We start from the raw sequence: 144,179 nt of genomic DNA on the forward strand, positions 1-144,179 counted from the left end.
AGGATGCATAGCAGCATCCCTGGCCTCCACCCACTAGATGCGAACAGTACTTTCCACCTATTCATTTATGTCAAGCAAAAATGATCCTAGGTTTTGACAGACAGCCTCTGGAAGACAAAATCGTGGCCCACCTCACCTTCAGAACTGTATTGAGAACCACTGTGTTATTTTAAAGGTAACAACAATATAAGTTAATTGCATAATCTGTTTATTGTGTCCATGGTGTCCCAGACACTATAGTGTCCCAGACATTTACAGTGTCCCAGACCTATCATTTCATCTTCAGAGCAGGTGGGTCGTCTTGTCCTCTTAGTTTCATAGAAGTGGATACTGAATGGCAAAGAGGTTAACTTCCCAGTGTCAGAGTTGAACTAAGGACTTGTGATCCAATAGCCAGTGCTCTAAAACCATGCTGGACACAGTGAGCAGCAGCACTGGCATCCTCTGACAGCTGTGGAAGATAAGAATTTCAAGAGCTGCCCCAGATGGACTGAGTCAGAACCTTCATGTTAACAAGATTCAAGGATTCCTAACTCTATGAGAGAGGAAGAGAGAGACTCTAAGGAACTGGCTCACGTGATTGTGGAAATGCAAGCCTAAAATTGCAGGGTAGGCTGGCAGGCTGGAGACCCAAGGAAGAGTTGAAGTTTAAGCTCAAAGACAGTTTGCTAATAGAACTCCTTCTTCCTTTGGAGAGATCAGTATTTTGTTAAGGCCTCTACATGACTGCATACGATCCACCCACATTATGGAGATAACGTGCTTTACTCAAAATCCACCAGTTTAAAAGTTAATCTCATCTAAAAAACATTTTCACTGAAACATCCAGAATAATGTTTGGCCAAATATCTGGGTAGTATGGCTCAGTCAAGTTGACGCATAAAATTAACCAGTCCTAGTGTTAACAGAGTTGTGGAATGATTTCACTGGTTTCAGGGTTCCAAGAGCAACTTCTGATCAAGTAGAGACGGAGTTGAGAAGCGTGGGGGGAAGACAATGGATCCAAGGGGCAAACTGGATCAAAAAGAATTAAATTACACCCGGATCCAGACAGAGCAGGCTAATCCCATCTCTGAATTTTCCCATGGTAAGTAGTGGCAAAGCGCTCTGCGTGTGTGAGTAAGACACATGTTGCAGGGCTCTTGTGAGGACTGAGGAAGATGTCATGTCGAATTCCCCCAGCTCACTACCTACACAGAGCTGAGACCACTCGTGAAAACGTGACTCCCATCATTTGTCTGTCTTGCTCCCTTCATCTCTCCCTCCGCTCCTCTCTTCCTCCCTCACTCTCTACTTTGCTTCCTTCCTTCCCTCCACACTCTCTCCCTCTTTCATTTCTTTCCTCCCATCCCTTCTCCTTTCCTCCCTTCCTTTCTGTCTCCCTCCCTCCCCCTCTTCTTTCCTCCTGTCCATCCCTCTTTCCTTCCTTCCTTCCATCCGTCATCTTTCCTTCCTTTGTCCTTCTGTACATCTTTGAAAAGCTAATGGATACCTTTTGATGCGAGATACTATTCTAAGACTGGTGACACAAAATAAATAGAGACAAAATTATACCCTCTGTGGTTCAGAGCATAATGGGGAAACAGAACGGCAAACAGACATGTGTAATGTTACATGGAACTCTGGCAAGAATGAAGATGTATATACAATGATTTTGTAGAAGAAGAAGGCCTAAGTCTGATTGAAGGAATCAAGGGGGACTTCACAGAAGCATCAGTGTTTGACAAGAGTCTTAAGGGGTGCATCGGAGCTTGCCAGGCAGATGAGAGGAGAGAAGATCCCTCTAAGGTGCTCGGTCATGAATGTCTTTCCTTGCAAGGGTGCAGGCCCTTTGATTGGTGGTGGTGGCAAGGAGAAAGGGCTACAGGTCAAACAGGAGGAGTAAGCAGATAGAAGTGTTAGATTTGGAAGGGACTTTCTTGTCATGTTTGGGAGTCTGGACTTGAACCAACAGGCAATGGAGAACCATCAATTGGGGGAGAACATAACTAATAATATTTGTATTTTAGAAAAGATTGTTTTTTAGCATGGAGTAACTAATGTAAGAAAGGATAGACTCCCTCTCTCTCTCACCCTTAATGCTCCCAACATCAACATCTACTTTGGTCCATTCCAACCCCCTCATAAACACACACACACACACACGCACACAATTACCTAGGAAGCAGTCCAGGTAACCGAGAAAAGTCGGTTTGTCTCTTATTAAGTAAACCTAAGTCCCTCATTCCAGAAATAGCCACAACTTTGGTGATAGCAGTTTCTGAAATACCTCCAAACTTAAAGGAAAAATAATAGACTTAGAAAAGAATTAAAGGGGGCTGCTTTTTCAGTCTTGCCTTCTCATTTCCCATGCATATAACAATTTTGATTCAATCCAAAGCCAAACTGCCTTGTGGATAAAGCCACATATTCTAATGTTAAACTCAACCAAAAGCCCCACAGCAAGTTATGCAATGGTAAATGGATGCAATTTAAATTAATGCCAAAATAATGGGGTAGTAATTAATTAATTACTGTAATAACTCTCAGGGTTGGAAATCACTCAAGCCTGTGCCCTAAAGGTTCCCACAGGGTTCAGAAGGTGAAAATATCTTGGCCATGAGACACACTGAAAGATGGAAGCCGAAGTTGCAAAAAAATAAGTCCAAATCAGGCTGTGCTATAGAATCTGCAGTGTGGTTCTCTGCCCTCCAAGAACAAGATATCTGCAGAACCAGTATGTCTAGGTCCCAAAGGCCCTAAAGGCTAGGCTAACTAGGCAGGGCAGTCCTTTACAGTGTAGCACCCAGAGCAGAGGCAGGAGAAACAGGCAAACAAGCCTGGGCTCAAATCAGTGTTGATACTATGCACTGCTCTGATCATGGTACTTTATGTCTCTGAATCTATTGCCTAATCTATAAAATGTAAAGAAAATCAGTCTGATAGTCTTGGTTTGTGATGAAAATGGGATGGTGTGGGTGCCTGTGTGGCTCAGTGGGTTAAAGCCTCTGCCTTCGGCTCAGGGTCCTGGGATCGAGCCCTGCGTCAGGATCTCTGTTCAGCAGGGAGCTTGCTTCTCCCCCTCTCTCTCTGCCTGCCTCTTTGCCTAATTGTGATCTCTCTCTGTCAAATAAATAAATAATATCTTTAAAAATTAAAAAAAAAAGAAAATGGGATGGTGTATAAAGAACATTTAGTAAGTAGATAATGTCAAATAACGGTTTTTTGAATAAATAAATGAAGAAATATGTGAATGGATATCAAACCATTTTCTTCCAACGTCCAAAGACTCAAAGGAAAAGATAGAAGGCAGATGACAGAGCAAAGAGGACTTCAGCAGTGAAATTTGAGCTGCTGAGGACTGAGGTTCAGGATGTGTGTGAGGCATGCTGGGACAGTCGACCCAAGGTTTACGGTCTTCCCTCTGCTAAGAAGCCAAGACCATGAAGTGTCTAGCCTTCTGGTTCTTACAGCTAAGGGAGTGCACCCATTACTAAGCTATGGCCTTTTGTCTACTCAAATTAGACTGGCATTTGGGAGCACAATTGGGAAATGTGCCCTTTTCGTGAAAGTAGTGTTATTTCTGAAAAAAAAAAAAAAAGAAAAAAAGAAAAAGAAAAAGAAATGAAAAGAGGAAAAAGCCACTGAGAAGACCACAAAGGTCTTTCCTGTTAACTCCTCACAATCTCATCAACAACTAAAGTCCTCTTCCTTTGTCTCCATTCCTGACCAGCAATCCCTTATTTTGTACCTTCCACTCTAAGCAGATGGCTTCCTCTCACTTCCTGAGGAGATCGGAGCTGTCTGAATCCCATCCCCACAGTTTCCCTCATTTCCATCTTCAAGCTGCATCTCACCTGTTCTTCATCTCTCCTCTTTCCCTTCGATCTGAGAGGAGGCAACGTAAAATGAGTTGCAACATGGTGAAGCACCATTGTCCTTCACCATGGTGAAGGGTTACAGATACATGTAGACATTGGGAAAAAATTCCCATTCCAGCACTCATTGCTCATGTAAAATCCAGTCTCAGTATTTTCATCTGTAAGATGGGGAATGTAAATAGCTAACTCTACTTTCTCAAACAGTATAATGTGTATGAGCTCATTGGATTGTAATTATTAAAATTAACAGCAATTTAGTAACTATCCTTCACATATTCATGTATCTTTAAACTATTTGAGATTCACTCCCATCCTCCAGAATTTTTTTTTATTTAAATTCAATAGCCGACATACAGTACATCATTAGTTTTTGATTTAGTGTTCAGTATTCATTAGTTGTGTTCATCAATTGTGTTCAACCCAGTGCTCATCAAGCCCCCCTTAAAGCCCATCACCCAGTTATCCCATTCCCTTACCTATCTCCCTTTCCACAACCCTCAGTTTATTTCCCAGAGTCAAGAGCCCCTCATAGTTTGTCTCCCTCTCTGATTTTTTTCCTTTTCAGTTTTCCCTTCCTTCCCCTATGATTCCCTGTGTTATTTCCTTTATTTCACATATGAGGGAAACCATATAATTGTCTTTCTCTGATCAGCTTATTTAACTTAGCATAATACCATCCAGTTCCATCCACATCAATATAAATGGTAGGTATTCATCCTTACTGATGGCTGAATAATATTCCATTGTATATATGAACCACATTTTCTTTATCCATTCGTCTATTGAAGGACATCTCAACTCCTTCCAGTTTGGCTATTGTAGACATTGCTGCTGTGAACATTGGGATGCAAGTGCCCCTTCTTTTCACTACATCTGTATCTTTAGTGTAAATACCCAGTAGTGAAGTTGCTGGGTTGTAGGGTAGCTCTATTTTTAACTTCTTGGAGAACCTCCATACCATTTCCAGAGTGGCTATACCAGCTTGCATTTCCACCAACAATGTAAGAGGGTTCCCCTTTTTCCACATCCTCACCAACATTCATTGTTTCCTGTCTTTTAGTTTTAGCCATTCTAACTGGTATAAGGTGGTATTCACTGAGGTTTTTATTTGTATTTCCCTGATGACAAGTAATGTGAAGCATTTTTTCATGTGTATGTTGACCATTTGTATGTCTTCTTTGGAGAAGTGTCTGTTCATGTCTTCTGCCCATTTCTTAACTGGATTATTTGTTTTTTGGGTATGGAGCTTGGTAAGTTTCTTTTATAGATCTTGGATACCAGCCCTTTATCTGTTATATCATTTGCAAATATCTTCTGTCATTCCGTAGGTTGCCTTTTAGTTTTGCTGATTGTTTCCTTTGCCCTGCAGAAGCTTTTTATCTTCATGAAGTCCCAATAGTTCATTTTTGCTTGTTTCCCTTGCCTTTAGAGACATGTCTTGAAAGAAGTCATATGGTGGAGGTCAAAGAGATGACTGCCTGGGTTCTCCTCTAGATTTTTAATGGATTCCTGCTTCACATTTGGGCCTTTTACCCATTTTGAGTTTACCTTTGTGTGTGGGGTAAGAGAAAGGTCCAGTTTCATTGTTTTGCATATGGCTGTCCAATTTTCCCAGGACCATTTATTGAAGAGACTGTCTTGTTTCCATTGGATATTCTGTCCTGCTTTATAAAGATTAGTTGACCATAAAGTTGAGGGTCCATATTTGGGCTCTCTATTCTGTTCCATGGATCTATATGTCTGTTTTGTGCCAGTACCATACTGTCTTGATGATCACAGCTTTGTAATATAGCTTGAGGCCAGGCATTGTGATGCCCCCAGCCTTGGTTTTCTTTTTCAACATCCCCCTGGCTCTTCAGGGTCTTTTCTGGTTCCATACAAATTTTAGGATTATTTGTTCTGGCTCTGTGAAAAATGTCAATGGCATTTTGATCGGGATTGCATTGAATATGTAGATTGCTCTGGGCAGCATGAACATTTTTAAACAATGTTTATTCTTCCAATCCATGAGCATGAAATGTTTTTCCCTCTGTTTGTGTCTTCCTCAATTTTTTTCATAAGTGTTCTGTAGTTTCTAGAGTACATATCCTTTACCCCTTTGGTTAGGTTTATTCCTAGGTATCTTATGGGTTTTGGTGCAATTGTAAATGGAATTGATTCCTTAATTTGTTTCTTCACTCATATTATTAGTGTATAGAAATGTAATTGTCCTCCAAAATTATGTTATTTCAGCTTTGGTCTAATAAGCAAAGTCAGTCATTTTTTGTTTTGTTTAGTTTGGAGGGGGGCATGAGGGGAAGTGTAAGGAGAGAAAAATTGAAATGAGGTATTTTCTGCCTATTTCAAGAACCTCAGCCCTGGGGTGCCTGGGTGGCTCAGTGGGTTAAAGCCTCTGCCTTCGGCTCAGGTCATGATCCCAGTGTCCTGGGATCGAGCCCCGCATCGGACTCTCTGTTCAGCAGGGAGTCTGCTTCCTCCTTTCTCTCTGCCTGCCTCTCTGCCTACTTGTGATCTCTGTCTGTCAAATAAATAAAATAAAATCTTAAAAAAAAAAAAAGAACCTCAGCCCTTAACTACCAAGCATGTTGCCTTTTTGTTTTCAAATGTGTCTACTTCCTATCTTCCACTTCTAATTTCAGTTGATTTTTCCTGTCTTATCTATTTAGTTTGCTATCTCAGACTCATGCACATTGCAAAGATGATCACAAACGTCATCTGTTGATTGACTGATTCCACAAATATTCATTGAGCCCCACTGTGTTCTAGTTAGGAACATCTTGGATAAAACAAAATAAAGCAAGCTAATAAACATATGAACAAATAAACTAAAAATGGCAACTACAACAACAAAACAGGAAAATTGTACTTCAAGCTGAGGTCAAATGAACATGCCATGTGTACACACACACACACACACACCTCTCTTTTTTTTGGTGTAGAGGCCATGTGAATCATCTATTATATTAGAAACTTACTCTTGTTTCTATATAATTCAATTGATAAAGAAATAGCAATGTATTCTGGAAAGTAATATTGAAACAAAAACAAACAAGCAAAAAAAAAAAAAAAGATGAGATAATCTTCTAGAGCAACCACTGTGACCTGCTTGTGGGGTCTTCCTCCTCACTCACATCAGTCTCTGTTTTAGAACACAAGAAATGGTCCTGGACCCCCCCCCCCCCCCCTGCTGCAAGACTCACTTCTGTGTATTAAGCCAGAGAGTATCACTGGAAATTTATGACCATCCCAGAGAATGGAGAGACCAGAGAGAGCTCATGCACTTTAGAGTCCAGGGTGAGATGCAGCCAAGCTAAACACTAAAAACACTAGTTCACTAAACACCAGTTGAGTGAACCAAGGCCAGTTCTCATTCCAGCTTCAAATAATCATTATTTAATAATCACTTATTGTTTGACCAGGTACAAAACACTTCCTTGAGAAGGCCTCAATTTTCCTATCATTAAAAAGAGGGGATAGATTAGATTTGCTTATAAAATCTTCAGTTGGATAACCAGACCTTTTGTCTACCCTTACTTCCAGGACACCTGTAAACTACTGTTCAGCTGACAGTCTGCTGAGGCAGGATAGGACAGGGGACATAGAAGTGTGGCCTTGGTTCTGAGGGAAGGCAAGCTAGGTGAGGATTGGACAGCATCTTTGTCTTCACAAAAGTGATGTCTCACCTTGTATATGAGTGGCTTACTAACGTGTCAGTTCCTGAAAACCCCAAATTCAGAATGACACCCTCAGTAAGACTCTTTTCTTCTAGAAACTATCCTTGCTTGAATTGGTTACTTTAAAAATTTGCTACCATAGCAATAAATGATAAGACATTCTCATGCCAATTAACACCCTCTTGATAACATTTATCTGAAAACTGGAAATTATTTGTTATTCCATCTAAACAGGAAAAAACAATATTTACAAAGTTATTATTGAATGTGAAATCGCTGTCTTACTAACTCCACCTGCCAACAAGCCTTTTTGGAAATGGAAGTAGGTAATTATCTTATTCACACTTATTTATCAAGCATTTTGCAAAAACACTTCGATTTCAGGGAAGAAGAGACACTTGTGTGGTGATGGACTTTAGCAAATGCTTAGGATTTGTCTGAGGGACCATGGCTGAGCACATTACTCAGGAAGAAAAAAAAAAAAAAAGTCTCCTGGTTTCCCAGACAATTTCTTTTAAGTGGTGAAAGAGGGTTGAAGAAGGGGATGAGTGTGAAAAAGAAACTCAATAGATTATTCTTTCCCTTTTCTCAGAACTCAAGTGCCCTGATGAAGGGGAGAGGTATTGTGCTTGGAGAGGCTGCTTGAAGGAAACCAAGACTTTCTTGTACTTAAACAGTGAGATATGGTGAAGTTAAGTGAGGCATGTAAAAGGAATTTAAGATTCTCAATAATCTAGAATCCTCTGTAAGGATGTTGCTGATGGTATTTGCTACTTGCAAGAATATTTTAGTAAGGATTAATTGCCTCTGAGATGCAGAAACACAGATTTGAACACCATGGGAGGCAGCCTGGTCCATCTAAATTAAAGCAGCTATTATATTAGCCTGTGCTTTGCCTTGACTTAGCGAGCAAACTACTTCCATCTTATTTTCTTTACATACCTGATTAGCACCTTCCCACTCCCACTCCTTGGCTTTAGTCTCCCTTACATATTAAAGTTTGTCTCACTTACAAATTAAAGGGTTTGTTGCAGTTAAAAGGATCTACTGATAAAAGCATTTGCAATTCCAAGGAATGGATAATGTCTAAGGGTACTTGAGGTTTTTGCATGTCTAGGATTCTGTCTTACAAATTGTCACCACATATAACTTATAAGGGCTCTGTAAGAAGGGAATTTATCAGACATGTGATCTTTTCTCTGCCAGCTGGGCTACTGTTCCTCAGGGAAGCCTGCCCATGAGAGTCAGCTAAATTCTCAGTATGAAGTTACGGTCATCAAAATTCAAAAGTTTCCTGTATTTGCTAACATTTCCTTTTGCTCCTGCCTTGTTTAATAAAATGTTTTTGGACTTCAAAGTCTCAATGACACTAAAACAACAAATTAAGGTGCGGAATATTGTAGGAGCACCAACATAGCAGTAATTACCTTTTCTCAAGTACCAAGCATTCAGTGAGACTCATCGTCGTGCCCCTTTTCCTGACAAGGACACAAAGACCCCAGAGCATAGTGATTGCACAGGGCAAGTTGGAGAGAGAGCAACAGTGCTAAGATTCAAGCCCAGGACTTTCTGGGCTTCGTCCAGGATTGATTCCACAAGGCCACAGGGTATGGCACACCTCTCTGCTTAGGCTGAGAGCCCAAAGCTTCAGACAGCTCACCTGAGGACTGTTCAGTGCCCTGGAATTCACCCAACTCAGTCTGTGACCCAAGCCAGTGGTCCCCTGAGCCACAGACTTCAAAAAGCCATTAGTATCCACTGTACCCAAAATCTGGGCCTCTTCTCAAAAGCTAGGGGTTCTAAGAACTACTGGAGATTTTAAGCTAGTTGAGAAAAATAAAAGTGTATAAACGAATGCAATTAAACAACTTGGTTTTATTAATCCAAAAATCCAACAGCACTCAGACTGAACTCGAGCTGGGGAACAAATTTAAATATAAACTCCAAGTTACTAATCAAAATGACAGTAACCATCGTTAAGAGCTCTTGTTTGCTGATCCATAGACTGTACATTTGTCCTCTCATTGAAGCCTCACAGCAAAGTGTTCTGCAGTTGTGACAAGGGAGGAGGGCATTCTACAACCCATTTACAGATAAGGAAATGGAAGTGCAGCAAGGCCCAGTAACCCACCAGTCCTCACACCACTCTCTCCCCCTTTGGGAAACCCATTGTCATTCCATTATTCTGTTCTGATAAAAGGATAGGTGTATCCAAATCTGCACTTTATGCCTGAGTTATTATACCTTAGGCCTTCAGTTTTTTTTTCTTCTGGGACCAGATCTAATGGAATCTTATTACTGTGATGATTGAACCAAAAGTGGATCTTTCGACATTTGGTGCTTCATGCTGGGAATGACATGAAGAAAAAAAAGAAAAAATAGCCCAAATCCATTAGCATCCACAGTGCTCAGGGAACATTTGTCAATGTCTGGAGACGTTTTGATTATCACAACCGCGGGCAGGGGGAAGCTACTGACATCTAGAGTGTTGCTAAACACTCTACAAAGCATGGGATAGTCCCCCAAAACAATGAATGATCCAGCCCAAGTGTCAATAGTACCAAGGTTGAAAAATCCTCTCCTAGCTCTTATGCCAGGCACCTAGCTGATTATAAGTAAGCCGTATTTTTCTGCCCATCCTAGTTTAAATAGCACCCCCTGGTCACTATTCCATGATCAGACTCACTGATACTGTTTTATGCACTTATTCACATAGATATTATCTGTTCCCTGATGTAAATGTAAATTCCATGAAGGACAGGATTAGGTCCACCCTAATCCTCAGCATCTCTCTAGACCAAATAGACAAATGTGTATTGAGTTCTAGACAAACTCAATAGACATTTGTTGACAGTGAATGAATGAATGAATGAATGATGGACACACTGTGGAGTGCTAAAACAAGTCACTTCTACTCTTACAACTCGACGCAGAGACTTCAGTATCCCCCCCCCCCCCACCCTTTCCTACAAAGTGTGCTGTGGACTTTGAGAACCTGCACTGGCTACAGGCCATTAAGCAACACACATTCAGCCTGGAGTTCTTTATCCTCTGAAATTTTCTGGACAGCTTCACAGATCCAAAGAGTTTTGTTGAGCCTCAATGCTACTCTGTGCTTTTCCTAACTAACCACATAACTGCTTCCTAAGATTCCCATCATTCATGATTTGGGGCTAAATACTTATATCTACAGGTGCTTTGCACTTCCATGGTCTGAAAATTTCAGAGCCAAGACCTCTGAGGAATTGAGGTCCCTCTGAGACTCAAGTATAAAAGCTAGATGCCTGTGGTGCGGGGATGGGGGTGGGGAGCTGCTCAGCTTCAGACCTTTAGAGGAAACTGTGTCACAGCCCTGTGCCAGGTCTTGTCAAGGGTTAGAGGGGAGGGCATCCAGGGAAAGTCAGGCCTATGATGGGTCGGAGGCTCTGAGACTTGTCCCAGAAGAAAAGCCAGGAGAGTTAGAAAAGGATAACATGTGAGCATACTGGGCCACAGTGGGGAGGCTGGCTCCAGGGAGAAACTGAGGTCCAGAGCAATGCAGACCTAAGGATGGATTAAACATCCAGATGTGGGTGCCTGAAGTGTAGTAAGCAGGGAGACTGGGGAGGAAAGGGCAGGTTCCCAGACAACATAGGGCCATATGGAGGGAAGAACAGGAGTAGGGAGGGAGTGGAAATGGGTTCACATAGAGTGCATGAAATGCAGTACACTGGATCCCTTACGCTGTCTCAAATACTAGACTTATACTCACTTTCCTATTAAGGAAAGTGAAACTTTGAGAGTCAGCTAGTCCACTAGTTTCTTATAGTCTACCAGACTGTGAACTCCGCAAGGACAGAAACCCGACCAGGCCAGCCTTGTTCACTGCTGTGGCCACAGTGTCCAGAACACATGCCTGCATAGGGCCACTTGCTGGCTGACTTGAACAAAGTCACCCCTGGTGAAAGGTGGATAGTGAAAGGTGGCATTCAAAACCCCCTCAGTAGAACACAGCTAGTTCTTCTCTGTACCAGACTGTCTTCCTTGCTGAAATCAAGTCAAATCAGAGAGAACTTAGCAGGAGCAATGATACTGAGGCCCCAAACCTGTCCAAAATAGAGTCATTTGTCTCCAAGTCTAAAAGGTCCAGCACTTGACTTTTGCCATTTTCAAAACGATTCAATGGTTTCACCAGTTCCCTCAGGTTTTTAAAAGAGAAGAAACATTATTTTTTTAAAAGTGGAATTAGATTGGTTTTTAGCCAGCTTAATAAAAAGCTGAAAGATGAACATTAATTTCAAACTGCTCGTACATTGCAAGTTGGCTTATGTCACTTCCAAGCTGCATAAAATTATTTTGGAAGCAAGATATATTTATTCCATGACAGCTTTTTATAAGATCAAATAAGTACCCTGTTGGTATCAGATGGCCAGTTGTTATGAGCATTTCATAGTTATAAACCTGGACTTTTCTTTGGTTTTTCAATATAATTTAATTTAAAATGTATTTATTAGACAGCCTTTATAGTTAGGGCCAGAAGCGGTAAGACAGAAGCGTCCAAGTAAAAGAACCCGTTCTGGTGCATTCTCTCAGAGCACCCACCAAGGGAAGAATCACTAAGGAGAGAGGGTGTGCACAGAGCCAGAAAAAGTGGAGCACATCCAGACCATTGAGCCATGGGTATAGGTGGGTTTGCAGTTAACTGCAGCAGTGTTAGGACTACTGGTGTTCATCCTAGTTTACTGGCACAGAACCTCCCATTCCTTACAAAACACTCACAGGTATTTCTGGAAATTTCTAGACTACTGTGTGCTGTTTAGCAACTCCAGTCTTGCTGACCGTCGCCATTCCTTATTGAGTCCTGCTCCTGATGGCCCATGCAGGGGGTATCTTGTGGGATGACGGAGCTTGCCTTTCTGTCTCTTTTGTGTGTATTTCCTTCTATAAGCAAGAGCCTGAAACAGGAGGGTTTCTGTGTGTTCCCAAATCGTGTACCAAATTTTTAGTGAAACGGGTCTTCTATTATTTTGCTTATTTTCGTTCAGGGTAGTAGTTAAGAGTGTAGATGTTGGAGACAAACTTCCTAGAATCATATCCTGTTATACACTTACTAATTGTGTGACTTATAAAATGACTCATTTATCTATACCATGAGGATGATAGTAATTCCTAATGTTGTAGGGAAGATTAAATAAATGAGTAGGTATAAAAGGTTGAGAACAGTACCTGACACATAGTAAGCTATATGTATATATATTCACCATGTTCACCACTCTATCACCCCTCCCCTGCCTGAAGCTAGCTAGCTAGTTAGCTATATATATCAATCAATATGTCAGTTGTTATTATCATTAGCTAGTGAGTAATAATTATGCATACATAGTGCTAGCTAGATTATTGAATTCTTAACCATGTGCCACCCAGGATACAAGGCAGTTCATGTTTAATCCTCTCACTAGCCCTTGAGGCAGGAATTTTTGTTACCTCATCTTCATAGCTGAGAAAGCTAGGCTTAGGAAGGTAAATAGCTGAGTAAAGGCACAGTTAGCACACAGACTGCCCTCCTGGCTGATGGGCTGATGCCAGAATCTGTGTATCCACGGGGCAACAGGAATGGTATATCAAGTGTCAACCACTCTGTGGCACCCAAAGCTTCTGACTCCCTCCAAAGACCCCAGTCTTTGAACAGTCTGTGAACAACCTGCCAGTCTGTGAGAATAGATGCTATAGGGAGAAACAAAGAAAGAAGAGTTCAGTGATTAAAATAACCGCAAGAAATTCCAGATGAAACCAAAACACACTCCTTTACGACAGGACTTCTCAGTGCTCTCAAGATCCTGATCTGTATCCCAAAAGGAGGGAATGAAATGGAATGTTTCTCAGGCATGTTCCCCATGGAACCCTTCCTGTTCACCACTCCATCACCCCTCCCCGGCCTGAAGCCCAGAGGATTCTCAGGATAGGTGTTTCCCGGAATGGCTTTATGGGACAGCTCCTGAAATGAAAAGATACTAGTAATGGATTCTAACAGCAGAATCACAGAATCTGATTTATATGAATTCTCATAGAAGTGTGAAAAGGTCAAGCTTAGAAGCTAGAAGACCTTTTGAAGATAGTCACAAACCCCTGTGAAGAAAAAACAAGGTTGTAAATCAAGGCCACGGGGGAAGAGATAGGCAAGAAGGGCCTCCCTGTCTGACTGTTTTTCTGATACTGCCAAAGCTACCCCTCATCCTCTTCACCCCACTTCTCTAACTCTGTCCTCTAGCTGCCCTGAACTTCCAAACTGTCTGGCCTCCCTATGTTCACAAAATCTACCTCCTCCACTTGGAACGGCCTCTTAATGACTCCCCAGAGCACACATGCATCTACCTGTGCCTAAAGAACTTCCGTTCATCAGCTCAGGTGTCGTCTCTGGAAGTCTCTTCCTCAGGAAGCACCTCTAGACCTTCCCAGCCCTCCATAAAGCAGCTCTTTGCTCACACAGCACTCATCCCAGGGTCCCTGAGAGTCCTGTTCTTTATCTTTCTCCCTGTCTAGACTGAGATTCTGCTAGGCTGGAACCAGGTCCCACCCATCCTTCTGTTTCCATCACTGAGCCCAGAGTCAGGCACATGGAAGTGGTGCCATAAAGTTTATAATATGAACGAATGACTTGTTTAGCCTTCACAATAATTTGGGAGGTGGATTTTATTCCTCCCACTTTGTACATAAATAGAGTGCCAGGTGGATAAGAAACTAAACTAAGCTCATATAGTTAATGATCACATTCAGCAGAGCTAAGACCCTCTCCAAAGAGCATTAAATTTATCTCTGAGCAAAGGAGAAAAAGTAACGACTTCTAGGGTGATGTTAGGTGGGTATCCAGAAGGCTCCCACTGCAGCAACCGTATGTCCCCTCTGTGACTGACCCTGTAGGTTTCCTGAACTCTGGACACTTGGAAAACACTGAGCAGCAGTGTGAGGTTGGAGAGAGCACAGACAGAAAAATGGGAATCTTATTTTTTTTTAAATGGGAATCTTATTGATAGAGGTATCAAGTAAGTTCATAAGGGACTTGGAATAAGTTAAAATGGAAGTCTATTTTTAAATTAAGCCATCACAAAGTATCCATTATAAATCTGCATGTCCTCTTACCTTCAAGGAAGGAATAGTCCAGCTTTTTTTAAAAATGTCATAGAGAATTGAATTCCAAACAGCTGACAAATGGGACTGTGTTTACCTACCTGAACGAGCTAGCTCCAGGAATAGCCAGGATGTCATTCTAAAAGAGCTCTGTGGACTCCATTCAGGTGAACAAAATGTCAAGGATATATTCTAAATGGGGATGTATATTCATCCATAAAAGGCAAGTTAAGTCCCAAGAACTAGGCAGAGACTGGAATGGAACAGGAGCAAGGTCGGTCCCAAGTGTTCACAGGGAATGCTAGAAGAATTCCCCCAACTCACCTGCCTTTGTGGAATTTTGCATGCATTTTGCAAGAATATAATGTATGAGACAATTTCAAGGTGCTTAAATGTATAAGCTGAACCATACACCACAGACAGAGCACTGAATTAAGAAGTTTCCAGTGCTATTTTATTTAATCTTTGCAACACCTCTATGAAAGGTGCATTATTATTTCCATTTTACCAGGGAACTGAGTCTCAAAGAAGTTACCTAGCTTGTACACAAGGAAACAAGAATTTTACCCCATGTGTGTCCTATGTATGTACATCCTCATCATTCTAAAACAAATAAACCAATATTGCATAGGATATTACACATATTACACATCAGGTCTCTCCCCTGTCTCCTCTGTCTCTCCCCTGTCCCTATCCCCCACTCTCAAGGAGCATTTTTTTTCAGCATGCCAAAGATAGCTCTTCACTTTCCAGCACTGGGAGAGGAAAAGATTGAATTTAAGTGAGTGACACTTGTTAAATGCAAGACTGTTAAACACAAGCTTTTAAACTGAGGTATTGATGTTAATATGTTGTTCCTCAAAATGGCTTGATGATGGCACTAATTCAGGTTGCCTTCCTATGGGGTACTATGTTTATTAATCAACCAAAGGGCCACCATTTCTGATGTTTGCAATTTAGTTTAGCAGAACATAATGTTTAGAGTAAAGTTTATTTGAAAAGACGGACCTCCTGAGTGTTTAGAAAGATAAGAGTCAGGAGCCCTGGGTTTGAGTCTTATCATTCTCTCTTGAAGAACTCAAACACAAAATTGGGAACAAAGAAGACAAAGGATATGTATTTTTATACAAAACTGAGGGGGAGGATGGTAGGGTTATGGATATTGGGGAAGGTATGTGCTATCGTGAGTGCTGTGAAGTATGTAAACCTGACGATCCACAGACCTGTACCCCGGCGGCTAATACATTATATGTTAATAAAAAAAAATAAAAAACAGAAGGGAATTAGGAAGTGATTGTTACAGTTGCAATTGTACCCCAGGTTGTGGCCACTGATAAAATAAACCTTAATCTATAAATCACCTGACCTCCACATCAGTGAAGGATAGTTTTTTCATAAGAACATTAGGTTGCTTATTTTCTAGTTGATGCAGTTTCATTTACACTTGTGTTTTTTATGTCTGTTTTTTGTTTTTTTAGAGAGAGGGAGAGTGTATGAGCGTGGTGGAGGGGCAGAGGGAGAGGGAGTGAGAGAGAGAGAATCTTAAACAGGCAACATGCTCAGCACAGAGCCCAATGCGGGGCTTGATCTCATGATCCTGAGATCATGACCTGAGGCAGAATCGAGAGTCTGACACTTAACTGACTGAGCCGCTCTGGAGCCCCTCACTTACACTTTTGAAGGTCAGACTACCTCTACCCAGTCCCCAACATTCAGTCATTCCTTTGTTCCTTCAGCAAACCTAAACCCACTTCACAAAATGTAAAGTTGTGTTAGTATTACAAGGTTAATGAGAGGGCCAGGTAGGCTAGGCTCAGAGGATAGAAGAGAATCATTCATCTTGTTATATCCCAGTTTACATTATTATATGGTTTCACTTTGAGGGTGGAGTGGGCCTGTGCCAGGTAGCCCTCCCACACACCTGGGAGGGTAGGACTGGGGGGAGCAAAGTTGTGAAAGGGAAATGAATAGGGTTAGACTGTAGAAGGCAAAGTTCTTGCATGTAAGGAGCTGCTTATAGGCTAGAGAGGATAATATACCTGCAAGAAGTAAAATAAGTGGCTCCAGTACCACTGTGTTGGGGCAGGCCATCTGGTTTTCTTTCTGGAATTGGTATATTAGCCCCTACCTGGCCTCCTCACACACCTTTGCATCTCTTCCAATGTATATCCCATCTTGGCCCCCAGATCTGATCATTTTTTATCAATTACAGCTCCAAAGGGGAAACAAGTGTTAAAACTAGAAAATTCAAGGTAGGTTCAATATGGTTTGGACAGACTGCACAGCAACACAACACTAGTAACAGCGGGATGCACTGTCCTTAAGCCTGGAGTGGGGGGGGGGGGAGGGAGATGTTCCTGAAAACAGGAAGGAAAGAGAACTGTCAAGCTAGTTTCTCTGAGGGTCAATAATATTGGAAGAGGGGTAAAACCTGTCTGAAATGATTGTGCATGAAGGGAGCCTGAGAACAGGTACCACATCTTCACCCCCTCTCCGTCATCCCTCTCACCTCCTGCTAGGGCATCTGTTGGCCAAACCAACCAGAAACCAGAGCTCAAGGGAGACTTGATGGAGCTGACAAAGGACAGAGTAGAATGGGATGGCAAGGAGATCTGCAGGGGCAACCAAAATGTGCAGCACAGGCCCTGCACTTAAAGCCCATCTGGGAGCTGGACACGCAGAGGAATGGGATTGTTTCCACCCTAGAGGAAGCTACAGTCAGCAGAAAGTTTGGAGATTTAAAAAAAAAAACAAAAACAAACAAACAAAAAAAAAACTACAAAGGAGTTCCCAACCCTGAGAATGCTGTAAGGAATTGATTTCATTTATCTGTTCTTTCATCAGACCTTCCCTGAAGGCCTCCTCTTTGACAGGCAGATGCAGACCCTGAGGACCCTGGGTTGCAGGGATGTGTAAAAGACACAATCTGTGCTGTTGTGAACTCATTATCTGTGTGCGGACAAAGATGAGCGAGGGGTAAGCCACAATACACAGAGATCCACGGCCTGCCTTCTCTCCAAGTATCAGGACGCCCAACTCATAAAGCACAATTAGTTCTGTCCATCTTTGCATATATTTGGATAGTAACTGGTTTGGACAGCGGCCTCTGTTCATTAGGATTAGAAACTTTCCATGTCAGTTAATTTGATTAATATCAGAGAAAACTCAATTAGACTTGTCAACTTTTTGCATATGACATTTAATATCTATTAAAATTATGTCACCTCCATCAGCCAGAGGCCTTATTTTCAGTTTCTCCAGACCGTCAACTTGAGAATGCTGAACACCCAAACAAAGGTAATGGAAAATGTTTTCCTATCATTTTCTGCACTCACTCTTAAAGCCAGTCTAACATAATTATGTGAAAACAGTTCTCATGTTTATCTGTCCCTTGCTTCCATTTTCCTAGAGAACTATACTTGAAAGAAGAATATACAAGGCTGAAGGTTAATTGTCCAAATAGTACTTAAGACAGAGGCAGGGAAAGAGAAGGTTCATATAGGTAGGGAGAATCCCTAGGTTAGTGGGCTTGTTTGGGGATTATTCATATACCCATCTGTCACTTCCAAACAAGTACACCATTTCTGGGTTAAAATGAGGCTGTGAACTCCACAAAGAATATTATTGCAGTCCATAATAAAATAGAGAAGAATGTAAAATTCTATTTACTAGTAGAATTTCTTTATAGTAGAAGCTTTAAAGCTCTAGATGGAATTCCTACAAGATATGTAACACACGTGGAAATGTAACTGCGTAGCCATATCATTTCAAAGCATAAAAGAAGCCCAGGGATCCCTGTATTTAATGTCTGCGTTTATGTTGCTATTCTATAATAACTTTTGTTTCTGGCACCTGCTCCACAATTTGCCTCTTGTCTACTGGAAAACTCAAATAATTGGCTCTTAAAAAGGAGTATATATCAGATTAATTTGGAAGATCTCTTTCAAAATATACACATGCTTGCAACCTGATGCAAAGATCAGGGTAGGGCCTGGACTCTCCATTTTTTAACATACATGCAGGTCATTTTAAGAGGCATCTTCACATGAGAAAGAATGTACTAGAATGTCTTCGAGTAGTCCATGCTATTTCATACTTCTGGGCATTTAGTCAAGACCTTTCTTGTTTGCCTGGCAAATGCCTAGACCTTTTCTGAAGTCTACCAACCACTCTGAAGCCTTTACCATCACCCTCTTTATATTTTATATACTTTAAATACTTGCACTATCACACTGGCTTGTAATGTACATGGTGCATTTTTTTTTTTTTCTTTCACACCAGTCTATGAGTTCTTTGAAGGCAGGAAATGAGTCATATCTTTGGACTCTGAGATATCTGCCCTATAGTATATGCAATATAATGTGATATAATGCAATAATATGTAAGCAGTAAATGCTTATTGACTTGAATTGAATTAAATGGATATTGAATATATTTAAGTTATCTATAACTTCCTTGGCTTTGTTACTCCTAATTAGACTCTATCCAAAGGATTATTTATAAAACAGTTGCAAATTAAGAGATCCCATGTGGTTCAGGCTAGTCATGGCAGTATATTATTAAAAAGAAAATGAGGGGCACCTGGGTCGCTCAGTCTTTTAGCAGCTGCCTTCAGCTCAGGTCGTGATCCCAGGGTCCTGGGATCGAGCCCTGCATCGGGCTCTGTGCTCAGCCGGGGTCCTGCTTCTCCCTCTCTCACTCTCCCTGCTGTGTTCCCTCTCTCGCTGTCTCTCTGTCAAATAAATAAATAAAATCCTAAAAAGGAAAGGAAGGAAGGGCATCTGGCATCTGTAAAAGACATTAATGAGATTCAGTGTAACCACTGGCACCACTCTGTCTTCCCCCTTTTTTGACATTTCATACCTTGCAGATACCCCTAAGTCTTTCTCTCCCTATCTCTAGTTTTCCCTATGCTCTGCCCACGGGGGTTCTCTTTTCCTCCCTTCCTCCTTTCCTGCTGCTACTGGTTTTGTGTCTCTTCCCTCACTTTCTTCCGAATTTAAGAAGGCAAGTCTTATACCTGCCCTCACCATCGTCTTCCCACTTTTTAGTCCCATACCTTTCTGGTCCCAGTTTTGTAACCTCATTTGTGAATCAAGCAAACTAACATTTCTTGTGCCCCCTCTCATTCCTCACTAATGGAGAGTCCTCAAAAAATTTGTATTTTTTAAGCCTTAGATGTCAAAATAGGGTTATGAAATGAGTGATGTGTTTTTTGAGTGTTTACATTTCACAAACGAGCCCATTTAAGATAAAAATGGAAATGTGCTCCAACAATAATTACAGGATTTCTAAAAATTCTTATTCATAGTATACCAGAAGCAGTGTGTTTTGATACTAGAACACATGTTAAATGTTGTTGTTGTTTTTTCCTTCAGTACGCCCAGTGTATCCCTGCATCTGGCTGTCTAACCTCATTTTGAGAGAACATCAAAAAGACTTCATTTGGGGATCATTTGTAAAGGAACATCTCACACCAAATTTTCCAACTGACCCTAAATCCCACTACTGCTAATAAAGATCACAGAGAAAAATACACTTGGAAATATTTTGTGTCAAATGGGTTCAAATCATGACTCTTCCACTTCTTAGCTTTGTCATCTTAGGCAAGCAGCAAGCTTTCACTTCCAAAGAGGACTCTCCTACCTTTGAAAAGAGAGCATCTTTTCCTTCCCTGAAGAATGACTGTTTGAGTGCCTGACTCCATCAGGAAGGTACATACCAGGAGGTCCTGTGAGAGTGCCCTGGGGGCAGAACACTTATTTCCAGTGACAGACCAGTTGCTCACAGGCTGTACAACTTTAGGCAAGCTACTTAACATCTCTGAGATTCATTTTTCTCATCTGTTAAGTGAGCATTATAAAATAATGCATTTGGGGATACCTGGGTGGCTCAGTCAGTTAAGCATCTGCCTTCAGCTCAGGTCCTGATCCCAGAGTCAGAGTCACAGAATCGAGCCCCAGGTCAGGTTTCCTGCCCCATGGGAAGCCTGCTTCTCCCTCTGCCTATCATCTTGCTCTTGCTCTCCCTAGCACTCTCTCAGATAAATAAATAAAACCTTTTGTAAAAAGTTAAGAAAAGAATGCATACAGCTGTTGTGAGCATTAAATGGATGAAATGAGATAATGTATGAGCACATTAACAGCACCTGCATAGGTATTCAATCTGTGTGTGTGTGTGTGTGTGTGTGGTCTGTGTGTGTGTGTGTGTTTAATACGATATGTGTGTCTGCACTTGCTTGGAGATGAGACATGCTTAGAAGGGTTGAAAGAATGAGAAGAGGAAAGGTTAGGGGAAGGGATTTGGCAGTGACAACCTGACAGTGATAGCTGGGCAGGACTCTAATATCCGTACATGTGTTATACTGTAGGGGGCACAGGAAGAACAAGGATGATTCCACCTTTGTGTGTTCAGTTCCTTGATATACCCCAGGCACTTCAAATAGTGTCCAGCACATAGTAGGTGCTCAATAAACACTTGCCGATTTCCCCATGCTAATTAGCTCACCATCGTGGGTATAGTAGGTCTTCAGTTAATGTTCGCTGAAAGAATGAAAATAATAATTGTAACTAACATGTATTGATCCTTTCTAATTCATGCACTCTTCTAAACTCTTTTTATGAGTAATCTCATTCAGTTGTCACTTGCACATAGCAAATTAGGCCCTTTTATTAATGCCATTTGTCAGAGAAGGAACATAAGGTACAGATAAGTTAAGTCTCTTACATGTCCACACAGCTAAAAACTGGTGAGGCCAGGATTCTGCCCCAACCACTGTGACCCAGGCAACAGGAGCCTTAGGAATGCCAGTGATTCTCTTTGCCTCTAGTTTTAAGTTCTGTAATATCCCTGGGTTGGGGTATAGGGGAGCCGTGTTTGAATGAGGAATAGGCTTAGTTTGCTCATGATAATTAGAGATCATAACTTGTCCCCCCTATTACAGGAAAGAATTATTTTGAACATCAATTAAGCTAATGTGAACTATCATAAAATATGTTACATTTTACATTCTCTATACTGTAATGTAACTAATAGAACATTGACTTTGCAGTTCACAGACCTACATTCAAATTTTGGCCCCTTTTTATTAGTTTTACAGCCTTGGGCAAATCATTCTGCCTTGCCTTTCTCATCCGTAAAATATGAAATATTAGACTGACTTTTGGGTTTACGATAATCATAAATGAGATAAAGCATGTAATAAGCCAAAAAAACATTGCATTTGGAGATAGACAAGGACTAAATGTCCTATCTTTTTTTGTTGTTGTTTGTTTATGTAGAGTGGTTTGTATGGTCAAGGCCAAATTATTGGTTTGTATGGTCAAGGCCAAATTAATCAGTGACTACTGTGGTTTCTTTAAATGTAGCAGGACTATGATTATAATTTCATGAGTACCTACTACATGCATGACTCACGTGGAGAAACTCCATAAATAGAGCTCCTTATGCCCACACTCCTCACTCCCTTAACTCCCTGCAGGAGACCATCTCCACTTCTTCCTCAGTCCAGTGTGTTCCCTCTGACCTCATCTAAGTGGTCCCTCTGACTGCTTTCTGCCTCATCATCTGTAAAAGTAGCATGTGTTTCCAGACTTCTGTTTTAATGAATATTTATGGTATAATTTACACCGGTGTGAAGCACACAATGGCTCCTTTCTGCATTGTTAAAAGATCTGGAGTTTTGTGTACAAGGGGAGTGGCGGGTGGGCAGTATTAGCGTCTAGTTTCCCTAGTTGCCATTAAGAAAACGTCTGCTGTAAAGTTGAGTGGAGTGGGACTCCAGGGCCTGATTCATGCAGCGGAGAAGAGCTTTTGCAAAGACTTTTGTTTTTGTCTTTCAGTTACACATTTTGTTCCAGGAAACTGCTGATCCCATTTGAGTTAAATATTAACTTTAGAACATTTTAGCAACTCATTAAGTCTTTTTTTTTTCTCACTTCATTGCAGGTGGAGTTCATTACAGTCAAGCTGGAGGGAGTCCCTGTAATAAATTCATTCTCTCTTTCACACACACACAGACACAGTCCTTGTAAGAAGCCTGAGACAGAATTAGAATTCTAGATGTAGACCAGTGGTTCTCTAGGTCGGGCAAGGGATGTTGAGCAATGTCTGAAGGTATTTTAGGCCATTGCAACTTAGGAGGAGCTACGGGCATCCGATAAGTAGTGGCCAGTGATCGTGCTAAATACCCAACAATGCACAGCAAAGTCTCCAGCAATGCAGAACTACCCAGCCCCCATGACAGTAAAGCCAAATTTGAGAAGTATTTTATCAATGACTCTGTTTCCAAGACTATATATCGCCAACCCTGGAGAAACGTAATGTCAGGCTTTACACTAATTTATTTTCTGGCCTCAAGGAGCTTGAGACCAATGTTGAATGTTTTTAAATACTTATAAGCCTAACTTTGAATCCTAGTGGCTATGTGACCTTGGACAAGGTCTTCCCATCTGATACTCAGTTTTCTATTATTTTTTAAGTGATAATATCTACCTTAGAAATCTTTTATGTAGATTACATGCAGTAATGTATTTAGAACCTTAAATATGTCTGATACAGAGGAGGCTCCTGAAAAATACTATTACTGTATCTTTTTAATAATCATGTAACTGAAAGGATTATCAGAGACCCTGGAAATTGGCCTGCACATTCCAGGTATTAAGGTTCCATGAAGACTCAGGGCTGCTCTTTCATTCATACACATTGTCCATTGTCAAAGGACGACGTAAAATAGAGATATGTGCAGAGGCTTGTGAGGGCATCCCAAGGGGGCATATAACCATACCTAAGAAAAGGGGAAACAATTACACAGGAAGAAGACTGACTTAAGTTTAAATTTTTATGACTCTGAGTGAGTTATCTAACATAGTCTCAAAAATCTGTTAACTTAGTCTACTTTCTCATTGGCTTCAGTCTTTATTCCTTCCACAAACTGTTGATATTCCTATCATTAGCAATTGCATTGATGTTTTAATTAAAATTTGGACATTCCATCCAATTTCAGCCACCTGCTGTCTTTTATATCCACTCATATTTCAAAAGCACAGAATGTTCCCTTTTTTTAGAAGTTGGCCCTATCCGCTGTGATTGGAACAAGAAGCCCAGAAAGGCTGTGTTGATGGAGGTTGGCAAATGTCCATTGATCTGGGTTCAGGCCACATTTGTGACTTCTACACACCCCAAAAGTATAGATCCAGAAAGGTGTCCTTAATTACAACAATTACAGGGAAATCTCTATTTGAAGGTATTTACTGTTAGTGGCGTAAGGTCAATCATCTCATTACTTATGAATCTATTTGTGTTCCTTTTAGCAACTGAGTAGATATTCAGATCAATGTATTCTTAGCCTGCAGTTTCCTACTCCTGATAAAGACACTGAACTCACATTGGAGTGGTAAATTAAGTTTAAATGAGAAATGGTATGCCATCTATTTGGTCACCAAATAATGATATTTCTGATTTGTAGCTATTATAGAAAATTAAAAGAAGAGATGAAATTATAAACTGCCATAATACACAAAAAGATTTGATGAGAAAGGTTGGAAATAACTCTATGATTTCTACCTAAGGTTAGACTATTTACTACTGTGTGTCCTTTGTATTGTGTTCAGCTGATGGATATATGGAAGCTATACACGCATTGTGTGCATGTGTCTCATGTTCTACTGTGAATACTTAAGGGGCAGCATCAGAATTTGAGTCATCTTTAGTACACAAAATGCCCAGCACTATACCTGGCATACAACAGGCATTCCGTAACTGTTTATTGAATAAATTGTTTATCGTCTCATAATAGGACCCAGGACACTGAGGACCCCGTAGCTTATCACCCATTTATCCAGTTGGCCAAGGCAAGACCTTGTAATCATTCTCGACCCCTCTCTTTTACCCACACTCCACATCCAAGCCATCAGTAAGTTATGTCAGTACTACTTTCAAAACACATTTTCAAATCCATAAGTTCTCTCCACTTCTACTTCCTCTCTCATCCAAGCGATCACCATTTCTCACTTGAACTGAAGTTCTCATCTGAACTTATCTTCCAGGGACCAGACTGAGTCAGATGCTCCTCTGCTCAACATCTTTAAGGGTTTTTTTATCTCACTTACTATGAAAACTGAAATCCTTACAAAGAAAAACAAGACCTGGAACATTGATACTTCTTTTTTTTATTCACTCCGTTCCAGATGCACTGGACTTTTTGTTGTTCTTCAAAATACAAGCAAGTTCTCATCTTAAAATGTTCACTTTTTCTGTTCCCTCCTAGTCATCTGTAAGAATGCTCTTGATTCATATCTTTTCTTTAGATCTCTGCTCTGTACCACTCTACCTAATTATGGTAGCCTCAATCAGTCTTTATTCTATTTCCTTGTCTTACTGTTAATTCATAAGTTATTCCATCCATCCATACTAGGGTAAATACTGTCTGTTCCCTAAAATGTAAGCTCCTGTGAGGAGGGACATTTTTAGTTCACTGCTGGAGAAGAGTGGTACTTGGTTAACCAACTGAGCCACCCAGGCATCCCAGAAGAGTGGTACTTGGGAGCTGCTCAGTCATATGCTGAGTGAGTGAATGGAAAGAAAGGAGGCCAGTGTACTTGGACCATAAGGGAGCAAAAGGAAGAGTGGACCACAGTAGGGAGTTCATATATGGCAGCTTACGTTGGTCTTCAAATCATGCTATAGAGTTTGGATTTGATTTTAAGGGTCAATAGAAAAGTTCTAGAAAGGTTTTTTGTAGCAAAGTGATAAGATATAAATTATATTTTTGAAATATGAGCTACATTGTAATGAAATAAACAAATTAGTTACTTGGCAATATAGTGGATAAAAGGAAAACAAGAGTAGAAACAGGAAAACAAGTTAGAAAGGTCTTGAAGTAACACAGGTAAGAGATGAAAAGAGTGTGGGCTGGAGTAGTGGCTATGGAAGATAAAGAAGTGGATGGGCTTGGAGTCTGTTTCAGAGACAACAGGACTTGACATATGACCAAATATGGGGTAAGAGGAGGTCAAGGAAGGAAAGAGAATAACTAGTGATTACTGTGTGGTTTTTGGCTTGAACAATGTAGCGAATGGCAGTGCTGGTTATCAGCAAAGACTGGGGAAACAATTATCTTGTGTGAGGGAATCAAAGCTCTGTTTTGGGGGCACCTGGGTGGCTCAGTGGGTTAAAGCCTCTGCCTTCAGCTCGGGTCATGATCCCGGGGTCCTGGGATCAAGCCCCACATTGGGCTCTCTACTCGGCTGGAGGCCTGCTTCCCTTCCTCTCTCTCTGCCTGCCTCTCTGCCTACTTGTGATCTCTGTCTGTCAAATAAATAAATTAATAAATCTTTTTAAAAAGAAAAAGCTCTGTTTTGAACACTTTTTCCTTTTTTAATTTTATTTTAATTCAATTAATCAACATATAGTGTATTATTAGCTTCAGAGGTAGAGGTCAGTGATTCAGCCAGCAGTTGTATATAACACTCAGTGCTCATTACATCATATGCACTCCTTAATGCCCATCACCCAGCCACCCCATTCCTCCCACCTACCTCCCCTCCAGCAACCCTCAGTTTGTTTCCTATGATTAAGAGTCTCTTACAGTTTGTCACCCTCTCTTATTTCGTCTTATTTTATTTTTCCTTCCCTTCACCTGTGATCCTCTGTTTTGTCTCTTAAATTCCACATGAGTGAAATCACATAATTGTCTTTCTATGATTGACTAATTTTGCTTAACATAATACCCTTTAGTTCCATCCACATTGTTGCAAATGGTAAGATTACATTCTTTTGATGGCTGTGTAATATTCCATTATATATATACACCACATCTTCTTTATCCATTCATCTGTTGATGGACATCTTGGCTCTTTCAGCAGTTTGGCTGTTGTGGATATTGCTCTATAAACTTCAGAGTGCAAGTACCCCTTTGGATCACAATGTTTGTATCTTTGGGGTAAATACCTAGTAGTTCAATTGCTGGGTCATAGGGTATCTATATTTTCAACTTTTTCAGGAACCCCCATAACTGTTTTCCATAGTGGCTGCACCAGTTGCATTCCCACCAACAGTGTAAGAGGGCTCCCCTTTCTTTGCATCCTCACCAACATCTGTTGTTTCCTGACTTGTTAACTTTAGCTATTCTGACAGGTGTGAGGTGGTATCTCCTTGCGGTTTGATGTTTTAAACAGTTTTTCAAACATTCTAAGTTTTAGGTAACTACTAGCTATTAAAATGAAGAAGGCCAGAGGCCTTGAATATATAAGCCTGGAAGTGAAAAAGATCTGGGTTACAGTAATGTATTTGAGATCCATCAAACTATAGATGGTACTTAAGATCATGGAGCCAAATGAAATTATTTAGGGAGAAAAGTATAGAAGAGGTCCTAACCCTCATTCTCAATGAATATAGAATGGAGTAAATGTTCTGGCAACCATTTCAACCTATTCCTTAAGCAGATGACATAAGGAGGTGTGGAAGACAGTCTTGCAGGAAATCCAAAGAACAAAGAAAGGCTCACGATTAAAACAAACAAACAAAAAACCCCACAAGTCTATGTTAATTAGCAAAGGAATCAGCTGTTTAAGGAGGGAAAGGACTTGAGGAGGCTTTTAGACAGTTTAGAAAACTGTAACAACAAAGAGTTGAGGTCTCAGGGAGGTCTAAGAATTGTCAGAGTGGTAGTATTTGAGAAACTAACCCCAAAATTCAGAAAGTAGCAGAGAATGTGAAAATCTATGCCATGATGTTGTCTTGCCATTTAGCAGTTTATTTTCAGTCTCTGTTGATGTGATTGCTCATACTGACTTCAATTATAAATCTTTATAAATTTGTGTGTATGAAGGTCTGTCTCTCTAAGATTCTGTACATGCCTAATGCTAATTACTCATAATTAGCAAAAGGCTCTTCCGTCTCTTTGCCTAGCGTTACAGTACTCTCTCTCCTGAATAATTTGTGCTGCATTACCAAGTCTGCCAACTTCTCCTGAGTCTCTGTGCTTTCCCAAGGCAGCGATGAAGGTACATTTATTGTGGGAAGAACAACTTCTTGTTTGAGGTCCCAGCTAAAAAATAGCCCCCAGCCTGCATCACCATGTTACTTCCCATGTGATTCTGTTTACCACTCTTTGTGCATGAATATCTCCAGGATAATCCTATTTTATCCCATTAGTTTATATCAGTACCTGGAAGAACCAACAACCAAATAGGTGCTAAATGAGCAGTTGTTGAGTCATTAGTGGATTTATAGCTTAAACACATACATCTCCCACTTGCACTTACACATTAACCAAAAGAGAGCCAAAGCTGACGTTTGAGAAAATCTAAATTTAAAAACATTCATCCTCTTAACAATGGAGAATTTCTTGAGCAAACATACTATAGACGTTTGAGAAAATCTAAACAAAATGCCATCTCTAAATTTAAAAACATTCATCCTCTTAACAATGGAGAATTTCTTGAGCAAACATACTATAGACATTTGCTATTGTTTTCCATGTTTTTTTTCCCTTTGTATTATCTGAAAGTAATCATTTATAATGTATGACCTATTTATATGTTAACACTATTTGTTCTTGAAAAATAGTACATGATTTGAATATGTGCTCCAGCCTATTACTGCTTCACTTAAAAAAGAAAGAAAAAAAAAAAAAACCCCACACAGAAATTTCATTAAAATCTCTGTGCCTTTGAGGATTATCATTGTTTAGTCCCTTCATCCTGTAGGAAATCCTGGCTGCTGATGTGTGTCCCCCAACAGTTGGGGACAAAGACTAGGGCTCACCCCTGTTGCAATACCTATAAAAGTGCCTGACCAACAACAGTTGCTCAACAAATATTCCTAAATAAATGAATGAAGAGACGGTCTCCTGCAAGAGCTGCATCTTGTACTAGTCATAAGAAAGGATGGTGAACTGAGAATCCAGTGATACTTGCTTTATTGTGCATGGGTACCCGTGAGGGAAGAGTGGCACCAAACTGGAGAAGATCATGTAAGATCAAACCAGAAGATGTATTGTAGCAGAAGTTAAGAGTATGGGGAAAAGGAAACAAAGAGAATAAGGCAATCCTCTTTGAGTAGCTGACCCTGAGTTGTTTTTTCTTCATTAGCCTTTGACAGTCTATGGGAGGCGATCATTGTATTTAATGGGCAGAGGAGAGAAATAATCATATTTAGCAATGGCACTCATGAACATTAAGAACTAACTTTGAAGTGGACATATCATGTCCGTATTAGTGAGGCCATCTAGAGTTTAATCAATGGGGTTATACATCTCAGGGCATTGGAGAGAAAGTTTATTTTATGATAAGAAGAAACATGCTATGTAGAGTGGTTTGAACATTTGTATTCTAAAGAAATGACAGACAGACCCTCCAATAAATTATTAATAGTGTTCATTCAGCAACAACAATTGGGTATTCACTGTGGAGCTGGTACAGTTCTTGGCACAAGGGATATAGTATGGAAGTATGGACAAAGCAATGTCCCCTGCCTTCATGGAGTTTGCATTTTAGGGAGTTGGTGGATTTGTTGGAAATATAAAACAAGCAGGCTACTTTACTTAGGTGTGAAGAAGAAAAAAAAAAGCATATCATATATATTTGCATTAACATTAGAAAATTAATGATTTTTGTATTTGATGATGACAACATCTGTTGACCAATGTCTATAATTCTGTATAACGTGCAAATGCTAGAGATTTAAATTTCAGAAATTACCCCAGTGCTCCAAGATGGAAAGAAGGGCTAGATAGTTTATGAAGTGAAAAACTCAAGTACAGAGCCCGTTGTAGAGTAGATATTCAATCAAGGTCAATTTGCTTCTTTTTTTTTTCTTCTATCACATCTTTTTTTTTTTTTTGCCTTATAAAGTTGCCTAAGTACTGCCACTTGGTTTAAAACCGAGAGAAGCAAAAACACATACATGGAGACTATGAGAAATAAGATTTAAAATATGTATTAATAGGGGTTATTTTATTCAAGTGAGTAACTTTGTTCAACCCTAATGTGGAGAAAGGAGAAAGAGAGGAAGAGATCCCCTTCAGACATGATTAACTGTCAATCATTCTGTTAGTGGCTGAAGGGCAGCGGGAGGTGCAATGGTTCTGATCCTGCTGATTAAATCAAGAGCACATAGGTTTGAAGGGCAAGGATAGAAGATTAAGTTAAATCATAGAAATTCAAGCTGAGGAAATGACAATTAAGTCGGTCAGCCTATCTCCAGCCAAGGAAAGGGAACATTTTTAGAGCACTGCTTTGTCACCAGTGCAGTGTTGACGATCGAAATTTGTATGGCCCGTTCGATTCATTCATTCCACATGTATTTATTGAATTGAACTCCACCGTTTAAAGAGAGAGGTAGCCAGAATTTAGAGTCTTCTTTAACCTCGCACAGACACCTAATATTTTAGAAGGCTCACTCTGACTACTATAAACACAATGAACTGGGGAGGAGAGGTGCTAAGGTGAAAGCAGAAAGGTCCATTGTCCGCATTTCATCCTAAGTTACTTCAGCTTTGGGGCCTCTTGACACTCATTAGCAGAGTTATGGCAAAAAATAATAATAATAATAATAATTAGAATGATGGCACATCACTCAGGATTGCATATTGATTGATTTTCATATGGATACAATATGTGATGCAATTTCATTCACTTGTGTCACAAATATTGTGTAAGAACCTCTTATGCCCCAGCACTGAGGTCACTGTGAAGGGCAGCTAAAACGTCTATCTTCAAGGAGCTTGCCATCTAGTTGGGAAAGGGACAAACAGCATTAAATTTCAGCACGCATTCCAAATGGTGCAGTGTTAGAATTGTAGTTTCCTGGTAGTCATGATAAAACATTGATCTGATGGTCTGCTTACTTTCAAAATATAAAAGTCCACTTTTTTTTTTTTAACAGTATAGACTATCTGCTTCTCAGATTATTGTCATAGAGTGTCATCTTTAAATTACTCATATTGAAATTTATAAAAGCTCAAATTATCAAATTGATGGTTTATCTAAAGTATATGATATCTCTCTCCTCCCAGAGGAATCCTATGGAGTGAACTGAACCACCCAAGGGCTCTGCTTATCACTTTGACCTTATCTGCCAAGGCCTTCTCCTGAATTGACTTTAATTGGGCATCCATAGCTACTTCACTTAATGAAATTACTCATTTTTAAGATCCACTTAAACATGACACCTCCTCCACAAAGTCTTCCTTGATTCTCCTCAGTGAAAATCACACAGTAGATTACTTCTACCCCTGTTTAATGTACTTAAACAAGTTTTAACTCTTCCTTTTTATATAATTAATGGCAATCATTAGTAAAATGAAGAAGTATTAGAACTATAATTTTGGTGTAAAGATTTTATTTATTTATTTGTCAGAGAAAGAGAGAGAGAACACAAGCAGGGGGAGCAGAAGGCAAAGCAGGCAGAGAGAAGCAGGCTTCTGCTGAGCAGGGAGCCTGATGCAGGACTCAATCCCAGGACCCTGGGATCATGGCCTGAGCCAAAAGCAGCCCTTAACCAACTGATTCACCCACGCATCCCTAGAACTATAACTTTAAATCACCTAGTATGTGTCAGGAAAGATAAGTTTCCTACATTTCCCTTAATGTTGACAGAAGTTCTCTAGAGACAGTTAATATTGCATCCATATATAGAAAAAGAAACTGAGGTTCAGAGAGCTTAAATAATTTAATCTAGAGTTATACACTTAATAGTTTATTCTAGGATTCAGGCTTCAACCTTAATTCAGTTTTGACCTTAGAGGATATTGAATAGTGTCCCCCCAGAATTCATGTCTACTTGGAACCTTCCAATGAACCTTATTTGGAAATACGAACTTGGAAAATGTAATTAAAATAAAGATTGAAATGAGGTTATAGTGGATTAAGGAAGAGCCCAAAACCCAGTGAGAATTTTCTTAGAAGAGTCAGAAAAGAAAGAAATAAAGAAGGAAGAAAGGAAGAGAAAGGAAAGGAAAGGAAAAAAAAAAAAAACCTGAAAAAACCTGTCAGAAGCCACCAGAAGCTGAAAGAGATAAAGAAGGAGTTTCCCGGGAGCCTTTAGAGGGATTGTCCTATGCTCATAATTTGGTTTTGTACTTTTGGCCTCCAGAACTCGGAGAACAAGTGGCTACTGTTTTCAGCCACCCAGTTTGTGGTACTTTGTTATGGTAACTCTGAAGTCCATTCTCTTTTCCTTAAACCTCTTTCCACTCCAGGCTTGTGGATTTATTTGTCCTAGGATTTTAGCGTAATCTTTTAACTTACACTTTGGACTTTCCAAAAATGCCACCCTATCCCACCAACTGCCTCCTGAGAAGAGGTAGGAGGGATAGAGGGAAATACCTCAGGATGATTTTGGTGGCAAGTTGCAAACATTGAACTTCAAGTAGAATATCTAGACGGGGGCATTTATTGAATTCTATCACTAGATGGGAGAACAGGGATGTAGGGAGGCCTCACACACGGGAGGACCACGGTCTGGAATTCCACCAGGTCTCTCTTTCCGTCTCCCCCTCCTCCTTCCCTTTGCAGCCAACCGTCATCTCAGCCAGTGAAGAGGCAGAAAATGTCTGTGGCTCCCGTCTCGCCAAGTTAGACCACCACGTACAAAGAGACATTTTCCTTAACTTCCAAGTTGAAAATTCCTGGAAAAGGTTTGTGACTGGCCAAGCTGGATCACATGCTCACATGCATATCATGGAGGCAGAGTTCCAAGATCCACTGTTCCCACAAGGACTGTGCAGTGATAGCAGCCACAAGGAACATTTTCCGGAGAAGTAGGATGCTGTTACCAGAAGAGAAGTCTGTCACTGAGGCAGATATAGACATCGATGTCCGTGCAGATCATTTCCATGTAAATGGTACTCAGCTAGATTTTTGGATAAGACTTTTGCTTGCAAAAGGCCAAAATGAGTGAAGCCACAATGTAGACTTCGTGACTATATGTTTCCAAGCCACCCAATATGAATGTCATAAAGATGTTAGAATCTAATATATATATATATATATATATATATATATATATATATTTTTTTTTTTTTTTTTTTTTTCCAGAAGGGCCAATGGCTGGCAAGAGCTCTTTTGAATAGATCTGGAAATGCAAGCAAAACTTTCATTATCCAGATTATATCACATAGACTTACATGAAAGAGCTGTTCCAATAAATAACGATGATCTGATCTTTTTTCCAAATATTGCAGATGGCAGTATCTTCAGAGCTAACTTCCTCTCTGATAGCAAAGAAAGGACTGAACATAGCAAAAGAGAGAAAGGGGGGGCAGAGGGGATAGTCTGAGGATGAACTGCTTTCCCCCTGCCTGCTCCTCCATGGGAAAGGGCCGGCTGCGGGGGTCAGCCAGCAGAACTGCATGGCCACCGAACTGCTTTCCCTGAAGGGCCATCTATGTCTTCCTTTTGCTAAATTGAAGACAAATCTCTAAGCGTTGACTTCTTAGATGGATTTGGTCATCTTTTAGGAAGATAGTTTGGGTCCAGAAGGGAATCAACCTTAGAAGGGTCCTTTCTCCAACATACAAATACAGGTGCCCCACAGATGAAAAGAAGCAGCTCTGAAGGACACTATCTCAGAGCAGAAGGGATATCAGGCCCACTCACATGTCGCTTCCCCCGAGAAGCTTTCCTTGTGATCACATAGTACTTTGCAGTGTCCCTGTTATAATCCACCTCAAGACACAACTGTTTGTGTATTTTTGTTTCTCCCCATTGGGCTGAGAGTCTTCAGGCTGGGGATCTTCTTTCCTTCCCTTCTTTATGTTTATGTCCCAGGGTCCCCGGCTCCGGGCTCTGTGTACAATGGTGGCTCAATACATTAGTTTCAGTTCAGAGCTCAAAGTGGCAAGAAACTGAGGGGAGATGAAGAGAGGAAGTTAATTTTTCTTATTTCTCACTAGAAAAAGGAAGTCAAATGAGCAAAGAGAGAGGATGAGCAGGAAGTGATTGTGTATCTCCTTGCAGGTACTTGGATAGACAGTTTACATTCTTGGCCTTACTTTATCATCCCCAAAGTGCCTCGGTTTCCTGAATTATTCTGTAATGAGACAGGGTACTAATATGTAATCCATTGACGTGTGTACTAATATCTCCACTTTGCATTTGAGGAAAGTTAGGCCCAGAGAAGTTAAGAGAATAGCCCAAGGTCATGTAATAACTACTGGTTTTCCTCTCTCTCAGTCCACTAAGGATTTGAGACAACTTACAAGACTAAATACAATATAACGGAAATATTGACCAATACTGGGACCCAGGAAGTGGCCTTTTCATTAAAACTGGGCGAGGGCTTCACTGCCAGCTCTGACAGGCTTCAGAGGCCCTTCTCTTTCCCAGCACCACACTGAGAATGACATAAACTGGTGGATCCTTCATCAGGTAGGGCAACGTCACAGAATCAGAGCCTTGAAAAAAAGGCATGTCAGAATGTAACATTACCCATGTGTTTTTCTTGTATTGTTGATACTTACTTAGGTGCTTGGATGATTTGCAATCATTGAAGTCATAGATTTTATTCACATGCAGATGAATGATCAGTGAGGAGTGTTAAAGCACCCATTTAGTGTCCGAAACCCCACTCTGGGACCCATCCCAGTTCTCCACCGTAGTGAGGCAATTGGCCATTCCTTATTGATTGCATGATTCCTGTTGCAGCTGCATGAGTGGCTCAGAGAAGAGTATATCCTGGCTTCTACCAGGTGGTCTTAGGGCTGTTGCTTTCTCTCTTAAATGTCCTTGCCAAGTCCACAGGGCCACCACCAGACTTTTTTTTTAATTTTTTTTAAGATTTTATTTATTTATTTAAGGGAGAGAGCACAAGCAGGAGTAGTGGCAGAGGGAGAGGGCAGAGGGAGAGGGAGAAGCAGGCTCCCAGTGAGCAGGGACCCCAACATGGGGCTCAATCCCAGGGCCCCAGAATCATGACCCAAGCCAAAGGCAGACTCTTAACTGACTGAGCCAGCCAGGCACCCCCAGACTGAAGTCTTTTAGATGGTGGTTTCACTTGTAGGAATACTGGCTCTGGAGGCAATACATGTAAAAAATTATGTATGTACGTGTTTATATATATATATATATATATATATGCACATGTGTACATATGCATATATTCATACATACACACATATACAACATTTTCCATAGCCCTGGGCCCTTCTTTAACCGCCATCTTGGGACCACACCACAGACTGGGCATCACTGAAGTCTCCTCCACCTCCAAGCCCTAATTCTCCCATCACTTCCTCCTTTCACAGCCTCCTTTCCATCCAGCTCTGACTCTGCACTCCCACTGTATACACTCCTACTGTAAGAGTTATCGACTCTATATCCAATTCTAAATTTACTCCCTCGATTAATGCTGGAGAACTCTGAAAGATTTCTGAAAAGCTGGTTTCTAACCATACTATATAACTTCTTATGTTTTGCTTTTGACATTTCACTGAGATAGATAGTGGGTGGTTGCCTCATTTATAACAATCTCATCCACTTATTTTTATACACATTTCCACAGGCCCTTCATTTCATAGAATAAGGTGATTATTGTGGTGAGGATGATAATACTAGTGATCATAACAAGTAAAAATAGAAGAGTTATTGAACTACTCTGTGCCAGGCACTACACTGAGTGCTTTTACTATTTTATGTCACTCAGTCCTCCAGAAAGTTCATGAAGTGGTAATTACTATTTTCATTTTAAGGACAGAATCTGAGGTTCTTAAGGTTAAGGCACTTGCTTATGCTGACTTAGCCTTAAAGATGAAAAGCCAGGTTTAAATTCATATGATCTAATTCTAAGTGTCATATCCCTTTAGCGTCCTCTCAGTTGTCTCTTAGGTTCCCTACATTTCATGATACTTCCTACTTAGAAGCGAGAAATAGAGCAAAATCTTCACTTCTTCCCATTGCTTATAGGACTCAGGCCACTAGAACAAAATAATGAGCTTGATTGAGGTCAGGACCACACCTTGGGCACTGAACACTTACTTCTGTGATGATAGCAGGTGTGGTGTTGAACAAAATGTTTGTGTTCTTGCCATCGTTAAGACTTACTCTTTAGTGGGGCAACACATTCATCAATCAATGCCAAGAATTCCACAGCAAAGAGGAATAAGTACTCGACAGCTGAGACAGGAATCCTGACTAGCTAGAAGAATCAGGAAATAAATGGGCTTGGGGAAAAGAAGCACTCAAACATAAGGAATGACAGGTGAAGTGGAAGCTTGTTGGTCCTGAGAACCAAAGCGAGACCCTGGCGGCTGGAGTTCAGCAAATCACTCAGAGTGTCTCAAAATGGGCACAGAGGTGGGCAGGCACCAGCGCACGCAGGGTGTTCACAGCGTAGTCCCAATTACAAAAGCACTGAGAAGCCGTCAGAGTCTTAAACAAGACAGGGACATGATCTGACTGGTGTTTTTAGATGATTGTATGTGGAGAACAGATGGGGTGTGGGAGTTGACAAAGTGGAGGCAGGGAGACAAGGTAGGAGGGTGTTACCATTGTCAAGGTAAGATGACAGAGACTCCAGCTAATGTGATGGTAAGGAGTACAGACAGAATCTGTCTCGTTTACCCTTGTGTTCCCAGCACTGAGTATTAGTTGCAGCTCAGGAAATGTTTGATAAATGAAGGAATAAACTCTTGATGCATTTCAAGCTCTCAGTAAGCCTCTCAGCTCCCATTTTATCATGTATCTTTGTCATTAGGTTGGGTGACATATCAAATCAGCTATCCTTTTTATTGCTATTATTACTACTCTTATAACTGAACATTCGTTAAGTGGTTATTCTATGTGAGGCACTTCCATGTGTGCTAATAATGATATATACATTATTTGGTTTATTCAGCCAGTAGCCCAGTGTTTTAAGGCATTTCATTCCCATTTTATAGATGAGGAAACCATAACTGAGGAGATGTTTATGAACAAAAATTTATTCAGTCAGCTGTATCAATCAATAAATGAATGTATACTTTAAATAATTCATTCAAAGAAGGTTTAATTTTAGGGTGACTTATTATAAAAGTACAGGCAAAATATAGGAGGACCACAAAGGGTAGTGTAGAAACTCAGGGGTAACAGAAGGAAAGCTGATACCACCCTGTTTCTGAATAGGGGCAAGAAGTTACTGGGGCCTTGAATGAGAAAGACCCATATAGTAGCCTATCTTGAAAAGTACAGTGACCCTTGATCAAGGCACACAGCCTATCCTAGAGGAACTTCTGGGGGAACAACAGGAAAACAAACATTCTGATTTCATTTTCTTTCCTCCCACTATCCTCCCTTTGGGGTTCCCCATTGGCTGAATCCCATGGAAATTAGAAGGTACAAGAGCCTGTTGACATGGTACATACAGGACAGTTTCTAGGACAGACAACAGTGTGGAAAAAGATGGAACTGAGAAGCAAACAGAAGCCATCCGTCATGTAAACTAATATTTATTGACAGCCTACGGTGACGGTAAATATTATATATTATTCATCAACTTGGCTAGGCTATGTTGCCCAGATGTTTGGTCAGACTCCAGTCTGCATGTTGCTGTGAAGGTATTTTTTAGATGTTATAAACAATCAGTTTTGAGTAAAGCTGATTACAATCCATAATGTGAGTGGGCCACATCCAACCAGTTGAAGGTGCTAAGAAAAAAAATACTTACTTCTCTGGAGAAAGAAACAATTCTGCCTCCAGATTCCCTATAGGCTCAAGAATGCAATGTCAGCTCCTCCCTGGGTCTCTAGCTTACTGTCCTACAAGGATGATTTTGAACTTTCCAGCATAAGCCATTCTTAATATCTCTCTCAGCCCTTCCCTCCCTTCTTCCCTTCCTCTTTCCCTCTGTCTTTTCCTCCCTTTCTCTCACCCTATACAGAGGGAGGGTTGGACTCTGTTTCTCTGGAGAACACTGACCAGTAGACTGCCAGACATTAAGCACGGCACCAGGCATTGATGATACAAGCACAAATCTCCGCAGCCCCTGTCCTTAAGAAACTCACTTTCTGGCACTGTGATAAGTCATATGACAAGGGAATACAGGATATTTTATGACCAGAAAGAAGGACCTCCTTTCCCGCTCTTGGCAGGGATGAGAGGAAGGGCAAAGGGAAGTCGGGAAAGCTTCCTGGTGTTAACTCTATGAAACTGACAGCTCCATAGAGCCCAAATACTAACCTTGATGGTCTAATCCTAGAACCGAGGCTATTTTTCATCACTGTGATATTTGCCCTGCTCTCCATCCCACCTTCACCCCCAGCAGTCTGAGCTAGCAGTTGATGTCCACATACCACGTGGAGCTCTGCTACATTTGCGGGAATAATGATTTTCAAAGGGAGGTGTACATTTCTGCATCTCACGTAAGGGAAGATCACATCTACTTGTTTTTGTGAACAAGATTGCCCATACTCCATTAGTATAAACACAAATGTTCTTGGGAGTCATGCAATGGAAGAAAAGGCCTCCAAATGAGTGCAGAGCCCCTGGGTTCACAGCCTAGCTGTGCCACTTCCCAGCTTTGTAACTGTAGACAGTCAATTACCCTCCCTTGTTATCAAAGGCTGTTGTGAAGAAGGAGGAAGTACTTTGCAAACTTTCAAGTTCTTTACATGAAGAGATAAAAATTAGTGTTGGAGATCTTTTTTCTCTTTTACTTCAAATTCCTATAAGGCCATCATTTTAATCTCTCAGTTCCCTTCATTTTGCCATAAAATTACCTGAGCCCAAAATATGGATCATTTGATTCTTTGAGGCCCAGGATTTGTGATTGATAGTCTCAAAGTGAAAATTTTGCTGTACCTTTTCTGAAATGCTTTTTCTAAGGATCAGTTTGTTTGGACAAGTTTGTCCAGTTAACCTGTATTTAGCTGTACACCTTTGGGTCATGTCCAACAAAGACAAAAAATAACTTCTTGTATCATACTGGGTGGTCTGGTTTAAGGAGAGAGGCCAAGGGCCAGAAGCAGCAGGCCACGCGCTGGAATCCAGGCTGTAGTTGCCTCTGTCTCTGAGTGTCTCCTCTTGGCTGGCATTGAGCTGCCTTGCAGAGAGGCAAATTTTTGAGGCCAGGCCTACACACCAGTAAGCCTTGTGCCTCAAATTATTTCTCACCTCCTTGTCCTGGTGTCCCAGGCCTTATTTCCTTGTTGACACCTGTGTAGACCCCAGACGATCTTGCTTGACTCTAGACTACCACAAAGGTGCTGGCTCTCGTGCTGGGTTTGCCCAACTTTGTCATCATTGTAATGCATTTTTTTAGTGCTTGACCAGAGCTGACTCCTTTGCTGTCCTGTTTCTCTCTCCTAGCCCTGGCCCCAGGGTTCAGGCTTCATTATTGGACTTCAGCCATGACTACCTCTCTGAAACTGTGTAATAAGGACATGTGACCTGGTATGTCTAAACCTACCTAAGACTCCATTTCTTCCCTAAGATGGAACTAAGTTCCTTCTATCTCTGAGCCTTTGAAGTCTATATTTGGAATCATCCTTCTTGTTGCCAGATGCTAAATGGTTGCTTTCCTAATATATAGAGGACAGGGAGCTGGGCCTGACCACCCCTGACAAGAGTACTATCCACCCCGTGCCCTGTACTTGTTGTCATGGAGTAAAGCTCTGTCTCTGACTCAACAACAGAAGTATCCCATTTGTAACTACGCCAAACTAATGCATATTAGTTTATCTCATTTGAATGAGGCACTTGTTTGTTTTCAAACCAGGAAGGCAAAACGCAGGTAATAAAAAAGCCCCAACTACTGCTGTTTTACATTTTTTACTGTATCCTCTGCCTGCAAAGTCAAAAGTGCATTAAAAAGTAATATTGTGCTGAGCTCAGACATATGCAAACGTCTCTAGATATCTTGTCTCAATAAAGTTTATAGAATGCATTCCCAAAGGTCTGACAACAAAACAGAATAAATCGCAAGGCTCATAAAAATATAATGCATACATTTTTTTTTTTTTTTTTTTTTTTGCTTACATAAACACTAGCAGATGCAATGAGAAAGGGAGTGTCTGGGCTTAAGAGGAGGTTCCTTCTCATAACAGCCCTTTTTATCATTAGCCACCAACACAGAATGAATTAGCTCTTTGAAAGCCACACAAACGTGGAGACATCAGGAAAGAGGGAAGGTTTGAATACATTGCAAATGGTTAGAATCTTCCAAGCATTCTTTGCTTCATTCATTAGATTACCTGGCCAATTTCTTTACTCAACCTTTTGACCAAATTTTGAGGACCTGCTGTGCCAAACCTGATGGCAGGCACTCTGAATGCAGAAGAAAACCATATGGATGCTGTTCTCAAGGAACTCATACTTGTATAATAAAGAAGCGTGTGTAGAAAAACTAACCACAATTAAGTGCTATAATAGGAATAGCATTTCTTCACATTTTTGATACATTGATCAGTTATGCAAATTTGGCTAATACCAAAATAATTATGCCCAATTTGGCAAGCCAAATTTTATCATTATTGTTTCTAAGAATAGCAGATGTCTACATGTTTGGGACATAATTGCCAATATTTATTAAACACTTGCAATGTGCCAAGCTCTTTTCAAAGTAATATGCAGTACGGACTTCAGAGGAACCCTAAATATAGGGTGCTGTTGTCTTTTCTGAGGAAATGGAGCCTGAGGGAAGTTAAGTGACTTGGCCAAGGTCACATGGCTTCTAAGTAGCAGAGCTAGGATTTGAACCTTCAGCCCCAGAAGCTGCACTTTTAGCCAAAACACTGCCCATTTGTCATGTGTGTGCTATGCAACATCCTGAGTTTATGAGTAATATCTCCCCGCTGTCTTGTGCAGTGCCTTGCCTGATCAGGGATAGAGCCAGGGTTTGAAAAGGCACCTGCAGTCACAGAGGGCATTGCCATCTTTTGTACTATACTGAACCACATCAAGATGGATGGAAAGCCTTATTCATTCGCTTAACCTGGATCCTTTTCCTTAGCAAGTCGACTCTCAGAACTCACACCGAGACAGAAATGTCATATAGCTTTATTATGTTAGCAATTTCACATCATGTTATATCAGGATCTCCCTGTATTAATATTGCTTTTCTCTGAAAGATTACATTACTGCTTGTTCCCATCAAACAAAGCTCTGAGTTTCCTGTAAACACAGCCCCTGGGTTGCTTGCAGTCTTGCACAAGTATGGCAGCCTCCTTGCTGAAAGAATGCACATGCAGGAAGCCCTAGACTGGATTTCCCATAGGTTGGCAGCACTTGTAGGATCACAGATACTGAGGAATTGGAAGAACAATCAAAAGAGAGATAAAGGAGCACTCGTCAATACTTCTGCCCAGTGAAAGGGAATTATGGTGCAGTGGGCAACTATAAGATAACAGGTATAAGCTTTTTACCTGCATTTCCTTATTTAATGCAAATAAATACTTCAAAGGTATAAAGAGTATACCCATTTGATAAATAAATACATAAGCTAATATTAAGAAGAGCTGAGAGATTTGCCAAACTCTACACAACTACTGGAGGCAAGGCCTGTGCCCTGTCTAGAACACTCTATAACTTGGATCCACTTGAGCCGTATCCCAGCCTAACTTCTCAATATAGACTCTAGACTACAAGACCAGCAACAAGTGTGAGGTCATCACCATTTATGTAAGCATCAGCGCCCCATCATGATACGCCATGGACAGAAGCTGTAGAGGGAGACATACTGATGTTGCGCCACCTAAGAAACAATGATGTGTTAGAGTGAAGGTAGGCTTTGCTCTTCCCCTCCAAATATACTGCATTCAGGCAAAACAATTGAGTAGAAAAGCCTAATCTGCTTGCTGTGCAGTTGCGTTTGTTTCATAAGGTGCGTGTAAGTCCCCATCCTTCAGTGGCCTTGTAGCAGAGCTCTGTGGGACCAGGGGGAAGGTGCCTGCTGGAAAATTGAAACCAAGGCTTCGCAGCCTTCACCACATGCATGGAATCTTGCACCCAGGCCTGCTCCAGAGAATACCTCTGATAAACCAGTACACTGACACCTTTTGTTAGAGATTATTGTAATATTTTGCCCATAGTATGAATTGTATATGTCAAGTCGACGTAAGTAAGTAAAAAGAGAGCTAAAAGCAAGAATCACAAGGTCAATTCTTCTGACTGCAGACATAAATTTATAATTTCGTCCAGGTTGACATAGAAGGAGAAAGGAAAAGGAAAGAAATAACATGTCTTGGGTGTACTTTTGATTCTGTCCCATCTTAATCCAGAAGCCACATGTTTCCACGAGGTGCTAGAAATTTTGACTAGAGTTCATAAACATGCAACTGCCATTATCATCAGTAATGGAATCATTACAATGGAAGGCAGTGTGGTTATTCCTGGGAATTTTATTTGCATATCCTATGCAATTCCCAGGCTCCTGCAGGTATTTAAAGTTAAAGAGTAGTTGTGAATGTCTCAACAGGCTGGTTGGGGCTGTCTTAAAACCTGTGTGCCTGATAAGACACCTTGACATAATTTAATTTTTAGGGCTCCCATATTCCATTCTAGAAAGTCATGTACATACAGGATTTGACTGTGTGTACACTGTATGTATTTGACTGTATGTATATAGACATACTGGTAACTATTCCTAAATACAGAAGTACAGCCAGATAAAGGGCTATTGGAAGGACATTTCACCAAAGGAATGAAGAGGGAAGAAATCGAATATGGTGTAGGATGACAGGACAAAGCCTGGGCTTCGACATCAGACAACCTCTAAACTTAAATGCCAGCTACAACTCTTCCCAGCTTCACTGGTCCAGGTATTTAGAGTTCATAAGCCTCTGTTTTACCATCTTAAAAGGTATATGTCTCTCCAAAGTGTACTTTGTAGTATGGTTTGAAAAGAGAAATATATAAAGTGGTAGGCTTAGGAAGAATTCAAGGGATGTATTTTTTTTTCTTTATATATATAGTTTAGTTTGTTTCTAAAAAAAATTTGTGGGTATTTTTAACCCCATTTATAAAACAAGAAACCAAGAATTCTAAAAACATCTGGACAGGAGTTCTGGGTGGCTCAGTTGGTTGAACATTTGATTTTGGCTTAGATCATGATCTTGGAGTCCTAGGATCAAGCCCCACATTGAACCCTGCATCAGGCTCCATGATCACTGGGCAGTTTGCTGGAGATCTCTCCTTCTCCCTCTGCCCCTATGCCCACTTGTGCACGTGCTCTCTCTCTCCCTCTCTCAAATAAATAAATCTTTAAAAGATAAAAACATTTGGCCAACTTCCCCAAGACTAGGATAATACAGACTCATATTTTTTACATAGGACCATTCCTTGGTGGGAAAGAGCTCTAAGCAAGTAATTTTTATTTAAGTCTTGTCTGTAGGAACATTTGAGTCACTCAAAATCAACATGCCCCTACAATTCCAGCAGCTCAAACTCCCCAAATCCCACTCAATTAATAATGCCTTCTTAGAAACATGGCCTTTTCTAAGTTTACCAGAATCCCAGTGAATTATTCTCTCCATTGCACAGGTAAGAAAATTAAGTTTGTATTGTATATTTCACAAAGAAGAAACAGGACCAGAATCTGGATCTTCTACCTCCTAGACTACCATATTCTAAGACCTATTTTGGACTGGAATCCTCGTGGAGTTATTTTTCCAACATGAGGCTTCCGTTTTTTATAGCTCTTAACTGTATTCAATCCTTGGTCTGTTCTATGGATCAATGTACTTTCATTAGACTCCTTACTGGAGTGGGGAAAGAGAATAAAGAAAGAAAATCACATAATAAAATGTGCTAAGTCAAGGGGAAGAACTCTTCTGTGTTAATTGAGTATAATTCCATGACTTTGAACAAAGTACTGGAACTTTCTTAAACCTCAAAATTGTGAACTATTCTACTGGACTAAGGATGTGAACGGAAATCACTGTACTTTTCTGAGCCTCTGTATTATTCATTAACATAGTAAATCATAGTGGTTATTAAAGGTTATTCTTAAAAGCAAAATAATTAAGTATCTGGCATATAATAAATGTTCAATAAATGGTCATTGTTACTAGTGGCAGAAGCAATAAAGATACTTCCTTCTTCCTCAGGTAACTGTGAAGATAAAACACACTAATAATAATCAGGAGACTTGCAAAAATGTTAAACATCTGCAACAATGCAAACTATCCTGCCACTGTATTTTATAACATGTCCTCAAAATAGCTAAATAAGTTCCTTCCTTTCCTCAGCATGTTGCCTACAACTTATTTTTGGTACAATTCTCCGCAGAACAGAGATGGATGATTAGGAATCTGAAGGCAGCATTTCTCAAAGTGTGCTCTAGAGAACACTAGTCCAGTCATAAATTCCATTAATATTACGTGAAAGAAAAAATATAAAGGGTAAGTGGTCAAATAATATACAATATACATATTAGTGCAATAAAACCTACAGACTAAAAATTTTGCAATAAAGAAACATTCACATGTGACTCATTTTGGGTTTTCTTGCCACAAAGAGACAAAACAAAGGGACCCAAGGACACTCTGGGGGTATTAGAGATGTCCATTACCTTGATGGCGGTAATGGTATCATGGGAATTTGCATATGTTCAGGCTCATCTGGTTGTGCACATTAAAGATGTTCACTCCTTTTTATATCAGTTATACCTCAATAAAGCTGTTTTTAAAAACAGAAACACTTGGGGCCCATGGCTGGCTCCATTAGAAGCGCATGCAACCCTTGATCTCAGGGTAGTGAATTTGAGCCACTGTGGGTGTAGAGATTACAAGAAAGAGAGAGAGAGAGAAGGAAGGAAGGAGGGAAGCAGAAAGAGGGGGAGAGAAAGAAAGAATGAGAGAGTGAGAGAGAGACAGAGAGAGTGGAAGGAAGGGAGGGAAGAAGGAAGAAAGACGGAGGGAGGACGAAGGGGGGGGGAGAGGCAGGGAGGAAGGAAGGAAGAGAGGAATTATTTCAGATTTCCTTCCCTTTAAAGAAAATAAAAAATTAAAAAAGGGAAAGAGAAATGCTTAGATGACTTTAGGTAAGATCCAAATTTTATTGAGTCCTGGATTCACTTGTTTGAAGAATAGTTGTTATATACCACAGGAACACTCTTTTTGGGCTTTTTTGAGATTTTATTTATTTATTTGACAGACAGAGATCACAAGTAGGCAGAGAAGCAGCGGGTGCGGGGTGGAGCAGGCTTCCCGAGGAGCAGAGAGCCGGATTCGGATTCGGGGCTCAATGCCAGGACCCTGGGATCATGACCCGAGCTGAAGGCAGAGGCTTTAACCCACTGAGCCACCCAGGCGCCCCAGCAACCCCCTCTTTACTTACATGGCCAGACCTGGACTTGTGCCCCACCATCACCTCACTGGTTTTGAGCAGATTCTCAATAAAATGTAAACATGTCATTTTCCTAACTTTTGGTTTCATTAAAGATGTCATAATGATTTTTTTTAAATGGCTAGAAAAACAAGAGTTTTCTTGGTAGTCATTTTACAGGCTGAAGGTATGACTGCATGGGAAATCTGTTTGTAAAGACTAAGAGGGGACATGTGAGAGTCACTTGAGCATGACACCTGTCCTCCTCCTATCACCAGGATACCTCCAACATGACCGGCCAGGCCAGTATCCTCTCTCTTACTTAATGGCCAGGAAAGAGCAAGAGAAGGACAGGGAAAAAAGAAAGTGTACAAAACTTTGAGGACTTCTATGAAACTTTAATAAAATCGTGGCATTTTTCTATTAGTTAAATTATTTGAATAGAGTGTTTATATATTATAAAACCTGGGTGATTTTTTTAATATATTTCCTCAGCATAAAACAATCTAGTTAACCTGTTCCGCCTATTCCTGTTAAAAAAGTAAAAATGTTAGAAGAGAGAAGAAAAGGAGATGTGAAAGGGAGGAGAAGATGAGATATTGATTTTGGTCCAAGTGAATTAGCCCACAGAGTAATTGAGAAGGAAGGCCACATTACCTCAACTCTTTTAAAAGTCTTCCAAGTGTCCTTCCCTACTGGTCATCCAATTCTGGTCTTACCTTCTAAATTAACCAAGTCCCACGTCTCCAAGAGTGGCATACATTGGGCCAGAGCTCCTGGGTTTGAGTCAAGTTTTCTGAGTGATGCACATGATTTAGAGATCTTACAAAGGTTATTATTAAAATGATAACTTCAAGGATTTTTTAAATTAACTTCATTTTTATTTATTTTTTTAAAGATTTTATTTATTTATTTGAAAGAGAGAAAGTGAGCGAGAGAGAGCAGAAGCGGAGCAGGGTGGGGAGAGGGAGAACCAGGCTCCCTGCTGGGGCTCGATCCCAGGACTGGGATCATGACCTGAGCTAAAGGCAGCTGCCTAACTAACTGAGCCCCTGAGGTGCCCCTAAATCACTTTATTTATTTTTAATTGCAGTACCAAATGATAACTGTAGAGCTTGGAAATATTTTAGCATTTTCCTTTGGACAGATCAGGGTTTAAATCCTGGCTATGTCACTTGTTAATTATGAGACTATGGAAAAATTACCTTGAATCCCTGCACTTTATTCTCCTCAGTTAATTGGGATGGTAGCTTTTGTATGGTGTAGTGGTGAGGATTAAAGACTAAGTCATATAGGGACACCTGGGTGGCTCAGTGGTTAGGCGTCTGACTTTGGCTCAGCTCATGATCCCAGGGTCCTGCGATCAAGCCCCACATCAGGCTCCCTGTTCAGCGGGAAGCCTGCTTCTCCCTCTCCCACTCCCGCTGCTTGTGTGCCATCTTTCCTTGTGTCTCTCTCTGTCAAATAAATAAATAAAATCTTTTTTTTTTTTTTTTAAAGACTAAGTCCTATAAAGTTCCCAGCTTCAGGTCTGTTATGTATTAAACCCTGTAGATACCTGTTTTCACCTTTCTCAAGTTCCGTAAGCATTGTTATCTTTTCCTCTCCTGTTGGGCATTCATGGCAGACAGCTCATAATCATGTCAAATAAGGAAAAAGCTTCTCAGATTTACCTCTGTGTATATTCCCTGTAGTAATCCCCAAGTCCAGGCCCATCTTCTTCCTACACCCCACCTCTCCTCCTCCTTCCTATCCCCCTGTTCCTTCTTTCTCTCTCCATCTCCCTCTCTCTCTCTTGGTTCTTAGCTTGAAAAGGGACATGGTGGGGCAAACAGTTCAGGAAAGAATTTTTACAAAGAAGAAGGAGGTAACATAGTGACTCCTGATGCTTGTGATCAGTCTCTCCTCTGTTCCTTTCTTTGTGAAACCAGCTTGGGTTGCAGTTGCAAAAGCTGACCCCAGGCTTCCCAGTTCTCTGAAGTTCAGACAGTCCTGATTTTAGCCCCCGTCACCCTTACGTCTTCCTTTTTTGAGGTTTAGACAAAACTATAGAAAAATATCTGAGACTCAGCCATGAGTGGGTGGCCCTGGGCTGTTTTCCATGCTCATCTAGTATCTACTAGATCTGTAGAAACTATAAAATTCATCTATAGAGGAAAAAGGAAAAACAAAAACAAAAGCAAAACAAAACAAACAAAGAAACAGTATGATCCCTGACATCAGAATGTAGGTCTACATGTCACTACCTGGAAGACAGCTAGCCTTGTTTTCCATTTCTGGCTGCACTCTGGAAGCTGGGTTCCTGGCCACTGAAGAGAACTGCTTACTGAGGCCAACACATGGCCTAGTAAAAGCTGGGAATTCATCTCCACATGGCACCCAGAATAAACCCATTATAGAAAGCATCATTGGGGCACCAGGGTGGCTCAGTGGGTTAAGCCTCTGCCTTCGACTCAGGTCATGATCCCAGGGTCCTGGGATTGAGCCTCACATCGGGCTCTCTGCTCAGCAGGGAGCCTACTTCCCAGCTCTCTCTTTGCCTGCCTCTCTGCCTACTTGTGATCTCTCTCTGTCAATAAATAAATAAAATCTTTTTTAAAAAGCACCATTTTAGTAAAAGAGGAATATATTTACATGTGTTCAAGGAAGAGTAGGTGGTATTGTTACTTTACATTTTGGCAGATTCATTCTGAAAAATTCAGCCCACACCATATCACCTGAAGAGTAGATAATATATCCAACAGTTGGACTAGGATCTATCCTCTGGTATTGAACAAGAGTTAGAAGAAAAGCGAAGGCATTTAAGAGCCTGTCTACGGGCCACTGGCCAGCGCAATCTCTCTCTAAATCTCTGCTGTCTTCTCTGATGCCTTACACTGTAATTTCTTGTGCTTACACACAACACTAAATAAAAAGTACATGTCAGTGGCTCTCACCATGGAAAATAAGAAACAGAAGAAAGCCTACTACTTCTCAAATCTTATTAGTAAAATAACTGCTATATATTGCATTTTTCCGTGGGAGAACCAACTCGCATATTAGCTTATGAACTCTGTTCCTGCCAAGACAAGGTGGAAGCATTCATTTGAGTAGCGATACATTAATATAGCGTTTTTTAAAGATAACATACTGTACAAGTGTGAATGAAACAAGACAAAAATAATATTTATCCTAGTCCGACATGGCAGCTTGTTTTCTGCATTTAGGGGAAATGGGATATCTTAAAAGCCAGTGGATGATGTTAGAGTATGATCCTTAATTTAATGATAAACCACATCCCATTTGGGGCCTCTGCACCCACCTAATTTGGTCATACCTGACTCTCCAACTTTGCCTTTTATCCCCCCAAATCCATATCACCTGTACCTTGTTTTAGGCTTTTGATGGGGTTTCTTATAAGAGAAAAAAAAAGGAGAAATTTGTGGGAGAAACAAGAGTCTAATTCTAGAGTAAAAAGCTTATGGGCCAATTAGAAAGTGATAGAAAGTGAACCAGTGATAGCAACAGCAATAAGTGTCCATAAATTCAGCCACAGAGTTCAGAAAGGGACCTCTGAATGATGACACTGACCTATAAATGAGAAGCGCAGCAGAGACTTTGATGGCCATACCCAGACTCTGGCCTCCCAGTGACAGACCTAAGGCAATGCTGGGACAGCATGTGCACAGACATATATGAGAACTGGATAGAACTATGTGAGGGACAAGGGTCATATTGGGTACCTGAGGCCATGCTGGCTTGCATGGCACACCCCTTGCTCTCTTGGCAGTATTGAGCCTTAGAGCAAAGGAAACTGATTTAGACGTTAGCACGTTTCTCAGCGTCTACATGAGTCCAGCAGATTGTGAGGCCACAATCCCCTAGAGAAGAGATAAGTATGGAAATGGACCTCATCCCCAGATACAGATGCTCTTTCCTCTACAGCTGGCCTTCTCAATAAATGAATAATGATTGGGGAGGGGATTCTATATTCTAGGAATGTATATTTATCTAAGCTTATAAATATGAGTGGTGTATTTGGTAAGAGAGGAGGAACATGTTTTAAATAAACTTCTTAAAATTTTAGGACACTTTTATTTTTATAGAATTATTGCAAAGATGGGCACAGAGATCTCCCATGTACCTCACACGCTCTACACCTCATTGCTTCCGCCATTAGAATCTTATATCAATATGGCATATTTGTCACAATTCGTGAACCAATCTTGATACATTATTTTTAACTGACATCAATTTTTTATTGAGATTTTCTCATTTTTCCCAAATGTCCTTTTACTATCACAGGATCCCATATGAGATACCATTTTACATTTAGAAGTCATGCCTCCTAGGCTTTTCTTGGTCATGACAGTTTCTCAGACTTCTTGGTGTTGATAACTCTGACAGTTTCAAGAATTACTGGTCAGGGATTTTGTAGAAAGCGTCTCAAATGGGATCTGTGCGTGTGTGTGTGTGTGTGTGTGTGTGTGTTTCCAAAATTAAAGTTGGTTAATGGTCTTTGGAAAGGAAGACCACACAAAAAAGGGTTATTTTATCACATCTTATTAAGGGAACTTCCTAGCAGTATGACTTATCATGTTGATGTTAGTCTTGATCATGTGATGTGAGCCAGTATTTGCCAGGTTTTACTACTGTAAAATTATTATTTTTCTTCCCTTTTCCATCTTTTACTCTTTAAAGGAAAGTCATAGTTCACACTTAAGGAGTGGGGAATTATATTCCATCCCTTTAAAGAAGAAGTATCTGCATAAATTATTTGGGCTCCTTCTGCATGAAATATTCCCACTTATTTATTCAACCATTTATTTAAATCAGTATGGACTCATGGATATTTACTTTATGTGTTGGATTGAAATCCAGTACTACCTTATTTACTTTGTTGCAAATTGTTCCAGCTCTCACCATCAGCAACTCTTTCATTTGGCCCCTGTGCACCTTCAACATGCACTCACTGTTGAGATTTGTTTGGTGTGTGTATTGTGCATGTGTGTATGTATATGTAATCTTTGTGGACTTCTGTACTTTCTGGCACTATAAGATGCTCTAGGCACATCTTGTACATTTTCCCCTCTAGCCTTAGAATCAACCATTTCTCTAAGGAGTCCTGGTTCCTTTTGTTGGAAAATGACATTAGGAATCCTATGCAAATAATGAGTCATGGAACACTACATCAAAAACTAATGATGTACTGTATGCTGACTAACATAATAAAAAAAAATTTAAAAAAAGATCTAGGTACTAGTTTTGCTCATTGCTGCCAAGATATCATTGCTTCTGGGCCCTATTAGCTGTCAGAGCAAAGAAATACAGGTGTGTATTATGGACATTGGGGAAGGTATGTGCTATGAAGTGTGTAAACCTGGCGATTCACAGACCTGTACCCCTGGGGCTAATAATACATTATATGTTAATTAAAAAATAAGAAAGAAATACAGGTGTGTAGATCACAGTACCTAGCACACACTGAAGGACAATTAAAAATCACTGTTTTTATTGTGTTTTTTTAAAATTTCTACAAATACAGGAATTTCTAATTAAATGGACATGATTCATAAGTAACTCTCTATGACTTAAAAATTCTGATTTATAAAACCACAAGATCATTGAATATCTATACAGAGAACTGGACACTAATGTGTACACACACATACCTGTCCCATTGGAAGCAAATCACCTACACAAAATTGAAGTTAAATTATAATTGTCTTGGGGCGCCTGGGTGGCTCAGTGGGTTAAAGCCTCTGCCTTTGGCTCAGGTCATGATGTCAGAGTCCTGGGATTGAGCCCCGCATCAGTCCCTCTGCTTGGTGGGGAGCCTGCTTCCTCCTCTCTCTCTCTGCCTGCCGCTCTGCCTACCTATGATCTCTGACTGTCAAATAAATAAATAAAATCTTTTTTAAAAAATTATAATTGTCTTATAGTAATTGTAGACGATCCTGAAATATTTCTCAGCATCATAAATACTAAATAGAAACTAATCATATAATGTTTATTACTACTCAAGATGTATAAAATTCTATAGATTTCTTAATTTACAATTTTGCTTTTTTCTTTGTGAAACTTAATATTTGTGTATGTATTTGGCACATATGGCAAGCTTCTCTACACTGAGGAATATTGTTTAATTATTGTGGGTTTTTTTTTTTTCCTTTCTGAAAGCATGATATTTTGCTAGTCAAAATTTGGGACTCATATGGCAGAATGTTGAAAAAAAGAATAAGGAAAGTAGAATGATCAAAATTTTAGCCTCAGATATGATCTAAATAGGATCTAAACTTTATGAGTGAAGATATTTTACAAGTTCTTTTGCTTTCTTTAACATAGCAAAAGCTCAGCATAGGGGACCCATTTGGAGCCCACCACAGCGAGCACTCTTTCCACCTATGACAGCAAGGCCAGGAGCCCTGCTACTCCAGAACCTGAGAGAGGCATGATTTAAGGGAAGGTAAAGAAAAGATTGCTCCTTTCTGACCGGGGTAGGAAGGAAAACAGAGTATTAGTCTCACTATTCCTCTCTCTAGATGTAAGCTGATTAAGGAGGCCATATACCAGCTATCTTGGGATGGAGGTATTGCTTCCACTTCCCTTTTGGGACTTAATTCAGAGTATGGTCAGTCAGATGGAGACTCTGAAGATTAGCTTTCAAGATTGTTCTTGGTTCCCACGTGGTGTAGACACAGAGGTATTTGAGCCAAGACACCCTATCAGAAAGAGGTAACTAATTCATGTTATCATAAGTTTTGTTGTGGTTTTAGATTTTCAAAATTATTTTCTCAATCTTCCAAGAACTTGGGTCAGTTGGAGTCTTGAGTCTATTTATGCAGTCTATGAAGTTTTATGAAAGGGGAAAAAAAACATGAAATTTGTATTTTTTTAAAGATTTATATATTTGAGAGGGAGAGAGAGAGAATAAGCAGGGGAAGAGGGAGAGGGAGAGACTCTCCAAGTAGACTCCCCACTGAGCACAGAATCCAGTGTGGGGTTTGATCTCACAACCCATGAGATCAACGGCTTGAACCAAAATCAAGAGTCAAAGGCCTAACTGACTGAGCCACCCAGGGACCCTGGGATTTATATTTAAAGGCAATTACTTTTAGAAAGCATGGTGTTGTGTCTTGTTTTGTTATCTATTCTGGCAAATAGTGTCGTTTATTTAGAATGTTTAATGGGTGGCTCAGCGGGGTAAGCATCTGCCTTTGGCTCAGATCATGATCCAGAGTTCTGGGATGGCGCCCCTCATCAGAGGCAACCTGGCAACAGAGCACTGCCTCTAGTGCTCTGTTTCTCAGTCTTTCTCTCTCTCAAACAAATAATACAAAATTAGGATGTTTAGTCCATTTAAATTTAATGTAATACTAATATGTTTGATTTATGTCTACCACTTTATTATTTGTTTTCTATTTGTCCCATCTATCTTTTTTGTATTTTGTTTCTGCCTTTTGTTTTGTTAGCTAAAATAATATTTGAGAGTTTCATTTTAATTAATTTTTTTTACTTATAAGTGATACATTTTGTATTTTAGTGGTTGTTCTATGAATTAAAATATGCATCCTTAAATTTCATAGTCCACCTCGAGTTAAAATTGTTCCACATTATGTACAAGTCATGTAACTATATAATTGTATTTAACACCTCTGTTCCCTACACTAGAGTTATCCTATATACTGCATCTGTGTGTGTTATAAACTCCATAATCCAATGTTACCTTTTTTCTCCCCTTTAAACGGACATCAGACATGGATATTTTAGAGGATATATAGGCTCTCATATTTATCTGCATATTTACCATTTCCAGTGCTCTCTATTTCTTTCTGAGTTTCTAGCTGTCATCATTTCACTTCCGTCTTCAAGAACTCCATTCAGCATTTCCTGTGGCATAGGCCTGCTGATAGCAAATCCTGTCAATTTTCATTTATCTGTTATGTCTATTTTCAGCTACATTTTGAAGAGGATATTGTTGTTTTCTGGATAATAAGTTCTTGGTCTTTTTCCCCTAAGTATTGTGCCTTAAACGTTATGGTTCATACATTGTGGAAACTCCAGATTCTGTTACATTCCCTTGACATGTATTTATTTATTTCTTTATCTGACAGTTAACTTGACTGAACTCAAACTTCCAAATTCTGGCTTTCCTCTGGTATCTATCCTCTGAAATCTTTGTTTGCTTCTTTTACATTATGTGGGAGCTGGGATCTACCCTATGCCAGCAAAGTTCAGAGGGCAGTCAAAAATTTGGGCAGAATTTATATGCAGAACTTGGCAGTCTGCTTCTTTGCCTTTTATTTTTTTTAAGTTTATTTATCTATTTCAAAGAGAGAGAGAGACTGAACACAAGTGGGAGGAGGGACAAAGAGAGGGAGAAGCAGAGCCCCCCACCCCCACCAAGCCAGGATCCTGACTCAGGGCTCGATCCGAGGACCCTGAGATCATGGCCTGAGCCGAAGACAGACACTCAACCTACTGAGCCACTGAGGAATCCCCTTTGCCTTTTTCTTTTCTTGGATTTCTTCCCTCATTTTTCCCCTTCTGTCAGGACAATAGCCTCTCTCCGCTGGCTCTTCAAGCCACCAGCACTGCATGTTTTCCAACTGTTTTACCCACCTGCTGTGGTATCAACTAGAACCTGCTCTTAGACAAAAAGTCATTTAAAAATGGCTCAAGAATAAACACACACTCCTGTTTCTGAGTCCTTTTGGTTGTTCTCCTGTGGCTTCAAGGTATTTTTTTCCAGAGTTTATAATTATTATGTAGTAATAATCATCTGATAGGAGCTACTCCTTGAAATCAGCAGTGGGAATTGTATGATTATTTAATGTGTATTATTATTTCCATACACATCTTATTATGATTTCTATCCAGGGCATATTTTGAAGAAAAATGTAAAAAAATTAAAACACAAAGGAAAGAACAAGAGTTTGAGTAGAGGGGCACCTAGGTGGCTCAGTGGGTTAAGCCTCTGCCTTCAGCTCAGGTCATGATCTCAGGGTTCTGGGATCGAGCCCCGCATGGGGCTCTCTGCTCAGCAGGGAGCCTGCTTCCGCTTCTCTCTCTGCCTGCCTCTCTGCCTACTTGTGATCTCTCTCTCTCTCTCCCTCTCTGTCAAATAAATAAATAAATAAAATCTTCTAAAAAAAAAAAGAGAGAGTTTGAGTAGAGGGGTTAGGGGATTTGTATAACCCCAGAGAGGTTAAAGCAATGTGGATCTGTGCATAGCCATGGGTCACTACAGTGAGATGCATAGCACTTTGGACCAGAGATCTGCAGGCAGCAAGGACAACATTCTTGTGGCCAAGACATCTTAAACAGCAGAGGTTCCACTGGGACAGAGTGGCTGCAGGGTAATGGATGATAAGAAATTCGGAAGATGAGGTTTATTACATAGGCAGGGTCTCAGGTTGTGTAAAGAATTTAAACTCATCCCAAAGAGTTCCACTTATGTTCACAAACTCATTGATAAGATTAAAGCTGAGAAGTAGCATGGTTCCATGAGCATTTTAGTAAGTTCACTTTGACAGATTTACAAATTGAGAAAGACAGAATGCGAGTAAGACCAATGGCAGAGACCAGCCAGGATATTTTCACATTCAAAAAAAGAGCAGACTGGTGAGTTCTAAACATAGGTATTTTTAACATGCTGTGGGAGCCCAAAGAGGGAGAGACATTAATTCTATTGGTAAGAATCACGGAATAATCCACAATAAAGATAACATTCAAGCTATAGTGGAATTACATGATGTTATGAACTGAATTTTGTCCCCCCAAATTTGTAAGTTGAATCTCTAACCCCCAGTATGACCATATTTGGAGAGGACAGGACTTTCAAGAAGTTAAATAGGTTAGATGAGATCATATATTGGGGCCCTAATACAATAGACTTGTCCTTATGTGAAAAGGAAAAGATACCAGGGATGTACATACAGAGAGAAAAATCCATGTGAGAACACAGTGAGCATACAGACATCTGCACACCAAAAAGAATGGCCTCAGACGAAATCAACCCAACCAGTACCTTGATCTTGGGCATATCGTTTTCAGAACCATGGCAAAATAAATGTCTGCTGTTTTCTGCATCTGGACTGTGGTATTTATAATATTTGTTGGGGAAGCCCTTGCAGACTAAGACTTGTGGGTAGATCTTAATTTTTAGTTATCCATCCATCTATACATACATTCTTCCATGCATTGAATAATTCTTTATTCAGAATCAGTTATTTGCCAGTAACTGTGCACATGGGAGGATATGTATATAAAGAAGACATAAAAATGCATATACCTCATTTAACCTTATTTACCTTCTTAAAGGCCCTATCTAAATATAGTCACATTGGGGCTTATAGATTAAACCTATGAATTTGGGAGACACTACCCAGTTCATAACATAACATAATTCAATTCTAGCTTCAATGTTATCTTTCCTGTGAATCATTTCCTGATTTTTAACCATTAGAATTAAAGTCTCTATCATTTGGGTTAGAGACTATAAATATTAATATATTAGAGACTATATAAATATTAATATATATGACATATAAATATCTTTGTCTTATTCCCTCTTTATTCTTCCACCTGTCCTTTCTCCTAGTGTCTCTTCTTCCTCCTCATACTATGAGTGAGAATAGTGACATTTGTGCTGTCCCTGCAGTGAGGGTAATCATTAACACTGGCCAAGATCACCATCCAAATGGAGGGAACCCAATTTAATTACCCCCTACCTACACTTCCCAGTAGACGCTCAATCGGTACATCTCTTAAAGTTCTTTGGAAAATGATCAAAGTTATCTGTTGAAATAAAAACTCACAGGAAGATAGCACAATGCCAAAGCAAAACCACTTTTTTTTTTCCCTTTCTGGGGGAGGTATACATTGAGGCTGTTTATGAGCTTTTATAAGCACAAACCACTCTGTCATGATAACCGCAGGCAGTCTTAACCCAGTTGTCACAGAAAAGATAACAAGCCAAATGACAGTGTTTCTTCATTCCAACCACTAGCTATCATACCAGCTAGGGTATTTTCAGGGAATATATATCCCTATCAGAGCTAATTAAATATACTGGGAAATTTTGGTATCCACTCTTCTTTCCCCTTTCAATGACTTACCTCCAGTGTATGTAGCTACGGGATCTGATCACCCAGCAAAGAATTATTTGATAAATACCGTGTTTCCAGGGACGAGGCCTCTTGCTGTGTTCAGAGCATGGATTTTCTGACTGGGTAGATCTGGGTTCAAATACCTACTGCTCCCACAGAAGAATTAGTGAGTTCACCCTCTTGAGCATTGGTTTTCTCATTTACAAAATGAGAATTGATGACATAGTGTTTGTAAAACATAATCCCTAGCACATGGCCGGTGATTCCAAGTTCTTAGTGTTCTTCCTCCTGCGTACCTATGAGTGATGCCACTGGGTTCCCAGCATCATGAGCCCTGTGGTTGAGTCTGCTTGAATTATGTCAAGATTCGCTTAAGGGAACTCACTCACCAGCCTGATCAGCAAAGACCCAGGGGGCGGAGGTTGGTGCCATTCAGCAGACACATGTCGCATTTGCTATAAAGGCACCAACCCCTTGAAGGCACCTCAAACCTCATTCTCTCTCACAGAATTTGATATTCATGCTGCTACATCAAAAGGTTGGGGCAGCTATTATGTATTAAAATGTGTCATTTTAAATTGCTTTTTTTGCTAGCACTAGCAATATAGATATTGAAATTTCTTCAGAAAGTGCTTATCTCATCAAGACTAAAATTATAGTATATGAAATACTAATTACAGTATTATGAAGAAGGTTGAACTTTTCTGTGACATTCTGTCTATTAGGAGAATACTAATTTTCTCTCTTAAGGCAGATAGAGACACCCATTAGAAGAAATGCGATCCCCGTGCCTTCCTCTGTTGCCCAGTGCCATTCTGACGAGTGGCAGGAAAGAACTCTCTTAGTCTTGGTCTAAGTCATCTGTACCATTGCATGCACTTCCAAGGGAGTACTAGAAACTGAAGCCAAATATACCCCAGACTGAGTTCTAATGCAGTGTGAAATACACTGTAGAATGAGCTCTAATGATTGCCCACATAGCCAGACACACATGTATCAACCAGACTATTGACAAGTTAAAAATGTATTTTAAATTAAATGAGTTAATACTTTCAAGACACTTTAACTCTGCCTGGCACATCAAAAACGTTCACTAAATATTAGCTGCTATTATGGTTTGTCATTATTATTATAATCCTATATAATACAATCTCCTAAGACCTTTGATGCCCGTTTACCATTATACATGACTTGTCTGAGGTCAGAGAGCTAACAGGCTGGGGAGACAAAGCTTGACCCAGGATCCTATGAACACAGTTTTTAATTAGTTATTTATTCACTTAACAAATACTGAGAGCCTGCTAGGTACCGAAACTGTTCTAGTGCCGGGCACATCAAATTATGTTAGATTCAGTTCCTCTTCTCCTAGAGCTCCCTAGCCAACAGAAAAGATGAACCAGCAACCATCCACTGTGATGCCGTCCGGTGGGAGCCCTCACAGGGCGGACCACAGCACAGCCACACGCATCCCTGCTTCCCTGCTCCCCAGGGTGGGTGAAGACCAACTGCACTAGGAGCCCTCTCTAGGTGAGACCATCCCTCTTGCCTAGGCCCACTTCCTTGGCTGAAAAAATGAGGCTATCAAAATGGTTGATATATGTGTCCTACCTTAAATAAAAACGTTCTATTGCAATAAATTGTTACCCACCTAGTAAGATGCTTTTTCAGAACAGAGAGATCTGGAAAATGGAAGGGTATAAAAGGCTGATTTAATTCTGCTTAAAGCAGTGTTTCCAACCTTGTCCACATCATAATGCACATCGATAATGACACTTACATGAAAGAACCACTTGAGTAAAAGGCTCCACCTCCCTTGAGGCCTGAGGAGATCAATATCCTGGCACATCAGTAGCCCATTTGAGGAATCCCACTGAGTTGTTGTGAAGGTTACTAACCTCTCTGTTAGTCAGTTTCTTCATCTCTAAAAAGAAAGTGGCGATTTGTCTCACAAAGCTGTGATAGGGAGAGAAGGAATTGCTTGCATAAGCCTGGTACATAGTAAACACTCAGTTAATGTTAGTGTCCTTCACTCTCTTTTCTCCCAGCTATATTCATAGAAAAGCATTTTGATGGACTCCTTCCAAAATGTTGCTTTATTTCAACTTATGGCATTATTATTATTATTATTTTGAGCCTTTAATTTTCTTCTGATTTTCTGAAAATCAAAATAAATAATTTAAAAAGGAGAAACTAGTCTGGCATGTATCCAAGATGAACAGAAACAATTAGAAAGTTCAGGATTTTCATTCCAGTAATATTCACCCACTTACTTCCTACTGCACAGAGGTTCTGATAGTGGGAGATTTATTTAAACCCTGAAAGGTTCAATGGCCTATGAAGTCATTGCTTCTGTGCACATAATCCATGGCTCGTGTAGTGTGAGCAGGCTGAAGGAAACTCTAGTTTAATAACCAAGTTTTATAGCAATATATTTTTTTTTTTGGTTTTCAGTTATAGAACATTTTTATTTTATTTTTTTCTGAATTCATTTTTACTATCATAAAATTGCTACATGGACGTGTGGACGTGATTTAAGAATTTAAATACTACCAAGAGGATTAAAATGCAAAAAAGAATTATGCTTTGTCTCACCTAACCCCCAGCTTTTGGAATCTCACACATATTTGAACCATTCACTTGTCTGTTTTCATTGGTATTGATCACTATATGCCTAAATAAATCACTTACATTACCGTTTCTTGATTTATACATTTTAGACATTTTTTAAATTTCTCTTATCGTAGAGGAGGTTTTGGCTCTCATACATACAGTTTTCCCTTTCTCAGTCTCTGAAAATAGTTATGTCATAATTTTTTTCTCTGGAGGTTCAAAATCTGTGGGACACAACAAAGGCAGTCCTGAGAGGAAAATATATAGCGGTACAAGCCTTTCTCAAGAAACAAGAAAGGTCTCAGGTACACAACCTAACCCTACACCTAAAGGAGCTGGAGAAAGAACAAGAAAGAAACCCTAAATCCAGCAGGAGAAGAGAAATCATAAAGATCAGAGCAGAAATCAATGAAATAGAAACCAAAAAGACAATAGAGCAAATCAACGAAACTAGGAGCTGGTTCTTTGAAAGAATTAATAAAATTGATAAACCCCTGGCCCGACTTATCAAAAAGAAAAGAGAAAGGACCCAAATAAATAAAATCATGAATGAAAGAGGAGAGATCACAACTAACACCAAAGAAATACAAACTATTATAAGAACATACTATGAGCAACTCTACGCCAACAAATTTGACAATCTGGAAGAAATGGATGCATTCCTAGAAACATATAAACTACCACAACTGAACCAGGAAGAAGTAGAAAGCCTGAACAGACCCATAACCAGTAAGTAGATTGAAAGAGTCATTAAAAAATCTCCAAACAAACAAAAGCCCAGGGCCAGACGGCTTCCCGGGGGAATTCTACCAAACATTTAAAGAAGAACTAATTCCTATTCTCCTGAAACTGTTCCAAAACATAGAAATGGAAGGAAAACTTCCAAACTCATTTTATGAGGCCAGCATCACCTTGATCCCAAAACCAGACAAGGATCCCATCAAAAAAGAGAGCTATAGATCAATATCCTTGATGAACACAGATGCGAAAATACTCACCAAAATACTAGCCAATAGGATTCAACAGTACATTAAAAGGATTATTCACCATGACCAAGTGGGATTTATTCCAGGGCTGCAAGGTTGGTTCAACATCCGCAAATCAGTCAATGTGGAGAATCATTAAAACTTTGTTTGGCATTTAAAAATACGAACAAAGTATGGAGTATACTGAAAATTCCTATAATTTCCTTAACCAACCGTATGTCCATCATTTATGGAAGGCTCCAACTTTTAAAAAACTTAAGATTTTATTTATTTATTTTTGAGAGAAAGAGAGAGGGAGTGTATGAGCATAGGGAGGAGCAGGTGGGGAGGGAGAGAAAGAGGGAAAGAATCCCAAGGAGACTCCACAGTGAGTGTGGAGTCCAGTGCAGGGCTTGATCTCACAACCCTGAGACTTGACCTGAGCTGAAACCAAGAGTCGGATGCAGAACTGACTGAGCCATCCAGGAGCCCCTAAAATTTTTTAATCCAGTATACTTAATATACAGTGTTATATTCATTTCAGGGTACAATATAGTGATTCAACAATTCTATTTTTTTAAAGATTTTATTTATTTATTTGAAAGAGAGAGAGAGATCACAAGTAGGCAGGGAGGCAGGCAGAGGGAGAGGGGAAAGCAGGCTCCCTGCTGGGCAGACAGCCCGACGTGGGACTCAATCCCAGGACCCTGAGATCATGACCCAAGCTGAAGGCAGAGGCTTCTGAAGGCAGAGGCTCTGAAGGCAGAGCCACCCAGGAGCCCCTAGTGATTCAACAATTCTGTACATTATTCAGTGTTCATCATGATAGGCATACTCTTTAATCCTCTTCACCTATTTCACCCATTTCCTCAACCACCTCCCCTCTTGTCACCATTAGTTTGTTCTCTCTAGTTAAATGTTAGTTTTTTGCTTTGTCTTTTTTTTTCTTTGTTTGTTTTGTTTCTTAAATTCTACATTAGTGAAGTCATGGTATTTGTCTTTCTCTGACTTATTTCTTAGTCTTATACTCTCTAGCAAGACTTCATTCTTTTTTATGGCTTAGTAATATTTCTTTATATATAAAGTATATGTATATATATAAATCTTAGATCTTCTTTATCCATTCAGCAATTGATGGGCAGTTAGGCTGTTCCCATGTCTTGGCTAGTGTAAATAATGCTGCTATAAACATAAGGGTGCAGATATCTTTTTTAATTAGTGTTTTTGTATTCTTTGTGTAAATACCCAGTAGTGGAATTACTGTATTATATGTTAATTTTATTATTAATATTTTGAGGAAACTCCATACTGTTTTTTCCACAGTGGCTGCACCAATCTGCATTCCCACTTACAGTGCACAAGCGTTCCTTTTTCTACACTTCTTGCCAACACGTGTTTTTTTCTTGTGTTGTAGATTTTAGTCATTCTGATGTGAGGTGTGAGATGAAATCTCATTGTGGTTTTGATTTTCATTTTCCTGATGATGGGTGATATTGAGCATCTTAATGTCTCTGCTGGCCATCTGAATATCTTCTTTGAAGAAATGTCTGTTCATATCCTCTGACCATTTTTTAAAAGATTTTATTTATTTATTTGAGATAGAGTGAGAGCAAGAGCAAGAGAGAGCACAAGCAGAGGAGGAGCAGAAGGAGAAGGAGAAGCAGGCTCTCCACTGAGCAGGGAGCCCAACACAGGGCTCAATTCAGGACCCTGGGAATATGACCTGAGCCAAAGGCAAACATTTAACAAACTGAACCACCCAGGCACCCCTCTTCTGCCCATATTTTATCAGATATTTTTGCGTGATTACTTGTATAAGTTCTGTATATATTTTGGATACTAACCCTTTATCAGATATGCCATTTGCAAATATCTTCTCCCATCCCAGTGTTTTGTTTTTGTTTTGTTGTAATGACTGTTTCCTTTGCTATACAGAAGTTTTTCCTTTTATGTAGTGCCAATAATTTATTAATTTATTTTTGTTTTTGTTTCCCTTGCCTCAAGAGACATATCCAGGAAAATGTGACTATTACCGATGTCAAAGAAATTACTGGCTGTGCTCTCTTCTAGGATTTTTATGGCTTCAGGTCCCACATTTAGATCCTTAATCCATTTTGAGTTTATTTTTGTGTGTGGCATAAGAAAGTGATCCAGCTTCATTATTTTGCATGTAGCTGTCCAGTTTTCCCATCAATTATTTGTCAAAGAAACTGTCTTTTTTCTGTTGGATATTCTTGCCTCCTTTATTGAAGATTAATTGACCATATAGGTGTGGATTTATTTCTGGGCTCTGTATTCGGTTCTATTGATCTGTATGTTTATTTCTGTGCCAGTACTGTGCTGTTTTGACCAGTATAGCTTTGTAGTATGTCTTGAAATCTGGGACTGTGATACCTCCAGTTACATTCTTCTTTTTCAAGATTGCTTTGGCAATTTGAGGTCTTTTATTGTTCCATACAAATTTTAGGATCATTTGTTCTAGTTCTGTGAAAAATGCTGTTAATATTTTGATAGGGATTGCATTAAATCCATATTGTCAGGTAGTATGGACTTCTTAGCATCTTGTCTTCATTCTCAGTGACCTTTGATGTGATATTTCTTCACCTGTTGAGATGGTCACTCTGGGCCATAGTCTGGAGACTTTTGTTCTTCACTTTTATGACAACTTCTTTTTTTTTTTTATTATTTAAGTTCAAATATCCAACATATAGTACATCATTAGTTTCAGTGTTCATCACTAATGTTCAGTAATTCATCAGTTACAGATGTGCTCATCACATCACATGCCCTCCTTAATGCCCATCACCCACCCCCCTTAATGCCCATCACCCAGTTGCCCCTTCCCCTACTCACTTCCCTTCTATAACCCTCATTTTGTTTCCCAGAGGCAAGAGTCTCTCATGGTTTTCTGAGACAACTTCTTTCTTTTCCTTTCTAATTGATTTCCCTCCATTCACAAAAAAAAAAAAAAAAAAAAAAAAAAAAAAAAAAAAAAGAAAGAAAGAAAGAAAGACCAAGTAAGGAAATTTTGTCTTCTCAAAATAACAACAGGAAAAACATCCAGAGTTGAAGATTAGAGGGTCTTGACAGGGGCTTTTTGTTTTTGGTTTTTGGAATTTTTCTTGCTGCTGTTATGGTATTTGGCGTTTTTTTCCTTATACTTTTATGGGGGAAGAGTACACAATTTTGTATGAGCTGATTTACATTTGGAATTTATTTTTAATCTGTAGATGTCTGTCAGTCAGTTGAACAGCAAATGTTTATTTCTGTGTCTAGCTAGTTTCAGGGAAATAAATTTCTAATCTCAGTTAGATATATATTTGTTAGATGTTAGATCTCCTTTTACTTCCTATGCTGATTTTCCAAATTAGCTTTTTACCTCAACTTTTGAAATAAATTTTGGAACTTTTCTTTAAACATATATACATTTTTAATTTTTTTATTTAATTTTTTAATTTTTTTTTTCAGTGATCCATAATTCATTGTTTATGCACCACACCCAGTGCTCCATGCACTATGTGCCCTCCTTAATACCCACTGCTGGACTCACCCAAACATATCTATATTTTTTAATTGAACGATTATAACTTTAATTTCCTAGAACATTTTCTTTTTCTCCAGTTATACATTTTTACTTTTATTTTTTTTAATCACATCCTGTATTGTCTCAAGAATACAATATCATCTTTTCTCTCTCTTATTTGGAATTCTCTCCAGCTTCTGTTTCTTTGGGGTTCCAATCATTCATTCATTCTCTCTTGCTCTCTCTCTCTCCTCCTATTGAAGGCTTTCCTTCAGTACATGCTCTTTTACATTTGAATATGACTAAAAAGCAACCGAGAATTGTCTGGGCAGGGGGAAGGGAGTGGGTAAAAACTGGCTTTGAGGGGATACCTGGGTGGCTCAGTTGACTGAACTTCTGACTCTTGTTTCAGCTCAGATCATGATCTCGGTGTAGTAGGATCGAACCCTATGCTGGAGTCCACGCTCATTGTGGAGTCTGCCCTTCTCCCTCCCCCCAACTCATTCTCTCTCTCTCTCTCTCAAATAAATAATTAATAAATAAAATCTTAAAAAAAAAAAAAAAGAACTGACTTTGACTCCTAGGCTCCATTTTAGGGAAATGAGATGGCACACAGCCTTCCTCTCACCTTCGAGAACCTCCGTGTGTTAATATCTGTATGTTTTATCCCTGCGTTTTCTCCTTTATTTTTTCTACAGAGGAATCCTTTAGCCTTTAGCTTTAGAGAGATGTGCTTTGTTTCTTGCATTTGTAAACAGAGAATGGAAGAAAGCTGAGGACTCTACAATTTAAAATGCAAACTCTTGCTTCATGTCCCTTTATTTTTGACCCTACACCTTATTTTCATCCTCCCCTGTGCGTGGTATGCAGGAACCCAGAGTGTCCAAGACTCATTTCCCTAGAGTATAAAACTCTTCCCTAGAGTATAAACCCCCTCTTCTGGGGGTGGAGAAAAGTAGAGGGAAAGGAAATAATCCCTGTTCACAGGAGTACAGAAGTCACAAGGAGATATGAAGCATAACTACTTCCCACACTGGTGTTGACAACCTCCTTGTTCTCATTCCTGTCTTCTCAGATACCTTCCTAGGGGCTCCAGGCTGTAAGAATTGGGCTTCAAGGTGAGACCCGCTGGTTTCTCCTTGGTGTATCCCTCTCCAGGTTTAGAGGTTGTTTAGAGGTTGTTGTGACCCCTGCTCAGCTATCTCACTTATACTATCTTCCCATCTCCTTCCCAGCTTCAAAAAATTTGTAGAAATACCTTGTCTGCTCTTGCCCCCTCTTTATTCTCTTTGCCATGTTGCTTTTTTAAGTACCAAAAAATTCCTTTAATTTTATTTTAATAGAGCTTGGGGAGAGAGAGAGAAAATAAATGTATATAGCCATTTCATTCTGTTATAACTGAATTCAAATATGACATTTATTATCTACTTACTTTTGCTTTTTCATTCTTTAAGACACATTTAATAGTCATTGAGTGACTACTATAATAATAAAATTATAAGAACAACATTAATAACTTTCGTTCAAGTAATATAGTATTGTAGAGTTTTAAAAGCCCTTTAGCATTTAAGCCTCCATGTGGAATAGATATTTTTATCCCCATGTTACACAAGATAATTGAGGTTAATAGAGTTTAAATAATATGTCTATGGCTGCAGAGTTAGTTGTTAAAGGACCTAAAACTGAACCTCGAAATACCTGATCCTTACTCTGGTACTCTTTTTGGACATTAAAAGAGCACTTTGCTAACAACCTCTATAGGGAGTAACTATGAATGGGATCTAATTTTGGCCCTCAAGGAGCTCTCAATCTAAAAATTAGAAAATCAGATATATTAATTTATATAATATTAAAGATGGAATAAGTATTTCAAATTAATAGATGGTGCCTCCAAGTAAATACAATGCAATGCATTGCACACTTTTTATAGGAAGATGGAGGAAGAGCTTCCCTGAATGGGAGAAGAAAATGAGGGAGTGCATGTGCGGAGGCAATCCTCAACATATTGCTACCACAGGTGAGCTAGTGGTCCGTTGCAGGATGACAGTAGACAGAGGTTGTTAGATAGGTAATTCAAAGCAATGTAGAGGTCTTGAACGTCTTGCTAAGTAGTTCAGAACTACTTTTTAAAAAATAGAGTGACACGAAAATACTGCGCTTTCTTTTTTCTACCAATTTTTTCCAAATAATTTCACACTTTCTTTTTGTAAACTTGATCCTTTTTTTAAAGATTTATGTATTTATTTTATAAAAAAAGAAAGAGACAGAGAGAAAAAGTAAGCAGCTGGAGGGAGGGGAAGAGGGAGAGAGAAAGAATCCTCAAGCAGACTTCCTGATGAGCACAGAGTTCTACTGCGGCTTGATTTCACAACACGTGAGATCCCAACCAGAGCCAAAACCAAGAACTGGAAACTTAACCAACTGAGCCCCCCAGGTGTTCCATCTAGTCATAAACTTGATCTTGAGAATATACCGAGAAAGAACCAGAGGTCTCCATCTCTGAAGTTGCCTCTTATGCTCAGAGCAGTGAAAAATATGAATAGGCTGGTAAGCTAGGGAGGGGAGGGTTTCATAACTTCCTCCCTACTCACAGATTTCAAAGATAAGGAAACTGAGGCCTGGACAGGTTGTGAGTTGCTATCTCTTTCATATACATCACAGTACATAATTCTTCTGTAATAACAAGTTATTTTTTATAATACATTACAACCATTAGTATTAGACTTCTGAAAAGTGTCGTGGAGAAATTATTCATATCATTAGAACTTCAGACATTATGAAAAATAAAGATCAATGGGGCACCTGGGTGGCTCAGAGTGTTAAGCCTCTGCCTTTGGCTCAGGTCATGATCCCAGGGTCCTGGGATCAAGTCCCACATCAGGCTCTCTGCTGGGCTGGGAGCCTGCTTCTCCTTCTCTCTCTGCCTGCCTCTCTGTCTACTTGTGATCTGTGTGTGTGTGTGTGTGTGTGTGTGTGTCAAATAAATAAATAAATCTTAAAAAAATAAATAAATAAAAGGAGGGGTACCTGGGTGGCTCAGTGGGTTAAAGCCTCTGCCTTCAGCTCAGGTCATGGTCTCAGGGTACTGGGATTGAGCCCCACATTGGGCTCTCTGCTCAGCACAGAGCCTGCTTCCTCCTCTCTCTCTGCCTGCCTCTCTGCCTACTTGTGATCTCTCTCTGTCAAATAAATAAATAAAACCTTTAAAAAAAAAAAAGAAAGAAAGAAAGATTGAGTAGGAAGAGAGCAAAATAAAACCTTTGAAAGACTATTTTTATGTTGACCAAAATAAAAGAGCAATGATAGGACTCCCAATATAGATAGCATTAATGATATTTTATGCATCCTAAATGAGAAATACTGGCCTCTGTGCAATTAATTTTCATTTACTAGCATTTGAGAGTGTTCAGAGTTTTGCTCCCCTGCAGTGTGTAGAATAGCCTTGCACATTTGTTTTGTGGACATTACACAGAGCAAGCAGCATTTGTTTCTGTTTTTCCTCTACGTGAATATGTCTCTTTGTTTTTACAACTACAATATTTGAATATCTCATCTCACAATTGTTCCAAAATACCTAGGAACTATGAATATGTAAGATGGGAAAAGTACTGGTTGGCAGGTGTGTGGACATCCTTCATAAAACCAGGGTTGGGCTCCTGAGCCCAGCTACTTGAGAAGTTCAAGTCAAAGCCTTTGTGTTGGTTCTCAGATACTTCAGCTTTCTTTATCTCTCCTAAGTCTTTATTAAAAATACATGCATTTCTCTTATTCTGTGTTGCCTCCTTTAGTATTTCCTTTATTTCATTCCTTTCTAATTACTCTTGAGAGTAGTTTCACTACGTTCTCAAGTCCTCAAGTTCTCAATTCAGTCCTGAACTGAAACACTTGTGATTGCTGTAAACATATGCCAAAGCAAACACTTTATAGAAAATCCTCATGGAAGTTGTCATTTGAAAAAATATTCCAATCTCAACTCTCCCCACCCTGGCAATGCAAACACTTCCGGAGCTCCAATACTTTACTTGCCTGAAAAGCTTCTGTGCAACCCCTTTCCTCAGACTGAGATCAGCCTTCGAGGACACATGCCATTTTCAGTCTCCAGAGGTGAGAAGCTCATCCAGCTCATTGAAGTGGGAGGTACATGTGGAAGAGACTCTTGGGGTCAGAGGAAAGGGGCTACATAATTCCTCTCAGTAGAACTGGCCTTTAGCCTAGATTGTCACCAACCCAGGGGAGAAAAAAAAACGAGATACAGATCTCCAGTCTCTGCAGAAAATAACACATTGTAGGCGCTCAGTAAATATGTACCGAGGAGGGGCGCCTGGGTGACTCAGTGAGTTAAGCCTCTGCCTTCAGCTCAGGTTGTGATCTCAGGATCCTGGGATCAACCCCGCATCGGCTATCTGCTCAGCAGGGAGTCTGCTTCCCACCTGCACCCCCGCCTGTCTCTCTGCTTACTTGTGATTCTCTCTCTCTCTCTCTGTCAAATAAATAAAATATTTTATTTATATATATATGTATATATATATACATATATATATATATAATCTCCCTAGGAGGAAATAGAGCACCACCTTCTGACTGCTTCTGAAAAGGAAGAAGCACCCAGAAATGACATTATCCACTGGGACATTAAATGAGAAATATGAACCTTGATAATTTTCAGGGGAAGAAAGCTAGTAGCAAGTCCAGGGACACTTGCCTCCCCACTTCCATACTTTCTGCACATACCCTTTGGAATTAGAAAACTATCTGGATACAGATAGTTCATTAGTGCTAAGGGTTTTCAACATGCTTTCAAATATACAGTGTCACTGAGCCAAACCACAGGTCTGAGTAAAAGAGAGCAAATACTATAATTCCCTTTCTGTAGATGGAGAAACTGGGGCTCACACAGGATGAGGACACAGGTGTATGGATATGCACAATGCTAAGAAGCACACAGGTACACATGCACACAATCACACTACTCTATCATCTCCGCAGTAGGATATGGCACAGGACATCGGGCGATTCTTCAGAATAAGCAACAGATTCATATTAAATTGTCTTAAGTCACCTCCACAGAGTGTGAGACAGAGGGTCTAAATAAGGCACAAAGGTCTTGAGAAATAAACAAGAATTCCTTCCCTTTACTTCCCTTTTTAAATGTTGTATTTGTAATTTTATCGAGGTGGCATTTACATAGAACTTAAAGGCTTAATTCAATCAGTTCCGACAAAGCCTGCACCCATGTAACCTCCAGACAAGTTTATTTGCCATCTGTCACCAAATGTTATTACAATATTATTGACAATATTCTCTATGCTGTACTTTTCATCTCTGTGACTTCCTTATTATATTTGAGAGTTTGTACCTCTCAATCCTCTTTGTTCCACCCATCCTTCCACCCCCATCTGCCCTTTGGCAACCACCAGTTTGTTTTCTGTATTTATCTCTTTGGCCGTCTTACCTTTACTTGTACTGGTCCATGATCTATAATATTCTAACTATCTCTCTTCCTAGAAAAGCCCAACACTTCCCTGGAGAGTCTTGTCCCTTCCTCTGAACTCACATAAAACCTTCAGCTTATAGCTTCATAACAGCTTTGACTTATCCGGTCTTCTTGTATGGAGAGTTCTTCTGTGCCTGAATTGACATACTCAACTGGGAACCGAGCCATAGTAGATGTTCAATAAATACTTGTAAAATAAGTCATACAGATTGTGTTGGGTTAGGTGCCATCTCAGGTCATAAGCCTCTATAATTTGCATGTGGTGGGAAGGAGAAAGGAGTTAAGGAGTATAAAAGAGGGGAAGAGATATTAATGCATATATGTCTCTGACTTTATAGGGCTGTGAGTGGCAAAGTGGTCCCTTCTTGTGAGGTTTTAACATAAGAGACAAAATCATTGGCAATGTTCTAAACACTATCAAACTCTTGGTAAGTGAGAATCATCTTGCTAGGCATTTTAACTTTTTCCAGCCCCCTGATTTACAACTTAATTAAATAGTAATCTGTATGTATTTGTCTAGTGTTTTATGGTTTCTTAAATGCATATGCATTTATTATTGGGGGAGGTGGTGGTGTGTAGTGGTTAACTGCACAGACTCAGTATTTGCTCGGATTCAAATTCTGGCTATACCATTTATTTACATGTAAACTTGGGCAAGTTTATCAACTTTTCTAACACTCTTGCTTCCTCCACCATGAAGTGAAGACAGGACATACCTTATAGGGCTTGTTGTAATTATTAGTGGATTTTAATACATCTTATGTTCATTTTATTTATTTTTGATTCACAGGAAGCACTCCAAAAACTTTAACAATGATGGAGCTAATGATCTTTTTTGAATTTTACATACAATCCTATGAAACTGGATGGGGAGATTTTGTTACTGCTCATTTCACAGACATAAAAATTGTGATTGAGATCATTAAGCTTCTAGTAACTTCTAGTTACTTAAATAACTTTTCCAAGGACCCAATTACTACATAAAGGTAGAACTCTGATTCCAGGTTTTCAGAGTCTGAATTCATTCTCTTTTCTCTATAATATATCCCTACAGCCTAAAATAGTGCCTTACTGGTCTGTCTTGGTTTGCTGTTCTTTGTAAAATCAACCTTGGCCCACATTTATGAAAGGTAAGTGAGGAAGGAGGGAGGGGTCTGTGTTCAGATGAAACCCTGGTATGAGAAAAATTTTATCTAACCATTCATCCCTACTGAGCAAGTTTGAAGGGAAGCAATTTTCCTATTCTTTGCAAACCATTCCCAGTTACTATGAACACTTGGTTAAAAAAAAAAAAAAATAGTGTTAGTTTTACTACTTTATTAAATGTCTTTTGAAATGATATCAAAGGAGCTTTATTTATAAAATGTTGTAAAGGTATGAAAACATTACCAACTACAAAGATAGATGGTTGAAGTAAAAGAGGAACTGATCCTTTTTGACAAGAATTCCTAGTCTGATAACCCTGACTGTTTCTCCCTTAAATGTACCTACTGAGAATTTGGCATTAATCAAACCACATTTCAAATAGACTGTTACATTAAGGAATGCGCATTTGTCCTGAGAGATAATGCTGAATCTTTTTTACTCTTTATCAAAGCACATTTTAATTAACTAGCAAATTAAGAAATACATTCCCTGCATATAATATGAAGAAATATGTTCACAAAAATAAATAGGACATTCATATCAAAAGGATACAGCTTTGTCTAGCTGTATTTTTGAAACTATATCTAGTTGATATAGCTATAGCTACTCTTTCTGAAACTATATGTAGTTGAATGTATATGGGATCAAGTTTAGCAAGTATATGACACTATAGAGAAGGCATTAGGATTTTATATATACATATGTTATAAAATAGATATTATAAAAATTAGGATTAATGTGTGTATGTATACTATATAGATATATAATGTGTATATGAATGTACACATTATGTACATATATGTTATGCATTGATAGACAACATTAACATTTCTCCCCTTGACTGGAACAATGTGTCTGTATCCTGAAATGTGACTTGGCAGCTCATTTCTGTAAACAGTCCTCAACAGTTTAAGCCACATTGATCTCAGAGAGGTGCTGGAAGGAAAAGAAATTGTCCTTTACTCAAAGACTTTTGCTAAAAAGACTCCATTCAAAGCATAGTATTATATATGATATTTTATACAAGGGAGAAGGGGCAATAATAAAAATGTGCTCTTCTAGCCCTTAAGGAACATAAGTTCCAATTAGGTATATTGAAAATTAAATAACACAATTTTAAAATGGCATCAATAATTTACATTTTTAGAGTACTTTGCCATTTTCAAAGTATATTTATAATCATTTTTCCAAACCACCACTGTTAAATAGGATTTGACTCAACATTACTAGGATACGACTAATGAAGTAGATATTATTATTATTAGTTCCATTTTATATTAAAAGGAAATTTAAAGGAATTTCAGAGGGCAGGTTGACTGAGTCAAAATGACTTGCTAATAAATATTTCCATGTGGCTTTAAATTCACTGGACAATAAGATGTTGAATCCCACTTCCCTGGTTGGCAGGGAAAGCCTAGAAGCCAGGAAAATTCATTTACCTTATGAGTCAAAATGGCACAGCCAGATCCTGACACTTTTTAAAATTAAATGCTTTTCTATGTTACCATAGTCTATTGTTTGTTTCTCTGCTATACAGCACCCAGTATAGAATGACATGTAGTATATTTAGTTATCCATCCATCTCTCTCCTTGAGACAACTTTCTGAGGGCAAGAACCAAGCCATTTATCACTGTGTTCCCATTGCAGGGTCTTACACAGTACTTGTTGGTTCTCTTCCCAGTCAAAAGCTGGTATGAAGGCAGAAGGAAGAGGTTTCTCCACCCTTGCAGTCTGTGCCCCTCCAGCCATTAGACCTTGCCGTGACCTAAGCATCAACTCACATTTAGCATTCTGAGTGGGGGGCTCATTTACCAAGCTGAGGACTTTCTCTCTCTAATTTTCCTCCTTTTCTGAGAAAGTGAGGGAACCTGCGTTTGCCTCTTTTTTGATGTTGCTCTATGACTAGCTGTCCCTATTCTTTTAATCACTTGAAGAATGAATGCCTCACCATTCCCCATGATTCCCCTCTGATTATACAAGTGGTTTTATACAAGTGGGATTATACAAGTGGTTTTCTGGTGAGTGAAACTTAGGTGGAAGCACTCAGAAAGCAGGCACCTGTCCACATGCAGCTTTAAGTAGTGTGAAGGCTGCCACACAAAGAGGTAAACATGGAAGTTGTATTTTTCACATTGTCCTTTAGCCATTCAAACCACAGGCCATTTCTGATATCTGGCACTCAGGCTATCTCCTCCTGATACGTTCATCTCATTGGTTTTCACTGGATTCCCAATTTCTCATGATGTCACCACTATCTGGTCACACACTATTTTCCCATGGTTCAGGGGCAATTCACCCACAGGGTGACTTACTCTGAGTTTTCATCCTTACGTTCTTCACTCACCTTCTTAACTCTATTCAGAGATTCAAAAGAACTGGGCTTTTTTTTTTTTTTAATTGATAAATTGTTTTTTTGTTGTTTTTTGTTTTGTTTTGTTTTGTTTTTTAGGTTCATAGCTAAACTAGAAGAAAGTACAGGGGTTCCTGTATAACCTTTGCTCCCTCCCATACATGCGATGTCCCAGGAGGGACATCTTATACCACAGTACGACATCTGTTACAACCACTGAAACCTCCATTGACATGTCATTCTCACCTTTGTAGTTCATAGTTCATAGTTAACCTGAGGATTCACTCTTGGTGTTATACATTCTATGGGTGTGGAAAAATAATATCATACAGAATAGTTTAACTGTACAAAAAAGTTGTCTATGCTCTGCTGATTCTCCTTTGCTCTTTTTACTGTCTCCATAGTTTTGTTTGTTCCATAATGTCATACAGTTGGAATGCAGTACAACCTTTTCAGATTGGCTTATTTCACTTAATAATATGCATTTACTATTCTTCCCTGTCTTTTTATGACTTAATAGTTCAGTTCTCTTTAGCTTTGTGTAATATTCCATTGTTTAGATGCATCACAGTTTATCCATTTACCTACTGAAAGGCATCTTGGTTATTTCCAAGTTTTGACAATCATGAATAAAGACTTTTTTGGGGGAAAAAAATCTGATAGAAGCCTGACACTCTGTTGAGTACTTTTACATGGGCAATCCTAATAACTCTCAGAACTACTTATCATGCTAACTGTTTGGAGAAGATAAGGCTCAGGGAAGTTAGGTGACATGACCCAAATCACCAAGGCGATGAGTGATTGTCAGGACTAAAATGACATGCATTTCAACACAAAGTCCACAACCCACAATACGTATACCATTCTTTTACCTTCTCTTGCCATGACAGTCATTGCTGGCTCACTAGAGCATACATTCCTGCAAAGCCTAATGCAGTACAAGCTGCCAATATTCATCAATTACAGCTGGCATGTAAGAAGCATCCTGGTTGACATCCTTGTTATGAAAGGGTGTCATATGTCTCCTTAGAGCATAAGTATTCAACCTTTGACCACATTCTGGCTGACACCAGTGAGGTATAGATTTTATTATGATTAATATATTATCCGAAGTCCTAAAGAAACCATTTATCCTCAGGACCCTTATAATAACCTTCTGATATATTGATATTAATGCCTTAATCCTGTTAAATTATTGAAATTCACTTTTAACTAACCTTATTCACTCCTACCTCTGTATGTGGTAATGGACAGAATGCTCTAAAATTTGGCCTCTTTTCTGTTTGTGCAAATGTTTCCCATGTATGCAAGAAGGAGTTGAGCTTCAGTTACCAATTCATGCAGAACAGAGTCACTATTATAGTTAGGACTGCAGACCAGCAGAAAGAGCCTCGGAGAGACTATTCAGTCTAAGTTGTCTTGTCTTGGACACCTCACACTTTTCCATCTTGATTTAGGTGAGGGTCTGGATATACCGATGGCACCTAATTTTGTGTCTTCAGTTTTAGTATGTGTCTGCCTTCATGTTAGATAGTTTTGGTATCTTGATTTATTGAAATCTCATCTATTTCTATTGGAGACTCAGTGTTTTCTTTGCTGTATGACAAATTGCCACAGATTTGACAGCTGAAAACAACATACAACATTTATCATCTCCTAGTTTCTCTGAGTCAGGACTGTAGGCACAGCTCAGCTGTGTCCTCTGCTTAGGGCCCTATAAGGCTAAACTCAGGGTGTTAGATGGACTGCACCATAATCTAGAAACTGGACTAAGAAAGAATGTGCTTCAAGTTCACTCAGGTTTTTGGCAGAATTGCAAGTGAGTCTGCTAATAAGAGAGAGTATGCATATAGTCTTTATACACATACATATACATATATATGTGCTTATATGTGTGTGTGTGTGTGTGTGTGTGTGTAACTTAATTGAAGAAGTGACACTCCATAACCATTTTCATATCTGTTGGCTAGAAGCAGTTAACAGTCCGTATTACACAAAAGGAGAAAATTACACAAAGACATGAATATCAGGAGTGAATCATGAGTGCTACCATAGTTTGTCTATGCTGAGGAGCTAGTACAGTGTGAAGGAAAGAGAACTGGTAACAATTTATAAGACCTAGGACCTCATCAGGCTCTCATACCAAATAACATTTGAGATCTAGAACAAGCTGGTATTATAGGGACTTAGTCCCTTCATCTGTATATACACACACACAACATACACACACATATGGTTAGATGATCCCCAAGGGTTGTATAAATTCTAAAATTCTATAATAAATATCTCCATGGAAGTGCAGGATCATAACATATTTTCCCAATGTCAGTGATTGAATTCTGGCTGGGTCCTCAACACAATGCTATTTTCTATTTTATTGACTTCAGAAAGATGTTTCAAGTGGTTCTAACACAGTCATCAATATGAGAAATTTGGAACAGTGGGATGTTCTAAGTTCCTTCTCTTGGTATCCATATACCCTAAGACAGTGGCCAGTGCATTGTTAGCACTTGGGAAATTAACTGAACAACAATTGTTGAGCTCTCTGGATTGTCAAAGGAAAGCTTTAGTGATTCTCTTCACAATTTATAAGTGACCAGATTTCAGTAAGTTTGATTTCTTGGAAATATCTGTTGGTATTTATGATGTCTTTTGTACTGTTGCTATGTATAACATTGTTTACTTAACCTGAATTCTCCTTTTGCAAGAAGTACATCTTGATTCTAATCATGACAGTTGGTGAAGAAGTATGATGTACTTAGAACATATTTAACTTGGTGTCTTGGAAGAGAGGAGTAGCCAGTCTTCTGTCTTATCAGAAAGTACTGGATGGATGGTCTCAGGATGGTGAATAGAGAATACCTGGTATCTAATCCCGATTTTGTACTCACTGATTATGTGGAAACAGGTAAAAGATAGGAAATCATCTGTCTTCTCTAAACTTCAGTTTCTTCATGTGGAAGATGTTCTAGTGATTTTCAAAGCCTGCTTCCAGCCTTGGCAGTCTGTGATGGGAGTGATCTTCCTTGGGTGAAGTTCTGGAGTTATTTTAGCTTAATTGTCATGTCATGTGAGTAGAAGGAGGAATGGTGATCTACAGGGCAGACACTGGTCCTTCAACATCCAGAAATAGACTAGACCTCCTGCTGGCCCTCTTACATTTTCAACAAACTCCTCCTCACCAACAGCACACAATATGTCCTGGGAAAGTAGCCATCCATTCAAGGCTTTGACAGATTCATGAATCTTCAACTTTCCTAAGAACATCCAGGAAGTCTTGAGCCAAGTTGATGATGATGTTCCAACTTTATGACTTAAACTCCCACTGTGCTCATTCCCCGTCTTATATGGAATCTCTGTTGGAATGCGAATGCAGCACTTAACTCACCCCGGTGCCAGAGCCAATATTAATTATGGCCAGAGGGATATTAGCAGATACTGAAATATTTTTAGAAGGGCCTAGAATAAATTTTTGTGATAACATTACCAAGAATACCTGGCAAAAACCAAAGTGCACTTGCAGTATTAGGTGCCAGTAACCATTATGTGAAGGAGAATTCAAAGACAAATTCATTCTGCTTTCAGGATAACATAGTCTAGACAAGAAAATAAGTAAGTAAACACAATAAATCGCATAGCAGAATATGATAAGTGTGATGATAAAAGTAGGTAAAAATTGCTGTGGAAGCAGAGAGGAGGGGAATGTAATCAAGCTGAGGGAAACTCTAATGACAGGCTTCCTCGAATAGGTAATGTGTAGCTAGAGCTTCAAGAACAGAAAGAAGTTTGTTCACAATAGAAGGTAAGGGTGTGTGTGTGTGTGTGTGTGTCTGTATGTGTGTGTTTGTGTGACATATGGAACAGGCAAATAAAAATAAAGACATAAGAATTAACAGGAGATGGACAAAGTTGTGAAATAGCTTGATGCCTTCAGTAAAAAAAATAAAGTCAGTGTGACCAACATGCAGAGCACTCTGGGGAACAGGGGACCAGGCTGACAGGGCTGGTGTGAGCTCAGTAAAGAAGAGCCCTGCTGGAGTATTGCAGGCTATTGGGTCTGGCTGCTATCTTAGGGGAAATGGGGCATCTAGAAGGTATTTCACCACATAAAGTATGCATTGTATGCACTCAGTATCCTCTTTTCCAAAATTTTTTTCCTAAAAAACGATCTTAAGAAAATAATTTGCATAAACGCACATAAAAAAATTGATGCAAGCATGCAAGAATGTTCCTGACTTCATTTTAATGAACTTTTAAAGTTGAAAAAAAACACCTAGGAAACTTTTAGAATAAAATATGGAATATCCATTGAATGAACTATTATAAAGGCCTTGCATTGATGTGGAAAGAGACCCATGATACATTGTTGAATAAACAACTCAAGTTATACCGCAGTATGAACAGTACAGTCTCATCAGTAGAGACATGTGCCATTTTATATGTATTAAAAAACATGGAATGATAAATTCCAAACCACTTGGTATCCTCAGGATTTACACCTTTTTTAAACATTTCTGTTCTACTTGAACTTTTTACAGTAAACAAAAACAATAAAGGGATTTCCATTTTTGAAAAATAATATTGTGTCTGGAAGATTGCTCTATCTTATTGCAGGGATTGGTATGGAAGAGTTTATTAGTTGGAGCAGAAACCAAAGTGCACTGTAACAAAGACTCACAAATTACAGTGTTTCAGACAAGATGTAAATTGATTTCTTTCTCATGTAGCAATTCAAGTAAGTAGGGTAAACAGCCTTTGAATCCACAAAGCCACCAGGGGCCCAAGCCAGCAGGGTAGGTTTGTTCTTCTCAAAAATGGTATCTGAGATTTTCCAGCCCTTGCCATTTTCAGAAATTGAGAAGGAGAAGAGAGAAGAGAGTTCAGGACAAGAGTCTTTATTAAGATGACTTGGAATCTGCACACATCACTTCCTCTTAGGCTCGTTAGGAAGGATTTAGTTGTAGAATGAATTGAGAGTTGGAAAGGGTTATCAATCAGCAGTCTGACACAAGGAGCAAAGAATTCTAGATAGGGAAAATAGTTTGCAGGCTGATATAATCAAGTGAAGAGGTGAGTTTTTGTTTTGTTGTTGTTTATTTTTAAATGAGCCTCAGGTGCACAGAATTGGATTAATTACAATCCTTGGTTCACAGTATATGCTCTCTCATCATTGATTCATACAAGGTTCTCATTTGTTTGTTTATTATAAAATAAATCCCCACCCCCACATAAAAACTAAATTGGTTGGGTTTTGCCATATAATAAAGTACCCCAAAATTCAGCACCTAAAAATAACAATGATTTATGAGTTCATGATTCTATGGGTCAGCAATTCTCTTGGGCTTATTTGGGCAGCTCCTGAGATTCGTGCACATTTGGCTGGATGGTCTACGATTACCTCACTCAGAGCTGTCTGGATTGCTGCTGACTGTTGGATTGTACTGGTTGTCAGCCTGGGGTGACAGGGCTGGCTGAGCCATGTTTCTCCATGAGGCTAGTTTAAGTGTATCCACAGCAAGAGAGGTCAAGTTCAATGTGGAAGTATATTCCAAGTCAGTTTCCATCTGTTTTCTGTTTTATCCCATTGGCTAAAGCATATCATTATTAAGCCCATAGTCAGTGGAGGAAAGGACTGCCCAAGGGTAAGGATAAAGGGAGACATGGACATTGTAAGGCCATTACTACGGCAGGCTACCATAGTGAAGACAACCCACCTCAACATGTGCAGTTTAGTCCTCACCCATCTCATCCTTCTGCTTTTCACCCAAGACAATGCAGTCCTAAAACTTGTATTTGTCAATCTCGTGTTTTCCTATATATTTTTTGTTTCTTTTGCTTGGTTTAATTTTATTTTAAGAATGGTATCACAGGGGTGCCTGGGTGGCTCAGTGGGTTAAAGCCTCTGCCTTCAGCTCAGGTCATGATCCCAGGGTCCCGGGATCAAGCCCCGTGTCAGGCTCTCTGCTCCACAGAGTGCCTGCTTCCCCCTCTCTCTCTGCATGCCTTTCTGCCTACTTGTGAGCTCTGTCAAATAAATAAATAAATAAATCTTTAAAAAAAAAAAAAAAAGAATGGTATTACAAACTATATATATATATATATATATATATATATATATATACACACACACACACATACACACGCACACACATATATATGCTTTGTTCTACATAATATTGTATTACTGAAACACTCTGTTGTGGTGTATGACCATAAGCTATTTGCTTTGACTCCTGTATAATATTCCACTCTATGAATATACCATATTTTAGCGCTCCTTTTATCTGAGAGTAGCATTTGGATTGTGTCCCAGTTTTTACAACTATAGATAGTAGCGCTGTGAACATTCTTGAACATGTCTTTTGTTATACATCTGTGTTTCTCTTAGATATATTGGGAAGAAAAATGATGAATACTTCATGTTGCAGAGTAATGCCAAATTACTGTCCTAAGTGGTAATACCAATTCACAGTCTTAACCAGCAAAGTATAAGAGATCCTAATGATCTACAATCTCTTTATGACTTCGTATTATATTGAGAGGCTTCTTAATTTTTACAAAGAGTGTAAACTTGCATTTCATTGTGGCTTTGATGACAGTGATTACATGAAATGTCTTTCATCACAATTCTTCACAGCAGGACAGTAGAGCTGCCCCCCACTCCAGCCTGCTTAGTCCTCTCATCCCCTCTCCGCCCCATCAGTTCTACTTCTCCTGCTTCTCTGACAACGTTTTTTGTTTTTTGTTTTTTGTTTTTTTTAAGATTCATTTATTTATTTATTTGACACAGAGAGAGAGAGAGAGATCACAAGTAGACAAAGAGGCAGGCAGAGAGAGAGAGAGAGAGAAGCAGGCTCCCTGCCGAGCAGAGAGCCTGATATGGGGCTCAATCTCAGGACCCTGAGATCATGACCTGAGCCAAAGGCAGAGGCTTAATCCACTGAGCCACCCAGGTGCCCCTCTCTGACAACTTTTGATTGAAGACCCTTAGGCCTCATGGCCACCCCCCAATAGAGCTATGATAAAAAGCTCCTTCCAAATATGAGATCCTGCTCTTTATTTTCTTCAAAACTCTCTCTCTCTGGCAGCCTGGGTTAGGGAAAGCCACATGAGGTTTGGAATTGACAAACCTGGTATGAATTGTTCTTCCTGTCCTTAACCAGCTGCACAACCTTGCACAAGTTACTTAACATTTCTGTGCCCCAGATTTCTCACCCACAGAACAAATATGACCATATTCACTCTGTTGTGAGGGTTAAAGGTAGTGACAAATGCAAGAGGACATGCAACACTTGGGGGTATAATAGGTGCTCAAAATCGGAAGCTCTGCTCATGACTCAGAAGGCCCTCTATCGGGGTTCCAAGTTGAAGGACCCAAACTATCAAAGCATCAAGATTAGATAGGTTAGCCTTGCCTGTGGTTAAATAGCTGTTTCAGTATTCATTCATGTCAAATGAAATTGTGACTCACTGAGGCTCCTCAAACTAGAGTCCGATCTGACAAATTCAGTCAGCTAATTTTTAGGCACAGTCTCAATGATTACAGTGTCGACCATTAGTCACTGTTCCCCCTGTACATAAAAAACGACAGACCTCAGTGGCAGGCATTTTCACAACTAGCATTAACGACGAGGAAAATAAGGTGATGAAGGCCGCTTTGTGCTGCTTCGCTCCAAGAGAGATGGGTGGGGTGGGGGGAATGTCCCGGGTCAGGAGACCTGTCTTACAAACCCAGCTCTGCCATGAGCCCATTGGGTCACTGTGAAAATATTCTGACCTCTCTGGGTCTCAGGCTCCTGAGAAAAGTTAGTAAATCCATATTGATGACTGTTGGCTCACTGAAATGAGTTGAATCTGAAAAATGACAGTGTGGGACAAAACCATGCCCAGGATCCTTGGTGATCTCCTGTGCATTGGCCACATCTCAGTCAAAGCAACAGCTGCTCTTCGGTGGAGTCTCCTCTACTTCCCCCCACCCGGCCCCGGCTGGCAAGCCCCAGCTCACAAGCCCACAGCCTCCGGGGGAAGCCCCTTTAACAGGACTCAGAACTGTGAAAGGGTCCAGTGAGGCCTGAATGGGGATGCTAAGGGGACTGCGGTTTCCCAGGAGTCCATACTTGGAGTGTCAGTGAGGGTAGAGGCTAGGAATGCGTGGATCCTAGGAATGAATGGCTCCTGGTGAGCGTGGCGCAGGCCCCCTTGCCATGTTCTATAGCGGCCTGCCTGGTGTCCTGTGGGTCTGCCCTATGGGTGAGTGACCTTTCCTTGGAATAATCTTGTTATCTAAAGCTTATTCAAACATGGCTACCGTAGCCAGCTTGATCTATCTTTAGAACACCGGTGTTAGAGGACTTGTTTGACGGTCTGTCGTTTCAACTCCCAAGACCCAGAGAGGTATGCAAGAGACGTAAAAGCATCACCATACCTCCTGTAACTAGTGCAAGGCAATGAGGTCTAAACCTGTGTTTTAAGACTCAGGTTCTAATCCTGTCTCATCTACTAAAAGCCATTGTGATTTTTCAGAGAATCACCTCTGTTTTCTGGGCCTCAGTTTCTTTATTTAGAAAACAGCGATAATAATGTTGATCCCGTGTCCTTTGTGGGACCACTCAGAGGCTGAAGGGAGATAATACATGTGGTCTCACCATGCTGTTGCACTGGGTGTTGATATAACGAGGATGCATCTCCATCTATTTCTGCAGTGGTCGCTGGTTCCCAACTCCAGAGAGCCCTCACTAATCCTTAGCTTATGGGAGACACTCATCTGGATACTTTGTGTTTACACAGCACTTACTCAGACGAACTAAAGGCAATGGGGCTTCTCTTCTGCACCATCCCTGGGGGGACTCTCGTGGTGTAACAGCTCAGAGCTCAGACATATTTTGTAGGATAATCAGCTCAAATTCTCTTCTGGTTGGTTTCAGCCCATTTCCCTTGCTACATTCCCGGGGACCAAACTTCTCTCTTCAGCAGTGAGGAGAGCAGAGCTGGTACCAGATTATCCCATTATGGAAGCTAAGAAGACTATACTGCTACACATCGTGCAAATATATTTTGAGCAGGGTCCTGATACTAATTTCTGGGATGTCACACTGCATTAGCAATATGTGGCCTTTTCTCCACTGCATGGGATTTGAATCCTCCCCTTCTAGTGAAATGAGACAAGCCACATTCTAACTGGGATACAAAGGATTTACGTTTGTTCCTTTGCAGCCATATACCATAGTGCATAAGAGCATTTATTTTGGATTCTAAGGGAACTAAGATTGAAATCTATGTTTGCTATTTACAGTTATAGGACCTTCTAAAAGTCACTGAATGTCAGTTTCCTTGAATGTAACATGGGTAATATATACCTTCACAGGGTTGTAGGGAGTATTAAGTGACCTAATTTATGTAGAGTGTTTAATACAGCGCTTGTCACATGGTAGGAACTCAGAGTATTAGTAGGCACAATCGTTCCTATGTTATCAGGTAATCTATGTGATCTCATTCCCAGCTTGGGTTTCAATTATATTCAAATACAGTTTACTTTGTCAGTTAATTGAACAAGCACTAGATGACCTTTTTTAAAGATTTTAGTTATTTATTTGACAGACAGAGATCACAAGTAGGCATTGAGGCAGTCAGAGAGAGAGAGAGGGAGAGAGAGAGGAGGAAGCAGACCCCCTGCTCAGCAGAGAGCCCAATGTAGGTCTCCATCCCAGGTCCCTGGTATCATGACCTGACCCAAGGCAGAGGCTTAATCCACTGAGCCACCCAGGCACCCCGCATTAGATGACTTCTTGACAGGGAACCTGGTATCATCTCTTGAATTCTTCCCTGATAGCCCACATCTTGCCTATGGATTGGCCAAGGACTCTGGGATGTATTAAAACCAACAGAGAGAACCAGAGTCTGCCACATGGGGTCGCTGTGGAACACAGGCTCTGCACAGCCTGAACTTGCCCAGGGCAGTGAAGATGCCCTTGTGAGCCAGTCTTCACTCCATTCTCACCTGTCCCCTGCTTGGCTCTGAATCACAGCATAGATGGGCTCATCACAGCTGGTGGGAGTTTCCAGGCCTCTTTCTCTGCTGGCTTCTCACTGACTTTAGCCAATGGGATGGGGGTGGGGGGCCCTATGGGGAGAATGGAAGAAGGTGAAAGGAAGAAGCCAGGGTGCTTCTCCTCCTCTGCCTTGGGCTCGTAGGGTTAGATAACACCTCCTAATTCCCCTCCCTTGTTTCATCTGCTATTGATAATCTCTAGGCCGCTCCATAGTGCTCTACTCAATATCCCAGTGTTCTATTGTCTGCATAACAAATTCTCCATATTTAGACTGGCATGGTTTCTATTTGCCTGTTTGGACCCTGACTGAAATAAGTGGCAGGATCCCTGCTCGTACAATGGAGGTTTCTTATATTAGCACCACGTTTACAGATTTTGTGGCTCAAGCATGAATGCTCATTTATTGCTTGCACAAACAAGACAATGAGTCAGGGTTAGTGAAGACTGAAGAGCTCCCAGACTCAATCTGGGTAGTACTGGACCCCCAACTCTCCCACACCCCTAGCCCTGTGCTGAGCTGGGGTCACTAGCCACGCTTCCCTGCTTTCCTGGTGAATTCCCCTTAGCAAATCTTGTCTAAGAATTCTCCATCTTTAAATTTCTGAAATAGGGATGGGAGTCATGTACCCGTATCCTCTAAAGAATCTGAAATCCTTTTGCAAATTAATCTGTCATCTCTCCAACACCCAGTCCTCTATGAAAAAGACCATAAAATTATCAACTCTAATCTTTCACCAAGGCAATGGATAACTAGTGTTTTGCCTTATAATCACATATGGGAGGCCACCAGCAAAAAACTTTTCTAAGGAGGGGCGCCTGGGTGGCTCAGTTGGTTAAGCAACTGCCTTCAGTTCAGGTCATGATCCTAGAGTCCCAGGATCAAGTCCTACATCAGGCTCCCTACACAGCAGGGAGTCTGCTTCTCCCACTGACCTCCCTCCTCTCATGCTCTCTCATTCTCTCCTTCTCTCTCCAATAAATAAATAAAATCTTAAAAAAATAAAAAAACTTTTCTAAGGAAACCACTGGCACTAATTACTGAAGATGAACCTGGAGATCAGCTACCACCACCTCTTTGAAAGCCCACCTTGCCTCTCCCAGGCAGTGTGTAATCACACAGCCCTCTCTGCTACCACAGTTCCATCATGCATCTGTTGTAGTACCCACCACTTTGTTTATAACCATGTGTATGTGTGTACATGTGTCTTGTCATCCTGTGGAGTCTGAGTTTCCTAAAGATTGGGATTGTGACTGTTTCTCAGGTACCTACCACAGCACCTACCCAGAGGAGGTATTCACTATATGTTTAATAAAGGAAAGAGAGAGAAATTAAATGACTAAATGATGTACTCATTAATTAATTGTTGAATGAATGAGTTAATTAATGAATGAAGGAATGAAGGAAATTCAAAGAAGTAAATAAAAGAAAAAGACAGAGGAGTGCATAATGCCTAGAGAATGAACAGGGCAGAGGTTCCAAGTCTGAGATTGTTTATGCTCATGCTTGAAAATCTCACCCCAGGAGCCTGAATTGCAAGTCTTTTCCAAAGAACAAGTGAGAAATAATGAAAATTATTTTAAAAAGTTATGAGAATTTTCCAAAATTATAAGACTGCAACTCAAGTCTTTCTCTTCCAGATTGTGTTCACTGCTATCTGCCTGCTCCTCACCCAAGGATTAGCTGCTAAAAACTATCTAGTCCTCCTGTCAGTGATGACCAGGGAAGTTCTTCCCATTTTATAGATAAGAAGACATTAACGGATAAGGAGCCATTAGGGAAATTTGCCCAGGATCCTTCAGCTAGTTGAGTGGACTAGTTTGGGTTTGCACTCAGCTCTCCGCAAAGTCCAAGATGGCCTTTTTCTCCTCCCCCAGGCTGCCTTTACTGAAATGTGCTGTGGACCACACAAAGCAGGGATGTGATTTATCTGTGCAGCTACAAGGAAGGATATGGCTGCCTGATATAACTGGACAGTGCTTCGGAGAATGTTGTTCTACATGAAATGGAAAATGGTGGGGGGTCGAGGGACCTATACTAGAGATTTCTACTACGTACTGCTGAAAGCCTCAGCAACAGAATCATACTGGCACACACTGTCTTTTAATATTTTAATCCTCTTTCAGGTGTTTTTGGTTTGTTTGGTTTGGGTTTTTTTAGGTCAATTGATTTTTTTCTTTTCCCTGTGAAGCTGCTTGAGTACCATCTGTCACTAAATCTATGGCAGGTTCACAGAAGCTGTCTCAGGAGAGTTTCTCTCTGCCTGTCACTTCCCATGTCCGCCTGTGGTCACAGCATGTTGGTCAGAGCAGGGATCCAATCCCCATTCCACTGTGGAATTGCTTCATTTTCTTCACTCTTAGACTTATTCACACACTCATCTGTTCGCTTGCCCTGGTACAGATCTGGCTTCAGGCTGTGGGGATGGAGAAGTCACTCATCCACTCAGCTGCTCCCTCAACCATTCATTCATTCACCCATTCACACATTCATTCATTCATTCCACAAACTCTCCCTGAGCTCTGGAGGTGCACACCATCAGTGGAGCACAGAAACCTGGACACAGAGAATTACAGTAGTACCCTCTAAGAATCTTCACACAGAGATAACCACAAAGACATGTGGAAGCATTGGGAGGGAACAGCTAGCCCAGCTCTTCCTGAAGGAGAAGAGGGAGGCATTACTAAGGGAACGAATTTACAGTTAGTCTTAAGAAAAGGATTAAGGGGAATAGATACAGGTGAAGGAAGGATGCTACAGCTAGGCTTAGAGGTTTGAGAGAGGCTGGGGTAATCAAGAATCCTCCTCTTTGGATGGTTGGGTGGCTCAGATGGTTGAGCATCTGACTTTGGCTCAGGTCACAACCTCTAGGTCTTGGGATCGAGCCTGAGTCAGGCTCCCAGCTTAGTGGGGATCTGTTTCTCCCTCTGCCTCGGCCTCTCCCCATGCTTGTTGTCTCTCTGTCTCTGTCTCTCTCTCTCTCAAATAAATAAATACATCCTTAATTTTAAAAATCAGGAACTCTCCTTTACCCTGTGTGGGGGTGAGAGGTGAGCCTGGAAGGATACTTGTGGAAGTAGTGTGATGCCAGGCGGAGGAGGCTGGCCATTAAAAGGAGCCCAGCCCACAGAGTTGTAGGCAGGATGATACACCTGAAGTTCTAAACGGGAGCCTTTCAAGAGACCTTGAGGGGACAGCCACCTCCCTTGCCTATTTCATTTTTTGCTCAGTCTGACCTTCTTGCTCTCTGCTGGTCAAGTGACACAGCACCTTGGAGAGGAGCTAGCCAGGACCAGGTTCTGAACATCACCCCAAATAGCTACGTTACTTACCATTAAGTCTAGTCACTTAACTTCTGATTCTCAAGCAGCATTAACAGGTTAGCGATCAAGTGCCCAGCGAGGGCTCTAGGACACAGGAGGTGCCTCCATAAATGGTGTCTACTAATAAATGCCCTTTCATTTCCTTCTCTTCTCTTTGTCCCTTGCACTGTGGGAGCTTCTGGTTTTCTGCTACACTAGATGCCCGTAGGACAAAATCTAAAAACCAAAAATCTAAATAAACTAGATTACAGAACTTTCACAGACCCTTGCCATCCCCATGAAAAAATGATCACAGGGAGCAAAATACATAATCAAGGGGAGAGATAAATGTCATACAAAACTGTCATCTCAAAATAAGAGGCGAGTGCACTGCATTCTTCCCCATAATCGCTTCGTAGAGACATGCGCAGCGCAGCGTCAAGACCAGAGTATATTATGAACCCCTGCAGACACAGAAATTTTGTGAGCTGTAGGTTGCAGGAACCCACAGAGCTGGGAAAGCAGAGGTTTAATGGTATTTTAAATGTTTTGACTATACAGAAGGCAGAATATGCAATCTAATCGTTTTCAGAATATTTGATGCGCTGTAAGCAGCCGTGGGTCCTGTGTTCTCCCCAGCCATCTGCACTCAGAGCAAGGCAAGTTCAAAGGGAAGGAAAGGGGGATGCAAGTATATTGAAGTCCTACTACGTGCCTGGCGCTTTCCCTCTGCTACTTCCTCCCAGCTGCCCTGGAAGTGCGTATGTTGGAAGCTACTCCTCTGGGCCTGGAAAGTAATTGATGCCTTCAGTTCCTTCTCCTGCCACCATCTCCGTGACATACTCCCAAGGGGTTTCACAGAGTACACGAGCTCTGGCATGTAAATATCCAAAAGTTAGGTTATGATACAAATACTCCTAAAGTGACTCTTTGTGTGCTAAAATTAAATCACTCTGTACACGCATGTTCGCAACATTATTTACAATAGCCAAAAGGTAGAAGCAACCCAAGTGTCCATCAGTGGATGAATGGATAAGCAAAATGTGACCTAAGCAAACAAATGAATCGTTATCCAGCCTTAAAAATGATAGAAATTCGAGCACATGCTACAACATGGGTGAACCTTTGAAGACACTATGCCAAGTAAAATACACCAGTCACAGAAAACAAATAATCTATAGTTCCATGTATATAAGTTACCTAGAGTTGTCAAAGTAACAGAAACAGAGAGTAGAAGGGTGGTTGCCAGAGCTGGGAGGAAGGGGAAATAGGGAATTGCTTACTAGGTAGTTTCTGCCTTCTAAGACAAAAGAAGTTCTGGAGGGGCACCTGGGTGGCTCAGTGGGTTGAAGCCTCTGCCTTCGGTTCAGATCATGATCCTGAGATCATAGGATCAAGCTCTGCATTGGGCTCTCTGCTCAGCAGGGAGCCTGCTTCCTCCTCTCTATCTGCCTGCCTCTCTGCCTACTTGTAATCTCTCTCTGTCAAATAAATAAATAAAATCTTTAAAAAAAAAAAAAGTTCTGGAGATTGGTGGCACAGCAATGTAAATGTACTCATCACTAACTCTACATTTAAAAATTGTTAAGATTGGTAAAGTTTATCTCATGTGTATTTTATCACAATTTAAAAAAATTAAATCATTCAAAACTTTGGCACTTATTGTGTCAAGATAATTTACTGAGATATTAATTGTGTTTTGGTTCCTCTGAAGAGGAAAAACAGACTGGAAAGAATGGAGGCTGACCTGCCGTTGTCTCTTTCTGAACCCCAGGAGGCCAAAAATTCTTCTCATCCTCCAGAGGAGCCTGCTCTTCCTGGCTTTTATGAGAGCCCCTTCTTCAAGGTGATTATACTCATTGTTTAGACGGGGAACAAATTAAAAGGCTTTTAGAGTTGTGACTAAGGTAATAGGAAAGGGACTGGTCAGAGATATTAAAAAGGTAGAAACCAGGAAAAAAAAAAGGCAGAAACTGGAGAAGATTCTGAAAGACATGAAGAAAGCCACAAAGGTCTAGGGCTGCAAGTCCTAGGTGTTCCAGAAACGCCTCAGCCTTCTGTAGGGCCCCCCACCCACCAAAGGCAGCAGCACCTTTGCCAAGCCTGGGAGGCCCCAGGGCTCCCAGCCTCAGCAGAGGCCCATGGGCCCATGGGCACAACATAAAAGGAGAACTGCTGAACTTGAAATGTCGAGGTCCTAGGCAACTGCCCTTTTATAGCCGGGCTTATTTGGCCTGAAGTCCTAAGGGCCCACTCTAAAGGCTAAGACTGGTGGAAACTTTCAAAGCCTTGAGGGCAACAGATTCCAGTATTTTTTGTCAGCTTCTTGAGATCAAAGATGTATTTAAAGTCATGTTTTAAAAAAATCATGTTCAAAGTTGTGTTTAATTAGGTTAAAAAATTAAATGATGTGGGGTGCCAGGGTGGCTTGGTCAGTGAAGCCTCCGGCTCTCAGTTTAGTCTTGGATCATGATCTCAGGGTCCTGGGATTGAGCCCCGAGCCCACAGGGAGTCTGGAGTCTTCCCCTCTGTTTCCACCCCCGCTAGCACATACTTTTTCTCTCTCTCATAGATAAAATCTTTTTTAAAAAATTAAATAATGTGTCCTTTTTGTACACTTGAGTTTGTGGTTACACATGTTATATTCATGAAAATGTAAATCTTTTTATCTAGATTTCATTTTTCTGAATATTCTCATGTATTTTTATTTGAGTATAATGGACACACAATATTATATTAGTTTTTAGGTGTACAACATAGTAATTCAACAAGTTTATATGTTAGCCTGTGCTCACCACTAAAATTTATTAGCAGATTATTTGCACACATCTTCCTGTTGATCTTCTAGATGCACCTTAAGTCTTGGTACTTGAGCTGTTCTAACTACTCATTCAGGAACCTTCCCAGAAGGGCCACAGCCCTGCTGCACGCCAGCTCCGAGGGGGACCCTGCCTGCTGGAACAGAGCTGGCACTTGCCTGGCTGGTTCAGGGTTCTGTCTTGATAGCAGGTCCCTTAGGAGGTCTTCTGTATGTTTCTTACCAGCCTGCTCCTCCTCTCTCTTTTCATGGGAACATACCCCACTCTAGAGTCCAGCCCTGGAGACCCCAAGCCTTGCTCTTTCACTTAAATATCATGTCAATTCTATCAACCCAGCCCCCACCCTTTCACCTCCAGACATCCTGAGTATACATTCGAAAGAGGGGACAGAGCTCTTGAAGGAAATCAAGACTCAAAGAAGTTGCCCTAGGTCACCCAGGGACAGCAGGGAAGCCAGGAATAAGAATCAAAGTTTATGTGGCTTCAAAGCTTGTATTCTGGTTTATATACCAAGCTGCCCATATAATCTGTGCCTCACACAGTCATACAACCAATGTTGGTTAAATAGTTTTACATTTCTTAAAGTAAAATATGTAAGTAATGAAAAATTACCAATAACAATTCCTGACTGATGAGTGTGCATCATTTCTGTATTGTTGCACACTGGGCAGAAGATAAACCCTCATCTTACTAGCTGGCACTAGCGTGACCTTGAGCGAGGTGCCTAACCCCTGATTTTCCATGATCTCTTCTGCTAAGAGAGTGTCTGTAATGAAATGGTCCCTAAGAATGTTCCGAGTTATATTTTATAGTCCTGGCTGGTCCCAGAGGCCCCAAACCAAAGATGATATCCTAACCTACACTCTTCCCAGGCCTCCTTGGCCATGGGTGGGTACTCCACAAAAACAAGGTCATTTCTGCAGGAAAACCTGGGATTTATCCCGCTGCCACCCAGAAGACTTTTGTCTTCTTACCTCCACAAGCAAAACAAATCCATCTCTGCCACAGGGCTATTTCTTCCCTTTCCCCCAGATAGAGCAGCCTGGTCATCACCCAACAGGAACTTTTGGCTTCTTCCCATCTTCACTACAGCCCAGTAGAGCTCAGCAGGGGTCAGTATTTGCTGCACAAGCACCATAGGGTGTAGCATCACCAAAGCAACAAATGAGAAGCTGCACTTCCTCCCTCCCTTCTTTCTCTCCACCTTCTTTCTTTCTTCCTCCCTTCCATTCACTCTCTAACATTTACCAGATGGTAAAGCCCCTGCTTTCGAGGCTCTCAGAGTGCAGAGTTGGAGAAGTTTGAGTCAGGAAGGTCAAGGTCTGGGCAGGGATAGAAGAGGGATCGTTCTATACCATGAGCTGGCAGAGGTCAGGCCTGAAAAGGTTTCCAGGATGAAGGGACTATTGAGATGATTATAAAAGATGGAGAGATTCTTGCCAATTGATGGCAGGGGCCAGGCTTTCCAGACAGAGGGTTCAGTCTGAATGAAGGCACAGTGGCTGGGCTTTGAGGAAAAAAGCACAGATGGGGGAAACTGATCAGTGAGCTGAGTTCATCCACAGCAGCCATGTGGGGGTGCAGGGTGGTACCTCCCATCCTGCTCACCCCTACAGGAGGACCACTTTGCTTCTAAGCCTCTTTCATTTTATTTATATATTTTCCTTCTTTTAAAAAATGTATCTGTTAGTGTCTATGAATTCACGTGTGCATGCATCTGTGTAGGTAGGTGTCACATGAAAGAGTGGGGGACCTGACTTGACTTTCATCCCTTTCTGTTGAGAGGATCCCGATTTCCACCTGCAAGCTCACCCTGACAAGTGCACTGGGGAGATGGGACCATAGAGTCTGCTTTACGGCACCATTTGAACCCAGGTCTCTCTGTCTCTGATAACCCAGTCTTCCAGCTGCTTCTTACCAGTTCTGGGACCCAGAAAAAGTAGATTCATGCCTGTGAAATGTGGGCTCCTTGTGTTTAAAACTGTAGTAAGAACATTTTTGTGAGGAATTATGAAATGATTGCACACAGAAATGCCTTCCTATTCTGTCTCCCTACACTCACTACCCTCCTCTCCTCTGTGCTTCACCACCAGAGTGATCTTTGCAAAATGCAAATCTTGTTCATTTCTTCCACCCCCATCTTCACATGCTTATGACTTTCATCAGCGTCTTGTTCCTCTTGGGACAAATAATCAAGGTTCTATCATGGTCAGGAGAGGACTCAGCTCAGACATTGTACTCTTGCCATACCCTTATCTGTTCCTTAAACGCTCCCTGCCCTTCACACCATTGGGTCATTGCAACCCTTCAGCTAACTCCCACTTACCTGTCAGAACCCACTCAAATGAGACATCCTCAGAGAAGCCTTGCTGGAAACCCATATGAGTCTCCTAATTGTTGAATGTGACACCAGGTCACTTTCCTCTTAGCCTTTACTATGCAATGGTCAGATAGTTATTTGATTAATTCTGTCTCCCCACTAAGTTATGGTCCATCATATACATAACATAGAAGGTTCATTGCATTTACCATTTCAATCTTTGCTCCTCATGCAATGTCTAGCACATAGTAAACATTTAATGACTATGTGTTGGTTGAATGACATCCATCAAGAGTGGTATATTTTTCTTCTACCTAACAGAAAGAGATGACGGGTCAGGAAGCAGTGCTTAACTGGCCAGGTGTCTGAGTTTTGCTTTGCAGTTGGAGAAACTCCACTTTATTAGCAGAAGCCATAAGGGTGAAGTTCAAGGGGACTGACTCACAAGAGAATGAATAACAGACCAAATTATCAAAATTTTCATTCATAACCAGAGAACAATTGCTCATATATATTTTACTAATTGTTAATTGCATTTAATATGTGGCCAAAAAAGAGGAGGAAAGAGAATAAAGCATAAGGATACCACATTTTGTGATATATATATATATATATATATATTTTTTTTTTTTAAATAATGCCCCTATTAAACACTTCACCTAACTAATAATGATGAAGGTAAATAATAACAATAGTAATGAAGAGGGAACAACTAACATTCACTGAATACTTCTTTTTTTTTCTTAAGATTTTATTTATTTATTTGACAGAGAGAGATCACAAGTAGGCAGAGAGGCAGAAAGAGAGAGAGGGGTATAAGCAGGCTTCTGCTGAGCAGGGAGCCTGATGGGGGCTCGATCCCAGGATCCTGAAATCGTGACCTAAGCTGAAGGCAGAGGCTTAACCCACTGAGCCACCTAGGTACCCCCACTGAATACTTCTTAAGTACCAAGTTTTCTGTTCTGTGTTTCATTTTATGTTTTTATCACTCAGTACCACAATTCTGAGATAGGTGAAGATTGGTGTCCTCTTTTTGCACATGAGGAGAATGAGGCATAGAGAAGTTAAGCAAGTTGTCCATGTTAACACAGGAGGAATTTGGGAAGCAAAGAGTGAAACCGAGGTCTGGTTAGTGCAGCTAAATGTTGTACCCCCATTCACAGGGTTGGGTCTACAACTTGTGGTTGAGGACACTGACCGGATACACAACCTCATTCAGCTTCAGGTTCTTCTGCTGTTCCAATTCCAGACATATTTCCTTTCGCAGATTTTCTGCATTAAAAATGCTCTTGGTTGGGAAAGTGCTTCATAACCATGATGTTTTGTAGAGGAAAAATGCTAGAATTATTGATATTGCTGATTAAATGAGGTTTTTTTTTTTTAAGATTTTATTTATTTGAGAAGGAGAGAGAGCGCACAAGAGGGGGAGCAGCAGGCAGAGAAAGAGGGAGAAGCAGGCTCCCCGCTGAGCAGGGAGCCCGATGCAGGGCTCAATCCCAGCACCCTGGGATCATGACCAGAAACAAAGGCAGATGCTTAACTGACTGAGCCACCCAGGCACCCCTAAATGAGTTATTTTTGAGAATCTGGGTATTGTGCATTGAAGAGATGCAGCCCCATGTTTTTATGGCTCCCACCTCTCCATGGGAAAAGACTGACCACTTTGCTATCATCTGTGTATTATCTCACTGTGTGCCGGGCACCATACCTAGCACTTTATATCACATCTTTATTTTACTTTTTTAAATCGAGGAAAATCTTCTTCTCCCTCTCCCTGTGCACTCTCACTCTCTGGCTCTTCTTCTATCTCAAGTAAATAAATAAAATCTTTAAAAGAAAATTGATGTTACCTTTTTAAAAATTCTCATACCACCGTGACTGTTGTTCTCATTTTGCTGGTAAGGAAACTGAGACACAGAGAGGGTAAGAAACTTGCTCCCGGCCCTATCACTAGGAGGTGATGGAGGACACTTCAAATCTGAGTAGTCCTAGACCTGGCCCTTAATTACCAGCCTGTGCTGCCTTTCTAATCAGCAGAACAACAATTAAGCTGTTAAGATTTTCGACAGAGTGTATGGAAAAGAGTGCTGTTTATTCTTTTTAATGCAATTCACCTGACACACTTGGAAAACACATTGGATGAACCAATTTATGCTGACAAAAGGAGAAGAGTAATTAGTTAATGACAATTGATTTGGGCCTCCTCCATCATCCGCAGGAAGCTGATCGCTCAGTTGGCTTCCCTCCCCTCCTCTGCCACTCCTTTGTTCCTGAGGAAGCATGTCCCCCATGTACATCATTAGCTGGGAGTTATGGCTCCTCTCCTTTTATATTTGAGTTTAGAGTCACCGTCAGCCTCATGTCATAAAAGAAAAAGGGAAAGAAAAAAAGAAAAAAGAAAAAGCAGGACCCACCAAGCTGCTGAATGGGGGGAAAAAAAGTCCATAAAAAGGCACTTTCATTTCATTGTCTTTAACCCAACCTTTGTGCGCTGTCAGTGCTGTTATTAGCCAGCTGTTTAGTTAACTGAAGTATTGATCTGCCTGTCACACATTCTTTGTCTGTCGGGAACAAGGGAAGGTGCTGACCCTTCCCAGGAAGCGCTGGTGACAGGTTTGTAATTTGATAATCGCTTGTTCAGGAAAGATTTCACTTTGTTCCTTGATGTACGTCCCTGCAACTGGTGTGCCTTTGAGGCCCCTGATAATGCCAACTTTTGCCTCCTGAAAGCCTTGGTGTGGGACTAGAGCAGGGCAATGCAAGAACCAATTCCTGTCTGGGCTTCCTTTCATGTTTTCTTACCAGAGATTAGGAGTTTTGGGCGGTTTAATGATAATAAAAAAATAACCACGTGTTATGATTTGTGGTTTTTGCAGAAAAGGGAAAACAGACAGATAAAGTTTTACTGTAGAGGGTAGCCAGTTGTTCCAAACCTGGGGAAGTGAAATGCATTAGTGTGGTAGCTATCAAATTCCCTGGCTTTGGGACCAAAAGCAGCATGCTGTGTCCGGTTTTAAGCTCCAAGCTTGAGCAGAGAAAAAGGAAAACATTATTCCTCCTATCACTTTGTGTTCTTAGCACAATAGAATAGAGATGAGAGAGCCTGGATTTGTTGAACAGTAGGAATTATATTCCAACAGTGTGGGGTTTAGTAAAATCCACAAATATGTTTTTTATCCTGCATTTTCATTCTGACTGGTAAGCCTCTTGACATTTTAATAAAACTTACCATAGACAGCTGATTGAATTATATTTATCAAAGTATTGGCAAGGCAGTGTAGAATAGTAGGAAAAATATCCCATTTAGCTGCAGACTAGGAGTTCTAGCTACGCAATGAATGAGTTTGATTTTTAGCTTTTATAACAATGTTACATGTTGAGCCTCAGTTTCTTTCTCTGGTAAAAGTGGATAATAATGAGATTGATTGCACCCAAATACCGGGCATGAGATAAGTGAGGTGTCATCGCTTTCACTACTAGAAAAATCACTCTGGACCCCAACACTCAGGGAGCAGCTCAGCGTGGATCAGTATACTCTTACTTATGGGATCTGTTTACCCTTTCCAAGAGAGCCCATGTGTGAATACATTTGCCACTATCTAATATCAAGTGTTCTTAGTGACGTTCTTCTTTTCACACAGTGTTGGGATGGTGGTAGGGATAGGGAACAGTAATGACCTCCTTGTTTCTAGGCAGCCCAGACATTAGACCCTGGGCTGATCCCTGTAGGACAGGTAGCTGACTTGTGTTTGCTTGAGCCCCATGTGACGGATTTCAGTGACTCAGCAGGAGGAGCCTCATGGGGCTGCTCTTCTCAGGAGGGACCTACACATGAGGCAGACAGTGGCAGCTCCATAGACCCTCCAGGATTCTTAGTTTTCCCCTTTCCCTAACTCCCTCTTTTAGGGGCTTTATTTAATTTTGCTGCTCTGCACTGAGCTCTGTCCAGCTTTGGGCTTATTCCCTGAATGAGCCCTATAGCCCATACTTGGCCCTCAGTTCAACACACCCAAATCAAGGACAGCAATGTCCCATCAACTCTCTTTTGCTTCTGGTACAGCCACCAGGACACCATCCATTCAGGCCCTGGAGTGAGTGGTCACCAGTTGTGTGTCCCCAACTGCCCAGACAGACCAGGTTCCATGTGCAGCGTCCATCTTAGCCACAGCAGACGCCTTCTCCTCCTCCCCTTCCAGTCTCTCTGCTAGCGAATGGCTCCTCCAACCCCCGAGACGTAGAAGCCGAACACTTGGGAATCACACTTAGATCCCTATCTTTTCAACTTGTAACCACCTTTCCTAAAGATCTGTGGATTCTACCTCCTTACTACTTCTTCACCTCCCTAGTTCAGGTCACCAGCTTTTATTAGTTGTAATATCATAGAAATCTTCACTGGGTTCCTTGGTTCTGGTCTTTCCAGCTCACTACCTGATTGTGCCTCGGGGGCACAATCAGCTGAGCATCCAACTCTTGGTTTATGCTCCAGTCATGATCTCCAGGTCCTGAGATGGAGTCCTAAGTCATGTTCCATGCTCAGCATGGAGTCAGCTTGGGATTCTCTCTCCCTCTGCCCCACCTGCTCATGCTCTCTCTCTCTAAAAATGAATAAATAAATCATAAATAAGTAAATAAATAAAATCCTTCCATTGCTTCTCAGTACACTCAGGGTAAAACCCAACAGCCTTAGGATGGTCTGCTGTGCTCACCATGACAACTCTCCACAGCCACAGCTTTCAGCTTCACTCCTCACATCTGATCCTCCTGCCAAAGGAACTTGAGCATAGCCTGAACACACTCTGCTCTCCCTTCTCTAGATCTCACCATCAGATCCCTTGGGCTCTCTGTTCATTTAAATTTTTTAAATAGTATCTACACTGTGCAGAGTATTTCACAAATATTATCTTATTTAATCCTCACGATTACACTATGAGGTAGTTTTTGAGGAAACTGTGGCACAAAGAAAAGAGATTATTCTTACAGCCACTCAAGGTTCAGTGCCTGTCTTCTGTGTTATCATATCATCGTGGCTACATCTATCATACAGAACATTATCAGTTGAATCAGAATTATCCTTTTATTTATCTGTCCCTCCTCCTGCCCCACCACAGATACCCTTTAGACTGTGAGTCGTATGCAGGCAGCCATCTTCTATTATCAAGGTTTATTGCTCTGGGGAGATATCCTTGGTATGCTGCATAGCAAGTCCTAAGTCAACATACCAGACCCTCCCCTAACCTATCTATGTTATTATATAATTCTATAAGTATTCTAACCTCATAATAACCATACAGTTACTATCACTCATCAGAGCAATTCTGATGTCATCAGCCTAAACTTCAATTTTAAAAAGGGGTTAATTTTATTGCAAACCTGTCAGAACTTTAGAAGATTTGATATTTAACATACTAGGATATTTAAACCAATTTAATGATGTAATATGTGAACTTAAATTGATTTTTTATATTAAATTGATTTTTTTAAGTAATTTTTTAATACCATAAGTTTTGAATGCATCTTTTACTTTATAATTAACAATTTAACTTGATAGCTTCTAGGGTACATATCAAATATGAAATTTTTAAACAAAAGAAAAAAAATTAAGGGATTTTAACTTGTCCATACTCACCAAAATCAAAATGATCCATTCTTATACCTGAAATTATTTGGGAAATATTTATGACAACGTATCTCTCAATTGGAACTGCCTGAGTTTTAAGTGGATGTTATATAGATTCTCTTCTTTTTCCTTCAAAGGTTGTTGAGGTTCTATCTTTATTGGAAACCTGTGGGGGTATGTGCTACTTTTTAACCACACAGATTTATAGTAATACAAATACAGCACATTTTTAATGACACAGATGTAGCACATGCACAAATGCCTGTAAAAGTAATTAATATGTAAATAAATTCAGGGTTCTTTTTTTTTTTAAGATTTTATTTATTTATTTGAAAGAGATCACAAGTAGGCAGAGAGGCAGGCAGAGAGAGAGAGGAGGAAGCAGGGTCCCTGCTGAGTAGAGAACCTGATGCAGGCCTTGATCCTAGGACTCTGGGATCATGACCTGAGAGGCTTGAACCCACTGAGCCACCCAGGTGCCCCTAAACTCAGGGTTCTGACAGTGTCTGGCATTTGCTAGCCTACCTGAATCTCTAAGACCTATGGAAGGTCTTAGAGAACAGGAAGGAGGTAGTTTGCAGTGAACAGAGCTTCCCCAAGTTCCCATAGCAGGAAAGTAGCAGATCCTTGGATTTGTTACTACAGTTTCAGTGCTCTTCACCCTCCAGTCGTAACAAGGCAACTTGTTGCAAAAGTAGACACATTCTGATGTCCCTTCACCAGTGTCCTCAAAATCAGATTTGGCTAGAAATAAGAAAAGTGATTACTTCTCTTATTAACAAGGGGAAATCTACAAGTAAATCTTGGTATTCTATGCCTGCCGTTTTTTTTTTTTTTTAAATTTTATTTATTTGACAGAGAGAGAGATCACAAGTAGGCAGAAAGGCAGCCAGAGGCGAGGGGGAGAGGGGAAGCAGGCTCCCTGCTAAGTAGAGAGCCCAATGCAGGGCTCCATTCCAAGATCCTGAGATCATGATTGGAGCCGAAGGCAGACGCTTAACCCACTGAGCCACCCAGGCACCCCCTATGGCCACCTTTTATAACAAATGTTCCTAGTTATGGCTGTTCTTATCTAAAGCATTATTCTCCATTCATGGTGCTTGGGTGATATCCAGAGGCAGGTCAGGGTCACCCTGTCATATCCCAGCTGAGGGCTCTCAATCACACACCCACTCCCTCCACCCCATCTTAGCCAGGCAATCCCTCTTTACTCACACAAACTGTGGTATATCCATACAATGGAGTAAGGACTCAGCCATGAAAAGGAATGACGTCCTGAAACACACACTATGAATTACATATTGTTATACTGAGAAAGTGAAAGAAACCAGACTCAAAAGGCTACATGATATCATTTACATGGAATGTCATACTTCTGAAAGAAGCAAAACAGAAACAGATCAGAGGTCAAAGAAATTGGAGGTGGAAATAGAGATAGAGTAGAAAAGGATATAAGGGAATTTGGGGGGGTGAAATTGTTTTATATCTTGGCAGTTCGCGGTTACAATGACATTGTATTGTCCAAACACGAAAGCTTTATAAGGGTGGATTTTACATTAAGTATCTTAAAAAAAAAAAAAAAAAAATCAAAAGCCTCAAGTTTGTTGTGGGTCAAAGGGTCTCTGTGGTGAGGCTGGGAGTTAGGCCTCAAAGACCCTCTACTGTTTCCCTCAGGGCTTTCTTGCTGTAGTCATCTGCCTTCTGAACTCAGAGGGGAGCTACTTCCCTTTTAAGGTTGAGTGTCAGTAGAACTCCCCAGAGAAAGTACTGGCATGTCTCAAATCACTGTCCTAAATTCCAGCACAGTGGCTCTTACACTTGGTGTGTATTAAAAGAAACTCCTCAAGGAAACTCATCAAAATAGCTCAGGTTCCAGAGATTCCAATGATGTATGTCTGAAGTAAGGCTCAGGAATCTGTGTTTTTTGGGGGAAAAATGATGCAAGAGACTTTTTTCCCACTTAGATGTGTATTGCCAAAGTAATACAGAGGGCAGATAAACTGGATAATCTCACTTATGAAGGAAGGTGTATCATTTGAAGATTTGGGTTTCCATACGAGGGTCTTCCCAATCCCAGGTGGCAGAGGCCATAGTCCTCTACCTCTGAGGAATATGTAGCCTCAGAGACCCAGCAGAGGCAGAAGCATCCCTCTCCACAGGCTGAGCCCTTTGCCCCTCAGTCCTATTTCCCATCTGAGAGCTTGCCTTCCCCTTGGATAAGTGACGTAAAGATCATACTTGGCCATACAAGGAACTTTGGCCTCGTGTGTCCCATTCAGCCAACCATATCAGAATACAATGTCTAACATGCACACTAAGGGACACATACGGAGCCAGAGGTCATTGTATGCAGGGGACTAAAACCAATCCAGAGCAGAAATGAGTCCTACAAACCCTCAGTCCTATGATTGAGAGAGTACAGCTTTTGGAATGAGAACATGGCTTTGTATCCCAACTCTGTCTCTGGTTATCCATGTGACTTTGGGGAAGTCACTGAAACTTTAGCCTCCACTTTTTTTTTTTTTAATAACGGAGATCATAAAACTCACCTTGTAAGAATTATAGATCGATTTCAGGAATGACACAAGGTTATTTTTTTTCTTTCTTTTCTTCATTTGTTTTCATTGAGGAAAAACTCACATATAGTAAAGCATACAGATCATAAGGGTACAGTTTGATGACTTTTTACACAATAAACACAGCCATGAACCACCACCAGATAAAGACAGGGAACATTTCTGGCACCCCAGAAAGCTCCCTTCTGTCGCCTTCCCGTCTGTAACCCCCGAAGGGGAACCATTCTCCTGACTTCTATTACCAGAGATTAGATTTCCAACACATGGCTTTTTGATAGACATCAATGTTATTATTATGACAGGGTGAGGCAACTGTCACTAAATCATCAGCAGATGCTTCTTAAACAGTGACCCCACTGGAGAGCTTGGTAAAAGATATCTGGAATCAGTGACACATCAGAGGCTTGCTTAAATCATGTTAGCAGTGGGAGGAGGGCTAGTCATGGTGGGGCCATGAAGGGGAAACAGCCTTCACCCTGCTCTGAATCCACGTGGAAGTGAGCCCAGCCTGGGTGAAATATTGTGTCTGACACGTGAAGGATGAAAGCTCAGAGGTCATATAGATCACTGAGGAAGGCAGACAAACAGATGCAAAGTTTACAGAAGGATATGAAATGACTTATGTGATGTGGCATATAAAATGGTGACATGCGGTTAGCAGCATGTTCTAAACCTAGACACACAGAGCCTTCATGCTGTCTCAATTTTACCTCCAAAATTAGTACCTAAACCAATCATTCTTCTCTTCCCCAATCCCCAAACCACTGCCTACTCATCACCCTATTATAGCAGCTTCTTAAATAGTCCCGTCTTAAATCAGTCCCCTTGTCCCCAGGATGATTATCCTCTAAACATACTGAATCATGTCATCCCCTACTTAAGAACAAATGACTACAGGGGCGCCTGGGTGGCTCAGTGAGTTAGAGCCTCTGCCTTTGGCTCAGGTCATGATCCCAGAGTCCTGGGATCGAGCCCCACTTCGGGATTTCTGCTCGGCAGGGAGCCTGATTCCTCCTCTCTCTCTCTCTCTCTCTCTCTCTCTCTCTCTGCCTGCCTCTCTGCCTACTTGGGATCTCTGTCAAATAAATAAATAAAATCTTAAAAAAAAAAAAGAACAAATGACTACATTTATATCCAAGTTAGATTCCAGTATGAATATGAATATAAACCCCACTTAACTTCTCCCCCATCAATGTCTTAAACACAAACACCCATTTCCATTCACTCCACACTAACCCTGCACCACCACAGTTTCCTATACTCTTAAGCTTCTCTGAATTTCCCTGCCCTGTTCTTCCAGTCCCTTAATACAACTAATCCTATCAAGCCCATGGCCCTTTCACCCCTTTGTTGAACCTTCTCCCACCCAACTCCCCCTTTATCAGGAATAATTCACAAACTCCTGCTACTGTACATACAAGGCCTTATTTATACGTCATGTAGCGTTTGTGTCACCCTTCTAGATTGAGCTGGCCATATACCTGACTTCTGTTACAGAAGGTGGCTTGGCTAGGAGGCCCGTGGAAGTGCAGGAAAGGGCAGGAAGCTGGGGACACTCTGCACTCAGAATGAGCTGAGTGCCTGAGCTGCCCATGGAAGCTGACTTGCTAATGTGACCACCTGCCCAAACCTCAGTTTCCGAGCATGGGTGGCAAGGGTCATGAATTTGGTCTTGATGAGGCTTGGCATCATTCCCTAAGGAGGTTTTACTGGACGGTGGGAGAGGCAGCCAGGCTCTCCAGGTACAAGTATGTCCTAGACAGAATTTGAAGATGTCCCCATGATTTCCCAACAGAATCCCCCAGACTGTGAACATGATCCCTTTTACTCTTCGCGTCAGGTACTGAGTGCTACATGGCACAGTTCGTGTTATAAATAAGGAGACCTGGGTAAAAATAAGGTAACCTGGGTGGACCCTGTCCTAATCACAGAAGGCCTTTAAAAGCAGACACATTTCTTTGGCTGATCACAGAAGGGGATGTCATGGTGTCATGACTGGAGCCATGAGTGGCACTTAACATGAGGAGGTTCCCCACTGCTGAGTTGAAGGTCCTGTGCGGCAAGGACTTGAGAGTGATCTTCAACTGTCAGCTCGGAAGACAAAGGGGACCTCACTCCTACAACTTCAAGGAGCTAAATCTTTCCAAACACCTGAATGAGTCTGGAAGTGAATCTGTCCCTAGCAGATCCTCTGGATGAGGAAGCAGCTGGCTCTGAGACCTGAGTGGAGGACCCGGTTAAAATTGTTCAACCCTTAACTCATGGAAACTGGCAGATAAATAAACTTGTGTTATTGTAAGCCTCTAAGTTTGGGCGGCTATAGAGAACAAATGCAAGATGATACTTGTAGTCCGGGATGGTGGGTGTTTTGTCGATCTCCAAGATTTGTCTAGCCCCAAATAAGCCTGACCTAGAAAGCTATGAGGAGGGAGAGGGACTATTATGAGTCATGTGGGACAGGGACTCTGGCTGGGCATCTAGCTCCATTTTGAGATTTGAGTTGCCTTCGAGAAATGAAAACTGAATGCAAGTTGAAGAAACAAGGATGAGTGGGAATAGGGTAACTTGTTGATAGCCAACAAGTTGAAAGCCAACAATGCTTAGGGTCATTCTAGACACACGAAAATCAGGTGAAGGCAGCCAGATTTATGCCAGAACCCACCTGCTGGAGACAAGGGAATTCTAGAGCTACTCTTGGCCAAGTCTGCTGTGGAAATGTGCTCAGCACTCTAGAGCAGGGAGGCCTGAGAAAGGCAGACTGGCAAAGCTTTGCCTCCTAACTCGAGTGTAACTGGAGAATTCTTCTCCAGATGACTATGTCTCATTCATCTTTGCAGCCTTAGAATTTCTAGCAAAATTTAGAATAAGTAGGGTCACACTATTTTTCAAGTGAGAATTGTGGAAATCCCATGTGCTATGGAGTTGAGAGTCTCTATATGACCTATTTGGTCCCCTTCATAATTTATTGTGATTTAATGGAAAGACTACGGGGTTTGTAGCCAGACAGACATAAGTACAAGTCCTGATCACCATTATTAATCTCTCTGAACCTTGTTCTTCTGAGTCCTTGCTGCATGCTGGGCTTTGAAGACAGCCAATGCCAAGCAGAGAAAATAGTCTGTTTGTGGCTCTTCCAGTCAAGTCCATAGCTAGTTCTCAGAGTGAGGAGCTGCTGAGTCTGAGTTAATCCAATAAACATTGTAATTAAAACACATACTTGTGTTTTGTTTTCTCCCACGTTTGGATAGTACTTAGACAAAATGTGGGGCTTTAGGATTTCAGCCATGGGCAGAGCAGGAGCACAGTCCTTTACCATCAGCCTAATCTTCACCAAGCTCTTTGCTGGTTGCTTCCTCTACCAGGTTTGCAAATTTAGGTAGGTTAATAAGTGTCTTCTGCTCAGTTTTCTCATCCATAAAGTGGGGCTGTTCTGCAAAGTAAGTGATTACTATACAAATTAAGTGAGCTAGAATTTGTAAAGTATCCAATTACCATATAAGGTCTAGCTAAATAAAATGTTATTATTTTCACTACAATTCACAGAATGAAATGGCCATTTTGTCAGTGAAGAAATTGGAGCTAAGAGAGGTGAAAAGAGATTTATATTAAAGTAACCAATCCATGTATTTGCTTAAAAAAAAAAAAAAAAAAACTTTAGTCTTGGTTAATATCAAATCAGCCACATTAGCTCAGTATGTATTGATTACAAAGCACTATACAAATTTAATCTGGACATTCATTTTGCAAATAGTATCAAATACTGTAGTAACATTAGGACTTTGAGAAGAATATGTCATTGTCACTGCTTTCACAGAGCTCACAGCCTAGAAATGGACACGCAAAGAGGGAAGTCCTCCTCTTTGCAGGATGTCCCTCTATTTGATCCTATCTGGTTTGAGTGCATTCTAGAAGCTGGGGTGGGGAAAGGAATACTGGCATGTTAAATGTTCTGGCATTTACATTTTTAAGAAAATTATACTAGAAAGAATCAACATGCCGGTTCTGCTTTATAAAAAATAAGGTACACAATTCTGATGTCTCAGAAAGAGTAAGGGCTTTACAGAAAAGCATCCATTCCCTTCCTGGTCTTTCAACTTAAACAGCTAAATGACTTTGTGCCAATTAGCTACCCAAAACCCAAGCGCTCATATCTGCAATCTGGGGCCAATAATATCTACTTTAAAGAGCTTTGGTGAGAATTTATAATGATTATGTGTGCAAGAGTACCAGCACATTACTTGACACAAAGGAACAACTCACCAAATATTAAATATCACCTCCATTCCCATTCTGCATTGAAAAATTGGCCACCAGGACCCATAATATTATCTATTTAGCATTTCCTAAACTATATTCTTTAAAACAGGGCTCTGGGAACAAATACATTTGGAATCAGTATATACTATGCCCTCACTTATTAATATTAGCATATAGCAGTTCTAAGAAGCCTCATATTACAGAAACTTCTTCAGATTTGTTTTTTTATGAAGTTTCCATATTTTTTGATCATTGAAAAATTTCAGCACTGAATATTTATTTGTATCTCTCTGTCCCATCACCCTATTATTTTTCGCCTCACTTACTTGCTCTTTCATCAATGAATGAATACATTCCATGGAACTGTTTGGGGAAAACAAAGCCCGCCACATACCTCACCCCCAATTTTTAATATGTTACAGTAGTAGAGACAAGATTCTTACATAGCTTTTTTCCCTTCAAAAAACAAATAACCTTTTGAGAATAACTGCTTCTGAATTTTTGGATCTCAGAGCAGATGTTTTTTGTTTTTGTTTTATTTTGTCTACTCCCCTAACTTACTGGTCATGGTAAATTCCTACAAGCTGGCTTATCTCCCTTAATACTGTAGGTTGGCTATCATTATTATTATTATTGGGTATTTTCAAAGTTTTTGTTTTTTTGTTTTTGTTTTTGTTTTTCTAAATTGAGACTCAGAGATTTAAGGGCTCTCTAGAATTCAACCTCTTTCACAACTTGACCATCATTTGAGAGAGTTTTTTAAGGAGATAGGACTGCCATCTCAGTGCAGAAAGTAGACTGAGACCTCCTCCCATTACACTTCAACCTGTAGTAGAGCTTTTGCACTTACCCTTTCCCATCATCTCCCATGACATGATTAAGAACCTTAAGAAACAGGCAGCTTGGAGGCGGAAGAAGTATCACCTTGGAACTCCTACTTCTCATCCTGATACTGTAATTCGTTGACTCTCTTGTTGTAAGTCATATTACTTCAAAACTGGATTTTCCCCAATTCTGAAATGGATGTGTTAATATCTGTCCCTCCTATTTCATAGGTTTGTTCTCAGAATGCAGTCACAAGTTAGAGAAATGAAAACTGCAAAACTCTGTGGAACTCCTATGAGAGAGTAAAGACAGTCCTACCTGCATACCCTGGATGAAGAAAATGGAGCAAATCAGGGTGTCGGTCTTAGCCACACTCTCTCAGTTGCAGGAAAGTTGCACTTTCCTTCGGGCTTTCTGTTGACTGCTCCAGGTTATAGCAAGTCTGAGGCCATCAAGCCAGATTGCCCAAAGCCATTTCCAGTTCCCCTCACTTCCTCAACTTTGAATCCAAGACATTACAAGGCCCCATAGATGAAGCCTCCTTCCTTCCTCTCAAATCTCACTTGCCATTCTTGCCTTAGTTCAGGTCTCCACTTCTCTCTCCTGATGCTTTTGGTGCATGAACTTGCACCCTGCCTCAAGCTGGGCAGCCTCTAGTCCATTCTCCACACTGTGGTGGCTAGCATTGTCATTCCAAAGGGGATACTTGACCATGCTGTGTTCCCTAAGTATGTTCTATCAAACGACATACAGCAGGAAAGAGGAATGCACTCCAAAGGGTAACTGAAGGGAGCTTGGTGAATGGACAAGTTATGGAAGTATGGGTAGAGAACTTGGGAGGAGCTGTAGCCATAGGAAAGGGGTTAGGTAGAGAACCTGAGTTGTCAAACACTGGCCCAACAAGAAGCAGGAAGAATAGATCCTAGACTTTTCATCTCATCTCACCCTTTTCTCCCTTACTGGTGCCTCCCATCAGCAAATACAACGGGAAAGCAGAAGGCCAGGCAGTTTGAGTAAGTAGGTATGTAGAAATAATCTTCCCAGATCACAGAGTGGAGCAGAAAGGGATAGAGATTGAATTTAGAACAATTGAAAAATATCGAGCAAGCATGCCATAGACTTTTGTGCATCTATAACTTTGCTTAGGCAATCCCCACTGTCTTTCATCCTTTGCCCTATAAAACCATAGACCCTGTAGTTCTCTCTATAGGTCCTGACCCTAATAGTGTTTGCCCCTAATTCTTGCTTAAATATCACTTCTACTATAAAGCTTTCACTAATTACCTTCAGTAAGAGTTCGTGACAATGTCCACTGTGCCTTCTCAGCGTTTCAAGTTTTGGAGACAGTGTCTGAATTGAAATCCTAGCTCTTCCCTTAATAGCTATGTGACCTTAGTCAAGTTACCTAGCAACTTGATGCCTCAGTTTCCCCATGTGTGAAATGAGGTAATGACATCTTCTACAGGGTATTGTGATAACTACAGTATAGGTATGTTTGACACCTGACAAACATCTAGAACAATATCTGCCTCATTGGAAGTATCCCAGAGGTCAAAGTTCACCATCACCATCATAATCATCGTCATCATCATCCCCGCACTTATCACAGCCTCTCTGGTGGCATGATTAGCTCTTGTATAGTCTGCCACTCCAGTCACTTAAGATACTTCTATTACTTTGGATATTTGACATTCAGCTTATTGCTTTGCACATAGAGGTGCTTAGTAAATATTTGTGGTCTTGAATTGAACTGAAGATGAAGCAAGGTACACTGGATGATTGTGAAGTGTGCCTTTCCCTCCCCTCAATCCTAAAAACTCCAATCTCAGGACTTTGAACCTGCCAACAATCGACTGGTATTGGTTTACAGAAACTGTGCTTGTTAAAGCCAGGAGTTATCAAAGAGCCTTAATGGGCATCTCTTAAAGTGCATGCATTTAAACAAAACCCTGATTGAGAGCCTTAATGTTCTCCGTTATTGGCGTCTGGAGAATCGATGCAAATCTTTATTCCATCATCATTTTCCTTGCCACATTACTACTTGATCCTTGATCTCTATGGATTCCAAGAATAATAGAAATTAGGTGTATAGGTCTGTTCTTAACATCCACTTTTTGTATGACTATAGACAAAAGTATAGCTTGAGGGAAACAGGAGAGTACTTCTCCTTTAAACACATTCACCATTTAACACAAAATTTTCAGGGGATGTATTGATCTGGTGTTTGCCACTATTGATGTCAGGAAGTTAAAGGAAACAGCAACTAGGAGATACTGGAGACAATGGGGAAGCCTTTTGTTCTTGTTCTTTTTCCTTCTAACATTTGGAATAGGCCAACCCTTACCTCATCCAACTCCCAAATTTAATTGTTCTAATAGAGTACTAAGCTCTGCTTCTGTTTATAAAGAGGAATAAATATTCATTGAGCACATACTGCACACAAGACTTTATATGAAAAACCTTATGTCACATTCTAATTTTTTTTTTAGAAAATCCTGTGATGTTGGTAATATAATGTATTTATATCTATTGGAGATTTATTATGAATAGCACATAAGGAGGACAGAGGGGGTCTCTGGCACTATGGATGCAATCGTGATCAATATAGATACTGCTCCTGGCCTCAAGGACCTTAGAATTAACTGGTTCTGCAGTTTCGTTCCTAAGAAAGTTCCCATTATTTCAAAATTATGCTAATTAGAAATAATTATTTTGATGAGGAGAGAGTGTTAATAAATTAGGAGGTTTTAGATTAGTAACAAAGTTAATTTTCTCACAGAACATAATAACATTATTTTGTAGATATAAACTATTTTATTATCCCAAGCTGAAAGATTATAGCTCTTCTCAATGGATAAAACCAAAGTTCCTCCTCTGGGGACAAATCATAAGTATGCAGGACACTGTGGGAAGAGGAAGTGGCTGAAAGTTTCTGAAATGCAGAAGATAAAAGGAAGGAAAGTATAGATATGGAACTACAGAAATAGAGTTGGTTCAATCATATGGTGCCTCAAATGAGGACTTCCTAATTCATGCCTTAGTCCAGCCAAAGGGGCATGGTATCATTAAAGAACTCATACAACATTCATATAAAATGTGACTCTTATGGATATAAGGGGTGTCTGGGTGATTTAGTTGGTTAAGCTTTAGACTCTTGATTTCAACTTGGTCGTGATCTCAGGGTCCTGGGATCCAGCCCTGAACTGGCCTCCGTACTCATCAGGGAGTCTGCATGAAGATCCTCTCTCTCTCTGCCCCTTCCCCTCCCAACACCCGCCCTTATATAAATAATTCTTTAAAAAAAGATTTGTGAGTAGAAGACAAAAACAAAGAAACAAATTGAAGAAATGAAACTGGAAACAGAGGCAGAAAGTAATTTGAATCATCCAAAGGGAACAGCTGCACCACTGTGAGTCTGAACTTCAAGAAGAAACCAAGATGATTCTAATATAAGAGGTCCTAAATTTTGAGAACTGTTAGTGGAGCAAATTAAAAATGCTCGTGACAAAACCATGAGGAAAAAATAGTTTTAATGAGATAATTAAGAAAAGGATCCTGCAAAGGAAATAGGGTGACATGAAGTAGGAAAAAGGAGAGTCTTGGCAAACACTGCAGGGTTTCCCTGAAATGAGGTTGAAGAGGAAGGAGAATAACACTCTGGAAAAGGTGAGTAAACCAGTTTAAATGGCCTTCAATGTTCAATTTTATTTCTTTCCTAAATATTTCTGAATTTGAACTAATTGTCTTGTTTGGAATTGTAACTTGTAGAACTCAGAAGACCAATGAAGTTTTTCTCCCCTGAATTATATTTAAAGAAAACTTTGAAATACAAGCTATTGTTAAAATAATGTCATGGTGACTACCCAGGTACGCAACACCCAGATTCTACCATTAATATTTATTTACATAATTATAATTCTGCCTATCTATCCCTCTCCCCATTATTCTCTGGACTTAAAATGCATTTCGCGGTTAGAAAACTTGAACACGTTTCTCTCTGAATACTGTAGGATGCATATCACTAACTAGAGTTCAATATTTGTTTAGTTTGTAAAGTAAAATTTGTAAAAGTGAAATGTACAATTAAGTGTAACCTGAGTACTGATTAGTGCAAACACCTGGGTATCCAAATACCTCTCAAGATAGGAAATGTTACCTGTTATGCCCCAATAATGGGTCCATGATTAAAGGAGAGAGACTGATATAAAGCGAAGGTCAAGCAAAGCTTTACTTCGCGCCAAGCACGCGCCAAGCATCAAGAATCTAACTGAACGTTCAGGGACGCATCTCTTACAAGAGAGGGCGACTCTTCTCTGTTTCACAGTCTAGCTTTTAAAGGGCAAAGGCCATGCAGTTGGGCCTGGCCATGCACAGGTGACCAATGAGATTTTAACACACACAGGAAACTCCATAGTGATGCTAGGTGACCAATTGAGTTACCATTTACCCTATTTGATTTAGCCTATCATACCTTGGTTAGGATTGGCGCCCAAAAGGCTCCCAAAGGGTGGGGCCCATACTCCTTGGTAACCAGGGAGACAGTATGAATCCCCCCCACTGATCGGATGTCTCCACCTGGCCTGACCCCCCCCTTGTATCTGGGCTTTATTAGCTGGAGCTGGTTTCTGGGACTTGTTTTTAAGTGAATCCCCTGGGGGATGGGGAGCAGGGACAGATTAACTTTACTAAAAGCCTCTTGCTAAGTAGGTCCTTACATTACCAATTGACCACTCTCCCAGAGGAAAATGATATTCTAAATTTTTCACTCTATATTAGGCTTTTTTTTTCTATTTTAGATTTTATATAAGTGGAATCCTTTGGTATGTTTTGTTATGAAAGGCTTCATTCACTCAGCAAAATGTTTTTGAGCTTCATTCATGTTGATATACATATTAATAATTTTCATTTGTGAGTTGTCAATTAAATGTTTGTTTACCCGTTTTCTTATTGAAAGTTGCCAAGGCTGTTGACAATATTAAGCTATAAGAAATAAGGCTGTTAAAAATACTCGTATACAAGTCTTCTGTGGATATGTTTTTATTTGTCCTGGGTAAATATCCAGGAGTACATCTTTTTATTTATCTTGGTCACTATTTCTGAAATGTATGTTTTGCAAATAGTTTTCCCTGTCTGTGGCTTTCTAGTTCATTTTCTTGATGGTATTTTTTGATGAACAAAAGTTTCTAATTTTGCTAAAGTCCATTTTATCATACTTTTTTCTTGTATGGCTAATACTTTCAGTGACCAGAGACTAAGTCTTGGAACTCTTGTTTTCCCCAGAATCTTTATAGTTTTACCTCTTAGTCCAACTTTTTAAAAATTAATTTCTGCATATTGTGGTAGATAGGGTTTCATTTGATCTCCCACATCAAAACCCTGTGATTCCAAGCCCTGTTTGTTTAAAAAAAAAAAATTTCTTTCCCATTAAACTATTTTGGTGTTTTTTGCTTGTATGCTTATCTCCCCCCACCCCCAAATCAATTACTATGTAAGGGTAGGTAGCTCTATTTCTGGATTCTCAATTTTTTTTTTAAAGATTTTTTACTTATTTATGTGACAGAGAGAGATCACAAGTAGGCAGAGAGGCAGGCAGAGAGAGAGAGAGGAGGAAGCAGGATCCCTGCTGAGCAGAGAGCCCGATGCAGGACTCAGTCCCAGGACCCTGAGATCATGACCTGAGCCGAAGGCAGCGGCTTAACCCACTGAGCCACCCAGGCACCCTGGATTCTCTATTCTATTAAATCTCTCTAACCCTTTACCATCACCACCGCCTAGATTATTACAGCTTTATGGTGAGTCTTTAAATTGGGTAGGGTAATTTTCCAAATTTGTTTATCTTTTTCAGGATTAATTTGAATATTCTAGGTGTTTTCATTTTGACATAATTTTTTAAAAAATTAGTTTGTCAACTCTTAATTTTTTCCCTCCCTCGAAGAACAAAAAACAAAAAACAACCAACCAACCAACCAAACCAAACAAAAAACAACAACGAAAAAAACCAACAAACCACCAGGAGTTTTGAAAGAACTGAGAGCTTCACATAACTGAGCCTTCCAATTCATGATTATTGTATTGTGATAATGTGATTTATAATAAATACATAGTTGATCTTTGTTTATAGCACAGAGCTCCTAAAATCCTTGGAATTTCCTGATTTAGAGCTACAAAGATGTCTCTTGTTATGTTAATGAAGTGACTTCCGGAAAACACGTGAAGGTGGGGGCTGGTTGTCAGGGGAATGGACCCAGTGGATTAGAGGGTTGGAACTATGAGTCTCACCTTGACCCCCCCCCCCTTAGGGGAGGGGAAGGGATAAGAGATTGAATTTAGTAGCCAATGACCAATGAGTTAGTCTGTCTTGCATACATAACCAAGCCTCCGTTAAAAACCCAAAAGGATGGGCTTCTGGGAGTTTTTGGGTTGGTGAACTGTGGAGATTGGGAGGAGAGTGGCACACCTGAAGAGGGGGTGGTGCTTTCCCCATTAGTTGTCCTATGCATCTTTTCCATCTGGCTGTTTATGAGTTACATCTTTCCAGAATAAACTGTAACCTAGTAAATAAAATGCTGCTCCTGAGTTCTGTGAGCCTCTCTGGTAAATTACTTGAACACGAGGAGGAAGTCCTTAGAGTCCTACAATCTGTAGCCCATTGCACGGAAGCACGGATGACAGCCTGGATTTGCAACTGGTGTCTGAAGTTGGGGGAGAAAGCAGTCTTGTGGGACTGAGCCCTTAACCTGTAGGACTGGATGCTCTCTCCCGGTATGGATAGTGACAGAATTCAGTTGAGTTGTAGGATACACAACTGGTGTAGGAGAATTGCTTGTTGGTATAGGAAAATCTCCACACACATTGGAACTGGGTGCAGACCTTATTTATAGATCTCCATTTATTTATATCTCTAATTTCTTAACAATGTTCCATAGTTTTCAGTGTAGGAGTTTTGCAAATTCTTTTTTGTTGAATTTATTTCTTGAGTATTTTTAAATGTTATAAATGAATTTGTTTGAATCTTCTATTGCTTAATATCAGAATTATAAAAACTAGAATTGATTTTTGCATATTAATCTTATATCCTGCAACCTTGCTAAGATTACTCATCAATTTTAGTAGTTATTTTATAAATGCCCTAGGATTTTTCACATAAAGCAACCAGGTTATGTACAAGTCAATATGGTTTTACTTCTTCCTTTCTGTCTTTTGGCCTTATGTTTATTGTTCTTACTGAAAAACCTCAAACTCTAGTAAAACTGATGAATAGAGGTGGCGGAAGGGGACAGCTTTGTCATGTTACTGATCCTAATGGCAAAGTGTTCAGTATTTAACAATTAATAATGTTTGATTTAGCTGTAGATATTTCAAAATGTTTTATATCACAACGAGGAAGTTCTAGTCCTAGTTGGAGAGTTTCTAACAAAACTGATGTTGAATTTTGTCAAGTGGTCTGTCTGAGTCTATTGTAATGGTGATAGAGCTTTTTTCATTTTCTTTTTTAACGTGGTAAATTCCATTGTTAGGTTTCTAAGTGTGAAATGAACCTTGCATCACTGGGATAAATGCTTTTTGGTCACAATGTATTGTCAACTTTAGGTATTACTAGATTGGATTTGCTAATATTTTGCCGTGAGTACATGCACCTATTTTCCTGAGGCATTGTTCTTGTGGTGCTTTTGTCCAGTTACGGCATTGGGGTTATGCTGATCTCATAAAATAAGTTGGGAATAAAACGAAATCTTGCCATTTGCAGCAATGTGGATGGAACTAGAGGGTGTTATGCTAAGCAAAATAAGTCAATCAGAGAAGGACAATTATATGATTTCTCTGACATGAGGAATTTGAGAGGGGGTGGTCGTTGGGAAGGGAGGGAAAAAATGAAACAACATGGGATCAGGAGGGAGTTAAATCTTAATCTCAGGAAACAAACCTAGGGTTGCTGGAGCTTGTGGGGGCGGATAGGGTGGCTAGCTGATAGACATTGGGGAGGGTTTGGACTATGGTGAGTGCTGTGAAATTGTTATATGTTAATAAAAAGAAAGTTGGGATATCTTTCTTCTTCCTCTATTTCTGAAAGATTTTGTGGAACCCTTGTATTTCATCTTTGAATGTTTGATGTAATTTGCAGAGCCTAGGGTTTACTTTGTGGGAATTTTTTAAAATAAGAGTTCATTTTGTGTAATAGATATTCAGATTTTTGTTTCATTTTGAGTCAGTTTTGGTGAGTTTTACTTTTCAAGAAATATTTCCATCTCATCTAAGCTGTGTAATTTTCTGATAGAATTTCTTCATAAAATTAATCTATTTGAATGTCATTCCTGATTTCGGCAACTTACGTCTCTTATTTACTTGATCAGGATAACTAGAGGTTTGTCAATTCTGTGAATGCTTTCAAAGAACTAAATTTGGGGCTCTGTTGCTTTGTGTTTTCTATTTCATTTATCTTCCTTCTTGTATTTATTCCTTTCTTCCCACTTATTTTGGGTTTGCAATGCTTTTTTTCTAGCTCCTTAAGTTGGAAATGTGTTGTTTCTTTTGGATTGTTTTTCTTTTCTAGTATAAGCATTAAAGCCTGTGAATTTCCCTGTAAATTTGCATTGTCTCCGCTCTAACACACACATTTTGAAATATTGTTATATTATCATTTGGTTTAACTTTTCCCCCCTAATTTCCCTTATGATTTTTTTCTTCTTTAGCCTATGGAAATTTTTAAAAAATTCATCCTTATCTAGATATAAAAGTATTTATATCATATTTTCAAATATGATACTATACATATCTTATTGAATTCTAGTTTAATTCCGATTTAGTCATAGAACATACTATTTATACTTTAAATCCTTTTAAATATATTGAGATTTATTATATAGGCCTGAATTTAGCCAATCTTGTTGAATGTGCCATGGGAACTGGGGCCTTGGGGGTGGGGGTTGTTATTTTGCAGCTGTGGAATGAGTGTTCTGTAAAAAGCAATTATTTCAAAGGAGTTAATAGTGTTATTCTCATTTCAAAAGCTTTTACTTTTTAAAAACTATTAATTGCTAAGAGATGGTTGTTAAAATCTCTGCATATTGTGAGTTCATTTTTCCCTTTAATTTTGTTTCTTGCATTGTGAAACTTTTATTAGTTGCATAAATATAATTGTTATACCTTCCTGCTGAATTGACTCTTTCATTATTGTGAAGTGACCAACTTTGTGTGATAGTACTTTGCTTTGAAGTCTACTTTATCTGATATGAATACAGTCATTCCAATCTTCCCATGCTCACTGATAATCTGATATTTTTCCATTTACTTTCCTCCTACCCGTATCTTCACATTTCAAGTGTGTCACTTGTAGGTACCGTATACGACATGACAATGTCTGACTTCTGATTGAAGCACTGAGCCTGATACTTAAATAATGATGTGGGTAGATTGGATTCTATCATCATTATTTCCTGTTTGTTCAACTGCTGCTTTTTTTTTTAAGATTTATTCATCTTTTTGACACAGAGAGATATTACAAGTAGGCAGAGAGGCAGACAGAGCAGGAGGAGAAGCAGGCTCCCCGCTGAGCAGAGAGCCCAATGGGGGGAGGGGGCTCCATCTCCAGACGCTGAGATCATGACCTGAGCAGAAAGCAGAGGCTCAATCCACTGAGCCACCCAGGCGCCCCATCACCTGCTGCTTTTCTTGTGTTCTCCAATTTCTGCCTTCTTTTGGATTACCTAGATATTTTAAAAGTTGATTTTAACTTATTTATGCCCTTTCTTTTCTTTTTCTTTTTCTTTTTTTTTTTTTTTTTTTTTTGCCATATTCTTAGTGATTGCTCTGGTGATTACAATATAGAGTCTTTATTAGTTAAATATAATTCAAACCTCTTCACATAAAATGTAGGCAACTTGCTGCTGTCTTGTGGATATATTTAATATTCTTCCCCATCCGTCATTCTTTGCTGGTTATATGTCTTAAATCTACTTATAAACCTCACAAGACATGCTGTAATTTTGTGATTAAGAGTTGTTTGGGGGCACCTGGGTTAAGCCTCTGCCTTCTGTTTAGGTCATGATCTCAGGATCCTGGGATCCAGCCCCGCATTGGGCTCTCTGCTCAGTGGGGGAACCTGCTCTCCCCATGCCCCCCCAACCCTGCCTACTTGTTAAATAAATAAATAAAATATTTGTTTAAAAAAAAAAAACTTTTTTAAAATTTTTTTAAAAAAATAGTTTAAAAAAAACTTTTTAAAAGGTTGTATTTTTAAATTAAGAGAATACTAGTATTTACATTAGCCACTTATGTATCATTTATGACTTTTTTCATTTCTTTCTGATACCATCTGAGTTGTCCTCTGTCATTTTCCTTCAAATTGAAGTATTTCCTCTGGACTTTCTTGTAATGTGAGTTTGCGAGTATCTGAATACGTCTTTATTTTGGCTTCATTCTTTAAAAATATTTCTGTTGGTTGTAAAATTCTGCATGAGGAGTTTGTTATTGTTGTTTATGATGATACCGTATCTTTTTTTCCCCTTTCTGTACATTAAAGGTATTTGGCTGCTTTCTTGAAGTAAAAGGTCATTCAAATGACCCTCCCCCTCCCTTGTTTTTCCCCTGCTTTTCTCTTTGATTTATGGGGATAGGACTATGATGTGCCTAAGCATGGTTATGTTCTATTTATCCTGCTTGATATGTACTGAGCTTGTCAAATTTAAAAATTTTGTCTTCCACTGAATTTAGAAAAATTTCTGTTAATATATGTTAAAATATTTTTTCTGCCCCATTCCCTCAATCTTTTCTCTCTGGAATTTATATTTTGTTAAACCTTTTGTTGTTGGCCTGTAGGTCCCTAAGATGCTATTAATTTTCAGCATTTTTTTTTTTCAAATTAGTTCCCGTTGGTTAATTTTGTTTACGGAGCCTTTCCTCTCTCATATTCATGTTTAAATTAAGCTTCTCCAGGGAATTTTTATTTCAGATTTTCTTTTTCAGTTCTATTATTCCCACTTGCTTATTTTTAATGCCTTTTTGAGATATTTGCATACCATTAAGTTCACCTTTTTGAGTGTACAATCAATGATTTGTAATGAATGTACAGATTTACGAAGCCATCACCACAGTCCAGTTTTAGAACATCATCTCTCTCTCTCTACTATCTCTGTGATCCCTACTATCCCTCCTATCCTCATTGCAGCCCCGGCCCCAGGCAACTCCTTATCCAGATTTTCTCTCTCTTGCCTTTTTGGACTATTTTATCTAAATGGAATATAGTGCCTGTTCATCTGACTTTTTTCACTTAGCATAAAGTTTTTGATGTTCATTCATGTTAAAATGTGTCTGTAGTTCCTTTATGCTGCTGAACAGTATGTCATTATGTGGATATGACACATATTTGTTTACCCATCCGCTGGTTGGTATTCAGATTGAGTCTACTTTTTGACTGTAATAAATGATGCTCTTATGAACAATCACATCTTGTAAGAGCTTACTCAGCCATATTTGACATAGAATCTCCAGCCTAATAAAGTTTTAAGTTTTCTTAAGTAACTTACCCACATCAGGCCAAACTTACATCGTCAGAAAAGTACATGTGAGGAATAATCGAAAAAGCAAATGTTCTGTTGAGCAGGAGATTTACTCTGCATTTAACACTTTATGATGGGAAAGGACTCTGCATCTGTTTGAATACTGGAGTATTCCAGGGACCAGAGGTTCTTGTGTTCAGGGTTAAAATCTGAGAATCACTCCAAACACATTGTGAGAGAAAGTACAGTCTCACACAATTTACTAAGCAGATATCAGTAAGGGAAGCTACTAATCAGTAGGCATTTTTGACACTAAAATTAGAGGTAACTGAGAGGTGAAAGTGTTTCCCTGAAGCTTAGGTCAGAGTTGAAAAAAGAAAACATATTTTCACCATAAAATCAATTCAGTTTAACATATAAGTAAGAACTACTTAAGGATACCTAATTATACCTTTGAATTTAAAACAGTCCACAGTATTTGCTTTGATAAAATATCAGATTTAAACAATAGTGCTTGAAAATTGCTCTTAAATGAGCTGGGTTTTTTTTTTTAAGATTTTATTTATTTATTTGACAGACAGAGATCACAAGTAGGCAGGGAGAGAGAGGAGGAAGCAGGCTCCCTGCTAAGCAGAGAGCCCAATGCGGGGCTTGATTCCAGGACCCTGGGAGACTTTAAACCACTGAGCCACCCAGGCGCCCCAAATGAGCTCTTTTAACATGGTTAATTTTGCTATCAAAAGTTCTGGAAGGGTGCCTGGGTGGCTCAGTCCTTAAGCCTCTGCCTTCGGCTAAGGCTCAGGTCTTATCCTGAAGTGCCTGAATCCATGGATTCAGCAGGGAATCTGCTTCTTCCTTTGACCCTCATCCCACTTGTGCACATACTCTCTCTCTCTCTCTCAAATAAAAATCTTTAAAAATAATGGTAAAAAAAATTCTGGAAATATGTTATTATTTCTAGAAATAAACAGGGCATGAAAACTTAACCCTGAATTCAGAAAAAGCATCCAACAAGAGTCCAGTACAATTGTAACCTTTGATGCTTTTATTATAGGAGCCAGCATGAATCAAATGAACCACTATTCACAAAAAAAATTAGTGAAAACGTTCAGCATTGTGAAATAGTAATATATGTATTTTTAAAAATCTGACCTTGATAATAGCTTGGTAAGAGTCAACACTTCACCTGATTTTTCATGTACTCTTCACAGAAGCCGGTGTTGTGGACTCCACCATCCTTGTTTCTCAAGGGCCTTGTTGCTCATAGAGTTTGTCTAATGTATCTCAGTCGTTTGGTGAACTGACAATGGTGGCAGAACCCAAATCCACTCTTTGGTCCCTCAAAAGTCATCATAATCCTGGTTATCTTAGTCTGAGTTGGAAAGTCTAGATTATTGTCTATAATTATGAATTATTCCTTCTAGAATATTTAAAATCTGAAAGCATGAGAGAAAAAGGATGTGGAATAATTCATCTGGATGTGGAAGTATTTATGCTGAAAATGGAATGCTGATTTCTGGATATAGAAGTGAAAGCCAACGTGAAATATGAGACTTTTCTGTACAGACTCAGCCAAGCAATTCACAAATGTGTTCATTCAGTCCATTCAGACATTGTATATCGACCATCTATGTCCATTTATATTTGAAAATGTGTTTTTTCTGCTTTTTTGTAATTGCCACCGTATTTGCATTTTTAAAATGAATTTACAGCGTATAAGTTCAATGCCTAACGTAAGATATATGCTCAGTAATCTTAGCTATTATTATAGAAAGTAGCAGAGTTTCTATCAAAAGAATTTAAGAAGAAAGGCAGACAAGGCAGAATGGTAAGTGAAGAGAATATCTACTGTATGCAGGGCACCCTGCTATGTCATTGCATATACATCATCTGAATTAATCTCTACAACCAAGTTAAGATGGTAATATCCTTATCTTCACAGGCAGAACAGTGCCTAAGCTAAGAGAAGTTACATAGTAGTTTTGTCTACCTTCTGATAGCATTAATGATTCAAACCCAGTTGAATTTTATTTGTAGGATTCTAAAATCCATGTCCCTCACACTGATACTAAGAGACTTAGGTAGTTCTCATTTAAGTATTAAATCGTGAATTTCCTAGAAAGTTGAAAAAAAAAAGATAAAATTACTGACTGAGAGAATCCTACCACTTTCCATGGAAATCATATTCTCTCCCCTGCCCTGTGAAATTCTGTGGGAATTAGTGAGGGGTCCTGGGCCCACTGTTTCTGTGGAATGGGAGGTACATAGTAACTGGAGTCTGCAGATCTCTAGAGATGTAAGTTACCCACTTAAAGCTTGGTCTGTATTTGAATGACCAGTGTTTCTCATTTATTTTTCTCAAGGACAGATGATTTAGGGTTAGGATTATAGATCAGAGCTAGAATTTAAGACAAAGTAATCAAGCAGCCTGTCTGAAGAAGAAATGGAAATGTAATAAAATGGATTCAGAATCCAGACTAGAGGCAACAACCATGGCAATCTTTTCACGTGTGTAAGTGTACTATTCAATAAAGATTAAGAGGAAGACTGATCCAACTAGAGTGAACAGGTTCCAAAGATTAATTAATTTAATTCATTAATAAGGAAACTAGCACAAAATAAAGTTCATTCAAAGGATATTTGTGAAGCGGAGTATCTATAGGCATCACAGAAAGAATATTAGAAAACTTTGCTACTTTCAAATACAAAACTAGTCCATGTCCTATATGACAACAAAACTAATACCTTTTCTACTGGAAAAAGTAACAATTTCATAGTTTGGGCCATAATCAATAGTAAATGTCAAAACAAGCAAAAAACATTCCCATAGAGAAGTAAATAATCTTTGGGTGGGCTTGTAATACAATGCTTCTGGATGACTTTTTTTTTAATTATTTTTTTAATTTTTTATAAACATATATTTTTATCCCCACGGTACAGGTCTGTGAATCGCCAGGTTTACACACTTCACAGCACTCACCATAACACATACCCTCCCCAGTGTCCATAACCCCACCCCATTCTCCCAACCCCCTCCCCCCAGTAACCCTCAGTTTGTTTTGTGAGATTAAGAGTCACTTATGGCTTGTCTCCCTCCCAATCCCATCTTGTTTCATTTATTCTTCTCCTATCCCCTTAACCCCCCATGTTGCCTGTCTACTTCCTCATATCAGGGAGATCATATGATAGTTGTCTTTCTCCGATTGACTTATTTCACTAAGCATGATACCCTCTAGTTCCATCCACGTCATCGCAAATGGCAAGATTTCATTTCTTTTGATAGCTGCATAGTATTCCATTGTGTATATATATAACCTCTTCTTTATCCATTCATCTGTTGATGGACATCTAGGTTCTTTCCATAGTTTGGTTTTGTAGACATTGCTGCTATAAACATTTGGGAGCACATGCCCCTTCAGATCACTACATTTGTATCTTTAGGGTAAATACCCAGTAGTGCAATTGCTGGGTCATAGGGTAGTTCTATTTTCAACATTTTGAGGAACCTCTATGCTGTTTTTCAGAGTGATTGCACCAGCTTGCATTCCCACCAACAGTGTAGGAGGGTTCCCCTTTCTCCACATCCTCGACAGCATCTGTCATTTCCTGACTTGTTAATTTTAGCCATTCTGACTGGTGTGAGGTGTTTTCTCATTGTGGTTTTGATTTGTATTTCCCTGATGCCGAGTGATATGGAGCACTTTTTCATGTGTCTGTTGGCCATCTGGATGTCTTCTTTGCAGAAATGTCTGTTCATGCCTTCTGCCCATTTCTTGATTGGATTATTTGTTCTTTGGGTGTTGAGTTTGCTAAGTTCTTTATAGATTTTGGACAGTAGCCCTTTATCTGATATGTCATTTGCAAATATCTTCCCCCATTCTGTCAGTTGTCTTTTGGTTTTGTTAACTGTTTCCTTTGCTGTGCAAAAGCTTTTGACCTTGATGAAGGCCCAATAGTTCATTTTTGCCCTTGCTTCCCTTGCCTTTGGCGATGTTCCTAAGAAGATGTTGCTGCGGGTGATGTCGAAGAGGTTGCTGCCTGTGTTCTCCTCAAGGATTTTGATGGATTCCTTTCTCACATTGAGGTCCTTCATACATTTTGAGTCTATTTTTGTGTGTGGTGTAAGGAAGGGGTCCAATTTTATTTTTCTGCATGTGGCTGTCCTATTTTCCCAACACCATTTATTGAAGAGGCTGTCTTTTTTCCATTGGACATTCTTTCCTGCTTTGTCGAAGATTAGTTAACCATAGAGTGGAAGGTCTATCTGAGCTCTCTATTCTGTTCCATTGATCTATGTGTCTGTTTTTGTGCCAGTACCATGCTGTCTTAATGATGACAGCTTTGTAATAGACCTTGAAGTCCGGAATTGTGATGCCACCAACTTTGGCTTTCTTTTTCAATATCCCTTTGGCTATTCGAGGTCTTTTCTGGTTCCATATAAATTTTAGCATTATTTGTTCCATTTCTTTCAAAAAAATGGATGGTGGATGACTTTGAAAAGACATGATGTTATCTTCTTGATTTCCCATATTAAATTAGCATTTAAAAATTACAATGAAGGACACCTGGGTGGCTAAGCCAGTTCAGATACCCACTCTCGATTTTGGCTCAGGTCATAATCTCAGGGTCCTGGATCAAGCCTTCTCCTGGCTCAGTGGGGACTCTGCTTGGGGATTTTTTTTCCCTTCCTCTTTGCCCCTCTCCCAGCTCGTGCTAACTCCCCCATCCCTCAAATAAGCAAATCTTTAAAAAATAAATAAATAAAAAATAAAAATTGCAATCAACTAGAAATGAACAACAATTTCTTCTAGAATGCTCATGTCTTCCACCCTTCCAGACCTCCCACCTCCATATACATCTTTACTCTTTCCACTTGTGTTCATTAAGTTATTGTTCAACACATGTGGGCTTCTGTGTTTGCCAACAATCAACTGGAAGAAACTTAACATTTTCTAACAGTTATGATCAGGAAACATACAAATTTTATCTCATTTATATAGACTCTCATACTGAGAGGAAGGAAACCCAATATCAAAGAAGTATTTAATGCCAAGATCAGTTAGGAGATGTCAGAATTCAGATTTAAACCACATGTGTCTGATTGTCCAGTCTACAATCTTTCCACGGTACTATACTATGTCTTAAGGTAGAAGTGGTTAAAGTGTTTAGCAAGACTGTCCTTGGTATCTATAGGAAGGGGGCAAAAAGAGAAAAAAAAAAAAAGCCTCACCCCAGTCCCTGCCCACCCACTCTATGCTAGAGGATAGTAGATACTGTCAGACTTTAATAACCACAGAAGAGTGTAATCAAATTGAAACCAGGTGCCACAAATGAACAGTTGTTGATCTGCTTTAAAACTTAGAATCGTTTCTCAGGAAACAGATGATATGAAGACTCAAAGTTGCATGCACTTAAAATGTTTGTTTCCCTCAGTAGAAAGATTGTTTACACTTTATTTTATGATTATCTGAAATATGTAGGCTTGCCTGACTTTATTATGAGTAAATATTAAATGCAGGTTAGTAGTCCCAAGAGAGAAGCTCATGAGTATTTTTCTGAATTATTCATTTGTTTTATACTTCAATCTTTCATGTCAGTAATGATCTATTGAAAGTTGTGCAGTTGTAACATCCTTTTCATTAATGTTTTCATATGACCAGTATGGATTCCGTGTCCTTCTCTATTTTAGCATTATAATGTTCAAAGCTATCTATTAACATGTCACAGTTTTCCATTTGATTACAGGCCCCTCAGGAATAAGCATAAATGCAATGCCAAGTTCATATTAAGAGTATCGATTTTGTTCAAATGAACTGAACTGAAAGGTTTTCTTAGCTTTACCCCGAAGAATAAAATAGAGCTTAAAACCTGTCTAAGAGTAATCACAGAATTCAATAAATAAGGGTGGCTTTGTTAATAGGTTAGTTGATTGGTGAAATGCAAACATACCTGTATAATCTAGCAATTTTGTTAGGAGGTAATGAGGCTTAGTGAAAAGCACATGGGCTTCGAAGTCAGATTAGTTGCCAGTAATTAACTTGGACAAGTTACTTACATTCACTTGTTTGATCATCTGTGGTTATTTTTAATTTGCACTGTTTGCTGGGGCTGTGCTATGTGTTGGGGCAAAAGGGTGAGCAAGGGAGACCTTTTCTCTTGTCTGGGCTTTCCAGGGAAGCAGATGAGATCTATTTCTGTTGAGGAAGATACACCGTCGCAGAAATGCAGTAAGTGTTCAAGACGTAGAAGCACAGGGGTCACATGACTTAGGCTAGGTAGATAGGGAAGACTTTCTGGAAAAAACACACAGCTGGGACTTGAGTATTGTAACTGGGATTAGAGGTTAAAGTGAGTGGAACAGACAGGGATTAGAGGTTAAACTGAGTGGAGGCCACATGGAAAGAGAGGAGAAGGAAAATTTCACAGAGGATTCCATTCTTTTTCCCATTTCCATAGCCACTGCTTGTGGTGATTTTGCAATCAACCCTATAACAGAAAACACAACCCACTTCCGGAACATGTTATGGTAAAGAATTTCCACTATACATGGCACCCTTATAGCGGCCATCTTCAATTTGAATTGAACTCATTTTATCTTTGGGGAAAAAAAAAAAAAAAAACAACCTAAAAGCAAGATATAGCGCTATGGAGGAAAGCTGGAGGGAAAGTGCTTTACTCACAATAAATAATTTAGTTTTTACCTTAACCCGGTGGGGAAATTGACACAAAGAATCTAAACTTGCCTAAGGTCACATAGCTAGTAAGTGGCTGGGCTTAATTCAGATAGACACGGTCTATGTTCTTCATCACAATGAAAATCTTACAGTACTAATCATTCTCTGCATTTGGGTAAATGTATTCATTCAGTGCAATTGGGCAGCTCATTTGGACTTGGGGTCTAGGTAAGAGAGTCCCAGAGTTTATATGAAGATCTTAGCAATGAATTGACAAGATAGCTGAACAACCAGGGTCATGCTTATTTGCTCTGTTTTGGGTTCTGCTGCCTCCCCACCTGCCACCCTTAGAAGAGGCTTTATTCAGTGGACACAAGAGCCTCCCTGAAGGGCATGAAGGAGAAGAAATAGTCTTCCTCTCTTCCTCTCTGCAATAATAGGGAGGCTCCCAGTGTTTTACCCGTGATAACCTAGGAGGTCAGGACAACAAATTATTTTCCTTATACAAATGATAAAAAGCTCATAGTTTGAATACTTTTACTAAGATCAAAAAATAAACATGGTTCAGCTTTGGATTTTGAACTAGTTTAGTCCTAGTTGAACAGTCCTCTTCTCTGTGTATTTCCTAAGTCCTACAAAATGTTTCATATAAAAGATCTCCATCAGCAAAGAGTTTGTGGAACAAGATGTTATTTAATATGCCCTTACTTGTAGATTCACTATTAGTAAAGTCAAATTTCTGACAAGTCCAATAATAAATTTAAGTCTGTATTTTTTTTTAAAGATTTTATTTATTTATTTGACAGAGAGAGAGATCACAAGTAGGCAGAGAGGCAGGCAGAGAGAGAGAGAGAGGAGGAAGCAGGCTCCCTGCTGAGCAGAGAGCCCGATGCGGGACTCGATCCCAGGACCCTGAGATCATGACCTGAGCCAAAGGCAGCGGCTTAACCACTGAGCCACCCAGGCGCCCTTAAGTCTGTATTTTTAAGATCTGTTTTACAAAGTGTCTGTTCCCTTTTCTCTGCATAAGGGGAGAACATGACTTCTCTCATGGAGTTTTAGGAGAAAGAATGGAGTTAGAAGAGAGAAAGCAAGGTTGTGGCCAGACTGTGCCCCTAAGGAGCAGTGTGACTTGGGTACATCCAGCCTGCTGCATACCCCTCAGTTTCTTATATTTAAAAGATGAATAATAATATCTAGTTGCTGAATTGTTTTGAGTTGGGCAGATTCTCAACAGCATGTCCTGGTACATCAAAGTCCTAAATGTATATTACCTCTCTCCCCCTCCTTTACCTTATTATTTCCTACCTTCCTCTTTCATTCTTTTCTTATGGCCACCTTTTTTTGCTTCCCTGCCTTGCCTGCTTTTGGCCCTATCCCCCTGTCAATTAAATGCTAAAAGCGATTAGAGAGAAAGGGACGATAACCAAAAATGGAATTCTTTTAAAGCAACCTTAATACTTTCTCTACAAAATCCTTGAAAGACTGGCCTAAAAGGAGAGAAGGCAGGCTGTACCTCTTTACCCTTGAAGATTCTTTCATTTCAACTATTTGGAAAGGGCTAACATGGCACCTCTCAGCTGTCGGTGTGTTCTGCAGCAGTGAGCACAGCAATCCTGCTCTCTCTCTGGGACAGATCACAGGATCCCTAGCTGAGCCCTCCAGATTTATATTTTACCTGACTTAACTCTGGTGGAAGACTTTGTGTCCTTAAAATTGGTAAAATGGAGAGGTTTGGAAGCATGTAGCTTGGTAGGAAAGAACCTTAAAATAAAGGAGTCTGATAAGGGAGGTCAACTCATGAACAGAACTCAAAGGAAAAGTCTTTGAAAGCTACTGATTTTTACCCGCTTATGTTTGTCTTGGGTGGGGAGTGCTTCTCTCGGATCCTTGTTACATATATGTAAAATATGGATGGAAAAGTGCAATCACTATACGGGGAAGATTTTCACATGAGAGTGTCACACTGTCTAATGATCAGTAAACAACTGCCTTTAAATGTGCCAACACACCACCATGTTGCCAGGGACTACTAGAGAGATGGTCCGGGCAACTGGAGTAACACGGGTAGGACTTAGTTTCTGGGCTAAGCCTAAAGTGACCACAGCTGAGACAAAGACACAAGAAGCAAAGACCATGGCAACCAACCTTGGTGTTACACAGATTTTCATGTGATCACTGGCTCTGTACCCTTGGCCAGTTGCTAACCGCTTTGGTCATCATGCCTGCTTCATAGAATATTTTCTAAATCCATGTAAAAGTGATCCACAGAATACTGGTAAAATCTAGCTATATTAGCTGGATTGAATGGAAAGGAAATATTCTAGTCAAAGTCTAGTCTAGAATGGAAAGGAAATATTCTAGTGAAAGATTCATCCACATGCCACCTTTACCTAATGGCCACTGCTTAAGTGTCCCTTGCAAGGGAGAGCCTAGTATTTCATTGTGACATACTACAATGTTACATTGTTACACATAGCTATAAGGAAAATAAACTCACAATTATTTAGGCCAATATGAGCTAGGTATTTTAAATATGGACACTTAATTATCATTTACTTTTTTACTCTTTAAACAAGCTTTGAACAAAAATTCCATGTAACAGTTTGGTAAAAAACAAGATCATTTTTTGAGTGAGTCAGTCCTTAGAATGAGGAATTAATTTTACTGTTGCCCCTGTTGTTCCTATTAATAGTGAATACCTACATTGTGCTAGAAAATATACTAGATACAAAAAATGAAATATTGATTTTAAATTACTTTCTCAGGTTGCTGTTTGGACTAAGTATTAAAATATCTACTTTACAGATAAAGAAATTGAAATTCAAAATAAAAGTAACTAATTCAAGATCATTTGGCTAGGAAGAGCCAACCTGAGATGTGAAACCAAATATATCCCCAACTCTTTCATTTCAACAACCCTTCCTTTTGAATTTTCTTCTATCTTCCCCTTCACATTAGCAGCATGCCCACCTCGTGCCTCATGTGTAAGCGCATAAAAACTTGCCCTCCATACCAGAGTATTTCAAGATAACCTCTTCTGAAAGTCTGCTAATCTTCCCCACACCAGAAGGAAACTTCCAGATCCTCAGAGTTTAGAAAGGGGCATCCAACTCTTCAAGGGCAGTCATAGTTAATGGCAGCTGCTAATTACTGCTTCGATGCCCTTCTGGATGAAAGGAACAAGGTCAAAGATTGCAAAGAAATTAAGACGATTTGCCAGTGGGACAAAAACTTAGGACAAAGTAAACCCAATGACCCAAGTGAAGACCATATGGAGCAATCCAAATACAATCCATGTGATGGATTTTTGTAAACACTGGCTACTGAGAGAAGGCGAGTGTGGTGATTCTTATTTACTCATTCACTCAAACATCATTTGCTTATGGCTTGTGGGAAGAGGACCAACATTTATTTGTTCCTTCATTCCTTTCTCAAATATTTACTAAACATTTACCATTGCCAGGCAGTGTCCTAGGACCTGGAATAAAACAATTACCAAGATAAACAAGCTCCCCCCTGCTGTGGGGCTAACACTCTAGTGAAGGGAAGACGGTCAATCAATTAGGATAAAATGGGAAAATGATCAGATAGTAATAACAGCTCTTAAAAGAATTAGAATAAGGTCATGTGGAGTGAGTATGTCGGGACTACTTTATGTGAGATACTGCCGGGAGTCTGGAAAAGGGCACTCCCTGGAAGGAGGCAGCCATGTGAATACTGGTTGAAGAAACTCCCAATCAGAGGGAGCACCTCACACAAAGTCCCTATGGCAGAAGGAAGCAAGCCTGTGTGTTCAAAGAATTAAAAACAAAACAAAACAGTGTTTTAAGTGAAATAAGCAAAGGGGAAAGTTGATGAAGTCAGAAACGTGGGAAGGGCTGTGGGATGGGAACTTCACTTTTTCCTAAGACATGGTAAAGGATGGGGCTGGTGCTGTGGATGAACTGTTGGTCTATGGCGGTGAAAGCCAACAGACTGAACGAGAGAACTGGTGTACAGAAAAGGGTCAAGGACAAAGGCCTGGAGTTAGTCTACCATTCAGAAACAGCATAGAAGACTGAGCAGGAGAGATAGGAGGTAAGTCCATGAATTGTGATGATAGTGAAGCCAAGAGAAAGAAGTATTTTATTTGCTGTGGGGCGAGAAATCAGCCAGGCTGATCACTGCTGAGAGGAAAAGGGACAGAACAGCGAAGAGACCATAGGGAGGGATTGCTGACTTTGACATGAACAGTGTCTGAAGATGGTGGAGGTAGAAGCTTTGACTGGAATAGAAAATGTGAGAACATTAAGGGTAGGCAGACGCTATAGACATCTATTTTAAGAAATTTTCTTATTAAATGAAAAGGCCGAGTCTGGTCATAACTAGAAGAGAATGTAATAAAAGGAAAGATTTTTTTTTCCCTAAACCGTAAGAATTATATGGCAGGGTTTTACTTTTGTCTGTTGATAATATCTGGAAAGGAAGAAGAAACCATTGATATTCAGGAGAAAGGGGTAATTTCAGGAGCAAAGGCTTGGAGATAATGAGAAGAAATGACATCTAAAGCACTGTGGAGGGGCTGGCCTTCAACAGTGCCTGTTCCACGGACAGCACTTTTGAAAGATGTAAGCTTCAAAGCCACCCTATGTGGGAGATGGTGTTCTCACCATTTTATACATAAATAAATTAAGGAATTTGATCACTAAGATCTTGCAGTTATCACCAATTCTCCCATCTCTGGATTCGACCTGCCCTCATCAGCTGGGACATTGAGTGTCCACTTCACGTGGGAAGGTTTAACATCAGTGACCTTCAACGATCTAGTCTCTGCCTGATCCCAGTGTGTCATCACGTGCCACTCTGCTAGGGCAGCCTTGTGGAGCCAACAACACCAGACAACTTGCCATTTAGAAACTGTATCTTGTTCTTCTGTAAATGCTGCCCTGGACACCCACATCCCTCTGTAGCAAACACACTGCCCATCTATCTTCCAACTGGTTGGTTCCTGTGTTTCTCTCAAGACAATTCAAGCATCCCTTCCTCTACCCAGGCATCCCTGACTCTTATTTATACTCCTTCAGTCTTTGTAATGTGATTGGACTTTTATATTCCTGTGTCCTCAAGTAAGCTGGAGGATCCTTGAGTTGGGAAACTTGTGCCCAGCCTAGGACTGGACATAAAATGGCCATTTGCTAAGTATTTGTGGAAAAAGGAAAAGAAAGATGATTCATGCTTAGCACCATGACTGATGTATTCATTTAAGTTATGCAAGTATTTGAAGAACAAGTTTATCAAAAAGCTTCATCACATTATTGCCATGGGGAAGTGAGGACTCCCACTCTTTTATTCTGTCCCATTTGAATATCCCAGGCTCAACCCCATCCAGGACAAGAAACTGGGAAGAGAAGAATGGGAGTAACCTTCAGGTAAGAGATGGGAATCAACATCCTAGCCCAGGTGCAAATTGTTTTGCTATACACATTCTTTGAAGAACACTGCCCCCCACTCCCCGCCCGGTCCTATGACCCAAGACAAATGTACAATGCATATTCAGCTGCTATTAAGTGGAGTTCACAAGGATGAACATCACCATTTTTTTATCTTGAAAACACAAAATATGTTTAGCTTTAGTTGAGCTTCAATCGTTTTGTAATATAAAAGGAAATTAGGTAAATTGTCCAGTGAATGTTAATAACAATAATCTCTTTTGCTTGTATATTATCTGATTTTTTGGCATTCTTAAAGCAGTCTCATGTACCTATTCCTAAGTAATATTTCAGTAAATATCATGGGAATGAGAGTAAAGCAGTCTGAGTTCTACTCTTCATGAGGTCACTAACAACAGCCCTATAAGCTATACAGGGCAAGTTCTGTTGTTTCAGTACTGCAGATTGAAGGATAGAGGCTGAGGTTGTACACATCTACAGCATAAGCTTTTCAACTTTGGGGGTAGAGCCTTTTCCAAATCAGAGGCTTATTTCACCAGAGTTGAGGAGAATCATTGACAGACCTTCCATAAGTGAAAGTAGGGAGTCCAAAGAGTGAAAGTAGGGAGTCCAAAGAGTCATGGTCCAAATGTGTGTTACCATTGCATGAAGTAGAAATGTTGGGTCCCTTAGACCTTAACATTATTGATGCATCTTCAAGAAAAAGTTCCAAAGGTTAAACAAAGGTCGTCATTCATGACAGTAGGAGAAAGGCTTTGTGGAATTAACACAATTGTACAATCTCCAGCAAGAAAAATTTGAGCTGTCTTGTACCACTTCTAAGTCCATAAATCTGTATTGCCCCCATTAAAGCACTGTAGACACAGAAGCAAAGACAGAAACCCAGGGAGTCCAGCAACCTTTTTATAGCAGAATCAATTAGGTGTGTGCTGTGCTTTTAAAATGCACCGCTTCATAATAAGGAGCTTAAGGGGTGAATAACAAGCTCATAAAATGTTAATAACTATAATGACTATAGCTCTGGCAACACCTTTAACAGTGTGGAAATGTCATGGGACCAGAGATAGTAAAATGCCCTTGGAAGAGTGCTGGGCATTCGGAGGGCTTGAGTAGACTGAAGAGGAACACTTTGATCACCCCCACCCCTGCCTCAGCTCCCTTGGACTTGGTGGAATATAAGCTCTGGCCCGGTCCTTTGGAAGCAGCACTATGTCCCTATTGCTCCTAAATAAACAGATGGAATTGCTCAGTAGAGGAGCAGTGAGCCAGGAGTCAACATATCTGAGCCATGGTGCTTTAGTGCCACCAGCTCACTGGATGGATTTCAGAGGCTGGCTACTCTGAACCTCAGTATCATGTCTTTTAAAAAAAATTCAAAGCTTTCTTCATTCACTTTTTTTCAACACCGGGAGTTAAATGACACTATTATCCCATTTTGGCAGATGTCAAAGTCTTAACTGTTTAGCTGAGATCACATAACCAGCACCTAGAATCTCTGTGCTCCCCTGCTCCGTGGTGCTGCCAACTGAGGGAGGTCTGAGCTTGTCTTGAGGGCGGAGAGTCTGTGATTCTGTGCACCATCAGTCACCAATCAAGGTTAAACCAACATCTTCATTCAGAGTCTTGGGAAGAGTTTTTGTGCAAATAAGGTCCACTTAGCTACACCACACTAACAACTAGAATTTTTTAACTGTATAAGCATCTTGTTTGACTCAGAGATCCTATCTCAGCACTCATTCTCAAAATTCAAATTAGGATTCTAAACCAATGTCTGACTGGCCCAGTGCTACTTTTAGTGGTAGTATAAAACAAGTTTCATCGTATGGTAAGATGAAAATTCTATCTATTCCAAAAGTATACAAAGATTGCTTTTTTAGAACGCTCTCTGGCTTAGAATGCATGAGATAAAATCTAAGGCTGGACAAATTGATGTGCATCAGGGGAAGTAAACACCTGTTTTCAGGAACTATAGTCTCTCCTCAGCTGAGAAAACCACTATGCTATCAAGGGCTTCTCTGCTTCATAAATACCTATGCACCCTGGAGTATGTAGCTCAAACAGGTCTGCTGTGTGGAACCTTCTCCGGCTGCAGGTCACCTGACTTCTCCCTTCATCAGCCTCTTCATATCTAGCACAGGCCTTGTGCTAGCAAGCTTTCAGGCAGTGTCTGTGAAAGGCAGTTTAGAACCAGTTAGGAGCACTGGTGCTAGAGTCTGATTGCTTTCACTTGGCGGATACTAGCCAGATACTAGCCCTATAACCTTTGCCAAGTGACGCACTCATTCTGTACTTCATTTTCTTTTATTTGCCTTGCTGTCTGGGAGAATAATAATACTTACTTTTGGTGGTTGTTGGTAGGACTAAACTGAGTTAATCCATTTACTTACAGCCTGGCGCCCTTAGGTGTTAATTATACTATGACAAGAACACGAGCTTTGGAATCTGAGTTCCATTTAAATCCCATCTCTGCCTTTGTTACTTGTGTGGCCCTGGGTAAATCCTCTTCCTGCTCGAAATCTTAATTTCCTCCTTTGTGAATCAAGCAGACTATTCCTATTACTTATCTTGAGGGTCATTGTAAGATTTGTGGCTAGTGTGGATGATGTAGTATCTGAGAATGAGTTAGATAGGCAATGGCATTGGTGTTGGTGGCAGAGAGTGCCTGTGGTGTGGTGGGTGGTGGCAGCCTCAGTGATGGGAAGGCAGAGGTGGCGAGGTGATGGCGGTGAGGGGTGCAAGTATCGATGCCATAGTCTTGGTCGTGGCTCTTGTCTTGCTGGCATTGGGGCTGTGGTGCTGGTGAGGAATATGAGGTACTTAGATATCTATCTGCCAAGTTAGACTCACTCATCCAGGAGGGTACGGGATTCTTTCTCACCTTGGTATTCTCCACATATGATCAGTAGGCCCAAGTACAAGCCATGTTAAGGATTTCATGCCAGTTGATAAGATTAGAAAGAGCCAGGCCTGGGCTGGACTGGGCAATCTGTGGGTCTGACCCTACTCTTGGATGCCCTGAAAGGAGTAGCACTTTGTATTCTGTATGGTTCCAAAGGGGAGGTTTGCAACACAATGTAACACATCTTTACCAAAGGTCAAGGTTGTTTAATCTGATCGATGTTTAACATAAAGTATAGGAGTAGTGATGAAATTTCATGGGAGCCACATCAAAACAAGTTTCCAGGCAGCAATGAGCACTGTAGGGCATACTTAATCATGTATATTAACAGCATATAGGTACTTTAAGGAGAGAGTGCAGTGTCTTGCCCCCCAGAGTCTGTATCCTGTTAATGCCCAAAATAATACACCCTCAGCGTATGCATGGTGTCCTGGAAAGCTGTCAGGGTGGGGATGCACGGATGCCTAGCTCTCTCCTGCTGTCCTGCATTCGTAGGGCCACATAGCAACCCAGAAATCCAGCCTTCCCTTCACTATTGTGAGCCCTCCTGTTCCTGTTCTCTCTGCCTTGATCAGACCTGGCTGGACCTTAGGGTCTGTAACCAAACAAGGCTGGGAAAAACTGGGCCACGTTTTAGCTATGCCCCGGAAAAATACAAGCCATGGCATAATTCTGGCAAGCTTAAAGACATGCCAACAGATAAAGGTAAATGGGAAAACCCAAAATTATACTTTTAAATGGAAACATTTGCCTTTTCAGCAAGGAAGGCAAAACTCCTGGCTGCACCCAAAATATTACTTTTTGTCAAAGGTAACAGTCGGAGAAATGATGGTAACAGATTATGAGCGTGCACGCCCCGGTATTTACTCCAAATACATGAGCAGAAATATGATGTGGACCGTGAATCTTTTGTATAATGTGCTCTCAAAGATATCAGCTATAAAAGTGGGTGTGTGTTTACATATCTATACAAAATATTTGAACAGAAAGTAGCACTAGTGTTTAAAAATTTAATATTGGCTACAATGGGCCTTTCTTAAAATATAAAATGAACTTCTCAATTAAAAATGAATTTTATGTTTTGAATGTTTTTAGAAAGTGGCTTTAGGAGAAATACTAATTCAGCTTTAATTGTTCTCCCCAACCAACCCAGCCCTCACTCCACAAAACATCACCTGGTTTTTAATGTATATCCTTTCAATTCACAATTGATGGTTTTAGAGTCTTAGACAATGGCCAGGCCAGGCATTGTGAATAAAGTTTTATGAGAATATAGTCATGTTCATTTGTTTGCATATCATCTGTGGTCGCTTTTGTGCTACTGAGGGCAAAGTTAAGTAGTTGGGACAGACTACATGGCCTGCAAAGCCCAACATTTCTAAGGCCTGATGTTTTACAGAAAATGTTGGCCAGTCTCTGGTCTAGACCAAGACTTCTCAACACTGTATTCGAATCACGTGGAGAGCCTTGGAGAGTCCCGGTACACAGGTCTGACCCTAAATCAGTTAGATCAGTATCTCTGAGGGTGGAACGCCAGCATGTTTTAAGTACCTTGGGTCATTCCAATGTGCAGCCAGGGTTGAGAACCATTACTCTAGGAAGCCAAAACTTGCAATACTGGTTCAGTAGAAATATTCTTTAAATGGGATTCAGGCTAGCTACCTCTAAGGTGGTTACAGATGCTCAACTGTGTCCTCTTCTATTCCTTAAAATCAATCAATCAATAGATAAATAGGAAGATAGACAAATAAATAAATAATTTTTTGAAAAGCCCCAACATATAGCTGCTCCCCTCCGGCAACTACTTTTCTCACAATTCTTTACATTTTCGATGCCGGGGAGAATCCAGCCCCCAGTAAGTGTTGATATTCTTTAGCACCTGCTGTAGGATCTTTCTCATATAGGAAGGCTTTCCGAAGCCTCTGCTCAGAGTTCTCTGTAGGCAGCCTCCCTAATAATGCAGACTGTGTTGAAGGAGGGGACACAGATGGGGACTGGAGGAGTGCCTCCAGGTTGCAGAAGGCAATGAATATTCAGAAAGACTGTTGTGTATGTAAATCAGAAGATTCTTATATAATAATAAATATGATTCTACCTTACAAAAATTTCCTTATCAACTACACTTCTATTTTTAGATTACGGGCCAGCTGAATCAGTGGGTCTCCAGAACAAACTGAACAGCTTCCAGAATCCTAACTGTGGTGGGAGTGCATAACAGAAAATACACCACCCTACGGGTACACACACACCCACACACCTACACACACAGAGGGGGCATGTACACAGAGGAATCAGAACTGCGTTTTAGTTCATTTTCTGCTGTTTCCTCTATCCTGTGACCCTGAACTAGCTGGCTTATTTTTCTGAAGTTCAGGTTTTCCCATGTTTTTGGTTTTTCATATGTTTTTGGTTTTTTGATCTTTTAAGTGTGATTCTATAAAGTCGGATCACACAGTTTCTCAGAGCACAGTTTGATGAATCTGTGACCTTAACTCATTTCTTAACCCACCCTGTTGTTATTCCCTGGAGAAAAGCCACCAACTCTCCCTTCCCCGCCATACACACAGGCACTGGGCCTTTGGCTTATGCACAGTTGAGTAAGTCATCCAGTCCGTGTTCCATTTTACATGTACTCATTTGACAAGTGTTTGAGCCTCTTCTCGGGGCTCAGCCTTGTTCTAGGTATAGGTACAGGTAATCCCAGGATAAAAGAGATAAGAACTGTGTCCTCATGGAGCTTACATTCTTGTGGTGAATCTGAAATGCAAATTGCTAATAATAACTTACATATTTCATGTTATTTTTATTTCATCTTTATGGTAATGTAGCACTTTTACTATGTACATTTTATAGATGAGGAAATGGAGTCTTAAAAAAAGTATTAGAGCCTGTTTGCAATCCCAGAGTCAGGACTTTAATCTGTGTCCTTTGATTCTATGTCATATGTATGTTCTACTAGGCTCACTGATCCTCCCTTACCTCCATGCTGGTAACCTTTTATAGATTAATGCCTTCTATTACCTGAACATAGTAATGCATTTCCCAATATGGTAAAGATTTGTTTCTCCAGGTTGCCTCTAATAACTTGGCAGAAAGCACAGTGCCAGGGAGAGGTAGTAGGGACAGATATGAATTGGTAGAAGATGTGGGGATTGGAGCCAAAACAAAAAATCTAGCAAGCTGAAGCCCCATCACTGGCCCTTTCTCAACCTTTCGTATTCTGGACTTCAAACATAGTGCATTACTTACGTGACAGATTGTATTTTCCAAATACCTGTTCTTACAGAACATTGACAATAATCCATGAAGACCCAGAATCTACACTGCTTCTCCTTATCCCAGGGTGGGCATTGTGAATTTCCCATCTACTCGGTTTCTGAGACTGAGTTTCTCTTGGGATAACTACCTTTAAAATCTGGCCACTCTCGGGGCACTTGGGTGGCTCAGTGGGTTAAAGCCTCTGTCTTCAGCTCAGGTCATGATCTCAGGGTCCTGGGATCGAGCCCTGCATCGGTGTCTCTGCTCAGCGGAGAGCCTGCTTCCTCTCCTCTCTGTCTCTGCCTGCTTCTCTGCCTATTTGTGATCTCTGTCTGTCAAATAAAACAAATAAAAATCTTAAAAAAAGAAAAATCTGGACACTCTCTGTGAAGAAACTCAGCCTCTCTCTGCTTCGGTTCCTCTGCCCTCCTGACCCAGCTAATTTCTGTTCATCCTTAGATATCTCCTCATCTGGGAAGCCTCACCAGATTTTTCAAGTTCAGGTTCAGTTTTCTCCCCTGGGAATCTCTTAACATACCGATGGTGGAATATATCATACCATGTGGAATTGCCTGTTGCCCTTCTAGACTGAGAACATCTTGAAAGCTGGAGCTGCGTGCTGCGGCTAGCACAATGCTAGCACAATGCCTGGCACAGGGTGGGCACGCAAATACCTGGCTAGGTGATGATCACTTGAGTACAGGAGCAGTCGGCATGACCGAATGGCAGGCCAGGTATGACAGAATTATGGATCTGAGTTCCTGCTGGGCTTAGTATTTATTCAGAAGTAGAACCACATCACCCAAGACTGCCACAATCTTGGGCTTCATTAACAGAAGTTTAGGATAAATAACAGATGCAGAAGTTTAGGATATATAATAAAGGAGCCGATAACCCTGTTCTCTGAGTTTTTGTTCCAAGTTCATCTATAATATTGTTCATTTTCTCAAACTCCCTTTTAATATTTTTTTGTTGTTGTCTGTTCTTAAGAGACAAAATTACATCCTAAACAGTGGTTTGAAGAAAGGCCTATTTTGCCTGGAGAAGAAAAAACTCAAGGGGGGGCCCTGACTACATTATAAAATCACTGGATAGTTGCTCTGTAATGAAGGGGCAGGCTTGTGCTATTTGATGAATATGTAATGCCCAGATCAGGTGACATTCCTGGAGGAACCCTCTAGCAAGAAAAAACATGTTTACCTCAGGAATGTGTGATTTAAAAGATAAACAGTTTTATGTCTTTGTATATAATACAGGAAAACCTTCAGATTTAAAAAATGCTATTGTATGTGTTGGGAATAGTAGAGAGTTGTGTTTATTTTTCATATTAATTAAGGCTTATTTTCAGAATGAAAGACACTGCAGAGGCCGGAAATTGGCTCTATGATCCAGGGTATGTCTGATTTGTGTGTTGGGAGGAACAGAGGCAAGATAAATGCACCAGGGTCTTTGGGAACTTTCACGGACTGAGTTCTGCCAGTTCCTGAACATCAGCCCTTGGCAAGATTCTACCTGGCTGCTAAGTGTGAATGCTCAGTGCATTAAATCATCATCTATAATCCCTCATTACTATCCAAGTAAGATGGCTGCTTTGTCAATAGAACTTAGGCTTACTATGTAGAATGATTACCACGAACCCTGCATTTTATGTAAAGCTGGCATTGATACAACCCTCATCACTAGAGAGACTTGGAAATCCTTCAGACTAGAAGAATGAAGGCGTGAGGGCACTGGTGTTGATTGGGTGGCTGCCTTGGGTCAGGCACTGCAACTGGCACACTTAATCTTCACATCACAACCTCTTGAGATTTTAGCTCTTATTGTCTCCACTTCTCGGTTGAGGAAGAGAGGCTCCCAGAGGGCAAGTCATGCCCCTGGGACAACACAGCCGGTAGGTCTAGAGCTACTAGTTAAGTCTGCCTGACCCCCATAGCCTGTGCTTTTCCCACTACACCACCTTGCCCTCTCTCAGCGGATGCTTCTCCAGCATCTGTTACCCTGCACATTAAGGAATACAGACGACATGCTGAGGGAGAGAAGCAGAGAAGATGTCTGCACTCAAATAATGGAACCCATGATGGGACATTACAGAATATAAAGAGACAGGGCACAGTAAGGTAACTCAAGGAAAGGAGAGTTTGCTTTCCTCCTGGGAAGATTTCCTACAGGAAAAACGAGGGAAGTTATGGGTCTTGGGAACAAAAATATAACTGGCGAGAAGAAACCTCAACATCCCCAAATGATAATAACTTGGAGCCTCTGACATTTTTCTCTTCCAGGGTGTACCTGGATTCCATTATCTTACCTCCTCCCCTGGCCTCCTTGGGGGTCCTGAATGGGGAATTAAAAGATTGGTTTTCCTTGTCTCTTACCTTAGACTTGGGATCAGATCTTTTCAGATTAAAAAAAAAAAAATGTGTTCTGCATCATTAAAGATATAAAAATCTGTATAAATTTATATAGTGAATAATAAAACACACCATTCCCTTAAATAAATGGGAAAAATAAAAAAAAACTTTACTAATATGGTTGAAGCCCTCTCCTTCCCTGATAGCATTTCCTACGCTCCCTTTCAAAGGGAACTACTATCCTATATTTGTTGTTGGAAATACTTACTCATATTTGAATGTGATTACTACATATGTATGTATATATGTAGACACTTCATGTATAATAGTTAGTAGGAGATGGCCCCTTACTGTGTTACTGTGTTAGAAGCCTTTGTTGTTCATATATAGGAATGAATTTGGTATTTACGCATTGATCTTATATCCAGAAATATTACTTTCTTATTCTAATAATTTGTAGATGCCCATGTGTTCCATAAAATAGTTGTAGGTTTATACATATGCTTTAATTACATAATATCCTATTGCAGTTTATATCTCAATACAACAATTATAGTCACATTGGTGGCGTCAGGTGCCGTCCGTTTTATGGCATTTTATTATTGTGTAGTATGTTCATTGAATATGCTATAATCATTCTTTTCATGTTCATTTAAGTTGCTTATGGCTTTGTATAGCATTTTTTAAAAAGATTATTTATTTGATAGACAGAGATCACAAGTAGGCAGTGTGGCAGGCAGAGAGAGAGAGAGAGAGAGAGAGAGAAGAGGAAGCAGGCCCCCCGCTGAGCAGAGAGCCCTATGCAGAGCTTGATCCCAGGAACCTGGGATCATGACTGAGCCGAAGGCAGAGGCTTTAACCCACTGAGCCACCCAGGCGCTCCTTTTTATAACATTTTTAAATTTTGCTTTTTCATTTCTTTCTTTTAACTACTGAACACCCTTTTATGTGACTTTGTATAAACCAGTGAGGGTTGTTCAGTCTAGGGTATATGTTTCAGAGGTTAATTTCTGTGTATGAGTTCTTGTTACGTCCTATGTTTACAAACACTTGGTATTGTCAGACTTTTTAATCTTGACCCATCTTAAAGATGTAAAGTTATATCCCAAAGTAGTTTTAATTTTCCTCTTTAGGTTTACCAGTGAAGTTTAAGATCTTTTTAGGTTTTTCTTATGTTTCTCCTGAGAACCTGATGTTCATATTTTTTTTTTGCCATGTTTTATTGAATTATTTCATTTATTTATTTGCCAATGTATTTTTAAAATTATTTTGCATCCTAGATAATTATTTTATGACTTTCAGTGCTCTTTTTCCATGTGGATTTATTTGTATTAAATGTAGTCAAATTTTACCAGCTCTTGCTTTCTGGTATATGCAGTTTGTACCAGATTTAAGTAATCTTTTAAACCCTGAGGTCAAAAATACAGTCTTTTGCATTTTCTTTGAAAGTTTCCTTCTCACGCATTTGTATTTTGAACTTTTCTGAAAGTGACTTTTATATTGTAGATGAAGTAGAGATCCAATTTCATTGTTTTCCAAATGTGTGACAGATCAGCCCAGTATCCATTCTTCATTTCTATCCAGCGGAATGCCTCCTCTGACATATACAAAGTTTTCAGTATCTATGACTCTGGGGACTATTTTATTCTGTTAGTCTATTTGTTTTTCTGTAATAATTACATAGTCTTTAAGTTATTTTAGTCTTTTTTTTCTTTTTTATTAACATATAATGTATTATTAACCCCCAGGGATATAGGGAGTTATTTTAGTCTTATTATAGTTTTTGATATAACAGGGCACATCTACTTACTTTACTTTTCAGTAAGAGTAGTGAGCACTCACTCACTAGTCTCGTTTCCCAGTTGGGGCAGGTCACTACTGGCTAGTTCAACCCTGTGCTGTGCCACCTTGGGAAGGGGATAGGGGGCACTGGCAAAGTTATTTTACCTTCTTCAATGTCCAGATTTTTTTTTTTTTAATTGCTTAAATGGAGTACTAGAATCTCTCCTTGAGGAAGCAGGAATTCTATAGTCCCTCTTGTCCGTGGGTGTCAGCCCAAGTCAGCACCCTTCTGTTTTTTGTTCTGTTTTGTTTTGTTTTACACCAAACAGGCTGAGAGGGGCTGTGGCCATTTTGCAACCTCTTGCTAGTTCTGTAGCTTGTGGAAGTTTGGTCTTTCTGCTTGTTCCCCACAGCACAGGTGAGTCTCCTCCCAAGTCACATGGCGAATGATGCTGGTTCCTACAATTCCCATAGAAGTAGTTTTGATCAGTGGTAGGTGCTTACTTAACAAGGGGAACCAAAAGGCCACCATAAGGCTGATACCACTTCTCCTGATATTTTAGACATGTCTCTTATAAATAGTGTCCTGGATCTGAGTTTCATTTTTGAATTTTTTATACCATCAAGTTGACTAATGGTTTAATATTACCATTTATTGTGATTATTGATATATTTTCATGTATTTATGTCACTTTATTATTTAGATGCTTTTTATGATTTTATTCTTCCTTAATGTCATCTTTTATTCCTTGTACTGCTCTGGCAATTTTACATTCTATTTCTACTTTTAAATGTTTCTTGTACACAGTATTTTTACCTTCTTCCAAAACTTTAGATTACTTTTAATGTGAACATTCACTTTTGAGTGTGCCAGAAAGACTTCCTGCCTCCCATATTGTTGTTTTATATTCTAGTTTTATCTTTTTTTTTTTTAAAGATTTTATTTATTTACTTGACAGACAGAGATCACAAGGAGGCAAAGAGGCAGGCAGGGGGGGGGGGATGCATGCTCCCCGCTGAGCAGAGAGCCCGATGTGGGGCTTGATCCCAGGACTTTGGGATTATGACCTGAGCCAAAGGCAGAGACTTAACCTACTGAGCCACCCAGGAGCCCCTCTTTTTTTTTTTTTTTTTTTTTTAACTATTAAAGTTATACATTTTATTATACCATTATCATTTACTTATTTTGCATAGAGGTATAATAGTTGTCTTGCTTAACATTATGTCTTGCATCTCATATATTTCCTCTAGGTTTAATCTCTTATTTATGGTATATTCTATAGTATTCTTTAGTTTCTCTAGTGAGGATATATTGGTAGTCAATCTGTTGTTGCTTATTAAAAAAAAAACATTATTTAACTCTTTTCTTTTAAAGATAGTTTTGTTGATAAAACAATTCTAGATCAACAACTGTTTTTTCTCAAAGCTGAGATCTCCTCTTGTCTTCTGGCTTCCATTATTATTCTTAAATCTGCTATTAGTCTTATTATTCCTATGCTCTTATTTTTTCCTCTCTCTAACTACTTTCAGGATCCTTTAATCTTTAATGTCCTACATTTTCTCCATGAGACATTTGAATATTTTTTATTCATCACTTGGGATCTTTTTGTTTTCTCATTTAAGTATGTATTTTTAGCCAGTTTCAGAACATTCTCACCTGTAAGATAAGATCATATTGCCTTTGGGAAATTGTCCTTATTCTCTTCTGAGTCTCCTATTGAATAAGTTAGTTTTTCTCATTCTCTTGTCATGTTTCTTCCCTTGTCCATGTTTCTTACATTTTATATCTGGAATTTCACAAACCACACAATGTAGTTTCAAACTCCAAACCTGCTTGAGGCATGGCCTAGAGTTATAAATTCTCGCTGAGATGTATTTCCTCCACCTTTAGAGTTAATGCCAATAAATAAACAAGTATTATTATGACTTTCCTTTGCTGGCATGTTTTCCCCCCATAAGTGTCTTTTAATATAGGTATAGCCTTTCAGGTTCTCAGCTATATGTAGGAGTCCTTAGTTTTAATTCTTCATCCTCTGTGGATCTAAAGCCTTTAAAACTCAAGACACTAGGGGCCAGCTAGTCTTGGCAAATGCCCCTAAGCTAACCACTCAGCACTTACTTAAAGCTATGGTTTATCCTCTTTCTATTTGTGGTCTCTGGAAATTCTCTTGCTTGCGTATGAAAGGGAGAGTGCAAGTGCCAGTGAGCTTGGCTATAAACTAAAAAAAATGTTTGTTATTAATCTAGTGTCTTGTATTTTTAGGAATTTCAGAAGATCTCATGTGCCATTTTACTGAAAGTATGTTTTGTTTTGTTTTTTATTAGCTCAGGTGATGGATGTACTTTAAATTTGAAACTGTTTACAGTGCAGAGAGTCTGTAAAAATTAAAAAATTTATCTGGAAATTTCTGTGTATAGTTCTATAATCTAAAAGAATTTGTCTTCTCAGTTTTACCTGGAAAGTGAAGAGTGTGACACTTTCTTAGTAAGCTTCATTTAGAATTTAGTTTAAATGTCACTTCCTCAATGAAGCTTGACCTTTTTTTTAAAGTATATCCTTCCCACCACACACATACATTATGATTATGTGTCACACTCTGTTTCTTTCATTTTTTAATATCCTTAGACTATTTGTTTGCATTTTTGTCTATCATCCCCCCTAGAACGTAATAGACCATAAGCTGCAAAAAAACAGGGTTTATAAATATTTTATTTACCACTGTTTCACTAGTACTTTGGAGAATGTATGGCCCATAGCAAGAACTAAATAATTAACCGAATAAATGAATAAATGAAAAGATACTTTTTAGACAACATCTGTCTATTCAGTCTTCTTTGCTAGCTCTTTCCATACATGTTTCTCAAACATATGAATGAATAAAGGGGATAAGAAAGTGTGGCACAAGAATCATTGTCATTTCCAAATGACCTATTATAAGCTAACTTAACAATAATCTTAAGTTGTTTCCTCTGACACAATCGTTTTTTAAACTTTGTGTCAAGTTACCAAAATATTAAGTTTGCACAACAAATTATACTTCAAGCTAATATTTTTCTCTAAATAATTACTAAATTTGAAATGGGAGCAAAAAACGATGCTTCTGGATAAAATCGTTGCTGTTGTTTATTGTTGTCATGTTAAAGGTGTTTATTGAGCCAGTACCCTTGGAACTCAATTTTTCTTTTTATGCTATCACTGTCCAAACCACTGGATGATTAATAATGGCAATGATAATCCTAACAAAACATTTTTTAATTCAATCCTTACAGTTAGATTCTGTTGTTAGTTCTGCTGGTGTGTACACATTATAGATGAGGAAACACTCAAAGAAATGTAGCTACATGTCCAAGATGATAGTAAGTGAGGTAAAATGTTTTACCTAAATTTTTTACACTAAAATTTTTAAAATTAAAAAAAAAAAATTACTGAGGTAAAATTGGTTCAATGTCCATTCTTCTGGACCAACACTCAGGCCAGTACTTTACAGCAGAAGTATCAACCAAGTGGCCCCAGTCCCTGAATGTTGTACTCTGCAACAAAGATGGCTTGTTGGAGAGCAAGAGTTAATTGAGTTGTAGACTACATGCTCAAAAGCACCTGGCCACCATGTGCACAGAAAATTCCATGAACTCAAGGCAGCTGAAGGTTAGAATACTGCACTTTTCCCTGAGTTTGTTACCCCTATGGCTGCCTTTTACCTAATATCACAGAGTTACATTCATGGAAAGGGTGGAAAGAGGGTGAAAATGAATGTGTATTTCACAAGGGTTTTATATCACACAAGCAATTCAGAAATTGCTCTTAAAAAGTAAGAAAAACAGTATGACTGATGTACTTTGTACCGTGATCTATATTCTCTGCTATTCATACAACGGTTGGATTTTATCTATACATGAAAGAATATAAGGTAGAAAACATTAGCTCCATTCATAGCTAGGAAATTGAGTCCCAGAACCGGGGTAAGCAATATTCCCTTAGTGTAGCTGGCAAGTGGTAGAACTGGGATTTGACTCAGCTTATTTTATGGCTTCATGTGTGGCTGGCATTATATTGTGGGTATCATCTAAAAGAAGAGAAGGGAAAACATGAAGGAAAGAAACTTGATCTTCACCTTAGAATCCAGGAGTGGGGGGAATAAAAAGACTTCCCTGGGCTTAATGGTGCCTGTCAACGTAAATTTATTGTGTCTATTCTGGCCCAACACTATGCAAGATGCTAATAGGGATGAAGTCATCTTCTAATCTCCCATTGCACTTTGTCTTTGCCTTACCAGCATCATTGAGTACTGTGATATACTGATTTATGAGAAAAACTTACCTTTATGTAGCACTCTGCTCTTCATAAAGGACTTTCAGGGATTATGTCATTTGATGTAATTTATGAACATGTTTTATTTGCTTTACTAGATAGTTACCTCCTGTGAACCATGTCTGATACAACTATCTCCCCAGTTTGACCCTCATAGTCCTCGTCCTAACTGAGCAAAGGAAATTGCAAATAATAGGTATCCCAAAGTCTGGAACTGGTGGTTTTGTTTTTGTTTTTTAGGTTTGTTTGTGCTTAAGAAATAGCAAGTAAATAAATGTTCATGGAATTTTATAATTACCTCCTCCTAATGCGGTGATTTCTCTAGACGCAAGGCTAATCTCTACCTGAATCCAAGTCCCATTACAAGCAATATTTCATCAACTGTTTCAAACCTCTTTGGGGATAAGCAATGACCTAAGGCCTACCCAAGTCAGCCCCTTTGTTTGAGCAACATTCTGACATAGTGTTGACTAGAGGCTCTATCCCAACTTCTTTCCCTTTACCACAGCCCTGTGTCTCCCCAGGCTCTTCATAGTCAGGGTGAGGCCACAGTGGGTGTCAGGCTTTCTGGGAACAGTCTGTATTTTGCCCTGGTGGCTGTGGCTATGGTTTACATGTAACTTCCCTAGTATCAAGGAGCTCAGGCTTTCTATCTCGTTTACAATTCCAGGACTAAGCATTGAACTGGAAATTCATAGTATTATGGACTGAATTTTGTCCTCCCCCCAAATTCATATGTTGAAGCTGTAACCACCAGCACCTCAGAATGTTAGCTATGTTGAGAAATAGTGACCTTAAAGAAGAAGCTAAATTAAAATGAGGTCATTGGAGTGGGTTCTAATCCAGTCTGACTGTGATCTCATAAGATGGGGAGTTCAAGACATACAGGAAACACCAGAGATGTGCGCACACACACAGGAAGGGTCATGTGTGTACCCAGCAAGAAGGTGGCCATCACGAGCAAGGAGAGAGGCCTCAGGAGAAATCAAACCTGCTGACATCTTAGGCTTCTAGAACTGTGAGAAGATACTTAGTAGTTATTGAAGCCACCCAGCCTGTAGTAATTGTTAACCAACCCTGGCAAACTAATACAAATAGCATTTGGTAGAAAAGCTCAGATGTAATTTTTAATAATCTAAATTAATTTAATATTCAAGTCCTCAGTTGTGTGAATTTTTTTTTTTTTTTTTTTGCCAGTCCTCTGATGGCTCGGTATAAAAGCAAAGAGGTGGTAAACATAGTTCAGATGGCATAGAGTATAAAGCGAGAACTGTGGAGGTTCACTGATGAAGAATAACGAGAATGGGCAGGACCGCGGAGGAGATTCTAGAGGCTACACTTAAGCTGAATCTTGTTTGATGGATGGAGCTTGCAGGAAAGAGCAGCAGGTCATACTGAATAAGGGAAAACCACAGGCACCTTTGTCTTTCAGCACTGCAATAGCAGTAGACATTCAGTGCTTACCAACTGAAATCGTAAAGACTGAATGAGCATGGGAGTACTTCTAATATTTATTAGGAACCTACTGTGTGCTGGGCATTGTGCTAGACACTGGAGGTACACAAATAAAAGGAAAAATAATCATTGCCCATGAAAAATCCACAGGCAAACAGGGGAGGCAAGCACATCAACAACTAATAATTATACAATATGATAAATGCCAAGACAGAGTGCCGGGGAAGTGGGTAAAAAACCAATAACTGGGGCAAAACAGGGAATGCATCACCCACGAAGTGACTCATAAACAGGACCATGGGGAACAGCCACAGATCAGGACTTCACATGATTCCAGGATTCCCTGGATAAACACATTCTAGGTAGAGGGAGTCCAGCCGGACTCCTGTTCCAAGATACAGATGTGTCTCTGGGAGAAACAAATGGGACCAGATGTTAAAGGTCTTATAGAGTATTTTCTCTCCAGCCTCCTTATTTTTCACTTGTTTGTGCTTATTTAGTTGGTATTTATTTAATTGGCAATAAAGGTTCCCAAAGATTATTCAAGCAGAAAATTCATTAAACTCTATTACAATGACCGCACAAATTAATAATATCTCATTGTTCTGCCTCAAAAGAGATTTGCAGCTTTGTGCATGTTTTTTTTTTTTAACAATTGCTGGACAACTTCCTTAGAAACACCAATTACCATAAACTTTTAATTCTTCA

The sequence above is a fragment of the Mustela nivalis genome (genome assembly GCF_964662115.1).
Source record: "Mustela nivalis genome assembly, chromosome: 9".
In the NCBI taxonomy this organism is placed as follows: Eukaryota; Metazoa; Chordata; class Mammalia; order Carnivora; family Mustelidae; genus Mustela; species Mustela nivalis.